The sequence below is a fragment of the Oncorhynchus clarkii genome, chromosome 31 (genome assembly GCF_045791955.1).
Source record: "Oncorhynchus clarkii lewisi isolate Uvic-CL-2024 chromosome 31, UVic_Ocla_1.0, whole genome shotgun sequence".
NCBI lineage: Eukaryota > Metazoa > Chordata > Actinopteri > Salmoniformes > Salmonidae > Oncorhynchus > Oncorhynchus clarkii.
In genome coordinates, this window is record NC_092177.1 from 1,172,983 (window position 1) to 1,317,161 (window position 144,179).

At 46.1% G+C, this 144,179-nt stretch overlaps 1 protein-coding gene across 1 annotated transcript; it reads left to right on the forward strand.

Moving 5' to 3' along the window:
• The first annotated feature begins 19,642 nt into the window (after positions 1–19,642).
• LOC139391069 (ATP-binding cassette, sub-family B (MDR/TAP), member 7) lies at positions 19,643–84,994 on the forward strand. The gene is made up of 16 exons (XM_071138564.1): positions 19,643–19,806; positions 27,769–27,843; positions 27,932–28,006; positions 38,224–38,343; positions 44,511–44,643; positions 46,783–47,051; positions 50,406–50,494; positions 51,154–51,241; positions 63,826–64,000; positions 66,227–66,384; positions 66,831–66,994; positions 73,340–73,469; positions 74,545–74,716; positions 76,265–76,368; positions 77,315–77,422; positions 83,814–84,994. The coding sequence occupies exons 1-16, from the start codon at positions 19,666–19,668 to the stop codon at positions 84,030–84,032; spliced, it is 2,220 nt and encodes a 739-aa protein (XP_070994665.1). The 5' UTR covers positions 19,643–19,665; the 3' UTR covers positions 84,033–84,994.
• The last annotated feature ends 59,185 nt before the right edge of the window (positions 84,995–144,179 follow it).

Consider the following 144,179-nt stretch of genomic DNA (forward strand, 5'->3'; position numbering starts at 1 on the left):
TCCAAGGGCCCTCACCTCCTCCCTGTAGGCCGTCTCGTCGTTGTTGGTAATCAAGCCTACCACTGTAGTGTCGTCTGCAAACTTGATGATTGAGTTAGAGGCGTGCATGGCCACGCAGTCGTGGGTGAACAGGGAGTACAGGAGAGGGCAGCCCGTCGGGAAGTCCAGGACCCAGTTGCACAGGGCGGGATCAAGACTCAGGGTCTCGAGCTTGATGATGACTTTGGAGGGACTATGGCGTTAAATGCTGAGCTGTAGTCGATGAATTAGCATTCTCACATAGGTCTTCCTCTTGTCCAGATGGGTTAGGGCAGTGTGCAGTGTGGTTGCGATTACGTCATCTGTGGACCTATTGGGTCTAGGGTGTCAGGTAGGCTGGAGGTGATATGGTCCTTGACTAGTCTCTCAAAGCACTTCATGATGACGGAAGTGAGTGCTACGGGGCGGTAGTCATTTAGCTTAGTTACCTTACCTTCCTTGGGAACAGGAACAATGGTCGCCCTCTTGACGCATGTGGGGACAGCAGACTGGGATAAGGATTGATTGAATATGTCCGTAAACACACCAGCCAGCTGGTCTGCGCATGCTCTGAGGATGCGGCTAGGGATGCCGTCTGGGCCTGCAGCCTTGCGAGGATTAACACGTTTAAATGTTTTTCTCACATCTGCTGCAGTGAAGGAGAGTCTTGGTTTTGGTAGCGGGCAGTGTCAGTGGCACTGTATTGTCCTCAAAGCGAGCAAAGAAGTTATTTAGTCTGTCTGGGAGAAAGACATCCTGGTCCGCGACGGGGCTGGTTTTCTTTTGTAATCCGTGATTGACTGCCACATACCTGACCACGACATACCCTGCCACATACCTCTTGTGTCTGAACCGTTGAATTGCGACTCTACTTTGTCTCTATACTGACACTTAGCTTGTTTGATTGCCTTGCGGAGGGAATAGCTACACTGTTTGTATTCGGTCATGTTTCCGGTCACCTTGCCCTGGTTAAAAGCAGTGGTTCGCGCTTTCAGTTTCGTGTGAATGCTGCCATCAATCCATGGTTTCTTGTTTGGGAATGTTTTAATAGTTACTGTGGGTACGACATCGCCAATGCACTTGCTAATGAACTCGCCCACCGAATCAGCGTATTCGTCAATGTTGTTGTTGGACGCAATGCGGAACATATCCCAATCCACGTGATCGAAGCAGTCTTGAAGCGTGGAATCATATTGGTCGGACCAGCATTGAACAGACCTTAGCAAGGGAGCTTCCTGTTTTAGTCTCTGTCTATAGGCTGGGAGCTACAAATGGAGTCGTGGTCAGCTTTTCCGAATGGAGGGTGGGGGAGGGCCTTATATGCGGAAGTTAGAATAACAATTATCCAGGTTTTAACCAGCCCTGGTAGCAGAATCGATATGCTGATAGAATTTCGGGAGTCTTGTTTTCAAATTAGCCTTGTTAAAATCCCCAGCTTCAATGAATGCAGCCTCAAGATATGTGGTTTCCAGTTTATATAGAGTCAAATCAAGTTCGTTCAGAGCCATCGATGTGTCTGCTTGGGGGGGAATATATGCGGCTGTGATTATAATCAAAGAGAATTCTCTTGGTAGATAATGTGGTCGACATTTGATTGTGAGGAATTCAGTCAGGTCAGGTGAACAAAAGGACTGGAGTTCCTGTATGTTGTTATGATTACACCACTTCTCGTTAATCATAAGGCATACCCCCCGCCCCTCTTCTTACCAGAAAGATGGTTGTTTCTGTCGGCACGATGGTTGAAGAAACCAGCTGGCTGTATCGATTCCGATAGCGTGTCTCGAGTGAGCCATGTTTCCGTGAAGCAAAGAACGTTAGTCTCTGATGTCCCTCTGGAATGCTACCCTTGCTCGGATTTCATCAACCTTGTTGTCAAGAGACTGGACATTGGCGTGTAGTATGCTAGGGAGTGGTGCGCGATGTGCCCGTCACCGGAGCCTGACCAGAAGACCGCTTCGTTTGCCCCTTTTACGGCGACGTTGTTTTGGTTCGCCGGCTGGGATCCGATCCATTGTCCTGGGTGGTGGGCAAAACACAGTTTCCGCTTCGGGAAAGTCGTATTCCTGGTCGTAATGATGGTGAGTGGACGTTACTCTTATATTCAGTAGTTCCTCCCGACTGTATGTAATGAAACCTAAGATGACCTGGGGTACCAATGTAAGAAATAACACGTACAAAAAAAAACTGCATAGTTTCCTAGGAACGCGAAGCGAGACGGCCATCTCTGTCGGCGCCGGAAGTTACAAACCACTCATATCTAGAGCAGCTTCTGAAGGTGAACCACTCAAATCAAAATCAAATCAAATGTATTTATATAGTCCTTCGTACATCAGCTGATATCTCAATGTGCTGTACAGAAACCCAGCCTAAAACCCCAAACTGCAAGCAATGCAGGTGTAGAAGCACGGTGGCTAGGAAAAACTCCCTAGAAAGGCCAAAACCTAGGAAGAAACCTAGAGAGGAACCAGGCTATGTGGGGTGGCCAGTCCTCTTCTGGCTGTGCTGGGTGGAGATTATAACAGAACATGGCCAAGATGTTCAAATGTTCATAAATGACCAGCATGGTCCAATAATAATAAGGCAGAACATTTGAAACTGGAGCAGCAGCACGGCCAGGTGGACTGGGGACAGCAAGGAGTCATCATGTCAGGTAGTCCTGAGGCGTGATCCTAGGGCTCAGGTCCTCCGAGAGAGAGAAAGAAAGAGAGAATTAGAGAGAGCACACTTAAATTCACACAAGACACCGAATAGGACAGGAGAAGTACTCCAGATATAACAAACTGACCCTAGCCCCCCGACACAAACTACTGCAGCATAAATACTGGAGGCTCGAGGACACCCCCGGACAGGGCCAAACAGGAAAGATATAACCTCACCCACTTTGCCAAAGCACAGCCCCCACACCACTAGAGGGATATCTTCAACCACCAACTTACCATCCTGAGACAAGGCTGAGTATAGCCCACAAAGATCTCCGCCACGGCACAACCCAAGGGGGGCGCCAACCCAACCCAGACAGGATGATCACTTCAGTGACTCAACCCACTGAGGTGACGCACTCCTCCCAGGGACGGTATGAGAGAGCCCCAGTAAGCCAGTGACTCAGCCCCTGTAATAGGGTTAGAGGCAGAGAATCCCAGTGGAACGAGGGGAACCGGCCAGGCAGAGACAGCAAGGGCGGTTCGTTGCTCCAGAGCCTTTCCGTTCACCTTCCCATTCCTGGGCCAGACTACACTCAATCATATGACCCACTGAAGAGATGAGTCTTCAGTAAAGACTTAAAGGTTTTAGACCGAGTTTGCGTCTCTGACATGGGTAGGCAGACCGTTCCATAAAAATTGAGCTCTATAGGAGAAAGCCCTGCATCCAGCTGTTTGCTTAGAAATTCTAGGGACAATTAGGAGGCCTGCGTCTTGTGACCGTAGCGTACGTGTAGGTATGTACGGCAGACCAAATCAGAGAGATAGGTAGGAGCAAGCCCATGTAATGCTTTGTAGGTTAGCAGTAAAACCTTGAAATCAGCCCTTGCTTTGACAGGAAGCCAGTGTAGGGAGGCTAGCACTGGAGTAATATGTTTTTTTTTTTGTTCTAGTCAGGATTCTAGCAGCCGTATTTAGCACTAACTGAAGTTTATTTAGTGCTTTATCCGGGTAGCTGGAAAGTAGAGCATTGCAGTAGTCTAACCTAGAAGTGACAAAAGCATGGATTGATTTTTCTGCATCATTTTTGGACAGAAAGTTTGATTTTTGCAATGTTACGTATATGAAAAAAGCACTCATCTAGAGCAGCATCTGGAGGTGAACCACTCACCTAGAGCAGCGTCTGGAGGTGAACCACTCACCTAGAGCAGCGTCTGGAGGTGAACCACTCATATCTAGAGCAGCGTCTGGAGGTGAACCACTCATATCTAGAGCAGCGTCTAGAGGTGAACCACTCATATCTAGAGCAGCGTCTAGAGGTGAACAACTCATCTAGAGCAGCATCTGGAGGTGAACCACTCATCTAGAGCAGCGTCTGGAGGTGAACCACTCACCTAGAGCAGCGTCTGGAGGTGAACCACTCATCTAGAGCAGCATCTGGAGGTGAACCACTCACCTAGAGCAGCGTCTGGAGGTGAACCACTCATATCTAGAGCAGCGTCTGGAGGTGAACCACTCATATCTAGAGCAGCGTCTGGAGGTGAACCACTCATATCTAGAGCAGCGTCTGGGGGTGAACCACTCATCTAGAGCAGCGTCTGGAGGTGAACCACTCATATCTAGAGCAGCGTCTAGAGGTGAACCACTCATATCTAGAGCAGCATCTAGAGGTGAACAACTCATCTAGAGCAGCATCTGGAGGTGAACCACTCATCTAGAGCAGCGTCTGGAGGTGAACCACTCACCTAGAGCAGCGTCTGGAGGTGAACCACTCATCTAGAGCAGCGTCTGGAGGTGAACCACTCATCTAGAGCAGCGTCTGGAGGTGAACCACTCACCTAGAGCAGCGTCTGGACGTGGACCACTCATATCTAGAGCAGCGTCTGGAGGTGAACCACTCATATCTAGAGCAGCGTCTGGAGGTGAACCACTCATATCTAGAGCAGCGTCTGGAGGTGAACCACTCATCTAGAGCAGCGTCTGGAGGTGAACCACTCATATCTAGAGCAGCGTCTAGAGGTGAACCACTCATATCTAGAGCAGCGTCTAGAGGTGAACAACTCATCTAGAGCAGCATCTGGAGGTGAACCACTCATCTAGAGCAGCGTCTGGAGGTGAACCACTCACCTAGAGCAGCGTCTGGAGGTGAACCACTCATCTAGAGCAGCGTCTGGAGGTGAACCACTCATCTAGAGCAGCGTCTGGAGGTGAACCACTCACCTAGAGCAGCGTCTGGACGTGGACCACTCATATCTAGAGCAGCGTCTGGAGGTGAACCACTCATATCTAGAGCAGCGTCTGGAGGTGAACCACTCAGATCTAGAGCAGCGTCTGGGGGTGAACCACTCATCTAGAGCAGCGTCTGGAGGTGAACCACTCATATCTAGAGCAGCGTCTAGAGGTGAACCACTCATATCTAGAGCAGCGTCTAGAGGTGAACAACTCATCTAGAGCAGCATCTGGAGGTGAACCACTCATCTAGAGCAGCGTCTGGAGGTGAACCACTCACCTAGAGCAGCGTCTGGAGGTGAACCACTCATCTAGAGCAGCGTCTGGAGGTGAACCACTCATCTAGAGCAGCGTCTGGAGGTGAACCACTCACCTAGAGCAGCGTCTGGAGGTGAACCACTCACCTAGAGCAGCGTCTGGAGGTGAACCACTCATATCTAGAGCAGCGTCTGGAGGTGAACCACTCATATCTAGAGCAGCGTCTGGGGGTGAACCACTCATCTAGAGCAGCGTCTGGAGGTGAACCACTCATCTAGAGCAGCGTCTGGAGGTGAACCACTCATCTAGAGCAGCGTCTGGAGGTGAACCACTCACCTAGAGCAGCGTCTGGACGTGGACCACTCATATCTAGAGCAGCGTCTGGAGGTGAACCACTCATATCTAGAGCAGCGTCTGGAGGTGAACCACTCATATCTAGAGCAGCGTCTGGGGGTGAACCACTCATCTAGAGCAGCGTCTGGAGGTGAACCACTCATATCTAGAGCAGCGTCTAGAGGTGAACCACTCATATCTAGAGCAGCGTCTAGAGGTGAACAACTCATCTAGAGCAGCATCTGGAGGTGAACCACTCATCTAGAGCAGCGTCTGGAGGTGAACCACTCACCTAGAGCAGCGTCTGGAGGTGAACCACTCACCTAGAGCAGCGTCTGGAGGTGAACCACTCATATCTAGAGCAGCGTCTGGAGGTGAACCACTCATATCTAGAGCAGCGTCTGGAGGTGAACCACTCATATCTAGAGCAGCGTCTGGGGGTGAACCACTCATCTAGAGCAGCGTCTGGAGGTGAACCACTCATATCTAGAGCAGCGTCTAGAGGTGAACCACTCATATCTAGAGCAGCGTCTAGAGGTGAACAACTCATCTAGAGCAGCATCTGGAGGTGAACCACTCATCTAGAGCAGCGTCTGGAGGTGAACCACTCACCTAGAGCAGCGTCTGGAGATGAACCACTCATCTAGAGCAGCGTCTGGACGGGAACCACTCACCTAGAGCAGCGTCTGGAGGTGAACCACTCATATCTAGAGCAGCGTCTGGAGGTGAACCACTCATATCTAGAGCAGCGTCTAGAGGTGAACAACTCATCTAGAGCAGCATCTGGAGGTGAACCACTCATCTAGAGCAGCGTCTGGAGGTGAACCACTCACCTAGAGCAGCGTCTGGAGGTGAACCACTCACCTAGAGCAGCGTCTGGAGGTGAACCACTCATATCTAGAGCAGCGTCTGGAGGTGAACCACTCATATCTAGAGCAGCGTCTGGAGGTGAACCACTCATATCTAGAGCAGCGTCTGGGGGTGAACCACTCATCTAGAGCAGCGTCTGGAGGTGAACCACTCATATCTAGAGCAGCGTCTAGAGGTGAACCACTCATATCTAGAGCAGCGTCTAGAGGTGAACAACTCATCTAGAGCAGCATCTGGAGGTGAACCACTCATCTAGAGCAGCGTCTGCAGGTGAACCACTCACCTAGAGCAGCGTCTGGAGATTAACCACTCATCTAGAGCAGCGTCTGGAGGTGAACCACTCATCTAGAGCAGCATCTGGACGGGAACCACTCACCTAGAGCAGCGTCTGGAGGTGAACCACTCACCTAGAGCAGCGTCTGGAGGTGAACCACTCATATCTAGAGCAGCGTCTGGAGGTGAACCACTCATATCTAGAGCAGCGTCTGGAGGTGAACCACTCATATCTAGAGCAGCGTCTGGGGGTGAACCACTCATATCTAGAGCAGCGTCTGGGGGTGAACCACTCATCTAGAGCAGCGTCTGGAGGTGAACCACTCACCTAGAGCAGCGTCTGGAGGTGAACCACTCACCTAGAGCAGCGTCTGGAGGTGGACCACTCATTTAGAGCAGCGTCTGGAGGTGGACCACTCATCTAGAGCAGCGTCTGGATGTGGACCACTCATCTAGAGCAGCGTCTGGAGGTGAACCACTCATCTAGAGCAGCGTCTGGACGTGGACCACTCATCTAGAGCAGCGTCTGGAGGTGGACCACTCATCTAGAGCAGCGTCTGGAGGTGAACCACTCATCTAGAGCAGCGTCTGGACGTGGACCACTCATCTAGAGCAGCGTCTGGAGGTGAACCACTCATCTAGAGCAGCGTCTGGACGTGGACCACTCATCTAGAGCAGCGTCTGGAGGTGGACCACTCATCTAGAGCAGCGGCCCAAATGGCTCCCTTTTAGTGCACTATATAATGAATATAGTGCCATTCGGGACACAGCCAATCTTTTCCAGTCCTGTTAGCAAACCTATCAAACATTTAACAAAATACCAGCAATGTACTGTACCCACCAGTTCGTCATCTAGAACCTAATATCCTCCAGCCTCTAAGTGTCTGGTAGATAAGATAAGGGAAGTGGACGATCTTATGGCTTCTCATCGTGTGTGTGTGTGACACCAGTCCACCTCTGATTGGACAGCATTATAAAGGTGACACCAGTCCACCTCTGATTGGACAGCATTATAAAGGTGACACCAGTCCACCTCTGATTGGACAGCATTATAAAGGTGACACCAGTCCACCTCTGATTGGACAGCATTATAAAGGTGACACCAGTCCACCTCTGATTGGACAGCATTATAAAGGTGGCACCAGTCCACCTCTGATTGGACAGCATTATAAAGGTGACACCAGTCCACCTCTGATTGGACAGCATTATAAAGGTGGCACCAGTCCACCTCTGATTGGACAGCATTATAAAGGTGACACCAGTCCACCTCTGATTGGACAGCATTATAAAGTTGACACCAGTCCACCTCTGATTGGACAGCATTAGAAGGTGACACCAGTCCACCTCTGATTGGACAGCATTAGAAGGTGACACCAGTTCACCTATATAGATCTGTGTATATATCTGTTCATTGTGTATAAGATGGATCATTAGGGTATGTATATTTATATATCAGTCAAAAGTTTGGACACACCTACTCATTCAATGTGTTTTTCTTTATTTTGACTATTTTCTACAGAATAATAGTGAAGACATCAAAACTATGAAATTACACATATGGAATCATGTAGTAACCCAAAAAGTGTTAAACAAATCAAAATATAAATTTGACATTTGAGATTCTTCAAAGTAGCCACCCTTTGCCTTGATGACAGCTTTGTACACTCTTGGCATTCTCTCAACCAGCTTCATGAGGTAGTCACCTGGAATGCATTTCAATTAACAGGTGTGTCGGGGTGCTCTCCTTGTCCTTTTTGGTTTCCTCCATCTATCCCGGGGGGGGGGGGGGGGGGGGGGGGGGGGGTGGAGTCTAGCCCCACGCCCCCGGACCATGACTGTCCTTCTGATACATGTTTACCGTCAGAAACCTGTTTTCCTGGTCCTTATCGCTGTCCTCAAACATGTGGATTTGCCTTCCCTTGTAGAGAACTTTCTTTGTGGTATAGCTGAAATGCCTGTCTACAGCTGTACGCCAGGCAGTAGTGGGTCTGTGTAAAATAACAGGTTTGTAACAGTCCTGTTTTGTGACCAGTTGGCAAACAACGTTTATGAGTTCTCCCTCAGAATTCTGTGATTAAAGTTGTATCTCTCTCGCCGTCTCTATCTCCAGGGTGAATAGCTTTATTGGCATGGGAAAGGGCTTTATTGGCATGGGAAAGGGCTTTATTGGCATGGGAAACATATGTTAACATTGCCAAAGCAAGTGAAATAGATAATAAACAAAAGTGAAATAAACAATAAAAATGAGCAGTAAACATTACACTCACAGAAGTTCAAAAGAACAGAGACATTTCAAATGTCATATTATGTCTATATACAGTGTTGTAATGAAGTGCAAATAGTTAAAATAAAGGGAAAATAGAAATAAATAAATATGGGTTGTATTTACAATGGTGTTTGTTCTTCACTGGTTGCCCTTTTCTTGTGGCAACAGGTCACAAATCTTGCTGCTGTGATGTAACACTGGTATTTCACCCAGTAGCTATGGGAGTTTATCAAAATTGGGTTTATTTTCATATTCTCTCTCTCTCTCCAGGGTGAATAACTGTCTGTCTCTCTCTCTCTCCAGGGTGAATAACTGTCTGTCTCTCTCTCTCTCCAGGGTGAATAACTGTCTGTCTCTCTCTAGGGTGAATAACTGTCTGTCTCTCTCTCTCTCCAGGGTGAATAACTGTCTCTCTCTCTCTCCAGGGTGAATAACTGTCTCTCTCTCTCTCCAGGGTGAATAACTGTCTCTCTCTCTCTCTCTCCAGGGTGAATAACTGTCTGTCTCTCTCTAGGGTGAATAACTGTCTGCCTCTCTCTCTCTCCAGGGTGAATAACTGTCTCTCTCTCTCTCCAGGGTGAATAACTCTCTCTCTCTCTCTCTCTCTCTCTCTCTCTCCAGGGTGAATAACTGTCTGTCTCTCTCCACGGTGAATAACTCTGTCTCTCTCTCTCCAGGGTGAATAACTGTCTCTCTCTCTCTCCAGGGTGAATAACTGTCTGTCTCTCTCTCTCCAGGGTTAATAACTGTCTCTCTCTCTCCAGGGTCAAGAATACAGGAGACATGTTCTAGAGCCTACTCAGGGTCAGGAATACAGGAGGAATGTTCTAGAGCCGTCTCGGGGTCAGGAATACAGGAGGATTGTTCTAGAGACGTCTCGGGGTCAGGAATACAGGAGGAATGTTCTAGAACCTCCTCAGGGGTCAGGAATACAGGAGATGGTGTCTAAATCAGAGTAGAACATGACATGTAAAAACCCTTGAGGAGAAAACGTATCTTAAATGAGGATTAGTATTTTGCTGATTCGTATCTCTAATACATACTATGTGACAATGTTCACTGAGATCATATGCAAATACTCCACTAGATATTTATGGGGGTTATTAGTAAGAATTAAATCAATCAGTGAGGAGTTAACAGTCTTTTTCACATTTAGCCTTGTGGGTTTTGAGATCAATTGAGTCAGACTTAAAATCAATGCATACAGTATCCCCTTAAATGATGGCGCTGGAGGAGATGGCTGCCGTTTTAAGGTCCCCTAACCAATTGTGTTATTGTGTGTGTTTTTCTCGCTATTTGTAACTTATTTTGTCCATAATGTTTCTGCCGCCGTCTTTTATGACCGAAAAGAGCTTCTAGATATCAGGACAGCGATTCCTCACCTCGTACTGGAAGAAGATTTTTTCTTTAACGAGTCGGATGCAAAGGATTTACTTCAGACACCTGACTAGGCCCTTTTCCCCGTCATTCGCAGGAGAAAGAGAAGGAGATATTGGAGATGTAGGTCTGGGTGAGGGTCTGACGGCGAGTGGATAAACTGCCTTTACCATCGGTCCTATTAACCAACGTACAGTCATTGGATAATAGAATAGATGAACTACGACTATCCTACCAACGGACATTAAAAACATAGATAGATAGACTCTGGGGCCTTTCAGAACAGGTGTTTATATATACTGAGATCATGTGACAGATCATGTGACACTCAGACTGACGGCACACAGGTGGACTTTATGTAACTAATTAAGTGACTTCGTAACCTGATCTTATTTAGGGGCTTCAAAGCGAATACATATGCACTCACCACTTTTCCTTAATTCTTTATAATTTTTCAAAATGTTTTTTCATTTTTATTTCACTTAACCAATTTGAGCTATTTTGTGTATGTCCATTTCTATGAAATCCAAAAAAAAATCTATTTAAATTACAGGTTGTAATGCAACAAATAGGAAAAACGCCAAGGGGTGAATACTTTTCCAAGGCACTGTACATCTGTACAACAGCTGGTGCACGAAATCTAAGGAAGTAGGAAGGTTTTGCTCACCTGAGGTAGAGTATCTCATGATAAGCTGTAGACCACACTATTTGCCAAGAGAGTTTTCATCTAAATTCTTTGTAGCTGTCTATTTACCACCACAAAACGATGCTGGCACTAAGACCTCTCAATGAGCTGTATAAGGCCATAAGCAAACAGGAAAATGCTCATCCAGAAGTGGCGCTCATAGTGGCCGCGGACTTTAATGATAATAATGCAGGGAAATTTAAATCTGTTTTACCTCATTTCTACCAGCATATTAAATGAGCAACCAGAGGGAAAAAAACTCTAAACCACCTTTACTCCACACACACAGACACATACAAAGCTCTCTCTCACCCTCCATTTGTCAAATCTGACCATAATTCTATCCTCCTGATTCCTAACTAAAGCAGGAAGTACCAGTGACTCGGTCAATAAAAAAGTGGTTAGATAAAGCAGATATTAGGGTTAGGGTTGTTAAGCAACAGGGCTGTTTTGCTAGCACAGACTGGAATATGTTAGGGCTTGTGGCAGGGCTTGCAAACTATTACAGACTACAAAGGGAAGCACAGTCGCGAGCTGCCCAGTAACACGAGCGTACCAGACGAGATAAATTACTTCTATGCTCGCTTTGAGGCAAGTAACATTGAAACATGCATGAGAGCATCAGCTGTTCCGGAACAGCATCACGCTCTCTGTGTCCGGTGTGAGTAAAACCTTTAAACAGGTCAACATCCACAAGGCCACAGGGCCAGTCGGATTACCAGGACGTGTACTCCGAGGATGCGCTGACCAACTGCCATGTGTCTTCACTGACATTTTCAACCTCTCCCTGTCTGAGTCTGTAATACCAACATGTTTCAAGCAAACCACCATAGTCCCTGTGCCCAAGAACACTAAGGTAACTTGCCTAAATGACTACCGACCCATAGCTCTCACGTCTGTATCCATGAAGTGCTTTGAACGGCTGGTCATGGCTCACATCAACACGATTATCCCAGAAACCCTAGTCCCACTCCAATTTGCATACCGCCCCAACAGATCAACAGATGATGCAATCTCTATTGCACTCCACACTGCCCTTTCCCACCTGGACAAAAGGAACACCCATGTGAGAATGCTATACAGCTCAGTGTTCAACACCATAGTGCTCTCAAAGCTCATCATTAAGCTTAGGACCCTGGGACTAAACACCTCCCTCTGCAACTGGATCCTGGAATTACTGACGGGCCGCCCCCAGGTGGTAAGGATAGGTAACAACACATCCGCCCCGCTGATCCTCAACACGGGGGCCCCTCAGGGGTGTGTGCTTAGTCTCCTCCTGTGCTCCCTGTTCACTCATGACTGCATGGCCAGGCCAACACCATCATTAAGTTTGCTGACGACAGTGGTAGGCCTGATCACTGACAACGATGAGACATCCTATAGGGAGGAGGTCAGAGGCCTGGCAGTGTGGTGCCAGGACAACAACCTCTCCCTCAACATGATTAAGACAAAGGAAATTATTGTGGACTACAGGAAAAGGAGGACCTAGCATGCCCCCATTCTCATCGACGGGGCTGTAGTGGAACATGTTGAGAGCTTCAAGTTCCTTGGTGTCCACATCACCAACAAACTAATATAGTCCAAGCACACCAAGACAGTCGTGAAGAGGGCACGACAAACCTATTCCCCCTCAGGAAACTGAATAGATTTGGCATGGGTCCTAAGATCCTCAAATGGTTCTACAGCTGCACTATCGAGAGCATCCTGACTGGTTGCATCACTGTCTGGTACGGCAACTGCTCGAGCTCCGACCGCAAGGCACTACCGAGGGTAGTGCGTACGGCCCAGTACATCACTGGGGCCAAGCTTCCTGACATCCAGGACCTCTATACCAGGCAGTGTCAGTGGAACGCCCTAACGATTGTCAAAGAATCCAGCCACCCTAGTCATAGACTGTTCTCTCTGCTACCACACGGCAAGCCGTACCGGAGCGCCAAGTCTAGGTCCAAGAGGCTTCTAAACAGTTTCTACCCCAAGCCATAAGATTCCTGAACAGCTGATCAAATGGCTAGCCAGACTATTTGCATTGCCCTTTACACTTCTGCTACTCTCTGTTAGTATCTATGCATAGTCACTTCAATAACTCTACCTGCATGCTGTAACGTTCGTCGTTGGGATAAAGAGGAGAGGAGGACCAAGGTGCAGTGTGGTAAGTTATGCCTTTTAATGAAAACGAATACTCAAACAAACAACAAAAATGACAACCGAAACAGTTCTGTATGGTGAACATACACTACAGAAAATAATCACCCACAACTCAAAGGGGAAACCAGGCTACCTAAGTATGGTTCTCAATCAGGGACAACGATTGACAGCTGCCTCTAATTGAGAATCATACCAGGCCAAAAAAGGAACATAGACTGCCCACCCCACCCCAACCCACACCCTGACCATACTAAAACAAAGACAAAACAAAGGAACTAAGGTCAGAGCGTGACACATGCACATATTACCACAATTACCTCGACTAACCGGTGCCCCCCACATTGACTTTTTTAAACTGCATTGTTGGTTAGGTAAGTAAGCATTTTACTGTTGTATTTGGCGCATGTGACAAATAACATTTGATCTGATTTATCAAGCTTGTTAATTTGTTAGCTATCCAGCTGAGTGATCTAGCTTGTTAATTTGTTAGCTATCCAGCTGAGTGATCTAGCTTGTTAATTTGTTAGCTATCCAGCTGAGTGATCTAGCTTGTTAATTTGTTAGCTATCCAGCTGAGTGATCTAGCTTGTTAATTTGTTAGCTATCCAGCTGAGTGATCTAGCTTGTTAATTTGTTAGCTATCCAGCTGAGTGATCTAGCTTGTTAGCTATTGTCACACCCTGATCTGTTTAACCTGTGCTTGTCTCCAACCCCTCAAGGTATCCCCCATCTTCCCCTTTATCCCATGGGTACTTATACCTGTGTTCTCTGTTTGTCTGCTGCCAGTTCGTCTTGTTTGTCAAGTCAACCAGCGTTTTCTCAGCTCCTGTTTTCTCCCAGTCTCTCTTTTTCTGGCCCTCCTAGTTTTGACCCTTGCCTGTCCTGACTCTGAGCCCACCTGCCTGTCCTGACTCTGAGCCTGCCTGCCTGTCCTGACTCTGAGCCTGCCTGCCTGTCCTGACTCTGAGCCCACCTGCCTGCACCTGACCCTGAGCCCACCTGCCTGTCCTGACTCTGAGCCCACCTGCCTGCCCTTGACTCTGAGCCCACCTGCCTGCCCCTGACCCTGAGCCCACCTGCCTGCCCCTGACTCTGAGCCCACCTGCCTGCCCCTGACCCTGAGCCCACCTGCGTGCCCCTGACCCTGAGCCCACCTGCCTGCCCCTGACCCTGAGCCCACCTGCCTGCCCCTGACAATGAGCCCACCTGCCTGCCCCTGACTCTGAGCCCACCTGCCTGCCCCTGAGTCCACCTGCATGTCCTGACTCTGAGCCCACCTGCCTGTCCTGACTCTGAGCCCACCTACCTGCCCCTGACTCTGAGCCCACCTGCCTGCCCTGACTCTGAGCCCACCTGCCTGCCCTGACTCTGAGCCCACCTGCCTGCCCCTGACCCTGAGCCCACCTGCCTGCCCCTGACCCTGAGCCCACCTGCCTGCCCCTGACCCTGAGCCCACCTGCCTGCCCCTGACAATGAGCCCACCTGCCTGCCCCTGACTCTGAGCCCACCTGCCTGCCCCTGAGCCCACCTGCATGTCCTGACTCTGAGCCCACCTGCCTGTCCTGACTCTGAGCCCACCTACCTGCCCCTGACTCTGAGCCCACCTGCCTGCCCTGACTCTGAGCCCACCTGCCTGCCCTGACTCTGAGCCCACCTGCCTGCCCCTGACTCTGAGCCCACCTGCCTGCCCCTGACTCTGAGCCCACCTGCCTGCCCCTGACTCTGAGCCCACCTGCCTGCCCCTGACTCTGAGCCCACCTGCCTGACCCTGAGCCTGCCTGCCCCTGAGCCCACCTGCCTGCCCTGACTCTGAGCCCACCTGCCTGTCCTGACTCTGAGCCCACCTGCCTGCCCCTGCCCCTGAGCCCACCTGCCTGCCCTGACTCTGAGCCCACCTGCCTGCCCTGACTCTGAGCCCACCTGCCTGCCCTGACTCTGAGCCCACCTGCCTGCCCCTGACTCTGAGCCCACCTGCCTGCCCCTGACTCTGAGCCCACCTGCCTGCCCCTGACTCTGAGCCCACCTGCCTGCCCCTGACTCTGAGCCCACCTGCCTGACCCTGAGCCTGCCTGCCCCTGAGCCCACCTGCCTGCCCTGACTCTGAGCCCACCTGCCTGTCCTGACTCTGAGCCCACCTGCCTGCCCCTGCCCCTGAGCCCACCTGCCTGCCCTGACTCTGAGCCCACCTGCCTGTCCTGACTCTGAGCCCACCTGCATGTCCTGACTCTGAGCCCACCTGCCTGTCCTGACTCTGAGCCCACCTGCCTGTCCTGACTCTGAGCCCTCCTGCATGTCCTGACTCTGAGCCCACCTGCCTGTCCTGACTCTGAGCCCACCTGCCTGCCCCTGACTCTGAGCCCACCTGCCTGCCCTGACTCTGAGCCCACCTGCCTGCCCTGACTCTGAGCCCACCTGCCTGCCCCTGACTCTGAGCCCACCTGCCTGCCCCTGACTCTGAGCCCACCTGCCTGCCCCTGACTCTGAGCCCACCTGCCTGCCCCTGACTCTGAGCCCACCTGCCTGACCCTGAGCCTGCCTGCCCCTGAGCCCACCTGCCTGCCCTGACTCTGAGCCCACCTGCCTGTCCTGACTCTGAGCCCACCTGCCTGCCCCTGACTCTGAGCCCACCTGCCTGACTCTGACTCTGAGCCCACCTGCCTGCCCCTGACTCTGAGCCCACCTGCCTGCCCCTGAGCCCACCTGCCTGCCCCTGACTCTGAGCCCACCTGCCTGCCCCTGACTCTGAGCCCACCTGCCTGACCCTGAGCCTGCCTGCCCCTGAGCCCACCTGCCTGCCCTGACTCTGAGCCCACCTGCCTGTCCTGACTCTGACCCCACCTGCCTGCCCCTGCCCCTGAGCCCACCTGCCTGCCCTGACTCTGAGCCCACCTGCCTGTCCTGACTCTGAGCCCACCTGCATGTCCTGACTCTGAGCCCACCTGCCTGTCCTGACTCTGAGCCCACCTGCCTGTCCTGACTCTGAGCCCTCCTGCATGTCCTGACTCTGAGCCCACCTGCCTGTCCTGACTCTGAGCCCACCTGCCTGTCCTGACTCTGAGCCCACCTGCCTGCCCCTGACTCTGAGCCCACCTGCCTGCCCTGACTCTGAGCCCACCGGCCTGCCCCTGACTCTGAGCCCACCTGCCTGCCCCTGACTCTGAGCCCACCTGCCTGCCCCTGACTCTGAGCCCACCTGCCTGCCCCTGACTCTGAGCCCACCTGCCTGACCCTGAGCCTGCCTGCCCCTGAGCCCACCTGCCTGCCCTGACTCTGAGCCCACCTGCCTGTCCTGACTCTGAGCCCACCTGCCTGCCCCTGACTCTGAGCCCACCTGCCTGACTCTGACTCTGAGCCCACCTGCCTGCCCCTGACTCTGAGCCCACCTGCCTGCCCCTGAGCCCACCTGCCTGCCCCTGACTCTGAGCCCACCTGCCTGACTCTGACTCTGAGCCCACCTGCCTGCCCCTGACTCTGAGCCCACCTGCCTGCCCCTGAGCCCACCTGCCTGCCCCTGACCCTGAGCCCACCTGCCTGACCCTGAGCCAGCCTGCCCCTGACCCTGAGCCCACCTGCATGACCCTGAGCCCATCTGCCTGACCTGACCCTGAGCCCACCTGCCTGTCCTGACTCTGAGCCCACCTGCCTGTCCTGACTCTGAGCCCACCTGCCTGCCCCTGACTCTGAGCCCACCTGCCTGCCCCTGACTCTGAGCCCACCTGCCTGCCCCTGACTCTGAGCCCACCTGCCTGCCCCTGACTCTGAGCCCACCTGCCTGCCCCTGACCCTGAGCCCGCTTGCCGTCCTGTACCTTTGCCTCTATGCTGGATTATCGACCCCTGCCTGCCTTGAACTCTCGTTTGCCTGCCCCTGTTGCCGTAATAAACATTGTTACTTCAACAGTCTGCATTTGGGTCTTACCTGACACCTAATAGCTATCCAATTGAGTTATCAAGCTTGTTAACTTGTTAGTTTGTTAGCTATCAAGCCTTTTAGCTATCCAGTTGGGCTATCAAAGCTTGTTAGTGTAACAGGGTTATATTGGTGATTCCCCTTGCCACTTTCTTGTTAAGCCAATGGGTTTTTGGTTTTAGTTTTGTCTTGCCTTCACCTACTCAACATGGCATCTTATTGGCTGGTTTGCGTAGCTCCCTTACGAGGGAGGATGTTTCAGTTAGAATCGTCCCAGTGAACAAGCACCAAACCAGCGGTAAGTTGTTGGTTGCAAAGCACTGTACGTCAAAAGTGATTTTTATACTCCCAAGTGATTTAAATTTATATCAATTTGTTTGTAAATGTTATTCGAACATCACACATAAGATGCAGCGTTTTTTTGAGAATATTTGTTGTGCATTTTGTTCTAGAGAATTCCAGCTAATCCTAGCTAGCAACTTAGTGTGTCTGGTGGGGGGGTTCGTATAGTTTGTACAGTGCGTGAGTGCAGAGTTGGATGGTGAGCCGTGCATTGCATGACGTGCAATTTTGTGCTGTTCCTATCAGAATAAATCTCCATGACTGGTGCTACAAGTTGGAGTTTGTGTCGATGATTGATTGTACACAACGCAAGCAGAGTACTGTTACAATAGCTATCCAGTTGAGTTATCAAGCTTGTTAGCTATCCAGTTATCTTCTTGGGGTGGAATGAGACAGGAGGAGAGTAGGGGTCAGGGGGTAGGGGTCAGGGAGTAGGATGTAGGGGTCAGTACCTGTAGGACAAGGTTTCCATTTTAATTGACAGGATATTTGATAAATGTACAGGACCTATATGGAATGGGTGCTTAACCTGATTAGGGAATCCACCGTCAGTGCACAGAATGAAATCACATTTGCATTATGGTTATTCATATTAACAGAACATGCAAGTCGAGGATGCAACGATGTGGGGTCCTTCTTACTGAATTCTGATCTGCACTTTGAAGATGTTAGAATACCTGTCCACATTTACTTTCCCTCAACCAACAAGATAACTAACGAACAGCAAAATCACTAGCCTGTCAATCCACTACAGTTAAAAAGTTTAGGCTACCTTTTCTATATGACAGCTTGTTGAGAAAGAAACAGCCTAAACAGACTCTGGGACAGTTGTGGGCCGATAGATCCCAAATTCATCCAACCAGTAGGAGGATAGAAGGAATAGAAGGATAACCATGACCAGTCAAACATGTATTTCCATCAACTGATATTTCCATCAGTGTAGAGGCTATAAGGCATTATGTCCATCAGTCTAGAGGCTATAAGGCATTATGTCCATCAGTGTAGAGGCTATAAGGCATTATGTCCATCAGTCTAGAGGCTATAAAGCATTATGTCCATCAGTCTAGAGGCTATAAAGCATTATGTCAGTGTTGGAGTGTTCCCCTGGCTATCTGTACATTTTAAAAACAAGAAAATGGTGCCATCTGCTTTGCTTAATAAAATACATTTTTAATGATTTATACTTTTACTTTTGATACATAAATATATTTTACATACTACATTTACGTTTGATACTTAAGTATATTTAGAACCAAATACTTTTAGACTTTTACCCAAGTATTATTTTACTGGGTGACTTTCACTTTTACTTTAGTAACTTTCCATCAATACTTTTACTGAAGAATGTTTAGAAATCTTATCAATCACAAGAGTAAAACCTATATTCCAAGCTGAACAACGAAATAAACGTTGTGTTATTTAATTAGGTATATAATGACCAAATGTTGCGAAATAGCCACATAGATGGCTATTATGATTTTATTCCTTTAAAAAAGGAATGAATGGCGAACGGGGCAAACGTTCGCTCTAATCGGAAATAATGTCACCAAAGATTTTAATAACGAAGAGACCCCAGCCCCTCGTTTCAAATGGGAACAAATGAGTCACAGTGGGCAGAACAGGCAAGATCCTATTGGCGCGTTCTGGCACGCATGCGCATATTTCCGTTAGGGAACGCCTACTCTGTGAAGTGCTTGTGTCCAATAACAACATTTCTCTTTGCACTCCTTCGAAACAACGCCATTTTGTATTTCATTTTTAATGCAAAGAGTAAAGTCTACAAAACCTAGTCCACTCTGTTCGTAATAAATTATAGTTTTGGGAACAGAACATTTTATTAACATCAAATATATAATCGATGAGAAATTTTGCAGAAATTTCAACCAAGTCCATCTCGGTCCAGCGTCTCCCAATGCCTGCATCTGGGCTTCCTTTTTAAATGTATTTATATTTTTATTACCAATGTAGAAATGTCTGTATACTTAGTCTCCTCCTGTACAATAAGTACATAAATAGACAATGATATCATATGCTAGGGGGTACAACAAATTATAGATTATACAAATACCTTAAAAGAAACACACATATTGATTGTTTTAACAGCTTATTAGAAGAATGTATAATGGTCTTAATGTACTGCTAGAATTCCTTCACGGAAGAGTGTTTTTATTTTATTTGTGAATTTACCATTTATGAAAACAACTGGGCTTCCTCCGCGGTAACGCCAAGCGGATGCTTCACATTTATACATCCGGTGAAATATTGATCTCATTGCTGTGACGTAACGTCGTTGACTATGGAACCCGCCTTCCTCTGGCAAGATGGCGCCGCTGGTGGTACAGCTGAAATGTGGACTCCACTTGCAAAGACAAACATTTACTACTTTACTCCAACATACAAGTTCGTATCATATTTGGAGAGGAGGTAACACACCGAATGGGAAGCAACAGACGACTTATTTGGTGAGTATTAACCTGGAGAGGGGAGGAAGGATACTGCTCTTAGACAAGTGTCCATCATAATGTTATAAAGTTAGCTAGTTTGGGGTGACTGGGTGTTAAGTTGTATTAGTCAGAAAGTTAACCAAGTTTGTGGTGCGTTGTTTCACAAGATTGCCATGGCTGTCGATGTTTGGCTTCAAGTTGAGATTAAAGTGAAAGTGATTTCGACATTAACTAGTTTAAGTTACTTGGATAACATCCCATAAGTAGCTATGGTTAGCTGGCTGGGTTGTGGTCACCTAGGTATGTCAATTGTGGGGCAGAAACTCTAATCCAGAGCGATTTACTTGCTGTAGGGCACATCGGTTGTTTTCCTTACCCAGTCGGCTCGGGGATTCGAACCAGAAACCTTTCGCTTACTTGCTCGTAGCCGCTACCCTACCTGCCTACTTCAGAACTGACAAAGTACAGCGTGTCAGTGCACAGTCTGTCTGATATGACTGCGCATCCCACCCGTGGACTAACTGATAATAGCTGCACGTGACAGACACCATGGGCTTATTAATTAGACCGGTTTTTGTTGCCAAACGTTTCTTAAACGGAAGCGAACGAAATGGACAGGGACCTACCGGGAATTTGTCCAATAAACTGTTTGGACTAATGATTACACCCCAGGTTGTAAGCCAGCTAGTACTACTGGTACGATGACATGCTTTACTCACTGTTGTTGAGCAACACTGTCACTGTGGTGAAATAACGGTTCAATTGCATTGATCCTGGATATTCTGGCACATAGCTAGCTCTTGATGCCTACAATCTTCTCTTAAAGGCTGTACAAATGTTTTCCACCATGAACACTGTCTCAATGTGTTCCTGACACCTGGAATGGGTTGGTTTAGCCCATGATCATGGACTCTCAGGCCCATAAATCATTGGATGAAGGCGTCTTCTGAATGGGGAGTTTTGTTAAGATGCCTGACGCTCGGTCTGAACATGAACGTGTCTCGGTTTTGGACGCATTAGGGTCCTTATCTTTCAGCCAGAAATCATAAAGGTTAAATGAATACACTCCATGTTAGGGTTCCCACACGGCCATATCTCCATGTTAGCGTGCTGATTTACGGAGACGAGGCGACCGACCACCTGTGCCAATTAGCTATCTAGCTCAACACCTGTGTGTAAACGTAATTTGGGAAGCGTAGCGGAAGTGTAGTTTCAGCGGATGGAGTCACCCATAGCTGTATGTATCTGTGCAAAACTGCTACAGTAACTTTCTCAGTCATTATTCACAATTCATTCATGATTATCCGTATTTAGAAAGTCTATTCGTATACTACGTTATTTACCATTCCTATTGGGCACAAAATATCCTGAAACTCAATCCAAACAAATAGCAAATACATCCAACAAATTTGTCACGAGCTTGATGTAGTCATTGCATGCTATGAATATGGAATGCAATACTTCTTACTACTTTAATACACAAGTGAATTTGTCCCAATACTTTTGGTTCTCTAAAATGGACTATGTACATGTACTACTATTGTACTGTACAGAAATGCTGTAATTTGCAAACCGTTCACCCGATATGGATGAAAATACTCACAAATTAAAGCTGACAGTCTTGACTTGAATCTCATTGTCATTGTATCATTTCAAATCCGAAGTGCTGGAATACAGAGCCAAAACAACAAAATGTGTCACTGTACCAATACTGTTGGCGCTCACTGTATAGGACCAAACATCCTATTTGGACTAAACTTTTTTTTCTAACAATGAGTAAGAAATGATGAATACAAAGAAAGTGTCAAAATACACCTGCAAAATGTCACCCATCTCTTTGCATAGCCCACCACATGGCCAGTTTCCTCAACCCCAACTGGATGGATCCATAAAGAATTACTTTGGGAATAAATAAAACTGAATTAAAAAAAATAATAATACTTGAATAGAGGCTAATTGAAGGCATACAATTGTTGCTTCCTGAAACACCCAAATAATACATTAGAGGCAGTAGCCTTCCAGCGTGGAGCAAACTATTCAGCACCGTTTCACACTGCTTTGAGACAAGCCTCTTGATAAATCAATGTCAGAGATTTATTTTCACCGAATCTCCATTTGGATTCTGGTTGTAGAAATGTTAGCTATGCTGAGGTGAGTGCTGCTCATGACCATCTTGTCTAGTAGGCTTGTTTATTATCACCGATCTGAACATTTAGACAGCGTGTTATGTAGTTTAACGAGTCCATTAGTTTGATCTTCACTCGCTGTTGCTTAGTAACCTACTCTTTACCAGAAGCCTGTGTCTGAATCCATGTGATTTTAGTTTTTTATTGAATCTCCGTTTGTATATTTGGATAATTCTCTGGCAGAGAAAATAGGGTAAGAGGAGGTGGTATATCTCTTCATTTGCCCATCTGTCACTGATCAGAAATATTTAGCGTGCTATAATGTAGCCTAAATCAAGTGGTCACCTGTCACTGATTTAAAAATATATATATGTTTTTTATGACAGCGGTTCCACACATTGCCGCAATGAAAGTTGTGTGGGAAAAAAAAAATGAAAAGCTGAAATGTTTTGAGTCAATCAGTATCAACCCCTTATGGCAAGCCTAATAAGTTCAGGAGTAAACGTTTGCTTAACTACTCACATAAGTTGCATGGACTCACTCCGTGTGCAATAATAGTGTTTAACATAATGTTTGAATGACTGACTCATTGCAAAGAAGGGCATCGATGGGTATAAATAAAGAGTAGACATTGAATATCCCTTTGAGCCTGAAGTTAATTATGCTTTGGATGGTGTGTCAATGCGCCCAGTCACTACAAAGATACAGGTGTCCGTCCTTAGCTAGTTCCCGGAGAGGAAGGAAATCGCTCAGGAACTTCACCATGAGACCCATGGTCACTTTAAAACAGTTAGAGTTTGTTGTGACAGGAGACAAATATGGATAGATCAGTTACTCCACAATACTAGCCAAATTGACAATGAAAAGAAGGAAGTCTGTACAGAATAAAAATATTCCAAAACATGCCTCCTGTTTGCAAACGAGGCACTAAAATTATACTGCAAAATATGTGGCAAAGCGATTCACTTTTTGCCCTGAATACAAAGTATTATGTTTGAGGTAAATCCAATACAACATGTTACTGAGTACCACTCTCCATATTGTCAAGCATAGCTGAATGGCGCACAAAATCCTACAGGAAATCCTGGTTCAGTCTGCTTTCCACCAGACACTGGGAGACGAATTCACCTTTCAGCAGGACAAGAACACAAGGCCAAATCTACACTGTAGTGTTAACCAAGAAGACTGTTACTGAATTTATAGTTTTGACTTAAATGTAAATGGTTGCCTAGCAATGATCAACAACTAGTTTAATAGATAAAATATAAAATGTTAATTAATTAATGAATATTAATGTTCAAGCAACGTCAGCACAAGAACTGTTCGTCGGGAGCTTCATGAAAGGGGTTTCCATGGCCGAGAACAAGCCTGAGACCAATGCCAAGCGTCAGCTGGTGTAAATCTCACCGGACTCTGGAGCAGTGGAAACGGGTTCTCTGGAGTGATGAATCACGCTTCACCATCTGGCAGTCCGACAGACTAATCTAGGTTTGGTGAAGGGAAATCTCAAAGCTACAGCATACAATGACATCGTAGACGATTCTGTGCTTCCAACTTTGTGGCAACAGTTTGGGGAATGACAATACCCCTGTGCACAAAGTGAAGGCCAAATGACAAACCATTGCTGTATGGTGTGGGAGAATTTGACTGGACTGCACAGAGCCCTGACCTCAACCCTATCGAACACCTTTGGGATGAGTTGGAATGCTTACTGTGAGCCAGACCTAATCGCCCAACCTCACTAATGCTTTTGTACAGTTACCCCCTATATATGGCCTCCACATTGACTCTGTACCGACCCCCTGTATATAGCCTCCACATTGACTCTGTACTGGTACCCTCTGTATATAGCCTCCACATTGACTCTGTACTGGTACCCTCTGTATATAGCCTCCACATTGACTCTGTACCGGTACCCCCTGTATATAGCCTCCACATTGACTCTGTACCGACCCCCTGTATATAGCCTCCACATTGACTCTGTACTGGTACCCTCTGTATATAGCCTCCACATTGACTCTGTACCGGTACCCCCTGTATATAGCCTCCACATTGACTCTGTACTGGTACCCTCTGTATATAGCCTCCACATTGACTCTGTACCAGTACCCCCTGTATATAGCCTCCACATTGACCCTGTACCGGTACCCCCTGTATATAGCCTCCACATTGACCCTGTACTGGTACCCCCTGTATATAGCCTCCACATTGACCCTGTACTGGTACCCCCTGTATATAGCCTCCACATTGACCCTGTACTGGTACCCCCTGTATATAGCCTCCACATTGACTCTGTACCGTAATACCCTGTATATAGCCTCCACATTGACCCTGTACCGGTACCCCCTGTATATAGCCTCCACATTGACCCTGTACTGGTACCCCCTGTATATAGCCTCCACATTGACTCTGTACCGTAATACCCTGTATATAGCCTCCACATTGACCCTGTACCGGTACCCCCTGTATATAGCCTCCACATTGACTCTGTACTGGTACCCCCTGTATATAGCTTCCACATTGACCCTGTACCGGTACCCCCTGTATATAGCCTCCACATTGACCCTGTACCGGTACCCCCTGTATATAGCCTCCACATTGACCCTGTACCGGTACCCCCTGTATATAGCCTCCACATTGACCCTGTACCGGTATCAAATCATCAAATCAAATTTATTTATATAGCCCTTCGCACATCAGCTGATATCTCAAAGTGCTGTACAGAAACCCAGCCTAAAACCCCAAACAGCAAGCAATGCAGGTGTAGAAGCACGCCCTGGTACCCCCTGTATATAGCCTCCACATTGACTCTGTACCGTAATACCCTGTATATAGCCTCCTCATTGACCCTGTACCGGTACCCCCTGTATATAGCCTCCACATTGACCCTGTACCGGTACCCCCTGTATATAGCCTCCACATTGACCCTGTACCGGTACCCCATATATATAGCCTCCACATTGTCTCTGTACCGTAATACCCTGTATACAGCCTCCACCTTGACCCTGTACCGTTCGTTACCCCCTGTATATCGTCTCCACATTGACTCCGTACCGTAATACCCTGTATATAGCCTCCACATTGACTCTGTACCGTAATACCCTGTATATAGTCTCCACATTGACTCTGTACCGTAATACCCTGTATATAGCCTCCACATTGACTCTGTACCATAATACCCTGTATATAGCCTCCACATTGACTCTGTACCGGTACCCCCTGTATATAGCCTCCACATTGACTCTGTACCATAATACCCTGTATATAGCCTCCACATTGACTCTGTACCATAATACCCTGTATATAGCCTCCACATTGACTCTGTACCGGTACCCCCTGTATATAGCCTCCACATTGACTCTGTACCATAATACCCTGTATATAGCCTCCACATTGACTCTGTACCGGTACCCCCTGTATATAGCCTCCACATTGACTCTGTACCATAATACCCTGTATATAGCCTCCACATTGACTCTGTACCGTAATACCCTGTATATAGTCTCCACATTGACTCTGTACCGTAATACCCTGTATATAGCCTCCACATTGACTCTGTACCGTAATACCCTGTATATAGCCTCCACATTGACTCTGTACCGGTACCCCCTGTATATAGCCTCCACATTGACTCTGTACCATAATACCCTGTATATAGCCTCCACATTGACTCTGTACCATAATACCCTGTATATAGCCTCCACATTGACTCTGTACCGGTACCCCCTGTATATAGCCTCCACATTGACTCTGTACCATAATACCCTGTATATAGCCTCCACATTGACTCTGTACCGGTACCCCCTGTATATAGCCTCCACATTGACTCTGTACCATAATACCCTGTATATAGCCTCCACATTGACTCTGTACCGTAATACCCTGTATATAGTCTCCACCTTGTTATTTTACTGCTGTTCTCAATTACTTGTCAATTTAATTTTTTATAATCTGTATTTTTTGAAGCTGCATTGGTGGTTAGCTGCCCATAAGTAAGCATTTACCTGTAAGGGAAAGAGCCTGTTTGCAACGCATGTGCCTAATACAATTTGATTTGAACAATGGGCCTTCTACGCCTTCAGAGGATTTATAAAATAATGATTTAAAATAATAATAATAATGATCTCATTTAACCTCTGTCAATTTATGTTGGAAAGAAAAGGTTTAACACTGAAGAGAAAAAAAAGATCCAATCAAGATTTTTCTTTGCTGGTCTCTGGGGAGATAAATCTAGCTAGCTAAGTCAGCCATTGGCTAGGCCATCAGAAGTTAGATAAAGGCATCTGTCATTCATCTGTATATGGGGCAACATTTGGTTGCCTGATACACCTGATACCGATAACTGGGGTTGCGCATTTTGGGGAATATTCAGAGTTGGGAATTAATGGAGATATATGCAAATTAATATTAATTCCATTTAAATGTAGATGTTTTTTGCATTGGATATATTTACCATATCATATGGAGACAAACATTTTACCTTAATTTGCAATTATGTCTACTTATGTTAAGTCCTTCCAATAGAAATAAAACTATTTAGTTACGAATTGAACATTCGTTGACTTCACATGAGATGATTTCAATGAACAACAGAAGGGAATATTGAATGATCCCCAATGATCAATCGCCTCTTCCAAAAACATATTCAACATCTGTAAAATGATAGTCCAGAAACCAAAGCTTTAGTTGTCTTCCTCTCAGGCTTCCATGTCTTCTCCCTGGACCTCCTCAATGTCCACCTCTTGAACATCAGACTCTGAGGCCTCATCTTCACTGTCACTTTGCAACCTTGTTGAGGTTGGCTCATTGTCAGGCTCAAAAAGCCTCAAATTTGCCCGGATGGCCACCAATTTTTCAACCCTGGTATTGGTCAGCCTGTTGCATGCTTTGGTGTGTGTGTGTGTGTGTGTGTGTTCCCAAACAACGACCAGTTGCGCTTTGAGGCGGCTGATGTTGGTGGGGTTTGGAGGATGATGGAGGCAACAGGGGAAACAGCCTCCGATCCACAAAGTCCCTTCAACCAGGTGGCTGATGAGATATGTTGGCATGTCTGCCATATTGCATCCCAAAGCCCTTGCTTGGAAGTGTACTTCGCCAGACTGCCAAGAACCTTGCCCTCATCCAGGCCAAGGTGGCAAGACACAGTAGTGATGACATCATAGGCCTTGTTGATCTCTGCACCAGACAGGATGCTCTTGCCATGATTCTTGGGGTCCAACATGTCTGCTGCGGTGTGTATGGGCTTCAGGCAGTGGTCTTCACACCTTTTGATGTATTTCAGAACTGCAGTTTCCTCTGATTGGAGCAACAGTGACGTGGGCAGGGCAGTATGGATTTATTATCTTACATCTGCAAGCAGGGTCTGAACATCAGACAGGATGGCATTGTCTCCCTCAATCTGTGCAATGGCTACTGCTATAGGTTTAAGGTTAAGTAAAAAAAAAACTTCTGATTCCAGGGGGACCATGAGCTGTTGCTGTCGATAAGGTGCCTGATTCATCATTTTCACCTCGAATAGAAGTAGAGGGACTTTTGTCAGAGGTTGCTTGTTGTGAACGCTGAGGGAACTTTATGCACTTGGCCAGATGATTCTGCATCTTTGTTGCATTCTTCACATATGATTTGGCACAGTATTTGCAAATGTACACAGCGTTTCCTTCTATATTATCTGCAGTGAAATGTCTCCACACATCAGATCGTGCCCGTGCCTTTTCTGAAGAAAAATGAGTAAAAAAACAACAAATACAATTCCATGTATCATGACCTGTAAATGTTTATGGAAACAAGCTCCTCCCCTCTGTTCTCCTCCCCTCTCCTCTGTTCTCCTCTTCTCCTCTGTTCTCCTGTTCTTTAGCTGAGCCCCAACCTGAGGACAGCCTCATGGACAGTCAACAGAAGTGACAACAGACGTATACTGGAGGCTGCAAAGGTACGTTCGATTTGTTATTGGAGCCTATGCCATTTATGATATCAGAAATGATTACGTTTGAATGTGAACTGTGTGTGCTTGCTCACAGCATTTGCAGGTGACCGAGAGGACATGTTGGCACGGAAATGCAGGTGGAAGGCTAAACGCAGACCCCAAAAATGTGGTAAGAAAACAAATAGTACTTCCAACTGTTCTATAACAGAAGCATGTTATGTTTTATTAGCGCCATGATCAGCATGTAAACAGAGAGAGAAGGGGATCACTCATTTGTTCCTAACTCCGTTCTGTACGGAAAGACTCACCTTTACTCTCATAGGCAACTGACTGTTAATTCATACCACTACTAGACCAGCAACAACTGACTGTTAATTCATACCACTACTAGACCAGCAACAACTGACTGTTAATTCATACCACCACTACTAGACCGGCAACAACTGACTGTTAATTCATACCACTACTAGACCAGCAACAACTGACTGTTAATTCATACCACTACTAGACCAGCAACAACTGACTGTTAATTCATACCACTACTAGACCAGCAACAACTGACTGTTAATTCATACCACTACTAGACCAGCAACAACTGACTGTTAATTCATACCACTACTAGACCAGCAACAACTGACTGTTAATTCATACCACCACTAGACCAGCAACAACTGACTGTTAATTCATACCACCACTACTAGACCAGCAACAACTGACTGTTAATTCATACCACCACCACTAGACCAGCAACAACTGACTGTGTTAATTCATACCACTACTAGACCAGCAACAACTGACTGTGTTAATTCATACCTCCACTACTAGACCAGCAACAACTGACTGTGTTCATTCATACCTCCACTACTAGACCAGCAACAACTGACTGTGTTAATTCATACCTCCACTACTAGACCAGCAACAACTGACTGTGTTAATTCATACCTCCACTACTAGACCAGCAACAACTGACTGTGTTAATTCATATCACCACTACTAGACCAGCAACAACTGACTGTGTTAATTCATACCACCACCACTAGACCAGCAACAACTGACTGTGTTAATTCATACCACCACTACTAGACCGGCAACAACTGACTGTGTTGAAAGTGCAGTATACAGCAATCACTCCACCATTTCCTGTTTGCTAAAATTCTAATAGACCACCTAAGTTATAGTTTGTGCCAAAACAAGCAGTTGTTGTGTAGAGAATCATCGAAGCCGCTGTGAAATGTATTTTCCATATATAAATAATGTATTTTCAGTTTGAAGCTGATGTACAAAACTGAAAGTGAAAGCTACATAAACTTGAACGGGAAGCATAGAAAGAGCTCACGTAGAACAGATCTACCACTTCTTAGACTGGCTTTCAATGAGTGATAGATCTATAACACATAGAACAGATCTACCACTTCTTAGACTGGCTTTCAATGAGTGATAGATCTATAACACATTTCTATGTGAAGTTGGTCAGCAATCTACACACAATACCCCAGATTGACAAAGCAAAATCAGGGTTTTAGAAATGTTTGCGAATTTATTAAAAATAAAAATAAAATACCGTATTTACATAAGTTTTCGCACCCTTTTCTACCAGACTCAAAATTGATCTCAGGTGCAACCTGTTTCCATTGATCATCCGTGAGATGTTTCTAGAATTTGATTGGAGTCCACCTGTGGTAAATTCAATTGATTGGACATGATTTGGAAAGGCCTGTCTATATAAGGTCCCACAGTTGTCAGTGCATGTTAGAGAAAAACCAAGCCACGACGTCAAAATCAAAATGTATTTGTCCGTTGAGTTCCGAAACAGGATTGTGTCGAGGATGGAAGAAGTTTGCAACCACTAAGACCCTTCCTAGAGCTGTTCGCCCGGCCAAACTGAGCAATCAGGGGAGAAGGACCTGATGGTCATTCTGACTGAGCTCCAGAGGTCTTCTGTGGAGATGGGAGAACCTTCCAGAAGGACAACCATCTTTGCAGAACTCCACCAATCAGGCCTTTATGTTAGAGTGGCCAGACGGAAGCCATTTGGAAAAGGAAAATCCAAGAAATATTTACTGAGCTGCGCTTTCAAAAGGTTGGTCGTAGATGGAAGGCAGTGTTGCTCAACAGAGATCTTCCTGTCCTCTGAAGAAGGTAGAACGGATGTGTTGTAGTAACGTCGTGTGTTTGGTTGAAGAGATACTTTTCTGTCCTTCCCTAGCCCACGTTTACAGCCGCTGCTGCTAACTCAACGACTAGGAGGTATCACTTCTTTAGTGAATAAGAGTTCAAAGTTCATACCAAGTTGCCGTACTTTAAGCTCACACTGAAGTTGGCTTAGTTCTGTTTGATATTAGCCCTTTTAACGTATGGACCGTCGTCCTCGTGTCCTCGGGAACACAAATGTAACATTTTCTTAAAGGGCTTATATAGTGGTGGAGAAAAGGGCGTGTTTCATAGTTCACAACCAATATCTGTTCACCTGGGCCGGGCCACTGAATTGATCCTAGTTCACTTATGAAAACCAATTCTCTCATTTAGAAGCTAAAATTACATTTCATCTTCACAAATAGTTTCATATTTAAACATTTAAATTGCACAACAATTCCATGTGAATCTGATAACTAGAATGTGTAGACTTTCCAAGATAGTTTGTCATCCTATCATCAGTAATAATGTCTCAGGACATCTGATTTCATATTCTTTAAGTAACAATGCATATTTTCAACTGGTTGGATTACCGAAATATTGTTCCGTTCCCCAACCTTTTGATGAGAGTCACTCATAAACCTCACCAACAGGGCATCGTCATGACCGCTGTAACGTAACAAAACGTGGAATAAGTCAAGGAACTGTAAATTGTACTTTCAAGAATTTTTACTTCAGTACTTTAGACCAGATTTAGGCTTTAACACAAACACACTAGTGTTGTCACGATACCAGATTTAGGCTTTAACACAAACACACTAGTGTTGTCACGATACCAGATTTAGGCTTTAACACAGCAACTTAAAAGCGTATTAGCCAAAGTCCCAGAATGACACCTGATCCAGACAAACTCAGCTTTGTTCAATCATTGGACATCTTTTCACTTCAATATCATTACATTTTAATGTTTTTTTTTAGAAAGCCATGTATGCATTTAAGTAATCAATTATAAAAATATATTTGACTTGTTTTACCAATTTAACTACAAAACACCTTAATGGTAATCATTTTTTGAATGGTCAATCTCTATTTATAAACTGGGTAAATCAAGATGTCACCTAGGTCTTTCCACAATACAGGTGACTACGTATTCAATAGGAGCGTCAGGCATTGACCTTATTCAGCTTGTTTTAGTTGCTTTCACGGGGCTACAGATGAATAACAATCCCTTCCATTTGGAACTTTTTTTTAGGGGAAAATTTGATTGTACTGATCAACAACATTTGCATAAAAGCAATCCCTTTTTAAAAAAGTGTGCGCTGTCTCTTTTTAAGAAATTAATTATATAATTTCAAGGCAGAATGTGGAATCTGACTTTGTTGCTATGCAATCTAGCAGAAGCCTGACAGGAGGCGAGGGAGGAAAGGTAGGCAACAATTAAAGCTGGAAGCTACCGGTATCGTCTTGCATTGTAAAAGTGTTATAGCCTGTAGGACATTGTTTTGCGAACAGTTTGGAACAGGTTCAACATTCCGACATGTTGCATTATTCAAGTGTGTTAACTTCAGTTTATCATGAGGGAAGCTAACAACACAGCCAGACCGTTCTAGTAATGAATCAGGAAGTGGACAGACGGCTCTAGTAATGAATCACGAAGTGGACAGACAGCTCTAGTAATGAATCAGGAAGTTCAGCAGACTCTTTGTTCTTGGCGCTACAAAGTGGCTGTGCTGGTAGGCTGACTTGATCCTCTCAGTCACGTGAGACACATTTGACAGAGGTACCAAACTTAACAAAAATTCTACTATGAACAGTTAATTTTTTTTGTATTGGAAAAGTACCATCGTTTCTGTATACCGTGCAACACACACACACACACACACACACACACACTCTCGTTCCTATAATCACTTTGGTGTTGCTGCAGCTGTGTAGCAGCCTCTAGTCCAGGCCACTGTGGCAGCTGGCTGACAGAGCAGGTAAACAACCATCTTGGCACCTCAGATGTGATGACAACCCCACGGCCTCCGGGGAGATGTAGAGTCAGACAGGATCTCCGGGTCTACCTGGAGACAGGTCTGTAGCATAGAGATTGATAGAGGACTCATCTTTGTATCGGTGCCATTATGGCGTCTGTGGCAGCATGAGCAGCACTATCGAGGCTGTCTTCATTTTAAAGTAGGTATTTTATGTTTAAAATAAGTGTAAAGGTGATATTGATTTACTGCCACCTGCAGTGCTAGAGTCCTGAACCTAATGGTGGCATTAATTTGTGGCCACTAGATGGCAGAGATATTCCTTAAATCCATTTACAAACCGTAGGCAACCTTACTTGAAGACAATGCTCTGATCACTGGCTGCTCGCTCCCAGTTCACTTTAAAATGGTGGGAGCCCTTGATGTCCATGCTAGAACGGGTTTTATCCATCTACAGCAGTTTTCATATCCCCACGGCCCACTAAGAGATGTCAGGCAGGCTCTCCGGGTCCACCTGGAGGCAGACGGCCAGTCTGCTCTCCATCCCTTGGGCGTACACACCCCCGCCCCAAGTGTCAGTGTCCCCTGGGGGCTGGACAGCAACTACAGGCCAGGGGGCTCTAGTTTCCCTGTCTGTCAAAGCAATTGGGAAAGAGAGCTAATATGTCTTGTCATATTGCTGTAAAAGCAGACCCGGCCATCAGCCCCGGCCGTGCTACTGCTTCAGAAACATTTGGACTATTACTGTTACTCTGACTATTACTGTTACTCTGACTATTACTGACTATTACTGTTACTCTGACTATTACTGACTGTTACTGACTTACTGTTACTCTGACTATTACTGACTATTACTGACTATTACTGACTATTACTGACTATTACTGACTATTACTGACTATTACTGACTATTACTGTTACTCTGACTATTACTGACTATTACTGACTATTACTGTTACTCTGACTATTACTGACTATTACTGTTACTCTGACTATTACTGACTTACTGTTACTCTGACTTACTGACTATTACTGTTACTCTGACTATTACTGACTATTACTGTTACTCTGACTATTACTGTTACTCTGACTATTACTGTTACTCTGACTATTACTGACTATTACTGACTGTTACTCTGACTATTACTGTTACTCTGACTATTACTGACTATTACTGACTGTTACTCTGACTATTACTGTTACTCTGACTATTACTGACTATTACTGACTATTACTGTTACTCTGACTATTACTGACTATTACTGACTATTACTGTTACTCTGACTTACTGACTATTACTGTTACTCTGACTATTACTGACTATTACTGTTACTCTGACTATTACTGTTACTCTGACTATTACTGTTACTCTGACTATTACTGACTATTACTGACTTACTGTTACTCTGACTATTACTGTTACTCTGACTATTACTGACTATTACTGACTATTACTGTTACTCTGACTATTACTGACTATTACTGACTATTACTGTTACTCTGACTATTACTGACTATTACTGTTACACTGACTATTACTGACTATTACTGTTACTCTGACTATTACTGACTTACTGTTACTCTGACTATTACTGACTATTACTGTTACTCTGATTATTACTGACTATTACTGTTACTCTGACTATTACTGTAACTCTGACTATTACTGACTATTACTGTTACTCTGACTTACTGTTACTCTGACTATTACTGTTACTCTGCCTATTACTGACTATTACTGTTACTCTGACTATTACTGTTACTCTGACTATTACTGACTATTACTGTTACTCTGACTATTACTGTTACTCTGACTATTACTGACTATTACTGTTACTCTGACTATTACTGACTATTACTGTTACTCTGCCTATTACTGACTATTACTGTTACTCTGACTATTACTGACTATTACTGTTACTCTGACTATTACTGTTACTCTGACTATTACTGTTACTCTGACTATTACTGTTACTCTGACTATTACTGTTACTCTGACTTACTGACTTACTGTTACTCTGACTATTACTGTTACTCTGACTATTACTGTTACTCTGCCTATTACTGACTATTACTGTTACTCTGACTATTACTGACTTACTGTTACTCTGACTATTACTGTTACTCTGACTATTACTGACTATTACTCTGACTTACTGACTATTACTGACTATTACTGTTACTCTGACTATTACTGACTATTACTGACTATTACTGACTATTACTGACTATTACTGTTACTCTGACTATTACTGACTATTACTGACGATTACTGTTACTCTGACTATTACTGACTATTACTGACTATTACTGTTACTCTGACTATTACTGACTATTACTGTTACTCTGACTATTACTGACTATTACTGTTACTCTGACTATTACTGACTATTACTGTTACTCTGACTATTACTGTTACTCTGCCTATTACTGACTATTACTGTTACTCTGACTATTACTGACTATTACTGTTACTCTGCCTATTACTGACTATTACTGTTACTCTGACTATTACTGTTACTCTGCCTATTACTGACTATTACTGTTACTCTGACTATTACTGTTACTCTGACTATTACTGTTATTCTGACTATTACTGTTACTCTGACTATTACTGACTATTACTGTTACTCTGACTATTACTGACTATTACTGTTACTCTGACTATTACTGACTATTACTGTTACTCTGACTATTACTGTTACTCTGACTATTACTGACTATTACTGTTACTCTGACTACTCACTATTACTGACTATTACTGTTACTCTGACTATTACTGACTATTACTGTTACTCTGACTATTACTGTTACTCTGCCTATTACTGACTATTACTGTTACTCTGACTATTACTGTTACTCTGACTATTACTGTTATTCTGACTATTACTGTTACTCTGACTATTACTGACTATTACTGTTACTCTGACTATTACTGACTATTACTGTTACTCTGACTATTACTGACTATTACTGTTACTCTGACTATTACTGTTACTCTGACTATTACTGACTATTACTGTTACTCTGACTACTCACTATTACTGACTATTACTGTTACTCTGACTATTACTGACTATTACTGTTACTCTGACTATTACTGACTATTACTGTTACTCTGACTATTACTGACTATTACTGACTATTACTGTTACTCTGCCTATTACTGACTATTACTGTTACACTCACTATTACTGTTACTCTGCCTATTACTGACTATTCCTGTTACTCTGACTATTACTGACTTACTGTTACTCTGACTATTACTGTTACTCTGACTATTACTGACTTACTGTTACTCTGACTATTACTGTTACTCTGACTATTACTCACTATTACTGACTATTACTGTTACTCGGACTATTACTCTGACTATTACTGACTATTACTGTTACTCTGACTATTACTGTTACTCTGACTATTACTGACTATTACTGACTATTACTGTTACTCTGCCTATTACTGACTATTACTGTTACTCTGACTATTACTGTTACTCTGCCTATTACTGACTATTACTGTTACTCTGACTATTACTGTTACTCTGCCTATTACTGACTATTACTGTTACTCTGACTATTACTGTTACTCTGACTATTACTGTTATTCTGACTATTACTGTTACTCTGACTATTACTGACTATTACTGTTACTCTGACTATTACTGACTATTACTGTTACTCTGACTATTACTGTTACTCTGACTATTACTGACTATTACTGTTACTCTGACTATTACTCACTATTACTGACTATTACTGTTACTCTGACTATTACTGTTACTCTGACTATTACTGACTATTACTGTTACTCTGCCTATTACTGACTATTACTGTTACTCTCACTATTACTGTTACTCTGCCTATTACTGACTATTCCTGTTACTCTGACTATTACTGTTACTCTGACTATTACTCACTATTACTGACTATTACTGTTACTCTGACTATTACTCTGACTATTACTGACTATTACCGACTATTACTGTTACTCTGACTATTACTGACTATTACTGACTATTACTGTTACTCTGACCATTACTCACTATTACTGACTATTACTGTTACTCTGACTATTACTGACTATTACTCTGACTATTACTGACTACTGTTACTCTGACTATTACTGTTACTCTGACTATTACTGACTATTACTGACTATTACTGTTTCTCTGCCTATTACTGGCTATTCCTGTTACTCTGACTATTACTGTTACTCTGACTATTACTGACTATTACTGACTATTACTCTGACTTACTGACTATTACTGACTATTACTGACTATTACTGTTACTCTGACTATTACTGACTATTACTGACTATTACTGTTACTCTGACTATTACTGACTATTACTGACTATTACTGTTACTGACTATTACTGTTACTCTGACTATTACTGACTATTACTGACTATTACTGTTTCTCTGCCTATTACTGGCTATTACTGACTATTACTGTTTCTCTGCCTATTACTGGCTATTCCTGTTACTCTGACTATTACTGACTTACTGTTACTCTGACTATTACTGTTACTCTGACTATTACTCACTATTACTGACTATTACTGTTACTCTGACTATTACTGACTATTACTGACTATTACTGTTACTCTGACTATTACTGACTATTACTGTTACTCTGACTATTAATGTTACTCTGACTATTACTGCCTATTACTGACTATTACTGTTACTCTGACTATTACTGACTATTACTGTTACTCTGACTATTACTGTTACTCTGACTATTACTGACTATTACTATTACTGACTATTACTGACTATTACTGTTACTCTGACTATTACTGACTATTACTGACTATTACTGTTACTCTGACTATTACTGACTATTACTATTACTCTGACTATTACTGACTATTACTGACTATTACTGCCTATTACTGACTAGTACTGTTCCTCTGACTATTACTGACTATTACTGTTACTCTGACTATTACTGACTATTTATTGTTACTCTGACTATTACTGACTATTACTGTTACTCGGACTATTACTGACTATTACTGTTACTCTGACTATTACTGACTATTACTGTTACTCTGACTATTACTGACTATTACTGTTACTCTGACTACTACTGACTATTACTGACTATTACTGACTGTTACTCTGACTATTACTGACTTACTGTTACTCTGACTATTACTGACTATTACTGTTACTCGGACTATTACTGACTATTACTGTTACTCTGACTATTACTGACTATTACTGTTACTCTGACTATTACTGACTATTACTGACTAGTACTGTTCCTCTGACTATTACTGACTATTACTGTTACTCTGACTATTACTGACTATTTATTGTTACTCTGACTATTACTGACTATTACTGTTACTCGGACTATTACTGACTATTACTGTTACTCGGACTATTACTGACTATTACTGTTACTCGGACTATTACTGACTATTACTGTTACTCTGACTATTACTGACTATTACTGTTACTCTGACTATTACTGACTATTACTGTTACTCTGACTACTACTGACTATTACTGACTGTTACTCTGACTATTACTGACTTACTGTTACTCTGACTATTACTGACTATTACTGTTACTCGGACTATTACTGACTATTACTGTTACTCTGACTATTACTGACTATTACTGTTACTCTGACTATTACTGACTATTACTGTTACTCTGACTACTACTGACTATTACTGACTATTACTGACTGTTACTCTGACTATTACTGACTTACTGTTACTCTGACTATTACTGACTATTACTGTTACTCTGACTATTACTGTTACTCTGACTATTACTGACTATTACTGTTACTCTGACTATTACTGTTACTCTGACTATTACTGACTATTTTTATTATTACTCTATTATTATGACTTACTACTCTGTCTGTCGTTACTCTGTCTGTCGTTACTCTGTCTGTCGTTACTCTGTCTGTCGTTACTCTGTCTGTCGTTACTCTGTCTGTCGTTACTCTGTCTGTCGTTACTCTGTCTATGTTTTGGACGAGTGCAGCTTTTTCCAAAGCCTTGTGACGTTTGGTCCGTTTACCTTCCTGTTCTGTGGTCAGTGAGGAGGAACAAATACATAAATAATAGTGGATGCCATTCAGAAGACGCTTTTATCCGAAGCAACTTAGTCATGTGTGTGTATAGGAGGCCCCAGCGGGAATCAAACCCAAATTCCTTGTCTTTGCAACCGCCATGCTCTACCAATTGACCCATGTGAATAAACAATTATATCATCTAACAGTGTTTTTCTTGTGTCCCGGTGGCAGTTGAAGGAGGTGAATTCCCGGACCATCTTGTCTAACATGTTGTCCTACGTGTGGCCCAAGGACCGGCCTGATCTTCGGGCTAGAGTAGCAATCGCCCTGGGGCTGCTGGCTGGAGCTAAGGTAGGCTGCTGGAAGACAGACAGCTGCTGGCTGGGAGGTACAGTGCTTCTAGAAAGTCTACGCATCAAACTTTTTTCACATTTTGTTGAGTTACGATGTGGGATTGAAATATATATCTACACAATACTCAGTGTCAAAGTGAAAATAGAATTCTACACATTTTTACAAATTAATAATTAAATAACTAAAATATAGTTCAGGAGTATAATGTGTCTTAATAAATCACATAAGTTACATGGATTCACTCTGGATGAAATAAGTTACATGGATTCACTCTGGATGAAATAAGTTACATGGATTCACTCTGGATGAAATAAGTTACATGGATTCACTCTGGATGAAATAAGTTACATGGATTCACTCTGGATGAAATAAGTTACATGGATTCACTCTGGATGAAATAAGTTACATGGATTCACTCTGGATGAAATAAGTTACATGGATTCACTCTGGATGAAATAAGTTACATGGATTCACTCTGGATGAAATAAGTTACATGGATTCACTCTGGATGAAATAAGTTACATGGATTCACTCTGGATGAAATAAGTTACATGGATTCACTCTGGATGAAATAAGTTACATGGATTCACTCTGGATGAAATAAGTTACATGGATTCACTCTGGATGAAATAAGTTACATGGATTCACTCTGGATGAAATAAGTTACATGGATTCACTCTGGATGAAATAAGTTACATGGATTCACTCTGGATGAAATAAGTTACATGGACTCACTCTGGATGAAATAAGTTACATGGACTCACTCTGGGTAAAATAATAGGAGTTGACATGATTTTTGAAGGACTAACCCTTCCTCTGTCCCCCATATATGGGGCAGCAGGGAGCCTCGTGGTTAGAGCATTGGGCCCGTAACCGAAAGGTTGCAAGATCGAATCCCCGTGCTGACAAGGTAAATATCTGTTCGGCCCCTGATCAAGACCGTTAACCCACTAGGTCATCAACTCCTGGACTGCTCTGGCGTGTTGTGTGATGGCATCAACTCCTGGACTGCTCGAGAAGTTGTGACTCGTGGGAGCTCTGGATGATACTTGAATGAATGGCCAATCGTATTGCTCCAAATACAAAGAGCGTATGACATTTAGGTCTTCAATGGTTTTCAGTAGTAGGCAGAGCAGGTAAATGTTGGAAATGGAATGCAAAAAGCTCTGAAAAGTTACTGGCCTGACGATCTCCACTGGCCTGACGAGCTCCACTGGTCTGACGAGCTCCACTGGCCTGACGAGCTCCACTGGCCTGACGAGCTCCACTGGCCCCACGTGTTTCTACTGGTCTGACGAGCTCCACTGACCTGACGAGCTCCACTGGCCTGACGAGCTCCACTGACCCCACGTGTTTCTACTGGTCTGACGAGCTCCACTGACCTGACGAGCTCCACTGGCCCCACGTGTTTCTACTGGTCTGACGAGCTCCACTGGCCTGATGAGCTCCACTGGCCCCACGTGTTTCTACTGGTCTGACGAGCTCCACTGACCTGACGAGCTCCACTGGCCTGACGAGCTCCACTGGCCCCACGTGTTGCTACTGGTCTGACGAGCTCCACTGGCCTGACGAGCTCCACTGGCCCCACGTGTTTCTACTGGTCTGACGAGCTCCACTGACCTGACGAGCTCCACTGGCCTGACGAGCTCCACTGACCCCACGTGTTTCTACTGGTCTGACGAGCTCCACTGGCCTGACGAGCTCCACTGGCCTGACGAGCTCCACTGGCCCCACGTGTTTCTACTGGTCTGACGAGCTCCACTGGCCTGACGAGCTCCACTGACCCCACGTGTTTCTACTGGTCTGACGAGCTCCACTGGCCTGACGAGCTCCACTGGCCTGACGAGCTCCACTGGCCTGACGAGCTCCACTGACCTGACGTGTTTCTACTGGTCCCGGGCAGTAATGTCGGACCGAGAAGGAAAATAAATGAAAGTGCCAGAAAACAATAGGCTAAGTGGATTTTGACTCTTCATTATAGATACATTATACATACATTATATATGTAATATATATATTATATTCACTCTGTTTATATATGGGGCGTGTATATTATTCACTCACATTATATGGGACGTGTAAATTGATGCTTTCTCCCTCCGTGTAGAAATTCAACCCCAACCACAGCGCACACAACACACCCAGGTACCGAGAGGCGGGACAGACAGCAGACTGTCAAACGAGCAGTGTTTCTCTGTCACCTTTGTGACTGACAGGCTCCTGTCCTGTAGAAGATGCATATTGTTAATTCTAGTGCACCCTTATCGGAGTTGCCAACAACCGGATGCTTCTGGTTCTCAGGGATACAGCCATCTTCAACCGGGTGCTTCTGGTTCTCAGGGATACAGCCATCTTCAACCGGGTGCTTCTGGTTCTCAGGGATACAGCCATCTTCAACCGGGTGCTTCTGGTTCTCAGGGATACAGCCATCTTCAACCGGGTGCTTCTGGTTCTCAGGGATACAGCCATCTTCAACCGGGTGCTTCTGGTTCTCAGGGATACAGCCAACTTCAACCGGATGCTTCTGGTTCTCAGGGATACAGCCATCTTCAACCGGGTGCTTCTGGTTCTCAGGGATACAGCCAACTTCAACCGGATGCTTCTGGTTCTCAGGGATACAGCCAACTTCAACCGGATGCTTCTGGTTCTCAGGGATACAGCCATCTTCAACCGGGTGCTTCTGGTTCTCAGGGATACAGCCATCTTCAACCGGGTGCTTCTGGTTCTCAGGGATACAGCCAACTTCAACCGGATGCTTCTGGTTCTCAGGGATACAGCCAACTTCAACCGGATGCTTCTGGTTCTCAGGGATACAGCCATCTTCAACCGGGTGCTTCTGGTTCTCAGGGATACAGCCATCTTCAACCGGGTGCTTCTGGTTCTCAGGGATACAGCCAACTTCAACCGGGTGCTTCTGGTTCTCAGGGATACAGCCAACTTCAACCGGATGCTTCTGGTTCTCAGGGATACAGCCAACTTCGCTCAGGTGTTTTCTTTTATGCCTGCTACATTAGGTTAATTCTAGTGGGTCAGCAGACTTTTTTTCCTTCTGACTAGCGGCTCTAGTAACCGGCTGAAAGTTAGCCTACAATCAGCTGTATAGCCAACCTGAAAACACTGTAAACCACACGCTCTTCTGGACTGAGCTGCAGGAGAGGAAGGAAACTGCTTAGGGGTGTCACCATGAGGCCATTGGCCATTTTAAAATGGCTACAGAGGTCGATGGCTGTAATGGGTGAACTGAGGATGGATCAACAACATTGTAGTGATTCCATAATAATGACCTAAACGACAGAGTGATAAGATGACAAATATTTTCCGAAACATGCACTGAGGCACTAAAGTAATACTGTACAAAACAAAATGTTGGGCCTAAATGCAAAGCCTTAACATTTGTGGAAAATCAAACGCATCATTGAGTAACTGCCTCCTTATTTTCAAGCATGGTTATGGCTGCATGGTTATGGGTATTCTTGACATCGACAAAAGACTGGGGAGTTTTTCAGGATGAAAAGAAAGGGATGGAATTCAGCACAGGAAAAATCCTAGAGGGAAAACCTGGTTCAGTCTGCTTTCCTGGGAGACACTGGGAGATGAATTCATCTTTCAGCAGGACAATAACCTAAAACACAAGGCCATATCTACATTGGAGTTGCTTACCAAGAAGACGGTGAATGTTCGAGTGGCCAAGTGTTTTTATTTTTACTTAAATCTGCTTGAAAATCTACGTCAATACTTGACTTGAATGGTTGTCTTGCCATAATCCCCAACACCTTGAAAGAGCTTTTAAGAATTTATTTTGAATAGAATAATGGGAAAATATTGTAGAATCCAGGTGTGCAAGTCTCTTATGAGAGTTAACCAAGGGGACTCCCAGCTGTAGTCGCTACCAAAGGTGTTTCCAACATGTATTTACCCAGGGAGCTGAACACTTATGACAATGAAGATGTATATTACTGTTTTCATTTCTTTTTTTACTTTGACAGTGTTTTGTGTAGATCGTTGAAGGCACAGTGATGATGAAACACAGTTTTTTCACCCATTTAAATGACTGGGAGGTTATATGTATGGAGACTCTCTTTGTTTTTCTAGCTTCCTGTTTATTCTGCGTTAGGCAGCACCTCTACACTAAACCATTTTCTCTGGGTTGGCGCCAGCTCATGCAGATCGTTGACCAAATTTAAAAATTCAGTTCCATTTGAATCCGATTTGTAATAAAATACTGCGTTGGGCGGTACCGGGGCGTTGGGCGGTACCGTACCGGGGCGTTGGGCGGTACCGGGGCGTTGGGCGGCACCGTACCGGGGAGTTGGGCGGCACCGTATCCTCATCTGTCCTGCCATGGCCTGAGGGCACAGAGTATCCTCATCTGTCCTGCCATGGCCTGAGGGCACAGAGTATCCTCATCTGTCCTGCCATGGCCTGAGGGCACAGAGTATCCTCATCTGTCCTGCCATGGCCTGAGGGCACAGAGTATCCTCATCTCTCTGTCTAGACCAGATGTCTTTATCTCTACCTCAGTCTATTTCACCTGATGTCGAGATTGGCACGGTGTGTTAAACGAGGATTATCTTCAGCTTTATAATTGGAAAAGACCCCGTCCATCGTATCAGTAATCTTGTTACCAGACACTTCCTCCCAAATGCGCAAAGAGTCTGGTGGACCAACTCGTCAAACTTGTCCTTCATTAGCCAATAGAACGACAAGGAGAAGCTCCCAGTGCATCGGCTTAATCTACTAACCAATCATCTCACACAGCTCTTTCCCCTAACCCTCCCCTATATGTGTTTTATTTCCATTTGGAGCCATGCCTCGCAGACATGTGATTTGCTTTAATTACCTAAACTTTACTCAGTAAGGTCACTCCCATATAAATTCAATGATCACTCCTACTAAGGCCAACTTTAAATTGTTATCGCAGGCTTAAATACTGCAATAGCCTGGGGTGAGGTTATTTCAGCAGTAGTCATGTTTTGGCTGTTCTGTAAGGCATTTCAGTTGTCTCGGCAGCAGTGGTTAGTTCCAGGAGACCAGAGGGACAGTATTGTAAACACTCAGCCCCTATTGTCATCAGGGTTAAAGCTGGGAAATGTCACCTGTATCGTTCATTCATTGACTCCTGGGCTTTTATTGCCCGATTTTTAGAATGAGACGAGCCATCAAACAGGCAAAGACAGCATACCAGGACATGTACCCAGAATGCAAGTGTCTTCAGACATTTTCAACCTCTCCATGACCCAGTCTGTAATACCAACATGTTTCAAGCAGACCACCATAGTCCCCGTGCCCAAGAATGCCAAGGTAACATGTGCTACGGACTATCGCCCATTTACGTCCTATAGCCATGAAAGGCTGGTCATGTCTCACATCAACACCATCATCCCAGACACCCTGGACCCAGTGGTCCAATTCACATACTGCCCCTACAGATCCATAGATGACGGAATTACACTCCACACTGCCCTTTCCCACCCGGACATAAGGAACACCTATGTGAGAATGCTGTTCATTGACTACAGCTCAGCCTCAGCTTCAACACCATAGTGCCCTCCAAACTCTTCAATGTGTAGGCAGGTAGCTTAAGATTCAAACCTTCTCAAACAGCCTAATTCATACTCTCGAAGGTGCTCCCATAATAATGTGATTTGTACCGCATACAAGGTAAGGTAATGCATTCTTCCCACACTAAGACATTACCTCGTTCCACTTCCTTTAAAAGTGTGTTTCCATATTTAGAATAAAACATCTTTCCTACGAACCATCAGGCTTGATGGAGCTGTTTTGTCCTGTAGTAATGTGGTGTCTGTGTTTCCTTTAACAATTCTCATTGAATATTTGTTTTTAAATGTATCAATATCATCATCAATCAATATTAAAATGTTTAGGTTAGTAGTAACCACCACCACCTGTTATATTGGGTATGTTGGACAAGTCATTCATGTAGATATAGAGGTCTATAGAGTCTGTCTGCATTCCTGATTTCTGGAACCGATAGCTTACCTGTGGAACATTGACTTTTCCTTGTTTTACTATCCTGACTTCTCCGGTCCCCACCAGGATAGTAATACAAGCCCACACACAGCCAGCCGTATTGCACCTAGCTTCTATCATCAGAGTGGAAATTAATGATTTCACATCTCTCTCCCCCCCCCCTCGCTCTCTAGATGACCAACGTGATGGTACCCTTCATGTTTAAGTATGCTGTGGACGAGCTGAATGGACTTTCAGGTCATATGTTGAACTTGAGCGACGCCCCCAGCACCGTGGCTACCGTGGCAACTGCTGTTCTGATTGGCTGTAAGTCCCACAAAAAATGTATGTATTTGAATATCTTGGAACCGAATATTGTCACAGTCCAGGAGTTATTATAGAATCAATCTGGGAACCATTAAACAATAAGTATATCAAACCTAGTCTCTGTGTCCCGACCTCTCTGCTGTCACTCTGTGAATAGACTAGAGGTCAGAGGTCAGGGTGTTGGTGACCAGTCCTTCCTATGAGTCCAGACTGCCTCCCTAACCCTGGCTCTGACTGCTGATGAAAACAACTAATGACCAACGGTAGCTAGCTAGACACCAGGATTGGCTTGAGGTGCTCTTAACGTATTTGAATTTGGCATACTGATATTCAGGTACTGGGATACCTTGAAAATCTGACGCTTTCTCAAGTTGGTACTTGAAAAGTACTTGAATTAAAAGGAGAGGAGGATATATATATATATATGCCTTGTGAATTCCTAGGCATACTACAGAATTGTATTTCCTCATGTGTTTGGCGCTCTGGTTGCCAGGCGATACATAACTGACTGATTAGGCAAGGCGAGATCGCTCATTCCACCCACACTGCCTCCCAGCAAGGCAGATTCAACCCTGCCTGCAGGATATTGATGTTTATGAATGGTTCTGCCAGACCCATCCGGGGCTGTAGCAGAGGGTTCTGCCAGACCCATCCGGGGCTGTAGCAGAGGGTTCTGCCAGACCCATCCGGGGCTGTAGCAGAGGGTTCTGCCAGACCCATCCGGGGATGTAGCAGAGGGTTCTGCCAGACCCATTCAGGGCCTATAGGGAGGTGGTCAGAGACGACAACAACCTCTCCCTTAATGTGAGCAAGACAAAGATTATCGTGGACTACAGGAAAAGGCAAGTTGAACAGTCCCCCATTAACATCGACGGGGCTGTAGTGGAGCAGGTCGAGAGTTTCAAGTTCCTTGGTGTCCACATCACCAACAAACTAACATGGTCCAAACATACCAAGACAGTCGTGAAGAGGGCATCTCAAAACCTTTTCCCCCTCAGAAGACTGAAAAGATTTGGCATGGGTCCCCAGATCCTCAAAGTTCTACAGCTGCACCATCAAGAGCATCCTGACCGGTTGCATCACCGCCTGGTATGGCAACTGCTAGGCATCTGACCGAAAGTCTCTACAGAGGGTAGTGCGAACGGACCAGTACATCACTGGGGCCAAGCTTCCTGCCATCCAGGACCTATATAATAGGCGGGGAAAGCCCACATTTTTCTGCTACCGCTCGGCAAGCCGTACCGGAGTGCTAAGTCTTTGACCAAAAGGCTCCTCGAGCTGAACAATTAATAAAATCTCCACCGGACAATTTACATTGACCCCCCCCCCCCCCTTTGTACATTGCTGCTACCCACTGTTTATCATCTATGCATAGTCACGTCACCCCTACCTACATGTACAAATAACCTCAACTAACCTGTACCCCCGCACACTGACTCAGTACCGGTGCCCCCTGTATATAGCCTCGTTATTCTTATTGTGTTACTTTTTACTTTAGTGTACTTGGTAAATATTTTCTTAACCAACAGTGGACATCAAGAAGAGTTAAGAGCTTGAAAGTAAGAATTTCACGGTAAAGTCTAAACTTGTTGTATTTGGCGCATGTGACAAAGTTTGTTTTGAGAAACGACAGTCCATTACTTTAAGACATGAAGGTCAGTCAATACGGAACATTTTAAAGAACTTTGAAAGTTTCTTCAAGTCCAGTTGCGAAAACCATCAAGCGCTATGATGAAACTGGCTCTCATGAAGACAGCGACAGGAATGGAAGACCCAGAGTTACCTCTGCTGCTGAGGATACATTTATTAGTTACCAGTCTGGCCTGGGTTGGAACAGTCTCTATTATTACATGGGCTGGCCTGGCCGGAACAGTCTCCTCTCTCATAAATTCAGGCTAGATTTGCCAGCCATGTCCATTTTGAGCCAGACCTGGGTCCTAATAGTATTTAACCCTAATAGTATGTATTTTTTCAAGTACCTGAGATTAACCTCATTTGACTTGCCTAGTTTAATCAAATCAATGGATCTCAATTTTTGTCTTTACCTGATAACTACAAAGGTTGTCTTGCCCCTCTCTCCGCTGAGCTCCGCCCCTATGTAGGCAAAGCCGTGACGAAATCCTCTTTCTCTTCTCCCAGATGGTGTGTCCCGTGCCGGTTCGGCCCTCTTCAACGAGCTGCGTAACGCCGTGTTTGGGAAGGTGGCCCAGAGTTCCATCCGGCGTATTGCCAAGAACGTGTTCCTGCACCTCCACAGCCTGGACCTGGGCTTCCACCTGTCCCGCCAGACGGGGGCGATGTCAAAGGCCATTGATAGGGGCACCAGGGGCATCTCCTTCGTCCTCTCTGCCATTGTCTTCAACCTGGGACCCACTGTTTTTGAGATGGGGCTGGTCTCTGCTATCCTGGTGGGTAAAGTCCCCCTGCCTCCATATATCAATACTATCATGAACATTAGTGTGTTAGTTTGACAGGAGAGTAGGAGCATATATCACTGTACCGACACTGCCCCCGAGTACCAACACTGTACCAACACTGCCCCTGAGTACCGACACTGCCCCTGAGTACCGACACTGCCCCTGAGTACCGACACTGCCCCTGAGTACCGACACTGCCCCTGAGTACCGACACTGCCCCTGAGTACCGACACTGCCCCTGAGTACCGACACTGTACCGACACTGGCCCTGAGTACCGACACTGTACCGACACTGGCCCTGAGTACCGACACTGTACCGACACTGGCCCTGAGTACCGACACTGTACCAACACTGGCCCTGAGTACCAACACTGCCCCTGAGTACCGACACTGTACCGACACTGCCCCTGTGTACCAACACTGCCCCTGAGTACCGACACTGTACCGACACTGCACCTGACTACCGACACTGTACCGACACTGCCCCTGAGTGAGTACGACACTGTACCGACACTGCCCCTGAGTGAGTACCGTCACTGTACCGACACTGCCCCTGAGTGAGTACCGTCACTGTACCGACACTGCCCCTGAGTGAGTACCGTCACTGTACCGACACTGCCCCTGAGTGAGTACCGTCACTGTACCGACACTGCCCCTGAGTGAGTACCGTCACTGTACCGTCACTGCCCCTGAGTGAGTACCGTCACTGTACCGACACTGCCCCTGAGTGAGTACCGTCACTGTACCGACACTGCCCCTGAGTGAGTACCGTCACTGTACCGACACTGCCCCTGAGTGAGTACCGTCACTGTACCGACACTGCCCCTGAGTGAGTACCGTCACTGTACCGACACTGCCCCTGAGTGAGTACCGTCACTGTACCGACACTGTACCGACACTGCCCCTGAGTGAGTACCGACACTGCCCCTGAGTGAGTACCGTCACTGTACCGACACTGCCCCTGAGTGAGTACCGTCACTGTACCGACACTGCCCCTGAGTGAGTACCGACACTGCCCCTGAGTGAGTACCGACACTGTACCGACACTGCCCCTGAGTGAGTACCGACACTGTACCGACACTGCCCCTGAGTGAGTACCGACACTGTACCGACACTGCCCCTGAGTGAGTACCGACACTGTACCTGTACCGACACTGTACCAGCCCTAACCCTGTACTGTAGTCTTATACGGGGTATAATCTTAACTTGGACGTGCTCAAATGTAACAATGTCCTTTACCCACATCTTTAATTCCGTCCATCCTCGACCCCAAGACTTGGGGGTCGAGGGTTGCCTAGTGGTTAGAGCATTGGACTAGTAACCGAAAGCTTGCAAGTTGAAATCCCCGAGCTGACAAGGTACAAATCTGTCGTTCTGCCCCTGAACAGGCAGTTAACCCACTGTTCCCAGTCCGTCATTGAAAATAAGAATTTGTTCAAAACTGATTTGCCTAGTTAAATAAAGGTGAAATAAACACTATGATTCCCTAGTTGATCCTGCGTTTTGACTCCCTAGTTGATCCTGCGTTTTGACTCCCTAGTTGATCCTGCGTTTTGACTCCCTAGTTGATCCTGCCCTGCGTTTTGACTCTCTAGTTGATCCTGCCAGAGGTATCTGTTATTTTTTGCATTGGATGCGTCTCAATATACCACATCGACTTGTCGACTTCTGCATCTGGTGTAAGGTGTCCGGGCTAGAGCAGGGTTTGTCAGATTATCCCCAATTTGGTCTTCTCACGTCTCTGGAGTGGTTTGGGTGACTCTCAGGAACACGATGGTGTTCTCCGTTTTGTTCTACAACCCACCACAAGCGTCTTGGGTCTCGTCTGAAGTCGGTCTCGTCTGAAGTCGGTACAGCTGATCTGCCAACTTCTGTCTGAACAGTTTGGGCTACACTGACGTGGTTTTGATCTAGGATGCCCACAGGCCTCACAAGACTCATCTGAAGGTCCCCAGGTACCAGGTAAACATTTCTATGGAAGTCCACCACATGACCAAAAGTATGTGGACACCTGCTTGTCCAACATCTTATTCCAAAATCATGGGCATTAATATGGAGTTGGTCCCCCTTTGCAGCTGTAACAGCCTCCACTCTTCTGGGAAGACTTTTTACTAGATGTTGGAACATTGATGCAGAGACTTGCTTCCATTCAGCCACGAGACCATTAGTGAGGTCAGGGCACTGATGTTGGGGGTGATTAGGCCTGGCTCGCATTCGGCGTTCCAATTCATCCCGAAGGTGTTCATTGGGGTTGAGGTCAGGGTTCTGTGCAGCCAAGTCAAGTTCTTCCACACCAATCTAGACAAACTATTTCTGTATGGACCTCTTTGTGCACGGTGGCATTGTCATGCTGAAACATGAAAAGGCCCCCAACTGTTGCCGCAAAGTTGGAAGCACAGAATTGTCTAGAATGTTATTGTATGCTGTTGTGTTAAGATGTTCCTTCACTGGAACTAATGGGCCTAGTCCCATCCATGAAAAACATCCCCAGACCATTATTCCTCATCCACCAAACTTTACAGTTGGCACGATGCATTGCGGCAGGTAGTGTTCTTCTGGCATCCGCCAAACCGAGATTTGTCCGTCAGAATGCCAGATGGTGAAGCATGATTCTTCACTCCAGAGTTTAATGGCGGCGAGCTTCACACACCGCCATTTTATCCATGACAGTTTGAATGCACAGAGACACCGTGACAAGATCCTTAGGCCCATTGTCGTATGACATCTCCTTCGTGTTGAGTTGATCAGGCTGTGGATTGTGGCCTGTGGAATGTTGTCCCATTCCTCTTCGATGGCTGTGTTGTTGGATATTGCCGGGAACTGGAACGTACTCGAGGACAGTTTTATCTTCCAGGAATTGTGTACAGATCTTTGCTACATCGGGCCTCCTCAGGATCTCGTCTGTTCAAAGTTGATATCAGCAAACCGCTCGCCCACACTACACCAGACAAGTGGTCTGCCATCTGCCCGGTACAGTCGGTTAGGAAGTCAGTCACGACGCCGAACTGCAGTCGGGTCAAGATCCTGGTGAGGACGACGAGCACGCAGATGAGCTTAACTGACACTGTTTCTGACAGTTTGTGCAAATCCACAGTTTAGGGAGCAGAGTGAACAGTCTATGGGTTAGGTGGCTGGAGTCTTTATATTATATTAGTGTTATCTACCTGGTGAGACTAATGGCTCGTCTTGTTTTTCTCCTGATGTTCTGCTCTGTTCTAGCTATAGTCATACGTTGTAATGATAGCTTGGTAATGTCTTTATCCAGCTCCAGTTTTGTCTTTCCCTCTTTACTCAGCATTATGCATTCTTCTTTTCTACAATATTAACATGTCTCTCTCTCCTCAGTATTATAAATGCGGGGTGGAATTTGCTGCGGTGACTCTGGGTACTCTGGGAGCGTATACAGCCTTCACCATTGCTGTCACACAGTGGAGGTACAGTCCACTAGGTTGTTGTTGTTGTTGACAGATGGCCTTCACCGTAGCTAACCGTTTGGTGTTCATTGTACTAGGTAAATACAGTGCCTTCAGAAAGTATTCAGAACCATTTACATTTTCCACATTTTGATATGTTGCAGCCTTATTCCAAATTAGATGAGGATTTCAAGACTGTTGGAAAAGCCTTCCAGGTGAAGCTGGTTGAGAGAATGCTACTTCGAAAAATCTGAAATTATATTTTAATTTGTTTAACAACTTTTTTGGTTACTACATGATTCCATATGTGTTATTTCATAGTTTTGATGTCTTCACTATTATTCTGTAGAAAATAGTCAAAATAAAGAAAAACCCCTTGAATGAGTAGGTGTGTCCAGACTGTTGACTGGTGCTGTAAATGTAATATTTCAGTTTATTTTTATACATTTGTAAAAAAATTATAAACTTTTGCTTTGACAGCATGGGGTGTTGTGTTATGGGGCGTTCAACATTGATGAAGAAAAAAGGCTGTAACTAAATGGAAAAGTGGTCTGAATACTGACCGAATGCTCTGAATGTGGTTGGCCTAGCTATAGCTAGCAGTTTAGAAAAGCTGAAGCTACCTTTTCCTGTGAAATCTTCCCAGCTGTGTAACCCTTGTCGTCCATCTTGTTCTCTAGGACTCGGTTCAGGATAGAGATGAACAAGGCAGACAACGAGGCAGGAAATGCTGCTATTGACTCTTTACTCAACTATGAGACCGTAAAGGTGAGACCGTTTCTCTCTCCACCTCTCTGCTCTCTCCTTCTCCACCTTTCTTCTCCACCTTAATCGTCTGCTGCTCAGTGACATGGATAGATATTCATGTTATTTGGAGGAATTAATCCAGCCCCCCACCCCCCCGCCCAGAAATCCGCAATACCCCCCCCCCCCCGCCCAGACATCTGCAATCCCCCCCCCCCCCCGCCCAGATATCTGCAATACCCCCCCTCCCCCTGCCCGGACATCCACAATATCCCCCCCGCCCGGACATCCACAATATCCCCCCCGCCCACCCACAATATCCCCCCGCCCATCCACTATCTCCCCCCGGACATCCACAATATCTCCCCCGCCCCCCTGCCCGGACATCCACAATATCCCCCCCCGCCCATCCACAATATCCCCCCCCGCCCATCCACAATATCCCCCCCCCGCCCATCCCATCCACAATATCTCCCCCCCGGACATCCACAATATCTCCCCCACTCCCCCCGCCCGGACATCCACAATATCTCCCCCCCTAACATCCACAATATCTCCCCCCCTAACATCCACAATATCTCCCCCCCTAACATCCACAATATCTCCCCCCCTAACATCCACAATATCTCCCCCCCTAACATCCACAATATCTCCCCCGCACGGACATCCACAATATCTCCCCCGCACGGACATCCACAATATCTCCCCCCCTAACATCCACAATATCTCCCCCCCTAACATCCACAATATCTCCCCCCCCCCCTAACATCCACAATATCTCCCCCCCCCTAACATCCACAATATCTCCCCCCCCCTAACATCCACAATATCTCCCCCCCCTAACATCCACAATATCTCCCCCCCCCTAACATCCACAATATCTCCCCCCCCCCTAACATCCACAATATCTCCCCCGCCCGGACATCCACAATATCCCCCCGCCCGGACATCCACAATATCTCCCCCCCTAACATCCACAATATCTCCCCCCCCCTAACATCCACAATAACCCCCCCCCCCGCCCGGACATCCACAATAACCCCCCCTCCCCCCGCCCGGACATCCACACGGGCGGGGAGATGTCCAGACAATCCACAATATCTCCCCCCCCCCCCCTAACATCCACAATATCTCCCCCCCCCTAACATCCACAATATCTCCCCCCCTAACATCCACAATATCCCCCCCCCCCTAACATCCACAATATCTCCCCCCCCTAACATCCACAATATCTCCCCCCCCCTAACATCCACAATATCTCCCCCCCCCTAACATCCACAATATCTCCCCCCCCCTAACATCCACAATATCTCCCCCCCCCCTAACATCCACAATATCTCCCCCCCCCCTAACATCCACAATATCTCCCCCCCCTACCATCCACAATATCTCCCCCCCCTAACATCCACAATATCTCCCCCCCTAACATCCACAATATCCTCCCCCCCCTAACATCCACAATATCCTCCCCCCCCTAACATCCACAATATCTCCCCCCCCCTAACATCCACAATATCTCCCCCCCCCTAACATCCACAATATCTCCCCCCCCCTAACATCCACAATATCTCCCCCCCCCTAACATCCACAATATCCCCCCCCCCTAACATCCACAATATCCCCCCCCCCCCCCTAACATCCACAATATCTCCCCCCCCCCCCCCTAACATCCACAATATCCCCCCCCCCCCCCCCCGCCCGGACATCCACAATATCTCCCCCCCGCCCGGACATCCACAATATCTCCCCCCCGGACATCCACAATATCTCCCCCACTCCCCCCGCCCGGACATCCACAATATCTCCCCCCCTAACATCCACAATATCTCCCCCCCTAACATCCACAATATCTCCCCCCCTAACATCCACAATATCTCCCCCCCTAACATCCACAATATCTCCCCCCCTAACATCCACAATATCTCCCCCGCACGGACATCCACAATATCTCCCCCCCTAACATCCACAATATCTCCCCCCCTAACATCCACAATATCTCCCCCCCCCCCTAACATCCACAATATCTCCCCCCCCCTAACATCCACAATATCTCCCCCCCCCTAACATCCACAATATCTCCCCCCCCCCTAACATCCACAATATCTCCCCCCCCCTAACATCCACAATATCTCCCCCCCCCCTAACATCCACAATATCTCCCCCCCCTAACATCCACAATATCTCCCCCGCCCGGACATCCACAATATCCCCCCGCCCGGACATCCACAATATCTCCCCCCCTAACATCCACAATAACCCCCCCCCCCCCCCTAACATCCACAATAACCCCCCCCCCCGCCCGGACATCCACAATAACCCCCCCTCCCCCCGCCCGGACATCCACACGGGCGGGGAGATGTCCAGACAATCCACAATATCTCCCCCCCCCCCCCCCTAACATCCACAATATCTCCCCCCCCCTAACATCCACAATATCTCCCCCCCCTAACATCCACAATATCCCCCCCCCCTAACATCCACAATATCTCCCCCCCCTAACATCCACAATATCTCCCCCCCCCTAACATCCACAATATCTCCCCCCCCTAACATCCACAATATCTCCCCCCCCCTAACATCCACAATATCTCCCCCCCCCTAACATCCACAATATCTCCCCCCCCCTAACATCCACAATATCTCCCCCCCTAACATCCACAATATCCCCCCCCCCTAACATCCACAATATCTCCCCCCCCCTAACATCCACAATATCTCCCCCCCCTAACATCCACAATATCTCCCCCCCCCTAACATCCACAATCTCCCCCCCCTAACATCCACAATATCTCCCCCCCCCTAACATCCACAATATCTCCCCCCCCTAACATCCACAATATCTCCCCCCCCTAACATCCACAATATCTCCCCCCCCTAACATCCACAATATCTCCCCCCCTAACATCCACAATATCTCCCCCCCTAACATCCACAATATCTCCCCCCCCTAACATCCACAATATCTCCCCCCCCTAACATCCACAATATCTCCCCCCCTAACATCCACAATATCTCCCCCCCTAACATCCACAATATCCTCCCCCCCCTAACATCCACAATATCCTCCCCCCCCTAACATCCACAATATCCTCCCCCCCCTAACATCCACAATATCTCCCCCCCCCCTAACATCCACAATATCTCTCCCCCCTAACATCCACAATATCTCCCCCCCCCTAACATCCACAATATCTCCCCCCCCCTAACATCCACAATATCTCCCCCCCCCCCCTAACATCCACAATATCCCCCCCCCCTAACATCCACAATATCCCCCCCCCCTAACATCCACAATATCCCCCCCCCCCCTAACATCCACAATATCCCCCCCCCCCCTAACATCCACAATATCCCCCCCCCCCCCTAACATCCACAATATCTCCCCCCCCCTGACATCCACAATATCTCCCCCCCCCTAACATCCACAATATCCCCCCCCCCCCCCCCCCCCGCCCGGACATCCACAACATCTCCCCCCCGCCCGGACATCCACAACATCTCCCCCCCGCCCGGACATCCACAACATCTCCCCCCCGCCCGGACATCCACAACATCTCCCCCCCGCCCGGACATCCACAACATCTCCCCCCCGCCCGGACATCCACAACATCTCCCCCCCGCCCGGACATCCACAACATCTCCCCCCCGCCCGGACATCCACAACATCTCCCCCCCGCCCGGACATCCACAATATCCCCCCCCCCCCCTAACATCCACAATATCCCCCCCCCCCCTAACATCCACAATATCTCCCCCCCCCTGACATCCACAATATCTCCCCCCCCCTAACATCCACAATATCCCCCCCCCCCCCCCCCCCGCCCGGACATCCACAATATCTCCCCCCCGCCCGGACATCCACAACATCTCCCCCCCGCCCGGACATCCACAACATCTCCCCCCCGCCCGGACATCCACAATATCTCCCCCCCCGGACATCCACAATGTCTCCCTCCCCGGACATCCACAATATCTTCCCCCCCCCCCCGGACATCCACAATATCCCCCCCCCCCCCCCCGGACATCCACAATATCTCCCCCCCCCCCCCGGACATCCACAATATCTCCCCCCCTCCCCCCGCCCGGACATCCACAATATCTCCCCCCTCCCCCCGCCCGGACATCCACAATATCTCCCCCCCCTAACATCCACAATATCTCCCCCCCCTAACATCCACAATATCTACCCCCCCTAACATCCACAATATCTCCCCCCCTAACATCCACAATATCTCCCCCCCTAACATCCACAATAACCCCCCCCCCCCGCCCGGACATCCACAATAACCCCCCCTCCCCCCGCCCGGACATCCACACGGGCGGGGAGATGTCCAGACAATCCACAATATCTCCCCGCCCGAACATCCACAATATCTCCCCGCCCGAACATCCACAATATCTCCACGCCCGAACATCCACAATATCTCCCCCCCGAACATCCACAATATCTCCCCCCCCGAACATCCACTATATCTCCCCCTCGAACATCCACAATATCTCCCCCTCGAACATCCACAATATCTCCCCCTCGAACATCCACAATATCTCCCCGCCCGAACATCCACAATATCTCCCCCCGCCCGGACATCCACAATAAACCCCCTCGCCCGGACATCCACAATAAACCCCCCCTCCCCCCGACCGGACATCCACAATAAACCCCCCCCTCCCCCCGACCGGACATCCACAATATCTCCCTCCCATCCATCAACATCCACAATATCTCCCTCCCGAACATCCACAATATCTCCCTCCCAATCATCCACAATATCTCCCCCCCGAACATCCACAATATCTCCCCTCCCGAACATCCACAATATCTCCCTCCCGAACATCCACAATATCTCCCCCTCGAACATCCACAATATCTCCCCCTCGAACATCCACAATATCTCCCCCTCGAACATCCACAATATCTCCCCCTCGAACATCCACAATATCTCCCCCTCGAACATCCACAATATCTCCCCCTCGAACATCCACAATATCTCCCGCCCGAACATCCACAATATCTCCCCCCCTCCCCCCGCCCGGACATCCACAATAAACCTCCCCCTCCCCCCGCCCGGACATCCACAATAAACCCCCCCTCCCCCCGCCCGGACATCCACAATAAACCCCCCCTCCCCCCGCCCGGACATCCACAATAAACCCCCCCTCCCCCCGACCGGACATCCACAATATAACCCCCCCTCCCCCCGCCCGGACATCCACAATATCTCCCCCCCGGACATCCACAATATCTCCCCCCCGAACATCCACAATATCTCCCCCCCGAACATCCACAATATCTCCCCCCCGAACATCCACAATATCTCCCCTCCTCCCCCCGCCAGGACATCCACAATATCTCCCTCCCGAACATCCACAATATCTCCCTCCCGAACATCCACAATATCTCCCTCCCGAACATCCACAATATCTCCCTCCCGAACATCCACAATATCTCCCCCCCGAACATCCACAATATCTCCACCTCCTCCCCCCGCCAGGACATCCACAATATCTCCCCCCGAACATCCACAATATCTCCCTCCCGAACATCCACAATATCTCCCCCCCCGAACAGCCACAATATCTCCCCCCCCGAACAGCCACAATATCTCCCTCCCGAACAGCCACAATATCTCCCTCCCGAACATCCACAATATCTCCCCCCCGAACATCCACAATATCTCCCCTCCTCCCCCCGCCAGGACATCCACAATATCTCCCCCCGAACATCCACAATATCTCCCCCCGAACATCCACAATATCTCCCCCCCGAACATCCACAATATCTCCCTCCCGAACATCCACAATATCTCCCGCCCGAACATCCACAATATCTCCCCCCCTCCCCCCGCCCGGACATCCACAATAAACCCCCTCTCCCCTCGCCCGAAAATCCACAATAAACCCCCCCTCCCCCCGCCCGGACATCCACAATAAACCTCCCCCTCCCCCCGCCCGGACATCCACAATAAACCCCCCCTCCCCCCGCCCGGACATCCACAATAAACCCCCCCTCCCCCCGACCGGACATCCACAATATAACCCCCCCTCCCCCCGCCCGGACATCCACAATATCTCCCCCCCGAACATCCACAATATCTCCCCCCCGAACATCCACAATATCTCCCCCCCGAACATCCACAATATCTCCCCCCCGAACATCCACAATATCTCCTCCCCCCCCCCCCCCCCGGACATCCACAATATCTTCCCCCCCCCCCCCACCCAGACTTCCACAATATCTCCCCCCCCCCCCCCCCCGGACATCCACTATCTTCTCTTCCTCCCCCCCCCCCCCCCGGACATCCAAAATATCTCCACCCCCCCGGACATCCTCAATATCCCCACCCCCCCCGGACATCCACAATATCTCCACCCCCCCCCCCCCCCCCCCCCCCCGGACATCCACAATATCTCCTTCCCCCCCCGGACATCCACAATATCTCCCCCCCCCCCCCCCCCCCCCCCGGACATCCACAATATCACCCCCCCCCCCAGACATCCACAATATCTCCCCCCCGAACATCCACAATATCCCCCCCTCTCCAGCACATGTACAGGTGTTATCACTGTGTTTAATAGTCACAACCTAATGGTGTCCTGGTGGGCACGCAGTGGGCACCTAATGGTGTCCTGGTGGGCAGGCAGTGGGCACCTAATGGTGTCCTGGTGGGCAGGCAGTGGGCACCTAATGGTCCTCCTGGAGTACAGGAGGGGACTGAGGACGCACCCTGGTGTCGAGGAGGTAATGTTGCCTACCTTCACCACCTGGAGGCGGCCTGTCAGGAACTACAGGACCCAGTTTCATAGGGAGGAGTTCAGACCCAGGGCTGTGAGCTTTGTAATTAACTTAAAGGACATTATGGTGTTGAAGGCCGAGCTGATGAACATCATTCTCACACATGCATTTATTTAGTCCAGGTGGGTAAGGGCAGTGCATCGTGAAAAGACTCTGGGGATGAGCATGCACCTCTTATGTACCCATTGTGCATTCCCCTCTTTAGTGCAAATAAAAGCCTTGAGTGGCGAGTTGATGCAATTCCAAGTCAGGAAGATTAAACTCTCAGACTGAGGAAGACCTCAAACAGACTAAAAAGAAAGGTTTTATTTGCCCATATAAAGTCTGTTATTAGCGTATTAGCGAGTATATTTTAAACGTATTTCTTTGGTGGGCTAGGCTTTGTTATTTATTTGTCTCGATTGATTCAACTTATAGGTCTATAATCGGCAGGGGACTCTCCAGATCTTCCTGGTTTTAATAGAAGTGAAATAACTGTTTGATACATGGATCTAGGAAGCTCTGAATTGCGTGACGTGTTGTCATTTGTGTAAATAGGGGGGGGCTAATTTGTCCTTAAAATAAATATATATATATATATATATATATATATATATACAGTGCCTTGCGAAAGTATTTGGCCCCCTTGAACTGTGCGACCTTTTGCCACATTTCAGGCTTCAAACATAAAGATATAAAACTGTATTTTTTTGTGAAGAATCAACAACAAGTGGGACACAATCATGAAGTGGAACGACATTTATTGGATATTTATTTCAAACCTTTTTAACAAATCAAAAACTGAAAAATTGGGCGTGCAAAATTATTCAGCCCCCTTAAGTTAATACTTTGTAGCCCCACCTTTTGCTGCGATTACAGCTGTAAGTCGCTTGGGGTATGTCTCTATCAGTTTTGCACATCGAGAGACTGACATTTTTTCCCATTCCTCCTTGCAAAACAGCTCGAGCTCAGTGAGGTTGGATGGAGAGCATTTGTGAACAGCAGTTTTCAGTTCTTTCCACAGATTCTCGATTGGATTCAGGTCTGGACTTTGACTTGGCCATTCTAACACCTGGATATGTTTATTTTTGAACCATTCCATTGTAGATTTTGCTTTATGTTTTGGATCATTGTCTTGTTGGAAGACAAATCTCCGTCCCAGTCTCAGGTCTTTTGCAGACTCCATCAGGTTTTCTTCCAGAATGGTCCTGTATTTGGCTCCATCCATCTTCCCATCAATTTTAACCATCTTCCCTGTCCCTGCTGAAGAAAAGAAGGCCCAAACCATGATGCTGCCACCACCATGTTTGACAGTGGGGATGGTGTGTTCAGTGTGATGAGCTGTGTTGCTTTTACGCCAAACATAACGTTTTGCATTGTTGCCAAAAAGTTCAATTTTGGTTTCATCTGACCAGAGCACCTTCTTCCACATGTTTGGTGTGTCTCCCAGGTGGCTTGTGGCAAACTTTAAACTACACTTTTTATGGATATCTTTAAGAAATGGCTTTCTTGCCACTCTTCCATAAAGGCCATATTTGTGCAATATACGACTGATTGTTGTCCTATGGACAGAGTCTCCCACCTCAGCTGTAGATCTCTGCAGTTCATCCAGAGTGATCATGGGCCTCTTGGCTGCATCTCTGATCAGTCTTCTCCTTGTATGAGCTGAAAGTTTAGAGGGACGGCCAGGTCTTGGTAGATTTGCAGTGGTCTGATACTCCTTCCATTTCAATATTATCGCTTGCACAGTGCTCCTTGGGATGTTTAAAGCTTGGGAAATCTTTTTGTATCCAAATCCGGCTTTAAACTTCTTCACAACAGTATCTCGGACCTGCCTGGTGTGTTCCTTGTTCTTCATGATGCTCTCTGCGCTTTTAACGGACCTCTGAGACTATCACAGTGCAGGTGCATTTATACGGAGACTTGATTACACACAGGTGGATTGTATTTATCATCATTAGTCATTTAGGTCAACATTGGATCATTCAGAGATCCTCACTGAACTTCTGGAGAGAGTTTGCTGCACTGAAAGTAAAGGGGCTGAGTAATTTTGCACGCCAAATTTTTCAGTTTTTGATTTGTTAAAAAAGTTTGAAATATCCAATAAATATCGTTCCACTTCATGATTGTGTCCCACTTGTTGTTGATTCTTCACAAAAAAATATAGTTTTATATCTTTATGTTTGAAACCTGAAATGTGGCAAAAGGTCGCAAAGTTCAAGGGGGCCGAATACTTTCGCAAGGCACTGTATATAGTCAATGGGAAAGCCGTCCAATCCTGGTGTTTAATAAAAAAAATAATAAGAAACTCCACAATTTCGTGGTATCCAATTGGTAGTTACAACCTTGTCTTGTCGCTGCAACTCCCGTACGGACTTGGGAGAGGCGAAGGTCAAGAGCCGTGCGTCCTGAAGTTGTTGGCCCTTTTCAAAAGTAAAAGATCGTATTTATTTTCTTTCTTGTAAATATGTTTTATGGGCTTTTTCTAAAATAGTTTATATTTTTTTATTTTATTTTTTTAAATTTCAAACTCAGATTTAACTTTTGCGGAGTATCAGATGTGCGCCATTAAGGCATCCCAGATTACATTGGGGGTGGGCTTTTCTATGTCCTCTGTCTACATTTGTAATATTAAACGTTCAAAAAAAAATCATTAATGTATTTAACACATTTTGAGTCTTGAAGATGTGCTCTGCTCATTTTCCATATTCTGTCATGTGTATTTTCTGTCACATAATCTGAAAACACCAGATTTGCCCCTGACATACAATGAAATCGTTATGTATTTTTCACCAGGTATAATTCAACATTAGAAAATGTCCTCTTTCGTCCATTTGCTGAGATATAAGGGACAATTGTGTATTCTTATTTATCAGGATGCCTATCACTTCTGCTATTACAACAGTTGTGAAGAGGGCACGACAACACCTTTTCTCCCTCAGGAGACTAGCATGGGTCCCCAGATCCTCAGTTTTTTTCTACAGCTGCACCCTCAAGAGCATCCTGACCGGTTGCATCACGGCCTGGTATGGCAACTGCTCGACATCTGACCGTAAGGCGCTACAGAGGGTAGTGCGTACGGCCCAGTTCATCCCTGGGGCCAAGCTTCCTGACATCCAGGACTTATATACTACGTGTGTCAGAGGAAAGCCCGAAAAATTGTCAGACTCCAGTCTCACCCAAGTCATAGACTGTTTGTTATCTCTACCGCACAGCAACCGGTACTGGAGCGCCAAGTCTAGGTCCAGAAGGCTCCTTAAACAGCTTCTAACCCCAAGCCATAAGATGCTGAACAATTAATCAAATAGACCCCCCTTTTGCTTTTACACTGCTGCTATTTGATGTTTATTTATGCGTAGTCACTTTACAAGTTACATTGACTCAGTACCGGTACCCCCTGTATATATCCTTTTTACCACAACAAGGCGACTGGGAATATGGTTGAATACAAACAGTGTAATTATTCCCTCCGTAAGGCAATCATACAGGCAAAATGTCAGTACAGAGACATAGTGGAGTCGCAATTCAACGGCTCAGACACGAGACGTATGTGGCAGACTGAAACTGTCATCTGTAACTGAACTAAATGACTATTGCCCAGTAGCACTCACTTCTGTCATCATGAAGTGGTTTGAGAGACTATTTAAGGACCATATCACCTCCACCTTACCTGCCATCCTAGACCCACTTCAATTTGCACATCTCCCCAATAGGTCAACAGACGATGCAATCGCCATCACACTGCACACTGCCCTATCCCATCTGGACAAGAAGAATACCTATGTAAGAATGCTGTTCATTGACTTCAGCTCAGCATTCAACACCATAGTACCCTCCAAACTCATCAAGCTGGAGGCCCTGGGTCTCGACCCCGCCCTGTGCTGGACTTCCTGACGGGCCACGTCCAGGTGGCGAAGGTAGGAAACAACACCTCCACTTTGCTGATCCTGCGTGCTCAGCCCCCTCCTGTACTCCCTGTTCACCAATGACTGCGTGTCCATGCACACCTCCAACTCAATCATCAAGTTTACAGACGACACGGCAGTAGTAGGACTGATTACCAACAATGATGAGACGGCCTACAGGGAGGAGGTGAGGGCACTGTTGGAGTGATGACAGGACAATAACCTCTCCCTCAACGTCAACAAAATGAAGAAGCTGATCGTGGACTCCACCGAGAGCATCCTGTCTGGTTGCATCACTGCCTTGTTTGGCAACTGCTTGGCCTCCGACCGCAAGGCTCTACAGAGGGTAGTGTGTACGGCCCAGTACATCACTGGGGCCAAGCGTCCTGCCTTCCGGGACCTCTCAACCAGGCGGTGTCAGAGGAAGGCCCTAACAATTGTCAAAGACTCCAGCCACCCTAGTCATAGTGTTCTCTCTGCTACTTCACGGAAAACGGTACTGGAGCGCCAAGTCTAGGTCCAAAAGGCTTCTTAACAGCTTCTACCTCCAAGCCATAAGACTCCTACAGCTAATCAAATGGCTACCCAGACCCCTGTTTTACTCTGCTGCTACTCTCTGTTTATTATCTATGCATAGCCACTTTAACTCTACCTACGTACATATTACCTCAATTACCTCGACTAACCGGTGCCCCCGCACATTGACTCTGTAACAGTACCCCCCTGTATATAGTCTCGCTATTGTTATTTTACTGCTGCTCTTTAATTACTTGTTACTTTTATTTTTTTATTTTTAGTTTTACTTAACACTTTATTTTTTCTTCACTTATTAAAGCTGTTAAGGGCTTGTAAGTCAGCATTTCACTGTAAGGTTGTATTTGGCACATGTAACAAATTAAATGTGATTTGTAAAGTCAAGTCCATCCTATTCAACAATTGTTGTTTGTGTGTATACTATTCTATCCATGTATTATACAGATATACTACGTATTATATATTACAATACATATTCTATATACTACATATTACAATACATATTCTATATACTACATATTACAATACATATTCTATATACTACATATTACAATACATATTCTATATACTACATATTACAATACATATTCTATATACGGTCCATAGTGTCTATACTACACATTCTATATACTGTCCATAATGTCTATACATCCCATCATATATACATACATACTCAGACACTGCTCGTCCTAATATGCATTTCTTAATTCCATTCTTTACTTTTAGATGTGTGAGAATTGTTAGATATTGCTGCACTGTTGGAGCTAGGAACACCAGCATTACACTGTTGGAGCTAGGAACACCAGCATTACACTGTTGGAGCTAGGAACACCAGCATTACACTGTTGGAGCTAGGAACACCAGCATTACACTGTTGGAGCTAGGAACACCAGCATTACACTGTTGGAGCTAGGAACACCAGCATTACACTGTTGGAGCTAGGAACACCAGCATTACACTGTTGGAGCTAGGAACACCAGCATTACACTGTTGGAGCTAGGAACACCAGCATTACACTGTTGGAGCTAGGAACACCAGCATTACACTGTTGGAGCTAGGAACACCAGCATTACACTGTTGGAGCTAGGAACACCAGCATTACACTGTTGGAGCTAGGAACACCAGCATTACACTGTTGGAGCTAGGAACACCAGCATTACACTGTTGGAGCTAGGAACACCAGCATTTCACTGTTGGAGCTAGGAACACCAGCATTTCACTGTTGGAGCTAGGAACACCAGCATGTCACTGTTGGAGCTAGGAACACCAGCATTACACTGTTGGAGCTAGGAACACCAGCATTTCACTGTTGGAGCTAGGAACACCTAGCGCTGTTCCAGTATTCTACTACACGATACTGTCTGACCTCACCTTACCTCCCTCTCTCTCTGTTCCAGTATTTCAACAATGAGAAGTATGAAGCAGAGAAGTATGATGGTTATCTGAAGAGCTACGAGTCCTCCTCCCTGAAGACCACCTATACCCTGGCCATGCTCAACTTTGGACAGAGTGTCATCTTTAGTGTGGGCCTAACTGGTATCATGGTACTAGCTAGCAAGGGGATCATGGCAGGTCAGTCTACCCCTACACCCTAACTAACCCGAATCCCTACACCCTAACTAACCCGAACCCCTACACCCTAACTAACCCGAACCCCTACACCCTAACTAACCTTAACCCCTACACCCTAACCCCTACACCCTAACCCCTACACCCTAACCCCTACACCCGAACCCTTACACCCTAACTAACCCCTACACCCTAACTAACCCTAACCCCTACACCCTAACTAATCCTAACCCCTACACCCTAACTAACCTTAACCCCTACACCCTAACACCTACACCCTAACTAACCCCTATACCGTAACTAACCCTAACTCCTACACCCTAACCCCTACACCCTATCTAACCCCTACACCGTAACTAACCCTAACTAATCCCTACACCCTAACTAACCCGAACCCCTACACCCTAACTAACCCTAACCCCTACACCCTAACTAACCTTAACCCCTACACCCTAACACCTACACCCTAACTAACCCCTATACCGTAACTAACCCTAACTAACCCCTACACCCTAACCCCTTCATCCTAACTAACCCTAACCCCTACACCCTAACTAACCTTAAATCCTACACCCTATCTAACCCCTACACCCTAACTAACCTTAACTACTACACCCTAACCCCTACACCCTAACTAACCCTAACCCTTACACCCCTAACTCCTACACCCTAACCCCTACACCCTAACTAACTGCTAAACCCTATCCCCTACACACTAACCCCTACACCCTAACTAACCCCTAAACCCTAACCCCTTCACCCTAACTAACCCCTACACCCTAACTACCCCTAACCCCTACACCCTAACTAACCCTAACCCCTACACCCTAACTAACCCTAACCCCTACACCCTAACTAACCCCTACACCCTAACTAACCCTAACCCCTATACCCTAACTAACCCTAACCCATACACCCTAACTAACCCCTACACCTTAACTAACCCCTACACCTTAACTAACCCCTACACCCTAACTAACCCCTACACCCTAACTAACCCTAACCCCTACACCCTAACTAACCCTAACCCCTACACCCTAACTAACCCTAACCCCTACACCCTAACTAACCCCTACACCGTAACTAACCCTAACCCCTACACCGTAACTAGCCCTAACCCCTACACCCTAACTAACCCTAACCCCTACACCCTAACTAACCCTACACCGTAACTAACCCTAACCCCTACACCCTAACTAACCCCTACACCCTAACTAAACCTAACCCATACACCCTAACTATCCCCTACACCCTAAATAACCCTAACCCATACACCCTAACTAACCCTAACCCCTACACCCTAACTAAACCTAACCCCTACACCCTAACTATCCCCTACACCCTAAATAACCCTAACCCCTACACCCTAACTAACCCTAACCCCTACACCCTAACTAACCCTAGTCCTACCAAGGGCATCATGACAGGTGAGGAGAGGGTCTTCCAAATCAATTGACATTACAAAATCAACATTCCATTCCTGCAGATTCCTCTTTTAATCAGTTGTGGATGTTTGACAGTGTGTTGTTGAAGGCTCTATGACAGTAGGAGACCTGGTGATGGTGAATGGTCTGCTGTTCCAGCTCTCTCTGCCTCTTAACTTCCTGTTGTTGTTGACAGGCTCTATGACAGTAGGAGACCTGGTGATGGTGAATGGTCTGCTGTTCCAGCTCTCTCTGTCTCTTAACTTCCTGTTGTTGTTGACAGGCTCTATGACAGTAGGAGACCTGGTGATGGTGAATGGTCTGCTGTTCCAGCTCTCTCTGTCTCTTAACTTCCTGTTGTTGTTGACAGGCTCTATGACAGTAGGAGACCTGGTGATGGTGAATGGTCTGCTGTTCCAGCTCTCTCTGTCTCTTAACTTCCTGTTGTTGTTGACAGGCTCTATGACAGTAGGAGACCTGGTGATGGTGAATGGTCTGCTGTTCCAGCTCTCTCTGTCTCTTAACTTCCTGTTGTTGTTGACAGGCTCTATGACAGTAGGAGACCTGGTGATGGTGAATGGTCTGCTGTTCCAGCTCTCTCTGTCTCTTAACTTCCTGTTGTTGTTGACAGGCTCTATGACAGTAGGAGACCTGGTGATGGTGAATGGTCTGCTGTTCCAGCTCTCTCTGTCTCTTAACTTCCTGTTGTTGTTGACAGGCTCTATGACAGTAGGAGACCTGGTGATGGTGAATGGTCTGCTGTTCCAGCTCTCTCTGTCTCTTAACTTCCTGTTGTTGTTGACAGGCTCTATGACAGTAGGAGACCTGGTGATGGTGAATGGTCTGCTGTTCCAGCTCTCTCTGCCTCTTAACTTCCTGGGCACCGTGTACAGAGAGACACGCCAGGCCCTCATCGACATGAATACACTCTTCACACTGCTCAGTGTTGACACCAAGATTAAGGTAACACAAGGTTTCCTAAGGGTTAGGTTCTCCAGTTCTAGAACACTGTAATTACTGACTAGCTGTACACAGCATTCCTAAAGGTTCTATACTTATAGTCCAGTTCTAGAACGCTGTAATTACTGACTAGCTGTACACATTTTTATTAAAGGTTAGTTACTTATAGTCCAGTTCTAGAACACTAATTACTGACTAGCTGTACACAGTATTCCTAAAGTTTCTATACTTATAGTCCAGTTCTAGAACACTCTAATTACTGACTAGCTGCACACAGTATTCCTAAAGGTTCTATACTTATAGTCCAGGTCCTCTCCTCTGTCTATAGGAGAAGGAGCTGGCCTCTGCCCACCTTGTGACCCCCTCCACCTCCCCGGGAGGGTTAGAGGTCAGGGGCTAGGGGTAAGTCTGTAGTAGGTAGTCCTAACTCTCCTGTCTCTCTACTCTAGGAAAGAGAGCTGGCCCCTCCTCTCTCCGTCACCCCTCAAGAAGCCACCATCAGGTTTGAGGATGTCTACTTTGAGTACCTGGAAGGACAGAAGGTTCTAGAGGGCGTCTCCTTCCAGGTGCCGGCTGGGAAGAAGGTGGCCATCGTAGGAGGGAGCGGATCAGGGTAAGCTCTCATTTAGAAAGGCATTGACCTGTCTGAAATGGTCATATGAAGTGCACTGGTCAACAGTAGGGTTGCACATTTCTGGTAGTTTTCTCAAAGTCCCTGGAATTGTGAGGGAATAACCAGGAAATCCAGAATCGTTCAAGCGGGATTTCAGGAGCAGGACATTTTGGGAATGTTTCCAGGATTTTGCAACGTTAGTCAACAGTGTTCATCTGTAACATCCTGGTTTGGCCGTGTCTGATTGTCCATGTTTACATGCTCACAGTATTCCACAATGTAGCTCATATCCCGCTTAAGGTCTTATTCAGGATGAGCTGTTTGCATGCACCTTTGATATCCTGTTCACAAGTATCCCTATAACCCTGAGTAAACAGAATATTCCTCATTGAAGTTCATATGGGTTAAATGGAATAGTAACTGAAGTCTGGACACTGACTGTCAGCCTATGACCTCACCTGTAGGCCTATGACCACCTGTAGGCCTATGACCTCACCTGTAGGCCTATGACCTCACCTGTAGGCCTATGACCTCACCTGTAGGCCTATGACCTCACCTGTAGGCCTATGACCTCACCTGTAGGCCTATGACCTCACACATTTAGAGTAATATGTTATTAATTCCTGTAGAATGATGCATTTCTTGCAGTAAAAGGATACAACAAATATGCATTTTGTCTCAGGAACAGTAGTGGAGAAATATGAAAATAGACAATGCAAAAGCACGGTTAATGTGTTATCTTTGACTCTGTTAAGCAAGCACACCGTATTTCACCACATCAAATATGTCTTATCAGAAACATGTTCAATCGTTTTCTCAGCTTTTGATTTCCTTAAAATCGGTCAAACTGATGACATTTGACATGTTGCACAGGACCAATCTTTCCACTGTTCTTGATGCTGTTGAGTTTTCTCCCGGTTCCTAATGGAAACAGACAACTTTACCGGTGTTAACTACATTACTAATAAATTCATTCTCGGTGTTAACTACATTACTAATTAATTAATTATCGGTGTTAACTACATTACTAATAAATTCATTCTCGGTGTTCACTACATTACTAATAAATTCATTCTCGGTGTTAACTACATTACCAATGAATTCATTCTGTCGCTGTAAGACGTTGTTCTGCTGAGCACTACTTTATTTAGTCTTCTGGGGCAACAAGTTATGACAGAAGAGAAGCTGTATCTAACTATAGTTGACAAACAAATGGCCTACGAGATGTCATTAATTATGATATAGCCTACCAAATGTCATTAATTATAATATGGCCTACGAGATGTCATTAATTATAATATGGCCTACCAAATGTCATTAATTATAATATGGCCTACGAGATGTCATTAATTATAATATGGACTACGAGATGTTATTAATTATAATATGGCCTACGAGATGTTATTAATTATAATATGGCCTACGAGATGTCATTAATTATAATATGGCCTACCAAATGTCATTAATTATAATATGGCCTACCAAATGTCATTAATTATAATATGGCCTACGAGATGTCATTAATTATAATATGGCCTACGAGATGTCATTAATTATAATATGGCCTACGAGATGTCATTAATTATAATATGGCCTACGAGATGTCATTAATTATAATATGGCCTACCAGATGTCAGTAATTATAAGCAGAAAGTTGTCTAAAATAGACTGCCACCCCTGATATGCCCTTCGCTGACTGTGAAAAACAACCGTCAACCGCATAAGATGTTGACCTGCCACAGTATCCCGTCTCAGATCAGATAAGATGTTGACATGCCACAGTATCCCGTCTCAGATAAGATGTTGACATGCCACAGTATCCCGTCTCAGATCAGATAAGATGTTGACATGCCACAGTATCCCGTCTCAGATCAGATAAGATGTTGACATGCCACAGTATCCCGTCTCAGATCAGATAAGATGTTGACATGCCACAGTATCCCGTCTCAGATCAGATAAGATGTTGACATGCCACAGTATCCCGTCTCAGATTAGATAAGATGTTGACATGCCACAGTATCCCGTCTCAGATCAGATAAGATGTTGACATGCCACAGTATCCCGTCTCAGATCAGATAAGATGTTGACATGCCACAGTATCCCGTCTCAGATCAGATAAGATGTTGACATGCCACAGTATCCCGTCTCAGATCAGCATATCCCAGGCATCTTATTCTGGTTTCACGTAACTGGGATACAAGCTTTTCGGGGTTTATTGTAAACGGGATATGATGTTTATATGCGTCAACTCAAAAACAGAATACTTGAGTCTCCCGAATAATAACAGGATATAGGTAGCATGTAAACATGGTCACTGGGTCTGGGATCTGTCTCTGTGTAGAAACCCTTATTCACCAGCTCTACTTGGTACATAATTGGCCGGCTGCTTCACTAATCTGTTCTAGTGTTGAAGTGGAAATGTGCCTCTTACGGTCCTAACCTGTATTTAACGTTATCCTCTCCAATTATATCTGCAGATTCTGGGTTAAAACCTTTAGGTGCTTATTCAGCGTCGCTCTGCAAGCTTAGTCTTTCTACTATAGTTACAATGTCAGTCCTATTTCCCAAAAGTCATAGAAAAATATATTGGCCACATACACATATTTAGCAGATGTTATTGTGGGTGTTGCGAAATGCTGGTGTTCCTAGCTCCAACAGTGTAATGCTGGTGTTCCTAGCTCCAACAGTGTAATGCTGGTGTTCCTAGCTCCAACAGTGTAATGCTGGTGTTCCTAGCTCCAACAGTGTAATGCTGGTGTTCCTAGCTCCAACAGTGTAATGCTGGTGTTCCTAGCTCCAACAGTGAAATGCTGGTGTTCCTAGCTCCAACAGTGAAATGCTGGTGTTCCTAGCTCCAACAGTGAAATGCTGGTGTTCCTAGCTCCAACAGTGAAATGCTGGTGTTCCTAGCTCCAACAGTGTAATGCTGGTGTTCCTAGCTCCAACAGTGTAATGCTGGTGTTCCTAGCTCCAACAGTGTAATGCTGGTGTTCCTAGCTCCAACAGTGAAATGCTGGTGTTCCTAGCTCCAACAGTGAAATGCTGGTGTTCCTAGCTCCAACAGTGTAATGCTGGTGTTCCTAGCTCCAACAGTGTAATGCTGGTGTTCCTAGCTCCCACAGTGTAATGCTGGTGTTCCTCGCTCCAACAGTGTAATGCTGGTGTTCATAGCTCCAACAGTGTAATGCTGGTGTTCATAGCTCCAACAGTGTAATTAATGCTGATGTTCCTAGCTCTAACAGTGTAATGCTAGTGTTCCTAGCTCCAACAGTGTAATTAATGCTGATGTTCTAGCTCCAACAGTGTAATGCTGGTGTTCCTAGCTCCAACAGTGTAATTAATGCTGTTGTTCCTAGCTCCAACAGTGAAATGCTGGTGTTCCTAGCACCAACAGTGAAATGCTGGTGTTCCTAGCACCAACAGTGTAATGCTGGTGTTCCTAGCTCCAACAGTGTAATGCTGGTGTTCCTAGCTCCAACAGTGTAATGCTGGTGTTCCTAGCTCCAACAGTGTAATGCTGGTGTTCCTAGCTCCAACAGTGTAATGCTGGTGTTCCTAGCTCCAACAGTGTAATGCTGGTGTTCCTAGCGCCAACAGTGTAATGCTGGTGTTCCTAGCTCCAACAGTGTAATGCTGGTGTTCCTAGCTCCAACAGTGTAATGCTGGTGTTCCTAGCACCAACAGTGTAATGCTGGTGTTCCTAGCACCAACAGTGAAATGCTGGTGTTCCTAGCTCCAACAGTGTAATGCTGGTGTTCCTAGCTCCAACAGTGACATGCTGGTGTTCCTAGCTCCAACAGTGTAATGCTGGTGTTCCTAGCTCCAACAGTGTAATTAATGCTGATGTTCCTAGCTCCAACAGTGTAATGCTGGTGTTCCTAGCTCCAACAGTGTAATTAATGCTGATGTTCCTAGCTCCAACAGTGTAATGCTGGTGTTCCTAGCTCCAACAGTGTAATTAATGCTGATGTTCCTAGCACCAACAGTGCAGTAAAATCGAACAATTCACAACAATACACACCCCTAAAACTAAAATAATGGAATTAAGAAACATATAAATATTAGGACGAGCAATGTCGGAGTGGCATTGACTAAAATACAGTAGAATAGAATACAGTATATATACATATGAGATGAGTAGAGCAGTATGTAAACATTATTAAAGTGACCAGTGATTCCATGTCTATGTACATAGGGCAGCAGCCTCTAAGGTGCAGGGTTGAGTGGTAGCCAGCTAGTGACAATGACTCAATTCAGAGCAGGGTACTGGGTGGAGGCTGTCTAGTGGTGGCTATTTAACAGTGATGGCCTTGAAATAGAAGCTGTTTTTCAGTCTCTCGGTCCCAGCTTTGATGCACCTGTACTGACCTCGCCTTCTGGATGGTAGCTGGGTGAACAGGCCGTGACTCGGGTGGTTGTTGTCCTTGATGATCTTTATGGCCTTCCTGTGACATCGGGTGGTGTAGGTGTCCTGGAGGGCAGGTAATTTGCATTGTGCAGACCTCACAAGTCCACAATCAGCTCCTTCATTTTGTTGACATTGAGGGAAGGTTATTCCCTGGCACCACTCCCAGGGCCCTCAGCTCCTCCCTGTAGGCTGTCACGTCATTGTTGGTAATCAGGCCTACTTATATGACGTCTGCAAACTTGATGATTGAGTTGGAGGTGTTCATGGCCACGCAGTCATTGGTGAACAGGGAGTACAGGAGGGGGCTGAGCACGCACACTTGTGGGGCCCCTGTGTTTGGGATCAGCATAGTGAAGGTGTTGTTACCTATCTTCAGGTAAGGTGGATGTGATATGGTCCTTAACTAGCCTCTCAAAGCACTTTATGATGACAGAAGTGAGTGCCTCGGGGTGATAGTCATTTAGTTCAGATAGCTTTGCTTTCTTGGGTACAGAAACAATGGTGGACATCTTGAAGCATGTGGGGACAGCAGACTGGGATAAGGAGAGACTGAATATGTCCGTAAACACTCCATCCAGCTGGTGTGCGCATGCTCTGAGGACGAGGTTAGCGATGCTGTCTGGGCCGTCAGCCTTTCGAGGGTTAACACTCTTAAATGTCTCACTCATTTCGGCCACGGAGAAGGAGAGCCCACAGTTCTCGGGAGCAGGCCGCGTCGGTGGCACTGTGTAATCCTCAAAGCTTGTCTGCAACGTGGCTGGTTTTCCCTTTGTAATCCGTGGTTTCCTGTAGACTTTGCCACATACGTCTCGTGTCTGAGTCGTTGAATTGCGACTCCACTTAAGACAGAATTTTTACTAGGATTAAATGTCAGGAACTGTGAAAAACTCAGTTTAAATGTATTTGGTTAAGGTGTACGTAAACTTCCAACTTCAACTGTATACGTCAATGTTATTCTCAGAGCCTACCCGGAACACAAACCAGTCTGCGTGATCTTGAAGCATGGATTCTGAATGGTCAGACCAACGTTAAATAGACCTTAGCACGGGTCCTTCCTTGAGTTTCTGCCTATAGGAAGGGAGAAGGAGGATGGAGGGCGAGGGAGTAACAATGGTCTAGAGTTTTTGAAGCGCGAGTATGACAAGCAATGTGTTGATCTTCGGTAGCTTTTTCCTCATATTTGCTTTGTTAAAGTCCCCAGCTACAATAAATGCAGCCTCAGGATGTGTGGTTTCCAGTTTGCATAAAGTCCAGTGTAGTTCCTTGAGGGACGTTGTGGTATTGGCTTGACTACAACTGAAGAGAATTCTCTCTGGAGGTAGTACGGTCGGCATTTAATTGTGAGGTATTCTAGGTCAGGTGAACAAAAGGACTTGAGTTCCTGTACGTTATCACGCCCTTCTTCCAGGAGAGTTCTTTCTTCCTCTCTGTGTGATGTACTGAGAACCCAGCTGGCTGCATGGACGGGGACAGTATACCCGGAGAGAGCCATGATTCCATGAGTATGTTACAGTCCCTGATGTCTCTCTAGAAGGAGATCCTTGCCTTGAACTCACCATAGTAATCATGGTTCTGTGTTGTTTCAGGAAGAGCACCATAGTAACCATGGTTCTGTGTTGTTTCAGGAAGAGCACCATAGTAATCATGGTTCTGTGTTGTTTCAGGAAGAGCACCATAGTAACCATGGTTCTGTGTTGTTTCAGGAAGAGCACCATAGTAATCATGGTTCTGTGTTGTTTCAGGAAGAGCACCATAGTAACCATGGTTCTGTGTTGTTTCAGGAAGAGCACCATAGTAATCATGGTTCTGTGTTGTTTCAGGAAGAGCACCATAGTAATCATGGTTCTGTGTTGTTTCAGGAAGAGCACCATAGTAATCATGGTTCTGTGTTGTTTCAGGAAGAGCACCATAGGAATCATGGTTCTGTGTTGTTTCAGGAAGAGCACCATAATGCGTATGTTGTTCCGGTTTTACGAGCCCCAGAAGGGAAACATCTACATCGCTGGACAGAACATCAGAGACGTTGGACTGGACAGCCTGCGACGGGCCGTAGGGGTGGTACCACAGGTAAAACTAACTTGATTAGATTAAATTTATTGATTGTTTATTAAGTTGACTTGGACAACAATCAACTCCCACAACAAGGGGGCAGATGTGGAAGCGAATAAAAACTACAGGTTCTTTCCTTCACATGTGTATTTGTTCAGTGTGTTGTAGTGGAAATTTCCTGTATTTACCAAATCATGAGAGCAAATCACCATACAAGTCAGAGTTATCATAAAGTCCATCTTTAATTATATGAGCTCCATCACAACCCTGTGACTCTCAGATCAATTCAGTGTCTATAAATGAATTCTCTGAGAGTCCCTTACACATTGCAACTGAGATCCTTTATAGCAAAGACACACATAGCCAGACAGCATTGGCTATAAATTATCATTCAGCTTTGGTCTCCTAAACTATGTTCTTATCTCGCTCTTGGTACCACTCAGGACCAACACCATTACCTCACCCAATGGTATACATCAAATACACCCCCTCCTGGACAAGATCACAGAGACACAGTGACTGGCACACAGACATTGTGGAGCCAAGAGATAATTGGTTCCCCCTCAATCATCCCTTCACATGGTTTAAAAGATATGTTTACATATGAAGACAAGCTTGACCCCTCCCCGCTCTGCGGCCCAAGTAACTGAACCCTGACAGAGAACAGATAACTGCAACCGGCCACCACTATAGTACAACAAGATACATTCTAAATGAGAAGTAACTCACAAGCATATAATGAAAATAAAACATCTTATCTATGTTACCCAACTAATTCTGATTCTGCCACGACAGTGTTTCCTCTCCTGATGTGTCCTCTCCTGATGTGTCCTCTCCCGATGTGTCCTCTCCCGATGTGTCCTCTCCCGATGTGTCCTCTCCCGATGTGTCCTCTCCCGATGTGTCCTCTCCCGATGTGTCCTCTCCCGATGTGTCCTCTCCCGATGTGTCCTCTCCCGATGTGTCCTCTCCCGATGTGTCCTCTCCCGATGTGTCCTCTCTGATGTGTCCTCTCCTCAAGTTGAGCTGACGGTATTGATTGACTGTACTGTTTCCTCCCTCACTCTGTCTCTCTACCCTCCTCCCTACCCAGGATGCAGTGCTCTTCCACAACACCATCTTCTACAACCTTCAGTACGGGAACATCAACGCCACGCCAGAGGAGGTGTACCAGGTGGCGAGGCTGGCAGGGATCCACGACGCCATCCTTAGGATGCCCCACGGATACGACACTCAGGTCGGCGAGAGGGGACTCAAACTGTCAGGTAGGTCAGACACACCCTGGTCGGGAGAGTGGACTCAAACTGTCAGTTAGGTCAGACACAACCTGGTCGGGAGAGGGGACTCAAACTGTCAGGTAGGTCAGACACACCCTGGTCGGGAGAGTGGACTCAAACTGTCAGTTAGGTCAGACACAACCTGGTCGGGAGAGGGGACTCAAACTGTCAGGTAGGTCAGACACACCCTGGTTGGGAGAGGGGACTCAAACTACCAGTAGGTCAGACACACCCTGGTCGGGTGAGGGGACTCAAACTACCAGTAGGTCAGACACACCCTGGTCGGGAGAGGGGACTCAAACTACCAGTAGGTCAGACACACCCTGGTCGGGAGAGGGGACTCAAACTACCAGTAGGTCAGACACACCCTGGTCGGGAGAGGGGACTCAAACTACCAGTAGGTCAGACACACCCTGGTCGGGAAAGTGGACTCAAACTGTCAGGTAGGTCAGGCACACCCTGGTCGGGTGAGGGGACTCAAACTACCAGTAGGTCAGACACAACCTGGTCGGGAGAGGGGACTCAAACTGTCAGGTAGGTCAGACACACCCTGGTCGGGAGAGGGGACTCAAACTACCAGGTAGGTAAGACACAACCTGGTCGGGAGAGGGGACTCAAACTGTCAGGTAGGTCAGGCACAACCTGGTCGGGAGAGGGGACTCAAACTACCAGGTAGGTCAGACACAACCTGGTCGGGAGAGGGGACTCAAACTGTCAGGTAGGTCAGACACACCCTGGTCAGGAGAGGGGACTCAAACTACCAGTAGGTCAGACACAACCTGGTCGGGAGAGGGCACTCAAACTACCAGTAGGTCAGACACACCCTGGTCGGGAGAGGGGACTCAAACTGTCAGGTAGGTCAGGCACAACCTGGTCGGGAGAGGGGACTCAAACTGTCAGGTAGGTCAGACACACCCTGGTCAGGAGAGGGGACTCAAACTACCAGTAGGTCAGACACAACCTGGTCGGGAGAGGGCACTCAAACTACCAGTAGGTCAGACACACCCTGGTCGGGAGAGGGGACTCAAACTGTCAGGTAGGTCAGGCACAACCTGGTCGGGAGAGGGGACTCAAACTGTCAGGTAGGTCAGACACACCCTGGTCAGGAGAGGGGACTCAAACTACCAGTAGGTCAGACACAACCTGGTCGGGAGAGGGCACTCAAACTACCAGTAGGTCAGACACACCCTGGTCGGGAGAGGGGACTCAAACTACCAGTAGGTCAGACACACCCTGGTCGGGAGAGGGGACTCAAACTGTCAGGTAGGTCAGGCACAACCTGGTCGGGAGAAGGGACTCAAACTGTCAGGTAGGTCAGACACACCCTGGTCGGGAGATGGGACTCATACTGTCAGGTAGGTCAGGCACAACCTGGTCGGGAGAGGGGACTCAAACTGTCAGGTAGGTCAGACACACCCTGGTCGGGGGAGGGGACTCAAATATCTACCTCAAATAGACTGCATTATTGACTTGCTGTTATGTCTCTGTTGCCGTGTGTTTCAAGACTGTATTATTGACTTGCTGTGTGTGTTTCAGGTGGGGAGAAGCAACGTGTGGCCATAGCCAGGGCCATACTGAAGAACCCTCCTATCCTGCTGTATGATGAAGCTACCTCCTCACTGGACTCTATCACTGAGGAGGTAACTGACACACACACACACCCACCCACCCACCCACCCACCCACACAGAATCAGCTGTTGTCTCTTCTGCAGCTCAGTTTACCAACCAACCAATCAGCTGCGTAGATGTTAGGGGATAGATAGAGTACACTGTGCCCTGAAGTTGGAGAGAACAGGCCACATGTCCTGTTATAGTTTCATACTGAATTACATGTAGATGTGTACTGCTTTCTTATTGTGAAGCTTTTTATATGGGCATATGTAAATAGCATCAGGAGCACACAGGGGTGGGCAGGAGGGGGGATGATGACAGGAGATATTGCTGGCTGCTGCTGTGTTGACTTAGTGGTTTTAATGACATTTTCTCAGAGAAACCGGCTTCATATATATCCTGCCTGTCATATTGGCATCGGTGTACTCCTAGAACATTCTAGAACTATTTCTAACACTTGATGTTCCTGTGTTGTTTCTCTACAGTGTTCTAGAACTATTTCTAACACTTGATGTTCCTGTGTTGTTTCTCTACAGTGTTCTAGAACTATTTCTAACACTTGATGTTCCTGTGTTCCATAATAATGGCGCCGTAGGGGATGGCTGCCATTTTACGGGCTCCTAACTAATGATGCACCGATATGACGTTTTTGGCCGATATCGATATTTTCCTTGCCAAAAGAAACAATACTTTCTGGAAACATTCTGGAAATCATTTTGAATTCTTCATGTTCCTGTGTTGTTCTAGACCCTTCTAGAACTATTTGTAACATTCAATGTTTCTGTGTTGTAGAAAGTTCTAGAACTATTTCTAATACTTGGTGTTTCTGTGTTGTTCTGGAACATTCTAGAACTGTTTCTAATACTTTATGTTCCTCTGTTTCTCTACAAAATTCTAGTACAATTTCGAATAATTCATTCTAGAGCATTCTAGAACTATTTCTAATACTTCATGTTGATTCTGTGTACTTCTAGAACATTCTTAGTTCCATGAAGGGTCTGGTCCAGGACCGGACGTCCGTATTCATTGCTCACAGACTGTCTACCATCGTAGACGCAGATGAGATCATCGTACTCAACAAGGTAAGAAGACCTTCTCATAGTGATTATTCCAAGGAGGGAGCTTTTTTTTTTTTAAATTCAACTTTTCCTGTTGAAAAGCGTTATCCCAAGTATAAATACAGAAAATTACACACACTGAAAGGGTAAAAAACAACATTTGGGAACAAAACAATTTTATACAACTGCAAACTTCAAGGAGTAGTTATATACTTGGGATATATTATTATTTTTAGTTTTTTTAACCTTAACTAGGCAAGTCAGTTAAGAACAAATTCTTATTTTCAATGACGGCCTAAGAACAGTGGGTTAACTGCCTGTTCAGGGACAGAACAGGCAGGAACAACATATTTTTACCATGTCAGCTCGGGGATTCGATCCAGCAACCTTTTGATTGCTGGCCCAACGCTCTAACCACTAGGTTACCTGCCGCCCCACACTGTCACTACATTAAGTAGGTTACTGGCCCAACGCTCTAACCACTAGGCTACCTGCCGCCCCACACTGTCACTACATTAAGTAGGTTACTGGCCCAACGCTCTAACCACTAGGCTACCTGCCGCCCCACACTGTCACTACATTAAGTAGGTTACTGGCCCAACGCTCTAACCACTAGGCTACCTGCCGCCCCACACTGTCACTACATTAAGTAGGTTACTGGCCCAACGCTCTAACCACTAGGCTACCTGCCGCCCCACACTGTCACTACATTAAGTAGGTTACTGGCCCAACGCTCTAACCACTAGGCTACCTGCCGCCCCACACTGTCACTACATTAAGTAGGTTACTGGCCCAACGCTCTAACCACTAGGCTACCTGCCGCCCCACACTGTCACTACATTAAGTAGGTTACTGGCCCAACGCTCTAACCACTAGGCTACCTGCCGCCCCACACTGTCACTACATTAAGTAGGTTACTGGCCCAACGCTCTAACCACTAGGCTACCTGCCGCCCCACACTGTCACTACATTAAGTAGGTTACTGGCCCAACGCTCTAACCACTAGGCTACCTGCCGCCCCACACTGTCACTACATTAAGTAGGTTACTGGCCCAACGCTCTAAACACTAGGCTACCTGCCGCCCCACACTGTCACTACATTAAGTAGGTTACTGGCCCAACGCTCTAACCACTAGGCTACCTGCCGCCCCACACTGTCACTACATTAAGTAGGTTACTGGCCCAACGCTCTAACCACTAGGCTACCTGCCGCCCCACACTGTCACTACATTAAGTAGGTTACTGGCCCAACGCTCTAACCACTAGGCTACCTGCCGCCCCACACTGTCACTACATTAAGTAGGTTACTGGCCCAACGCTCTAACCACTAGGCTACCTGCCGCCCCACACTGTCACTACATTAAGTAGGTTACTGGCCCAACGCTCTAACCACTAGGCTACCTGCCGCCCCTAACCACTTTTCAACAACAACAAAAATCACTGGACGTGTTTTAGGATTTGGGATATTAGACAACGATTTCTTCTACCTTGAATAACATTCAGGTCCCAAATCTTTTCCAAAATGTCCCTGGCCTGGCGCATTTGGTTGATCTTAATTTCCATTCACCAGGACAACCTGCACCACACATCAGAACAGGCCCTTGAGACCGCATCATAAAAACCATCGTTAGTAAAGTTGAAAACACTCATTATTTACCAACTACCTCAGACCACTAGAACAGTAAAGTTGAAAACACTTGTTATTTAGATATTGTTATTAAGATAATGATAATTGTATGTAAGCTTATTTGTGGTCACCTTTGTTCTGAAGATATCAGCGGTCACTTTCTAATAAAAAAACTCCACTAAACACATAATCAACATTATTATGTGTCAATTTGACTGCAAAATAGTATAGTCTGAAAACCGAGATGACCGCAAGATAAATAGAGTATAGACTGAAAACCGAGATGACTGCAAGATAAATAGAGTATAGACTGAAAACCGAGATGACTGCAAATTAAATAGAGTATAGACTGAAAACCGAGATGACTGCAAGATAAATATTGTAGGCTGAAAACCGAGATGGCTGCACGATAAATATTGTAGGCTGAAAACCAAGATGGCTGCACGATAAATATTGTAGGCTGAAAACCGAGATGGCTGCACGATAAATATTGTAGGCTGAAAACCAAGATGACTGCAAGATAAATATTGTACAGAGATCTTCCTGTCCTCGGAAGAATGTCTCTTGTGGTAAACTGGATACGTTGTAGTATCGTCGTTGTGTGTTAGACTGGATCCGTCGTCCGTCCTTTCCTAGCCCATGTTTACAGTGGCCGCTGCTAACTCAGCGGCTAGGAGGTATCACTTCTGTAGTGAATAAGAGTTCAAAGTTCATACCATTCGCAACCAAAGCTCACGCTGAGGTTGGCTTCGTTCTGTAGTCATTATCTGAATCCCTCTGACATCGGATCGTCGTCCTAATGTACCCGGAATAGAAAGTTATTTGCCCTTTTAACGCAGAGGCTGCAGGCCTCGCGTACTCGGAACAGAAAGTTTTATATTTTCGTAAAGGGTTTATATAGTGGAGGGAGAGAAGGGTGTGTTCCATAGTTTATAACCTTTATAACCTTTCCAAGATACAGTTTATGCCATACTATCATGAATAAGAATTTCTCAGATGACAACCGAACTGACATCATATTCATTAAATACCAACGCATTTTTTCAACTGGTTGGATTACAGAAATATGCTTCCTTTCCCCCAAACTTTTGATGTTCCCTGACTCTATGTTTAACAAAGGGATTTTCAATAGTCATATCGGTAGAGTTGAGAGAGAGTTGAGAGAGAGTTGAGAGAGAGTTGAGAGAGAGTTGAGAGAGAGTTGAGAGAGAGTTGAGAGAGAGTTGAGAGAGAGTTGAGAGAGAGTTGAGAGAGAGTTGAGAGAGAGAGAGTTGAGAGAGAGAGAGTTGAGAGAGAGAGAGTTGAGAGAGAGAGAGTTGAGAGAGAGAGAGTTGAGAGAGAGAGAGTTGAGAGAGAGAGAGTTGAGAGAGAGAGAGTTGAGAGAGAGAGAGTTGAGAGAGAGAGAGTTGAGAGAGAGAGAGTTGAGAGAGAGAGAGTTGAGAGAGAGAGAGTTGAGAGAGAGAGAGAGTTGAGAGAGAGAGAGTTGAGAGAGAGAGTTGAGAGATGAGAGAGAGAGGAAAAAGGGAAAAGGTATTTATGGGGGTCATAAACCTCTCCCTCAGGTCAACGTCATGACAGATCATACATGTAACTTTGGCTAGCAAGACAGCCAGCCAACTAACGTTAGCTAGCTAGCTAACTGTACGCTTTAACTTGCAATGAAAACGACTTTCTGACAAAATTACAAACATATAATATCTGGGAATGTATACTGAACAAAAATATAAATGGAACATGCAACTATTTAAACGTTTTTACTGAGTTACAGTTCATATAAGGAAATAAGTTAATTTAAATTAATTAATTTGGTCGTGTACTATGGATTTCAAATGACTGGGTAACAGCATAGCCATAGTTGGGCCTTGGAGGGCATAGGCCCACCCACTGGGATACCAGGCCCACCCACTGGGATACCAGGCCCACCCACTGGGATACCAGGCCCACCCACTGGGGTGCCAGGCCCAGCCACTGGGGTAGCAGGTAGCCTAGTGGTTAGAGCATTGGACTATTAACATACATACTGTAGTTGATCAGACAGTCACATACTGTAGGTGTATGTAGATCGGCAGGTAGCCTAGTGGTTAGAGCGTTGGGCCAGTAACCGAAAGGTTGCAAGATCGAATCCCTGAGCTGACAAGCTGAACAAGTCTCTGTTCCTAAACCGTCATTAAAAATAAGAATGTGTTTATTAATCTCCTTGCCCAGTTAAATAAAGGTAAAATAACATTTATTAAAAACATACTGAGCAGCTCATTATAGACAGTCCTTCGTGACAGACCAATCCAAACTCATCTCTCGGCATGTTCAGCCCATCCATTTTCTCAGCCAATCATGGCTAGCGGGAAGGTTTCTGACTTTTTCAGAGGCAAAACCAACTATGCTCGTAATTTAACAATTGTATTTATATTTACAGATGGCATATAAGTTTGTTATTAAGGCACATGAAAGTTAAAATGTTCCAGAAGGCATTTCTGACCAGAATGCATGTTCTCCTGTGAAGTAGTGACACGCGCGACATACTCTTAGTTTCCTGAAACGAGTCACAATTATAGGATAGGCATTAGAATGAGATGCCTCAATAATAGCTACTATCGGTGGTAGGCCTAATGTCTCTCCAGGAGCTGATCTGTCGTCAGTATTGTGGAATAATTCTAGTGTTAAGGAAAGATTTGAATAGCGAAATCTGATCTGAGAGCAGCACTCCCTTTCTTTCGATCCTATCATTATCGTCAAATGCCTCAACAACACACTTAGCGAAGGTTCTCAACAACACACTTAGCGAAGGTTCTCAACAACACACTTAGCGAAGATTCTCATCAACACACTTAGCGAAGATTCTCATCAACACACTTAGCGAAGGTACTCAACAACACACTTAGCGAAGGTTCTCAACAACACACTTAGCGAAGGTTCTCAACAACCTTCGCTAAGTTTAGTTAGTTATGTACCTCTTTTGGCTACTATATCTATTGAGGTAGTGTTCTCACTTACAACATTAATCTAGTGAGGTAGGAGGAGAGAGGAATGAGGAATAGAAAGGGGAGAGGAGAGGGGGTTGAAGTTTGGTTTGTCTTGTGGTGTGTCTTAGCTCTTTGAAAGCTGTTGGTGATGTTTTCCATGTTCCCCCGTGAGCAGAGGCAGAGCGTCAGATGGAGAGATCAGAAGGTCGTCGTGGCGAGGAGGCATGTTATTCCGTGTCGCCATGGTGTTGGCTCGTTAAGTCACAGAGTTAGAAACAGTCAGTTACGTGCATGCCCACCGTGCCAACACTTCTGCCTCGCTCCCTGGGGGGTGGGATACTTTTATTACTGAGTGGGTGGGTGGGTGAGAGAGGGAGGGGGGTGTGCTGCTGTCGTGTGCCAGTAGGGAAGAGTCAGGTAGAGAGGGAGGGTTTCAGAGAGACGGAGAGTAGGGAAGAGTCAGGTAGAGAGGGAGGGTTTCAGAGAGACGGAGAGTAGCAAGAGTCAGGTAGAGGGAGGGTTTCAGAGAGACGGAGAGTAGCAAGAGTCAGGTAGAGAGGGAGGGTTTCAGAGAGACGGAGAGTAGGGAAGAGTCAGGTAGAGAGGGAGGGTTTCAGAGAGACAGAGAGTAGGGAAGAGTCAGGTAGAGAGGGAGGGTTTCAGAGAGACGGAGAGTAGGGAAGAGTCAGGTAGAGAGGGAGGGTTTCAGAGAGACAGAGAGTAGGGAAGAGAGGGAGGGTTTCAGAGAGACTGAGAGTAGGGAAGAGTCAGGTAGAGAGGGAGGGTTTCAGAGAGACGGAGAGTAGCAAGAGTCAGGTAGAGAGGGAGGGTTTCAGAGAGACGGAGAGTAGCAAGAGTCAGGTAGAGAGGGAGGGTTTCAGAGAGACGGAGAGTAGGGAAGAGTCAGGTAGAGAGGGAGGGTTTCAGAGAGACAGAGAGTAGGGAAGAGTCAGGTAGAGAGGGAAGAGAGGGAGGGTTTCAGAGAGACTGAGTAGCGAGAGTCAGGTAGAGAGGGAGGGTTTCAGAGAGACGGAGAGTAGGGAAGAGTCAGGTAGAGAGGGAGGGTTTCAGAGAGACGGAGAGTAGCGAGAGTCAGGTAGAGGGGGAGGGTTTCAGAGAGACGGAGAGTAGGGAAGAGTCAGGTAGAGAGGGAGGGTTTCAGAGAGACGGAGAGTAGGGAAGAGTCAGGTAGAGAGGGAGGGTTTCAGAGAGACGGAGAGTAGCGAGAGTCCGGTAGAGGGGGAGGGTTTCAGAGAGACGGAGAGTAGGGAAGAGTCAGGTAGAGAGGGAGGGTTTCAGAGAGACAGAGAGTAGGGAAGAGAGGGAGGGTTTCAGAGAGAAGGAGAGTAGCGAGAGTCAGGTAGAGAGGGAGGGTTTCAGAGAGACGGAGAGTAGGGAAGAGTCAGGTAGAGAGGGAGGGTTTCAGAGAGAGAGAGTAGGGAAGAGAGGGAGGGTTTCAGAGAGACAGAGAGTAGGGAAGAGAGGGAGGGTTTCAGAGAGACGGAGAGTAGCGAGAGTCAGGTAGAGAGGGAGGGTTTCAGAGAGACTGAGAGTAGCGAGAGTCAGGTAGAGGGGGAGGGTTTCAGAGAGACGGAGAGTAGGGAAGAGTCAGGTAGAGAGGGAGGGTTTCAGAGAGACAGAGAGTTGACTATTCATCACTGTAGAGTTGATATTCTAATTAATTCTCGATGTCTCCCATTCAATACTGCATTCTGTGTCAGTCTTTTTTACATGGACTTTAGTCGGACTCAGCTAGACTTTATAGTAGAATAATCCTCTGTCTCTCCCTCTCTCTGTCCTTCTCCCTCTGTCTCCCCTCCTCCTCCAGGGTAAGATAGCAGAGCGAGGGGACCACCACTCTCTCCTGGATACTCCAGGCTCTCTGTATGCTGACCTGTGGAACACTCAGAACAGTAAGATACTGAACATTAAGAACAGCCCGGTGGAACTGCAGCCAGAGAGACTCAGCCAGAAGGAGGAGGAGAGGAAGAAACTACAGGAGGAGATCATGAACAGTGTCAAGGGCTGTGGAAACTGCTCCTGTTGAGGAGAGGAGAGACAAGGACATCCCTCAATACCTGTCCTCCCTTCCTCCTTCCTTCACTCACTGACAGCCTGCCCTCAGTACTTTAGTCTCTCTCAGGGGAGGGGCCATATACACATCTCCATCTCACTCCTGCCACAACAAACCCTGGGCTGACTGCCCCTCCCCTTGCTTCTCTTGAGAAGGCGATTGGTGGCCGAAGAGGAGACTGAGAAGGAAGCCTATCTGCCATTGGCTGATGTCTACAGAGAGGCAGTGTTCATCTACCAATCATCTCAGGACAAACCACGCATAAGAGATATTGTATATGATGACATCATGGTGTATAGGGTTGAGTAAGAACAGGACTGAGTAAGAACAGGACTGAGTAAGAACAGGACTGAGTAAGAACAGGACTGAGTAAGAACAGGACTGAGTAAGAACAGGACTGAGTAAGAACAGGACTGAGTAAGAACAGGACTGAGTAAGAACAGGACTGAGTAAGAACAGGACTGAGTAAGAACAGGACTGATGGACTGAGAAAGAACAGGACTGAGTAAGAACAGGACTGAGTGAGAACCGGACTGAGTGAGAACCGGACTGAGTGAGAACCGGACTGAGTGAGAACCGGACTGAGTGAGAACCGGGACTGAGTGAGAACCGGGACTGAGTGAGAACCGGGACTGAGTAAGAACCGGGACTGAGTAAGAACCGGGACTGAGTAAGAACCGGGACTGAGTAAGAACCGGGACTGAGTAAGAACCGGGACTGAGTAAGAACATTAAATTGTATTTGTCAGATCGGTGCCCATGTTGCATGATGTCATCGCGTTTGTTAGAACGGAACACTGGTTGGACTTGTTGTACAAATTCACCTTCATGTCCAACAGAAATAAAGACATTACAATGTGTATAATTATGTAAAGGCATTGGAGAAAGAACATGGTGTTTTTGTGTGATAACCTGAATAAAGAGCAGTGAGACTCAGATTGTTCCTATTATCTGTCAGTCTGATGTCTTTCATAATGTCCGGAGCCCGCTGCCTTTCTGTTCTACCTGATAATTAATTGCACCCACCTGGTGTCACAGGTCTAAACCAGTCCCTGATTAAAGGGGAATCACCCATCTGGTGTCACAGGTCTAAACCAGTCCCCGATTAAAGGGGAATCACCCACCTGTTGTCACAGGTCTAAACCAGTCCCAGATTAAAGGGGAATCACCCACCTGGTGTCACAGGTCTAAACCAGTCCCCGATTAAAGGGGAATCCCCCACCTGGTGTCACAGGTCTAAACCAGTCCCTGATTAATGGGGAATCGCCCACCTGGTGTCACAGGTCTAAACCAGTCCCCGATTAAAGGGGAATCACCCACCTGGTGTCACAGGTCTAAACCAGTCCCTGATTAAAAAGGAATCACCCAACTGGTGTCACAGGTCTAAACCAGCCCCCGATTAAAGGGGAATCACCCACCTGGTGTCACAGGTCTAAACCAGTCCCCGATTAAAGGGGAATCACCCACCTGGTGTCACAGGTCTAAACCAGTCCCCGATTAAAGGGGAATCACCCACCTGGTGTCACAGGTCTAAACCAGTCCCCGATTAAAAAGGAATCACCCAACTGGTGTCACAGGTCTAAACCAGCCCCCGATTAAAGGGGAATCACCCACCTGGTGTCACAGGTCTAAACCAGTCCCCGATTTAAAGGGGAACAATGAAAACACGAAGTGGTACTGGCTTGGCGGTCCGGAGTTGAGTTTGAAGGATCCAGATTATTATTCATTGCGTTTTCTATGGATAACACACCAGCCGTTCTGTATGGTTCCTCCTCCCTGATGCCACGGCCCGGTACTTCCTCCCTACCAGTCTAGTTTGCTTGGTGATGCCACAGCACGGTACTTCCTCCCTACCAGTCTAGTTTGCTTGGTGATGCCACGGCCCGGTACTTCCTCCCTACCAGTCTAGTTTGCTTGGGGATGCCACGGGGTGGCCCGGTACTTCCTCCCTGCCAGTCTAGTTTGCTTGGTGATGTCACGGGGTGGCCCGGGTACTTCCTCCCTACCAGTCTAGTTTGCTTGGTGATGCCACGGCCCGGTACTTCCTCCCTACCAGTCTAGTTTGCTTGGTGATGTCACGGGGTGGCCCGGTACTTCCTCCCTACCAGTCTAGTTTGCTTGGTGATGTCACGGCCCGGTACTTCCTCCCTACCAGTCTAGTTTGCTTGGTGATGCCACGGGGTGGCCCGGTACTTCCTCCCTACCAGTCTAGTTTGCTTGGTGATGCCACGGGGTGGCCCGGTACTTCCTCCCTACCAGTCTAGTTTGCTTGGTGATGTCACGGGTGGCCCGGTACTTCCTCCCTACCAGTCTAGTTTGCTTGGTGATGCCACGGGGTGGCCCGGTACTTCCTCCCTACCAGTCTAGTTTGCTTGTTGATGTCACGGGGTGGCCCGGTACTTCCTCCCTACCAGTCTAGTTTGCTTGGTGATGTCACAGCCCGGTACTTCCTCCCTACCAGTCTAGTTTGCTTGGTGATGTCATGGGGTGGCCCGGTACTTCCTCCCTACCAGTCTAGTTTGCTTGGTGATGTCACGGGGTGGCCCGGTACTTCCTCCCTACCAGTCTAGTTTGCTTGGTGATGTCACGGCCCGGTACTTTCTCCCTACCAGTCTAGTTTGCTTGGTGATGTCACGGGGTGGCCCGGGTACTTCCTCCCTACCAGTCTAGTTTGCTTGGTGATGCCACGGCCCGGTACTTCCTCCCTACCAGTCTAGTTTGCTTGGTGATGTCACGGGGTGGCCCGGTACTTCCTCCCTACCAGTCTAGTTTGCTTGGTGATGTCACGGCCCGGTACTTCCTCCCTACCAGTCTAGTTTGCTTGGTGATGCCACGGGGTGGCCCGGTACTTCCTCCCTACCAGTCTAGTTTGCTTGGTGATGCCACGGGGTGGCCCGGTACTTCCTCCCTACCAGTCTAGTTTGCTTGGTGATGTCACGGGTGGCCCGGTACTTCCTCCCTACCAGTCTAGTTTGCTTGGTGATGCCACGGGGTGGCCCGGTACTTCCTCCCTACCAGTCTAGTTTGCTTGGTGATGCCACGGCCCGGTACTTCCTCCCTACCAGTCTAGTTTGCTTGGTGATGCCACGGGGTGGCCCGGTACTTCCTCCCTACCAGTCTAGTTTGCTTGTTGATGTCACGGGGTGGCCCGGTACTTCCTCCCTACCAGTCTAGTTTGCTTGGTGATGTCACGGCCCGGTACTTCCTCCCTACCAGTCTAGTTTGCTTGGTGATGCCACGGGGTGGCCCGGTACTTCCTCCCTACCAGTCTAGTTTGCTTGGTGATGTCACGGGGTGGCCCGGTACTTCCTCCCTACCAGTCTAGTTTGCTTGGTGATGTCATGGGGTGGCCCGGTACTTCCTCCCTACCAGTCTAGTTTGCTTGGTGATGTCACGAGGTGGCCCGGTACTTCCTCCCTACCAGTCTAGTTTGCTTGGTGATGCCACGGCCGGTACTTCCTCCCTACCAGTCTAGTTTGCTTGGTGATGCCACGGGGTGGCCCGGTACTTCCTCCCTACCAGTCTAGTTTGCTTGGTGATGCCACGGGGTGGCCCGGTACTTCCTCCCTACCAGTCTACTTTACTAACTGTCCTAACTACTCCCCATAGTCTCCTCAGTTCACAGTTCATTTTCTCCCCAGTGAGGTGACCCCCCCATGTTGTTGCCATGCCCTTTAGATTCATTCACCAGCCCAGTGAGATGACCCCCCCCATGTTGCTGCCATTTCCTTTAGATTCATTCACCAGCCCAGTGAGATGACCCCCCCCCATGTTGCTGCCATTTCCTTTAGATTCATTCACCAGCCCAGTGAGGTGACCCCCCCCATGTTGCTGCCATGTCCTTTAGATTCATTCACCAGCCCAGTGAGGTGACCCTCCCATATTGCTGCCATGTCCTTTAGATTCATTCACCAGCCCAATTGGTCCCTCTACCTTGTTGCCAGCCTTAGAATATTTTCCTTGAGCTGGGAAGGTATTTTAAAACAATCATTGTCGTCATAATTTGTTACTATGGCGATCATCAGGTCTTGGTACTTCCAACCAGCTTGTGTGTTATTTGAAGACACAATTCAAACACAACTTATCTATTGCAACAACCAACCACAGGAGAGAACAATATCCTATGAAGGTGTGTTGTGTGGTGTGTTGTGCACACCACCTCTGATATGAGTTAACGTGAACCCACACCTGCCATGAGAATGCACAGTGTCTCATCTTGTTCAGGTTATTACTGGAAAAGAGAATGTTGTCAATGATTTACCTGGTTCAAGGCTAAACATAGTTTCAACTTAACATTCAGTGTGATTTCCCTTTATCTTCTGTTGGCTATATTCAGCCCTCTACCTCTGATTAATTATGAGGACACTAGAGATGTACAGGAATACCCTCACCTTACAATAGAAAAAGTGGTCAGATGACACAGATGCTAAACTAAACTAAAACTAAAGTTTTGCTAGCACCGACTGGAATATGTTACAGGATTCTTCCGATGGCATTGAGGAGTACACCACATCAGTCATTGGCTTCATCAATAAGTGCATCAATGACGTCGTCCCCACAGTGACTGTACATACATACCCCAACCAGAAGCCATGGATTACAGGCAGCATTCGCACTGAGCTAAAGGCTAGAGCTACCACTTTCAAGGTGCGAGACTCAACCCGGAAGTTTATAAGAAATCCCCCTGTGCCCTCCAATGAACAATCAAACAGGCAAAGCGTCAATACAAGTGTAAAGACATCCTGTGTGTAGCTGGTGTAGAGAGTCAGGCGCAGGACAATGTATATTTACTCAAATACAAATGCAAAATATGCGAGCCCACAAATACGAACCGCCTTACAATAAAAAATTACTCACAAACAAACATGGGGGAACAGAGGGTTAAATAATGAACAAGTAATTGGGGAATTGAAACCAGGTGTGTAAGACAAAACAAATGGAAAATGAAAAGTGGATTGGCGATGGCTAGAAAGTCGGTGACTTCGACTGCCGAACGCCATCCGAACAAGGAGAGGGACCTACTTCGGCGGAAGTTGTGACAGTACCCCCCTCCCATGACGGGGCGACCCGGATGGAGAAGGTGGAAATCCCGCAGCAACGAAGGGTCCAAGACGTCCTCCACCGGCACCCAGCACCTCTCCTCCGGACCATACCCCTCCCACTCCACGAGGTACTGAAGGCCCCTTGCCCAACGCCTCGAGTCCAGGATGGCTCGAACAGCATACACCGGGGCCCCCCCGATGTCCAGAGGGGGCGGAGGAACCTACCGCACCTCAGACTCCTGGAGTGGACCAGCAACTACCGGCCTGAGGAGAGACACATGGAACGAGGGGTTAATACGGTAATCGGGGGGAAGCTGTAACCTGTAGCATACCTTATTCAGTCTCCTCATGACTTTGAATGGCCCCACAAACCGCGGATCCAGCTTCCAAAGGAGCAGGTTTCGGGTCGAGAACCAGACCCGGTCCCCCGGTGTTTGCCTCACTGCGGTGGTGGTCGGCGCTCGCCTTCTGCCGCCTCACGGCCCGTTGCAGGTGCACATGGGCGGCGTTCCAGGTCTCCTCCGAGCGCTTAAACCATTCGTCCACTGCAGGAGCTTCGATCTGGCTCTGATGCCAAGGTGCCAGAACCGGCTGATACCCCAGGACGCACTGGAAGGGAGAGAGGTTAGTGGAGGAGTGGCGGAGAGAGTTTTGGACCATCTCTGCCCAGGGGATGAATGCCGCCCACTCCCTCGGTCGGTCCTGGCAATATGACCGCAGAAACCTACCCACATCCTGGTTCACTCTCTCCACCTGCCCATTAGTCTCAGGGTGAAAACCTGAGCTGAAGCTGACCGAGACCCCCAGACGTTCCGTGAATGCTCTCCAGACCCTGGACATAAACTGGGGACCCAGATCAGAGTCTATGTCCTCAGGCACCCTGTAGTGACAGAAGACGTGAGTCTGTAGGGCCGTAGGGAGACCGGGAAAAGGGAGGAGACGGCAGGACTTAGAAAACTGATCCACAACGACCAGAATCGTGGTGTTGCCCTGTGAGGGAGGAAGATTCGTCAGGAAGTCCACCGACAGGTGCAACCACGGCCGTTGTGGAACGGGTTAGGGTTGTAACTTCCCTCTGGGCAGGTGCCTGGGAGCCTTGCACTGGGCGCACACCGAGCGGGAGGAAACATAAACCCTTACGTCCTTGGCCAAGGTGGACCACCAGTACTTCCCACTAAGACAGCGCACTGTCCGACCGATGTCAGGGTGACCAGAGGAAGGTTACGTGTGGGCCCAATAGATCAAACGGTCACGGACAGCAGACGGAACGTACAGGCGCCCAGCTGTACACTGGGAGGGAGTGGGCTCTGTGCGTATCGCCCGGTCGATGTCCACGTTCAGCTCCCACACCATCGGTGCCACCAGGCAAGAGGCCGGAAGTATGGGAGTGTGATCCATGGACCGCTCCTCTGTGTCATACATCCGGGACAGTGCATCTGCCTTAGCGTTCTGGGAACCTGGTCTGTAGGACAGAGTGAAAACAAAACGTGTAAAGTACACGGCCCACCTTGCCTGGCTAGGGTTCAGTCTCCTCGCCGCCGGGATGTACTCCAGATTGCGGTGGTCAGTCCAGATGAGAAAAGAGTGTTTAGCCGCCTCAAGCCAATGTCTCCACGCCTTCAGAGCCTTGACAACAGCCAACAGCTCCCGATCCCCAACATCATAGTTTCGCTCCGCCGAGCTGAGTTTCTTTGAAAAGAAAGCACAGGGGCGGAGCTTTGGTGGTGTGCCCGAGCGCTGAGAGAGCACGGCTCCTATCCCAGCCTCGGACGCGTCCACCTCCACTATGAATGCCAAAGAGGGATCCGGATGAGCCAGCACGGGAGCCGAGGTAAACAGAGCCATCAGGTGACCAAAAGCCCTGTCTGCTTCAGCCGACCACTGCAAACGTACTGGTCCCCCCTTCATCAGTGAGGTAATGGGAGCCGCAACCTGACAAAAACCCCGGATTAACCTCCGGTAGTAGTTGGCAAACCCTAGAAACCGCTGCACTTCCTTTACCGTGGTGGGAGTCGGCCAATTACGCACGGCTGAAATGCGGTCACTCTCCATCTTTATCACTGAAGTGGAAATGCGGTACCCTAGGAAGGAGACAGACTGTTGGAAGAACAGACATTTCTCAGCCTTGACGTACAGGTCATGCTCCAACAGTCGACCAAGCACCCTGCAAACCAGGGACACGTGCTCGGTGCGTGTAGCGGAGTATATCAGAATGTCATCGATATACACCACTACACCCTGCTCGTGCAGATCCTGGAAAATCTTGTCAACAAAGGCCTGGAAGACTGATGGAGCATTTATCAACCCGTACGGCATGACGAGGTACTCATAGTGCCCTGAGGTGGTACTAAATGCCGTCTTCCACTCATCCCCCTCCCGGATACGCACCAGGTTGTAAGCGCTCCTGAGATCCAATTTTCCAACCGTGTATTGACTCGATTGCACTGGCAATGAGAGGCAGCGGGTAGCTGTACCTCACTGTGATCTGATTGATACCCCGATAGTCAATACACGGGCGCAGACCTCCATCCTTCTTCACAAAAAAGAAACTTGAGGAGGCAGGTGAAGTGGAGGGCCGAATATATCCCTGCCCCCAGGGATTCGGAGACATATGTTTCCATAGCTGCCGTCTCCTCCTGTGACAGAGAATACACGTGACTCCTGGGAAGTGCTGCATCTAACAGGAGATTCATCACACAATCCTCCCGTCGATGGTAATTGAGTCGCCTTCTTCTTACAGAAGGCGAGAGCCAAATCTGCATATTCAGAGGGAATGCACACGGTGGAGACCTGGTCTTGACGTTCCACCGTAGTCGCACCTATGGAAACTCCCACACACCTCCCTGAGCACTCTTGTGACCACCCCTTGAGAGCCCTCTGTTGCCACGAAATAGTGGGGTCATGACAGGCCAACCAGGGTAGGCCCAGCACCACGGGAAATGCAGGAGAATCAATAAGGAAGAGACTGATTCTCCCCTTGTGACCCTCCTGCATAACCATGCCCAGTGGAGCGGTGGCCTCCCTAATCAGCCCTGACCCTAATGGTCGACTATCTAGGTCGCGCACAGGGAAGGGCATATCCACAGGAACAAGGGGGATACCTAAACTATGAGCAAATGAACGGTCAATAAAATTCCCTGAATCTACGAGCGCCTTCTGCTGGGAATGCGGGGAAATGAAATAAACGCATACATGTGAGCAACAGGGGGCTCTGGATGAGCCTGATGCCTGAGCCTGTCATGCCTGCTGCCTCGACTCCCTGAGGAACCCCCCAGCACCGACCAGCAGTGTGCCCTCTGCGGCCACAGATGGTGCAGGGAATGACCCTCCGGTCGCCCTAAGTGCAGCACCTCCCAGCTCCATGGGTGTCGGAGCGGAGGTGCTCGGGGATGGAACTGACAGGCCCCGATCCGGTCGTCCATGGGTAGTCAGCAGGTTGTCCAGCCGGATGGACAGGTCCACCAGCTGGTCCAATGTGAGGGTGGTGTCTCGGCAAGCCAACTTCCGACGGACGTCCATGCGCAGACTGCACCGGTAGTGATCGATCAGGGCCCTGTAGTTCCATCCTGTGCTGGCGGCCAGGGTCCGGAAGTCCTATGCATAATCATGTGCGCTCCTCGTTCCCTGCCTCAGGCGGAACAGTCGTTCACCTGCCGCTCGACCCTCGGGCGAGTGCTCGAACACCCGCTTTTGGGCAGTTAACTCTGCGTAATGGTCCAACGCCGCGTCTCCCTCACTCCATACGGCGTTGGCCCACTCCAGGGCTTTGCCTGAGAGGCAGGAGAGGAGGGCGGACACGCTCTCACGTCCCGAAGGAGCCGGGTGGACGGTCACGAAGTAGAGCTCCAGCTGTAGTAGGAACCCCTGGCATCCGGCAGCCGTCCCATCATGCTCCCTCGGTAGCACAAGCCGAATCCCGCTGGAACCGGGTGAAGGAGGGGTGGACAGTGGGGTTGGCGGTAGTGGCATTGGTGGAGGCGTTGGAGGACCTCCTCTCTCCTTTCTATCCATTGTCTGCAGCACGCGATCCATGGCGGTGCCCAGACGTTGTAACATGGTCTCGTGACGCACTCTTCGACCGCAAAAGGGGGGTCGTCTGCTCCTGCTGACTCCATCTCAGGTGAGTAATTCTGTAAAGACATCCTGTGTGTAGCTGGTATAGAGAGTCAGGCGCAGGACAGCAGATATGAGTAATCAATGTATACAGTGCCTTGCGAAAGTATTCGGCCCCCTTGAACTTTGCGACCTTTTGCCACATTTCAGGCTTCAAACATAAAGATATAAAACTGTATTTTTTGTGAAGAATCAACAACATGTGGGACACAATCATGAAGTGGAACGACATTTATTGGATTTTTCAAACTTTTTTAACAAATCAAAAACTGAAAAATTGGGCGTGCAAAATTATTCAGCCCCTTTACTTTCAGTGCAGCAAACTCTCTCCAGAAGTTCAGTGAGGATCTCTGAATGATCCAATGTTGACCTAAATGACTAATGATGATAAATACAATCCACCTGTGTGTAATCAAGTCTCTGTATAAATGCACCTGCACTGTGATAGTCTCAGAGGTCCGTTAAAAGCGCAGAGAGCATCATGAAGAACAAGGAACACACCAGGCAGGTACGAGATACTGTTGTGAAGAAGTTTAAAGCCGGATTTGGATACAAAAATATTTCCCAAGCTTTAAACATCCCAAGGAGCACTGTGCAAGCGATAATATTTAAATGGAAGGAGTATCAGACCACTGCAAATCTACCAAGACCTGGCCGTCCCTCTAAACGTTCAGCTCATACAAGGAGAAGACTGATCAGAGATGCAGCCAAGAGGCCCATGATCACTCTGGATGAACTGCAGAGATCTACAGCTGAGGTGGGAGACTGTCCATAGGACAACAATCAGTATATTGCACAAATCTGGCCTTTATGGAAGAGTGGCAAGAAGAAAGCCATTTCTTAAAGATATCCATAAAAGGTGTCGTTTAAAGTTTGCCACAAGCCACCTGGGAGACACACCAAACATGTGGAAGAAGGTGCTCTGGTCAGATGAAACCAAAATTGAACTTTTTGGCAACAATGCAAAACGTTATGTTTGGCGTAAAAGCAACACAGCTGAACACACCATCCCCACTGTCAAACATGGTGGTGGCAGCATCATGGTTTGGGCCTGCTTTTCTTCAGCAGGGACAGGGAAGATGGTTAAAATTGATGGGAAGATGGATGGAGCCAAATACAGGACCATTCTGGAAGAAAACCTGATGGAGTCTGCAAAAGACCTGAGACTGGGACGGAGATTTGTCTTCCAACAAGACAATGATCCAAAACATAAAGCAAAATCTACAATGGAATGGTTCAAAAATAAACATATCCAGGTGTTAGAATGGCCAAGTCAAAGTCCAGACCTGAATCCAATCGAGAATCTGTGGAAAGAACTGAAAACTGCTGTTCACAAATGCTCTCCATCCAACCTCACTGAGCTCGAGCTGTTTTACAAGGAGGAATGGGAAAAAATTTCAGTCTCTCTATGTGCAAAACTGATAGAGACATACCCCAAGCGACTTACAGCTGTAATCGCAGCAAAAGGTGGCGCTACAAAGTATTAACTTAAGGGGGCTGAATAATTTTGCACGCCCAATTTTTCAGTTTTGGATTTGTTAAAAAAGTTTGAAATATCCAATAAATGTCGTTCCACTTCATGATTGTGTCCCACTTGTTGTTGATTCTTCACAAAAAAATACAGTTTTATATCTTTATGTTTGCAGCCTGAAATTTGGCAAAAGGTCGCAAAGTTCAAGGGGGCCGAATACTTTCGCAAGGCACTGTATTTACTCAAAAACACAAATGCAAAATACGGACCGTCTTACAATAAACAATTACTCACAAACAAACATGGGGGAACAGAGGGTTAAATAATGAACAAGTAATTGGGGAATTGAAATCAGGTGTATAAGACAAAACAAATGAAAAGTGGACCGGCGATGGCTAGAAAGCCGGTGACGTCGACCGCAGAACACCTCCCGAACAAGGAGAGGGACCGATTTCGGCTGAAGTCGTGACAACAAGACTAAGATCGAATCATACCACACCGGCTCTGATGCTCATCGGATGTGGCAGGGCTTGCAAACTATTACAGACTACAAAGGGAAACCCAGCCGAGAACTGCCCAGTGACGCAAGCCAACCAGACGAGCTAAATAACTTCTATAATCGCTTCGAGGCAAGTAACACTGAAACATGCATGAGCGCATCAGCTGTTCCGGATGACTGTGTGATCACGTTCTCCTTAGCCGATGTGAGTAAGACCTTTAAACAGGTCAACATTCAGAAGGTCGGATTACCAGGACGTGTACTCCGAGCATGCGCTGACCAACTGGCAAGTGTCTTCAGGGATAGGGTCAGGCTAGCTGTCAGATGACTGGTTTAAGTCATGGTTAAAGGATTAGGGTCAGGCTAGCTGTCAGATGACTGGTTTAAGTCATATTTAAAGGGTTAGGGTCAGGCTAGCTGTCAGATGACCGGTTTAAGTCATGGTTAAAGGGTTAGGGTCAGGCTAGCTGTCAGATGACTGGTTTAAGTCATGGTTAAAGGGATAGGGTCAGGCTAGCTGTCAGATGACTGGTTTAAGTCATGGTTAAAGGGTTAGGGTCAGGCTAGCTGTCAGATGACTGGTTTAAGTCATGGTTAAAGGGATAGGGTCAGGCTAGCTGTCAGATGACTGGTTTAAGTCATGGTTAAAGGGATAGGGTCAGGCTAGCTGTCAGATGACTGGTTTAAGTCATGGTTAAAGGGATAGGGTCAGGCTAGCTGTCAGATGACTGGTTTAAGTCATATTTAAAGGGTTAGGGTCAGGCTAGCTGTCAGATGACTGGTTTAAGTCATGGTTAAAGGGATAGGGTCAGGCTAGCTGTCAGATGACTGGTTTAAGTCATGGTTAAAGGGTTAGGGTCAGGCTAGCTGTCAGATGACTGGTTTAAGTCATGGTTAAAGGGATAGGGTCAGGCTAGCTGTCAGATGACTGGTTTAAGTCATGGTTAAAGGGATAGGGTCAGGCTAGCTGTCAGATGACTGGTTTAAGTCATGGTTAAAGGGTTAGGGTCAGGCTAGCTGTCAGATGACTGGTTTAAGTCATATTTAAAGGGTTAGGGTCAGGCTAGCTGTCAGATGACTGGTTTAAGTCATGGTTAAAGGGATAGGGTCAGGCTAGCTGTCAGATGACTGGTTTAAGTCATGGTTAAAGGGTTAGGGTCAGGCTAGCTGTCAGATGACTGGTTTAAGTCATGGTTAAAGGGATAGGGTCAGGCTAGCTGTCAGATGACTGGTTTAAGTCATGGTTAAAGGGTTAGGGTCAGGCTAGCTGTACCTCTAGGGACTGGGTGAGGTCATACAGCTTCAGGGGTCAGCCTCTGACAAAACAAGGGCCAACATCCCAAATGGCATCCTATTCACTATACAGTGGGGCAAAAAAGTATTTAGTCAGCCACCAATTGTGCAAGTTCTCCCACTTAAAAAGATGAGAGAGGCCTGTCATTTTCATCATAGGTAAACTTCAACTATGACAGACAAAATTAGAAAAAAAATCCTGAAAATCACATTTTTAATGAATTTATTAGCAAATTATGGTGGAAAATAAGTATTTGGTCACCTACAAACAAGCAAGATTTCTTGCTCTCACAGACCTGTAACTTCTTCTTTAAGAGTCTCTTCTGTCCTCCACTCGTTACCTGTATTAATGGCACCTGTTTGAACTTGTTATCAGTATAAAAGACACCTGTCCACAACCTCAAACAGTCACACTCCAAACTCCACTATGGCCAAGACCAAAGAGCTGTCAAAGGACACCAGAAACAAAATTGTAGACCTGCACCAGGCTGGGAAGACTGAATCTGCAATAGGTAAGCAGCCTGGTTTGAAGAAATCAACTGTGGGAGCAATTATTAGGAAATGGAAGACATACAAGACCACTGATAATCTCCCTCGATCTGGGGCTCCATGCAAGATCTCACCCGTGGGGTCAAAATGATCACAAGAACGGTGAGCAAAAATCCCAGAACTACACGGGGGGACCTAGTGAATGACCTGCAGAGAGCTGGGACCAAAGTAACAAAGCCTACCATCAGTAACACACTACGCCGCCAGGGACTCAAATCCTGCAGTGCCAGACGTGTCCCCCTGCTTAAGCCAGTACATGTCCATGCTCGTCTGAAGTTTGCTAGAGAGCATTTGGATGATCCAGAAGAAGATTGGGAGAATGTCATATGGTCAGATGAAACCAAAATATAACTTTTAGTAAAAACTCAACTTGTCGTGTTTGGAGGACAAAGAATGCTGAGTTGCATCCAAAGAACACCATACCTACTGTGAAGCATGGGAGTGGAAACATCATGCTTTGGGGCTGTTTTTCTGCAAAGGGACCAGGATGACTGATCCATGTAAAGGAAAGAATGAATGGGGCCATGTATCGTAAGATTTTGAGTGAAAACCTCCTTCCATCAGCAAGGGCATTGAAGATGAAACGTGGCTGGGTCTTTCAGCATGACACACCGCCCGGGCAACGAAGGAGTGGCTTTGTAAGAAGCATTTCAAGGCCCTGGAGTGTCCTAGCCAGTCTCCAGATCTCAACCCCATAGAAAATCTTTAAAGGGAGTTGAAAGTCTGTGTTGCCCAGCAACATCCCCAAAACATCACTCCTCTAGAGGAGATCTGCATGGAGGAATGGGCCAAAATACCAGCAACAGTGTGTGAAAACCTTGTGAAGACTTACAGAAAACGTTTGACCTCTGTCATTGCCAACAAAGGTTATATAACAAAGTATTGAGAAACTTTTGTTATTGACCAAATACTTATTTTCCACCATTATTTGCAAATAAATTCATTACAAATCCTACAATGTGATTTTGGACATCCCCAAGGACTCTCCTTATGGGCCCACTGTCCATACACTAGGTGCTTGGTACCAGTTAATATGTATCGTGTATGCTTTACTGTTCATGTATGTGAATGTCAGGCTACATTAGTGTATGGTTACATCCCATTGGCAGTGACTATGATATATATGAATGTCACTAGGTAATAATATATGATTTTGTATTATGCAGTGTCCCAGTGTAATTATCACACAGTATTTAGACCCGCCAGTCGCCCTTCTCTGGACTGGTACCTCATGTACTGCATGCTCGCAGCGCGTCCAGTGTGCAATGCCTGCGTGTGTGGCCTTGCTTGCGTCGATTCAATTGGTTCGCGTGTCACGCTCTCATCATAGGTCGGGGGAGTGGAAGAGAAAAGACAGAGAGAGAGAGAGCAGAGCAGAGCAGGAGCGCGCTTATCTATGACACTGTGCCCGGCAAGGAGGGGGAGAGGTCCAGCTGAAGGAAAAAAGGAAGACAAAACCTCCATCGCAGCGGTGACAATGGCAGCATCAAACTCCTCATAGAGGTACAGACCCGCTGGAGTTACAGCCCGCCTGACTTGACGGCCTTTACATTTTCCATGGCACACTGCTGACTGACATCCCTAGTTTTCCCTAGCTCCGTTCCTGGAATACCAATCATTGTGTAGGCTAATTGAAAATGGAGCGGCAGGGGAGAGGATGATCTCTCTGTCTTCTCCTCCATCACTGAGAGAGAGGCGCGTCCACCTGCCTCTACCCGAGGCCCGGTGTACTGGTGGCGGCTGTAGAACACGGGATCATGCCGCAGACCTGTCCGTGTTTCCGGGGAAAGACATCGCTGATATCGGTCTAAAAGGCGAAAGAGAGATTCCTTCACGACAGGGAAAAAAACGCAGTTTGGTTGCAACCAGGAGCTGAGGTAGGAAGCGCGTTCAATTATGTCGTTATTCACAGGCACACAGCACCTTATTATTCTATTTGCCTTACTATGGAGGGCTGTATTTGTGCAAATAGGCTACACATAACAGCTCTGTGTATGCGTAAATAAACAACATATACACGTTATATTTGTTATACAACAGCATTATTGGAAGACTGCATGGGCTTCTCCAAGCATGCGCTGTTCCTCCTTGGCTCGGGACATCTGTCAGAGGTATTATCCATCAGTTAGTCGTCACTGCTACATAGATTACCATATTATCTCTCTGCGAAAAAAAACACATCACATTCACAGCAGAGAGGAACCGTCATAGCATACAGTCATAGCCTACACACACTAGTAGACTACACAGCAAGTTAAGAGATGCCACGTGTAACTAAACTCAATAGGATTTAAACCCATCGGGACGTCACATAGACGCTCCACGCCTGCACTGATAGGTTCCCAGCTCCACAACCAGATACATCCTTTATAAATTATTGATAGATTATTTATGTAAACAAATATTCCCTATGGAATAAACATGGGCCGGTCTTAAAAACATGCTGCTCTCCACATCCGCATGATGAGGTAGGTTCCTATATCAGTGAAAACACATCAGACTGATCAGAGTGGAGCTGCTGAGCGACATTCCTGAAGGCTGGAGCGTCAGCCTTCTCTCGCTCACTTCACGGAGCTCCGGGCATGCCCGGCTCAGCATGCATTTGTAGTCTACTTGTGTGCTGCTAATAGCCCCTTGCTTTAGTTACTATCATGGAGCACACTACATATTTTCATAAAGAAACTGCTAAAACACACAGGTTCAAAATGAAGGTGACTTAGAAAGATGAGGACCAAGAGAGGGGGTGCGGTGATGTAGTGTCCACAACTAAACAATCATTGTGGAAACTGAAAAGACACGTGTCCCGGAGCATTATTACGTGCACATGCCTTCACATGCTAAAATATAGGAATGAGGTGGGTAGATAACTAAGTGTGTCATTGTAGCAAAGTATTTATAAACCAAAATCTGATATCTTTAAAGTTTCGTTCATTTTTGTTGTATTATCTATACAATAGGCTGTAATTCATTTTGGCCCAATAGGCCTTGCATATTCCCACTTTCAAGGAGCTTTCCGTTTTGATTGGGTTGTTTGACAAAAAAAAAAAAAAAAAAGGCCAACTCATAGACGAATTGAAAAAGAACAACTGCATCTCTGCAGTGGCCAAAGGGTGTTCATCATCCCCAGTGGCTCTGTAAGTGTGGAGAGGATGTTCTCCACTGCCGGCCGGCTCTCCAGAAACCATCACATGAGCCCGAAGCCCCAGACTGGCCAGACTCACGTTTCTAAAAGTGAATTCAAAGACACTGTAGACTGAGACTAATAAGGGATTTTTCATTTATTTGTATTTAATTCTAAGTGAGTCACAGCCTTTATGCGCAATTTATAGACTTGAATAATTTAATACAACTAAATGTTGTTTAAATGCTGAGCGTTTTATGTCCCTACATATTGTGTCACACTCCCAAATGCTTCAAGTTGTATTTCTTTGTAGGCTGAAGCCTTAAAATAATCCAGCCTGAATAATTCATTTTCATTCCTTCTCAGGCTCCCTGTCTGGTTCCTGACCTATTTACAGTGTTTATATGCTGTTTAATATGACATGTAGCCTATTTACAGTGTTTATATGCTGTTTAATATGACATGTAGCCTATTTACAGTGTTATATGCTGTTTAATATGACATGTAGCCTATTTACAGTGTTTATATGCTGTTTAATATGACATGTAGCCTATTTACAGTGTTTACATGCTGTTTAATATGACATGTAGCCTATTTACAGTGTTTATATGCTGTTTAATATGACATGTAGCCTATTTACAGTGTTTAAATGCTGTTTAATATGACATGTAGCCTATTTACAGTGTTTACATGCTGTTTAATATGACATGTATCCTATTTACAGTGTTTATATGCTGTTTAATATGACATGTAGCCTATTTACAGTGTTTACATGCTGTTTAATATGACATGTAGCCTATTTACAGTGTTTATATGCTGTTTAATATGACATGTAGCCTATTTACAGTGTTTATATGCTGTTTAATATGACATGTAGCCTATTTACAGTGTTTATATGCTGTTTAATATGACAGGTAGCCTATTTAAAGTGTTTATATGCTGTTTAATATGACATGTAGCCTATTTACAGTGTTTATATGCTGTTTAATATGACAGGTAGCCTATTTACAGTGTTTATATGCTGTTTAATATGACATGTAGCCTATTTACAGTGTTTACATGCTGTTTAATATGACATGTAGCCTATTTACAGTGTTTATATGCTGTTTAATATGACATGTAGCCTATTTACAGTGTTTATATGCTGTTTAATATGACACGTAGCCTATTTACAGTGTTTATATGCTGTTTAATATGACATGTAGCCTATTTACAGTGTTATATGCTGTTTAATATGACATGTAGCCTATTTACAGTGTTTATATGCTGTTTAATATGACATGTAGCCTATTTACAGTGTTATATGCTGTTTAATATGACATGTAGCCTATTTACAGTGTTTATATGCTGTTTAATATGACATGTAGCCTATTTACAGTGTTTATATGCTGTTTAATATGACATGTAGCCTATTTACAGTGTTTATATGCTGTTTAATATGACATGTAGCCTTTTTAAAGTGTTTATATGCTGTTTAATATGACATGTAGCCTGTTTACAGTGTTTACATGCTGTTTAATATGACATGTAGCCTATTTACAGTGTTTATATGCTGTTTAATATGACATGTAGCCTATTTACATTGTTTATATGCTGTTTAATATGACATGTAGCCTATTTACAGTGTTTATATGCTGTTTAATATGACATGTAGCCTATTTACAGTGTTTATATGCTGTTTAATATGACATGTAGCCTATTTACAGTGTTTACATGCTGTTTAATATGACATGTAGCCTATTTACAGTGTTTATATGCTGTTTAATATGACATGTAGCCTATTTACAGTGTTTATATGCTGTTTAATATGACATGTAGCCTATTTAAAGTGTTTATATGCTGTTTAATATGACATGTAGCCTATTTACAGTGTTTACATGCTGTTTAATATGACATGTAGCCTATTTACAGTGTTTATATGCTGTTTAATATGACATGTAGCCTATTTACATTGTTTATATGCTGTTTAATATGACATGTAGCCTATTTACAGTGTTTATATGCTGTTTAATATGACATGTAGCCTATTTACAGTGTTTATATGCTGTTTAATATGACATGTAGCCTATTTACAGTGTTTACATGCTGTTTAATATGACATGTAGCCTATTTATAGTGTTTATATGCTGTTTAATATGACATGTAGCCTATTTACAGTGTTTATATGCTGTTTAATATGACATGTAGCCTATTTACAGTGTTTAAATGCTGTTTAATATGACATGTAGCCTATTTACAGTGTTTACATGCTGTTTAATATGACATGTATCCTATTTACAGTGTTTATATGCTGTTTAATATGACATGTAGCCTATTTACAGTGTTTACATGCTGTTTAATATGACATGTAGCCTATTTACAGTGTTTATATGCTGTTTAATATGACATGTAGCCTATTTACAGTGTTTATATGCTGTTTAATATGACATGTAGCCTATTTACAGTGTTTATATGCTGTTTAATATGACAGGTAGCCTATTTAAAGTGTTTATATGCTGTTTAATATGACATGTAGCCTATTTACAGTGTTTATATGCTGTTTAATATGACAGGTAGCCTATTTACAGTGTTTATATGCTGTTTAATATGACATGTAGCCTATTTACAGTGTTTATATGCTGTTTAATATGACATGTAGCCTATTTACAGTGTTTACATGCTGTTTAATATGACATGTAGCCTATTTACAGTGTTTATATGCTGTTTAATATGACATGTAGCCTATTTACAGTGTTTATATGCTGTTTAATATGACATGTAGCCTATTTACAGTGTTTACATGCTGTTTAATATGACATGTAGCCTATTTACAGTGTTTATATGCTGTTTAATATGACATGTAGCCTATTTACAGTGTTTATATGCTGTTTAATATGACATGTAGCCTATTTACAGTGTTTATATGCTGTTTAATATGACATGTAGCCTATTTACAGTGTTATATGCTGTTTAATATGACATGTAGCCTATTTACAGTGTTTATATGCTGTTTAATATGACATGTAGCCTATTTACAGTGTTATATGCTGTTTAATATGACATGTAGCCTATTTACAGTGTTTATATGCTGTTTAATATGACATGTAGCCTATTTACAGTGTTTATATGCTGTTTAATATGACATGTAGCCTATTTACAGTGTTTATATGCTGTTTAATATGACATGTAGCCTTTTTAAAGTGTTTATATGCTGTTTAATATGACATGTAGCCTGTTTACAGTGTTTACATGCTGTTTAATATGACATGTAGCCTATTTACAGTGTTTATATGCTGTTTAATATGACATGTAGCCTATTTACATTGTTTATATGCTGTTTAATATGACATGTAGCCTATTTACAGTGTTTATATGCTGTTTAATATGACATGTAGCCTATTTACAGTGTTTATATGCTGTTTAATATGACATGTAGCCTATTTACAGTGTTTACATGCTGTTTAATATGACATGTAGCCTATTTACAGTGTTTATATGCTGTTTAATATGACATGTAGCCTATTTACAGTGTTTATATGCTGTTTAATATGACATGTAGCCTATTTAAAGTGTTTATATGCTGTTTAATATGACATGTAGCCTATTTACAGTGTTTACATGCTGTTTAATATGACATGTAGCCTATTTACAGTGTTTATATGCTGTTTAATATGACATGTAGCCTATTTACATTGTTTATATGCTGTTTAATATGACATGTAGCCTATTTACAGTGTTTATATGCTGTTTAATATGACATGTAGCCTATTTACAGTGTTTATATGCTGTTTAATATGACATGTAGCCTATTTACAGTGTTTACATGCTGTTTAATATGACATGTAGCCTATTTATAGTGTTTATATGCTGTTTAATATGACATGTAGCCTATTTACAGTGTTTACATGCTGTTTAATATGACATGTAGCCTATTTACAGTGTTATATGCTGTTTAATATGACATGTAGCCTATTTACAGTGTTTATATGCTGTTTAATATGACATGTAGCCTATTTACAGTGTTTATATGCTGTTTAATATGACAGGTAGCCTATTTACAGTGTTTATATGCTGTTTAATATGACATGTAGCCTATTTACAGTGTTATATGCTGTTTAATATGACATGTAGCCAGCCTATTTACAGTGTTATATGCTGTTTAATATGACATGTAGCCTATTTACAGTGTTATATGCTGTTTAATATGACATGTAGCCTATTTACAGTGTTTATATGCTGTTTAATATGACAGGTAGCCTATTTACAGTGTTTATATGCTGTTTAATATGACAGGTAGCCTATTTACAGTGTTTATATGCTGTTTAATATGACATGTAGCCTATTTACAGTGTTTATATGCTGTTTAATATGACATGTAGCCTATTTACAGTGTTTATATGCTGTTTAATATGACAGGTAGCCTATTTACAGTGTTTATATGCTGTTTAATATGACATGTAGCCTATTTACAGTGTTTATATGCTGTTTAATATGACATGTAGCCTATTTACAGTGTTTATATGCTGTTTAATATGACATGTAGCCTATTTACAGTGTTTATATGCTGTTTAATATGACATGTAGCCTATTTACAGTGTTTATATGCTGTTTAATATAGCATGTAGCCTATTTACAGTGTTTATATGCTGTTTAATATAGCATGTAGCCTATTTGAAATGATGAGCGCCTCTTACATTCACCTTTTCATGTTTATAAAAAATACTTTTTATTTAAATCATGTGGTTTGGTTTCAGTACTTCAAATCCAAATGCTATGTCCAGGTGGTCACAACAATAGGTTGGTTACATTGTGATTTTAATTTGGCGCTGCAGCTTTCTGTCCTATGGTTTTTAGAGGAGCGGTTGGAAAGGACGTGGTTTTTAGAGGAGCGGTTGGAAAGGACGTGGTTTTTAGAGGAGCGGTTGGAAAGGAGGTGGTTTTTAGAGGAGCGGTTGGAAAGGAAGTGGTTTTTAGAGGAGCGGTTGGAAAGGAAGTGGTTTTTAGAGGAGCGGTTGGAAAGGACGTGGTTTTTAGAGGAGCGGTTGGAAAGGAAGTGGTTTTTGGAGGAGCGGTTGGAAAGGACGTGGTTTTTAGAGGAGCGGTTGGAAAGGACGTGGTTTTTAGAGGAGCGGTTGGAAAGGAGGTGGTTTTTAGAGGAGCGGTTGGAAAGGAAGTGGTTTTTAGAGGAGCGGTTGGAAAGGAAGTGGTTTTTGGAGGAGCGGTTGGAAAGGAAGTGGTTTTTAGAGGAGCGGTTGGAAAGGAAGTGGTTTTTAGAGGAGCGGTTGGAAAGGAAGTGGTCTTTAGAGGAGCGGTTGGAAAGGAAGTGGTTTTTAGACTGACACACACACACTACCTAACCGCTCCTACTACCTACTACCTAACCCTTCCTGTTACCTACTACCGAACCGCTCCTACTACCTACTACCTAACCCTTCCTGTTACCTACTACCTAACCCCTCCTACTACCTACTACCTAACCCCTCCTGCTACCTACTACCTAACCCTTCCTGTTACCTACTACCTAACCCCTCCTGCTACCTACTACCTAACCCCTCCTACTACCTAACCCTTCCTGTTACCTAATACCTAACCCTTCCTGTTACCTACTACCTAACCCCTCCTACCTACTACCTAACCCTTCCTACTACCTAACCCTTCCTACTACCTACTACCTAACCCCCCCTGCTACCTACTACCTAACCCCTCCTGCTACCTACTACCTAACCCTTCCTACTACCTACTACCTAACCCCTCCTGCTACCTACTACCTAACCCTTCCTGTTACCTACTACCTAACCCCTCCTGCTACCTACTACCTAACCCCTCCTACTACCTAACCCTTCCTGTTACCTAATACCTAACCCTTCCTGTTACCTACTACCTAACCCTTCCTACTACCTACTACCTAACGCTTCCTACTACCTAACCCTTTCTACTACCTACTACCTAACCCTTCCTACTACCTAACCCTTCCTACTACCTACTACCTAACCCCCCCTGCTACCTACTACCTAACCCCTCCTGCTACCTACTACCTAACCCTTCCTACTACCTACTACCTAACCTCTCCTGCTACCTGCTACCTAACCCTTCCTGTTACCTACTACCTAACCCCTCCTGCTACCTACTACCTAACCCTTCCTGCTACCTACTACCTAACCCTTCCTGTTACCTACTACCTAACCCTTCCTGCTCCCTACAACCTAGCTCTTCCTGTTACCTACTACCTAACCCCTCCTACCTACTAACCCTTCCTGCTCCCTACTACCTAACCCTCCCTGCTACCTACTACCTAACCCCTCCTACGTACTACCGAACCCTCCCTGCTACCTACTACCTAACCCTCCCTGCTACCTACTACCTAACCCTCCCTGCTACCTACTACCTAACCCTTCCTGCTCCCTACTACCTAACCCTCCCTACTACCTACTACCTAACCCTTCCTGCTTCCTACTACCTAACCCTCCCTGCTACCTACTACCTAACCCTCCCTGTTACCTACTACCTAACCCTTCCTGCTCCCTACTACCTAACCCTCCCTGCTACCTACTACCTAACCCTTCCTGCTTCCTACTACCTAACCCTCCCTGCTACCTACTACCTAACCATTCCTGCTACGTACTACCTAACCCTTCCTGTTACCTACTACCTAACCCTTCCAGCTACCTACTACCTAACCCCTCCTACCTACTACCTAACCCTTCCTGCTCCCTACTACCTAACCCTCCCTGCTACCTACTACCTAACCCCTGCTACCTACTACCTAACCCTTCCTGCTACCTACTACCTAACCCTTCCTGCTCCCTACTACCTAACCCTTCCTGTTACCTACTACCTAACCCCTCCTACCTACTAACCCTTCCTGCTCCCTACTACCTAACCCTCCCTGCTACCTACTACCTAACCCCTCCTACGTACTACCGAACCCTCCCTGCTACCTACTACCTAACCCCTCCTACCTACTACCTAACACTTCTTGCTACCTACTACCTAACCCCTCCTACCTACTACCTAACCCTTCCTGCTACCTACTACCTAACCCTTCCTGCTCCCTACTACCTAACCCTCCCCGCTACCTACTACCTAACCCCTCCTACCTACTACCTAACCCTTCCTGCTACCTACTACCTAACCCTTCCTGCTCCCTACTACCTAACCCTTCCTGCTACCTACTACCTAACCCCTCCTGCTACCTACGTCCTAGCCCTTCCTGCTACCTAACCCCTCCTACCTACTACCTAACCCCTCCTGCTACCTACTACCTAACCCTTCCTGCTCCCTACTACCTAACCCTCCCTACTACCTACTACCTAACCCCTCCTACCTACTACCTAACCCTTCCTGCTACCTACTACCTAACCCTTCCTGCTCCCTACTACCTAACCCTTCCTGCTACCTACTACCTAACCCCTCCTGCTACCTACGTCCTAGCCCTTCCTGCTACCTAACCCTTCCAGCAACCTACTACCTAACCCTTCCTGCTACCTACTACCTAACCCCTCCTGCTACCTACTACCTAACCCTTCCTACTACCTAACCCTCCCTGCTACCTACTACCTAACCCTCCCTGCTACCTACTACCTAACCCTCCCTGCTACCTACTACCTAACCCTTCCTGCTCCCTACTACCTAACCCTCCCTGCTACCTACTACCTAACCCTTCCTGCTCCCTACTACCTAACCCTCCCTGCTACCTACTACCTAACCCTCCCTGCTACCTACTACCTAACCCTTCCTGCTCCCTACTACCTAACCCTCCCTGCTACCTACTACCTAACCCTTCCTGCTCCCTACTACCTAACCCTCCCTGCTACCTACTACCTAACCCTTCCTGCTCCCTACCAGCTAACCCTCCCCGCTACCTACTACCTAACCCCTGCTACCTACTACCTAACCCTTCCTGCTACCTACTACCTAACCCTTCCTGCTCCCTACAACCTAGCTCTTCCTGTTACCTACTACCTAACCCCTCCTACCTACTAACCCTTCCTGCTCCCTACTACCTAACCCTCCCTGCTACCTACTACCTAACCCCTCCTACGTACTACCGAACCCTCCCTGCTACCTACTACCTAACCCCTGCTACCTACTACCTAACCCTCCCTGCTACCTACTACCTAACCCTTCCTGCTCCCTACTACCTAACCCTCCCTACTACCTACTACCTAACCCTTCCTGCTTCCTACTACCTAACCCTCCCTGCTACCTACTACCTAACCCTCCCTGTTACCTACTACCTAACCCTTCCTGCTCCCTACTACCTAACCCTCCCTGCTACCTACTACCTAACCCTTCCTGCTTCCTACTACCTAACCCTCCCTGCTACCTACTACCTAACCATTCCTGCTACGTACTACCTAACCCTTCCTGTTACCTACTACCTAACCCTTCCAGCTACCTACTACCTAACCCCTCCTACCTACTACCTAACCATTCCTGCTCCCTACTACCTAACCCTCCCTGCTACCTACTACCTAACCCCTGCTACCTACTACCTAAACCCTCCTGCTACCTAACCCTTCCTGCTACCTACTACCTAACCCTTCCTGCTCCCTACTACCTAACCCTCCCTGCTACCTACTACCTAACCCTCCCTGCTACCTACTACCTAACCCTCCCTGCTACCTACTACCTAACCCTTCCTGCTCCCTACTACCTAACCCTCCCTGCTACCTACTACCTAACCCTTCCTGCTCCCTACTACCTAACCCTCCCTGCTACCTACTACCTAACCCTCCCTGCTACCTACTACCTAACCCTTCCTGCTCCCTACTACCTAACCCTCCCTGCTACCTACTACCTAACCCTTCCTGCTCCCTACTACCTAACCCTCCCTGCTACCTACTACCTAACCCTTCCTGCTCCCTACCAGCTAACCCTCCCCGCTACCTACTACCTAACCCCTGCTACCTACTACCTAACCCTTCCTGCTACCTACTACCTAACCCTTCCTGCTCCCTACAACCTAGCTCTTCCTGTTACCTACTACCTAACCCCTCCTACCTACTAACCCTTCCTGCTCCCTACTACCTAACCCTCCCTGCTACCTACTACCTAACCCCTCCTACGTACTACCGAACCCTCCCTGCTACCTACTACCTAACCCCTCCTACCTACTACCTAACACTTCTTGCTACCTACTACCTAACCCTTCCTGCTCCCTACTACCTAACCCTCCCTACTACCTACTACCTAACCCTTCCTGCTTCCTACTACCTAACCCTCCCTGCTACCTACTACCTAACCCTCCCTGTTACCTACTACCTAACCCTTCCTGCTCCCTACTACCTAACCCTTCCTACTACCTAACCCTCCCTGCTCCCTACTACCTAACCCTCCCTGCTACCTACTACCTAACCCTTCCTGCTTCCTACTACCTAACCCTCCCTGCTACCTACTACCTAACCATTCCTGCTACGTACTACCTAACCCTTCCTGTTACCTACTACCTAACCCTTCCAGCTACCTACTACCTAACCCCTCCTACCTACTACCTAACCATTCCTGCTCCCTACTACCTAACCCTCCCTGCTACCTACTACCTAACCCCTGCTACCTACTACCTAAACCCTCCTGCTACCTAACCCTTCCTGCTACCTACTACCTAACCCTTCCTGCTCCCTACTACCTAACCCTCCCTGCTACCTACTACCTAACCCTCCCTGCTACCTACTACCTAACCCTCCCTGCTACCTACTACCTAACCCTTCCTGCTCCCTACTACCTAACCCTCCCTGCTACCTACTACCTAACCCTTCCTGCTCCCTACTACCTAACCCTCCCTGCTACCTACTACCTAACCCTCCCTGCTACCTACTACCTAACCCTTCCTGCTCCCTACTACCTAACCCTCCCTGCTACCTACTACCTAACCCTTCCTGCTCCCTACTACCTAACCCTCCCTGCTACCTACTACCTAACCCTTCCTGCTCCCTACCAGCTAACCCTCCCCGCTACCTACTACCTAACCCCTGCTACCTACTACCTAACCCTTCCTGCTACCTACTACCTAACCCTTCCTGCTCCCTACAACCTAGCTCTTCCTGTTACCTACTACCTAACCCCTCCTACCTACTAACCCTTCCTGCTCCCTACTACCTAACCCTCCCTGCTACCTACTACCTAACCCCTCCTACGTACTACCGAACCCTCCCTGCTACCTACTACCTAACCCCTCCTACCTACTACCTAACACTTCTTGCTACCTACTACCTAACCCTTCCTGTTACCTACTACCTAACCCTCCCTGCTACCTACTACCTAACCCTCCCTGCTACCTACTACCTAACCCTTCCTGCTCCCTACTACCTAACCCTCCCTACTACCTACTACCTAACCCTTCCTGCTTCCTACTACCTAACCCTCCCTGCTACCTACTACCTAACCCTCCCTGTTACCTACTACCTAACCCTTCCTGCTCCCTACTACCTAACCCTCCCTGCTACCTACTACCTAACCCTTCCTGCTTCCTACTACCTAACCCTCCCTGCTACCTACTACCTAACCATTCCTGCTACGTACTACCTAACCCTTCCTGTTACCTACTACCTAACCCTTCCAGCTACCTACTACCTAACCCCTCCTACCTACTACCTAACCCTTCCTGCTCCCTACTACCTAACCCTCCCTGCTACCTACTACCTAACCCCTGCTACCTACTACCTAACCCTTCCTGCTACCTACTACCTAACCCTTCCTGCTCCCTACTACCTAACCCTTCCTGTTACCTACTACCTAACCCCTCCTACCTACTAACCCTTCCTGCTCCCTACTACCTAACCCTCCCTGCTACCTACTACCTAACCCCTCCTACGTACTACCGAACCCTCCCTGCTACCTACTACCTAACCCCTCCTACCTACTACCTAACACTTCTTGCTACCTACTACCTAACCCCTCCTACCTACTACCTAACCCTTCCTGCTACCTACTACCTAACCCTTCCTGCTCCCTACTACCTAACCCTCCCCGCTACCTACTACCTAACCCCTCCTACCTACTACCTAACCCTTCCTGCTACCTACTACCTAACCCTTCCTGCTCCCTACTACCTAACCCTTCCTGCTACCTACTACCTAACCCCTCCTGCTACCTACGTCCTAGCCCTTCCTGCTACCTAACCCCTCCTACCTACTACCTAACCCCTCCTGCTACCTACTACCTAACCCTTCCTGCTCCCTACTACCTAACCCTCCCTACTACCTACTACCTAACCCCTCCTACCTACTACCTAACCCTTCCTGCTACCTACTACCTAACCCTTCCTGCTCCCTACTACCTAACCCTTCCTGCTACCTACTACCTAACCCCTCCTGCTACCTACGTCCTAGCCCTTCCTGCTACCTAACCCTTCCAGCAACCTACTACCTAACCCTTCCTGCTACCTACTACCTAACCCCTCCTGCTACCTACTACCTAACCCTTCCTACTACCTAACCCTTCCTGTTACCTACTACCTAACCCTTCCTACTACCTACTACCTAACCCTTCCTGTTATCTACTACCTAATCCCCCCCTGCTACCTGCTACCTAACCCTTCCTGTTACCTACTACCTAACCCCTCCTGCTTCCTACTACCTAACCCTTCCTGCTACCTACTACCTAACCCTTCCGTCTACCTACCACCTAACCCTTCCTGCTACCTACTACCTAACCCCTCCTACTACCTACTACCTAACCCCTCCTGCTACCTACTACCTAACCCTTCCTGCTACCTACTACCTAACCCTTCCTGCTACCTACCACCTAACCCTTCCTGCTCCCTGCTACCTACTACCTAACCCCTCCTGCTACCTACTACCTAACCCCTCCTACTACCTAACCCTTCCTGCTTCCTACTACCTAACTCTTCCTGCTACCTACTACCTAACCCTTCCTGCTACCTACTACCTAACCCTTCCTGCTCCCTACTACCTGACCCCTCCTACCTACTACCTAACCCTTCCTGCTACCTACTACCTAACCCTTCCTGCTCCCTACTACCTAACCCTCCCTGCTACCTACTACCTAACCCCTCCTACCTACTACCTAACCCTTCCTGCTACCTACTACCTAACCCTTCCTTCTACCTACTACCTAACCCTTCCTGCTACCTACTACCTAACCCCTCCTGCTACCTACTACCTAACCCTTCCTGCTACCTAACCCCTCCTACCTACTACCTAACCCTTCCTGCTACCTACTACCTAACCCTTCCTGCTACCTACTACCTAACCCTTCCTGCTCCCTACTACCTAACCCTTCCTTCTCTCTACTACCTAACCCTTCCTTCTACCTAACCCCTCCTACCTACTACCTAACCCTTCCTGCTACCTACTACCTAACCCTTCCTGTTACCTACTACCGAACCCTTCCTACTACCTACTACCTAACCCTTCCTACTACCTACTACCTAACCCTTCCTACTACCTAACCCTTTCTACTACCTACTACCTAACCATTCCTGTTACCTACTACCTAACCCCTCCTGTTATCTACTACCTAACCCCTCCTGTTATCTACTACCTAACCCCTCCTGTTATCTACTACCTAACCCTTCCTACTACCTACTACCTAACCCCTCCTGCTACCTGCTACCCAACCCTTCCTGTTACCTACTACCTAACCCTTCCTGTTACCTACTATCTAACCCTTCCTGTTACCTACTACCTAACCCTTACTACTACCTAACCCTTTCTACTACCTACTACCTAACCCTTCCTGTTACCTACTACCTAACCTCTCCTGCTACCTGCTACCTAACCCTTCCTGTTACCTACTACCTAACCCCTCCTGCTACCTACTACCTAACCCTTCCTGCTACCTACTACCTAACCCTTCCTGTTACCTACTACCTAACCCCTCCTGCTACCTAACCCTTCCTGTTACCTACTACCGAACCGCTCCTACTACCTACTACCTAACCCTTCCTGTTACCTACTACCTAAACCCTCCTGCTACCTAACCCTTCCTGCTCCCTACTACCTAACCCTCCCTGCTACCTACTACCTAACCCTCCCTGCTACCTACTACCTAACCCTTCCTGCTCTCTACTACCTAACCCTCCCTGCTACCTACTACCTAACCCTTCCTGCTCCCTACTACCTAACCCTCCCTGCTACCTACTACCTAACCATCCCTGCTACCTACTACCTAACCCTTCCTGCTCCCTACTACCTAACCCTCCCTGCTACCTACTACCTAACCATTCCTGCTACGTACTACCTAACCCTTCCTGTTACCTACTACCTAACCCTTCCTGTTACATACTACCTAACCCCTCTTACCTACTACCTAACCCTTCCTGCTCCCTACTACCTAACCCTCCCTGCTACCTACTACCTAACCCCTGCTACCTACTACCTAACCCTTCCTGCTACCTACTACCTAACCCTTCCTGCTACCTACTACCTAACCCTTCCTGTTACCTACTACCTAACCCCTCCTGCTTCCTACTACCTAACCCTTCCTGCTACCTACTACCTAACCCTTCCATCTACCTACCACCTAACCCTTCCTGCTACCTACTACCTAACCCCTCCTACTACCTACTACCTAACCCCTCCTGCTACCTACTACCTAACCCTTCCTGCTACCTACTACCTAACCTTTCCTGCTACCTACCACCTAACCCTTCCTGCTACCTACCACCTAACCCTTCCTGCTCCCTGCTCCCTACTACCTAACCCTCCCTGCTACCTACTACCTAACCCCTCCTGCTACCTACTACCTAACCCCTCCTACTACCTAACCCTTCCTGTTACCTACTACCTAACCCTCCCTGCTACCTACTACCTAACCCCTCCTGCTACCTACTACCTAACCCCTCCTACTACCTAACCCTTCCTGCTTCCTACTACCTAACCCTTCCTGCTACCTACTACCTAACCCTTCCTGCTACCTACTACCTAACCCTTCCTGCTCCCTACTACCTAACCCTTCCTACTACCTACTACCTAACCCTTCCTACTACCTAACCCTTTCTACTACCTACTACCTAACCATTCCTGTTACCTACTACCTAACCCCTCCTGTTATCTACTACCTAACCCCTCCTGTTATCTACTACCTAACCCCTCCTGTTATCTACTACCTAACCCTTCCTACTACCTACTACCTAACCCCTCCTGCTACCTGCTACCCAACCCTTCCTGTTACCTACTACCTAACCCTTCCTGTTACCTACTATCTAACCCTTCCTGTTACCTACTACCTAACCCTTACTACTACCTAACCCTTTCTACTACCTACTACCTAACCCTTCCTGTTACCTACTACCTAACCTCTCCTGCTACCTGCTACCTAACCCTTCCTGTTACCTACTACCTAACCCCTCCTGCTACCTACTACCTAACCCTTCCTGCTACCTACTACCTAACCCTTCCTGTTACCTACTACCTAACCCCTCCTGCTACCTAACCCTTCCTGTTACCTACTACCGAACCGCTCCTACTACCTACTACCTAACCCTTCCTGTTACCTACTACCTAAACCCTCCTGCTACCTAACCCTTCCTGCTCCCTACTACCTAACCCTCCCTGCTACCTACTACCTAACCCTCCCTGCTACCTACTACCTAACCCTTCCTGCTCTCTACTACCTAACCCTCCCTGCTACCTACTACCTAACCCTTCCTGCTCCCTACTACCTAACCCTCCCTGCTACCTACTACCTAACCATCCCTGCTACCTACTACCTAACCCTTCCTGCTCCCTACTACCTAACCCTCCCTGCTACCTACTACCTAACCATTCCTGCTACGTACTACCTAACCCTTCCTGTTACCTACTACCTAACCCTTCCTGTTACATACTACCTAACCCCTCTTACCTACTACCTAACCCTTCCTGCTCCCTACTACCTAACCCTCCCTGCTACCTACTACCTAACCCCTGCTACCTACTACCTAACCCTTCCTGCTACCTACTACCTAACCCTTCCTGCTACCTACTACCTAACCCTTCCTGTTACCTACTACCTAACCCCTCCTGCTTCCTACTACCTAACCCTTCCTGCTACCTACTACCTAACCCTTCCATCTACCTACCACCTAACCCTTCCTGCTACCTACTACCTAACCCCTCCTACTACCTACTACCTAACCCCTCCTGCTACCTACTACCTAACCCTTCCTGCTACCTACTACCTAACCTTTCCTGCTACCTACCACATAACCCTTCCTGCTCCCTGCTCCCTACTACCTAACCCTCCCTGCTACCTACTACCTAACCCCTCCTGCTACCTACTACCTAACCCCTCCTACTACCTAACCCTTCCTGTTACCTACTACCTAACCCTCCCTGCTACCTACTACCTAACCCCTCCTGCTACCTACTACCTAACCCCTCCTACTACCTAACCCTTCCTGCTTCCTACTACCTAACTCTTCCTGCTACCTACTACCTAACCCTTCCTGCTACCTACTACCTAACCCTTCCTACTACCTACTACCTAACCCTTCCTACTACCTACTACCTAACCCTTCCTACTACCTAACCCTTTCTACTACCTACTACCTAACCATTCCTGTTACCTACTACCTAACCCCTCCTGTTATCTACTACCTAACCCCTCCTGTTATCTACTACCTAACCCCTCCTGTTATCTACTACCTAACCCTTCCTACTACCTACTACCTAACCCCTCCTGCTACCTGCTACCTAACCCTTCCTGTTACCTACTACCTAACCCTTCCTGTTACCTATTATCTAACCCTTCCTGTTACCTACTACCTAACCCTTACTACTACCTAACCCTTTCTACTACCTACTACCTAACCCTTCCTGTTACCTACTACCTAACCTCTCCTGCTACCTGCTACCTAACCCTTCCTGTTACCTACTACCTAACCCTTCCTGCTACCTACTACCTAACCCTTCCTGCTCCCTACTACCTAACCCTTCCTTCTCTACTACCTAACCCTTCCTTCTACCTAACCCCTCCTACCTACTACCTAACCCTTCCTGCTACCTACTACCTAACCCTTCCTGTTACCTACTACCGAACCCTTCCTACTACCTACTACCTAACCCTTCCTACTACCTACTACCTAACCCTTCCTACTACCTAACCCTTTCTACTACCTACTACCTAACCATTCCTGTTACCTACTACCTAACCCCTCCTGTTATCTACTACCTAACCCCTCCTGTTATCTACTACCTAACCCCTCCTGTTATCTACTACCTAACCCTTCCTACTACCTACTACCTAACCCCTCCTGCTACCTGCTACCCAACCCTTCCTGTTACCTACTACCTAACCCTTCCTGTTACCTACTATCTAACCCTTCCTGTTACCTACTACCTAACCCTTACTACTACCTAACCCTTTCTACTACCTACTACCTAACCCTTCCTGTTACCTACTACCTAACCTCTCCTGCTACCTGCTACCTAACCCTTCCTGTTACCTACTACCTAACCCCTCCTGCTACCTACTACCTAACCCTTCCTGCTACCTACTACCTAACCCTTCCTGTTACCTACTACCTAACCCCTCCTGCTACCTAACCCTTCCTGTTACCTACTACCGAACCGCTCCTACTACCTACTACCTAACCCTTCCTGTTACCTACTACCTAAACCCTCCTGCTACCTAACCCTTCCTGCTCCCTACTACCTAACCCTCCCTGCTACCTACTACCTAACCCTCCCTGCTACCTACTACCTAACCCTTCCTGCTCTCTACTACCTAACCCTCCCTGCTACCTACTACCTAACCCTTCCTGCTCCCTACTACCTAACCCTCCCTGCTACCTACTACCTAACCATCCCTGCTACCTACTACCTAACCCTTCCTGCTCCCTACTACCTAACCCTCCCTGCTACCTACTACCTAACCATTCCTGCTACGTACTACCTAACCCTTCCTGTTACCTACTACCTAACCCTTCCTGTTACATACTACCTAACCCCTCTTACCTACTACCTAACCCTTCCTGCTCCCTACTACCTAACCCTTCCTGCTACCTACTACCTAACCCCTGCTACCTACTACCTAACCCTTCCTGCTACCTACTACCTAACCCTTCCTGCTACCTACTACCTAACCCTTCCTGTTACCTACTACCTAACCCCTCCTGCTTCCTACTACCTAACCCTTCCTGCTACCTACTACCTAACCCTTCCATCTACCTACCACCTAACCCTTCCTGCTACCTACTACCTAACCCCTCCTACTACCTACTACCTAACCCCTCCTGCTACCTACTACCTAACCCTTCCTGCTACCTACTACCTAACCTTTCCTGCTACCTACCACCTAACCCTTCCTGCTCCCTGCTCCCTACTACCTAACCCTCCCTGCTACCTACTACCTAACCCCTCCTGCTACCTACTACCTAACCCCTCCTACTACCTAACCCTTCCTGTTACCTACTACCTAACCCTCCCTGCTACCTACTACCTAACCCCTCCTGCTACCTACTACCTAACCCCTCCTACTACCTAACCCTTCCTGCTTCCTACTACCTAACTCTTCCTGCTACCTACTACCTAACCCTTCCTGCTACCTACTACCTAACCCTTCCTGCTCCCTACTACCTAACCCTTCCTTCTCTCTACTACCTAATCCTTCCTGCTACCTAACCCCTCCTACCTACTACCTAACCCTTCCTGCTACCTACTACCTAACCCTTCCTGTTACCTACTACCGAACCCTTCCTACTACCTACTACCTAACCCTTCCTACTACCTACTACCTAACCCTTCCTACTACCTAACCCTTTCTACTACCTACTACCTAACCATTCCCGTTACCTACTACCTAACCCCTCCTGTTATCTACTACCTAACCCCTCCTGTTATCTACTACCTAACCCCTCCTGTTATCTACTACCTAACCCTTCCTACTACCTACTACCTAACCCCTCCTGCTACCTGCTACCTAACCCTTCCTGTTACCTACTACCTAACCCTTCCTGTTACCTACTATCTAACCCTTCCTGTTACCTACTACCTAACCCTTACTACTACCTAACCCTTTCTACTACCTACTACCTAACCCTTCCTGTTACCTACTACCTAACCTCTCCTGCTACCTGCTACCTAACCCTTCCTGTTACCTACTACCTAACCCCTCCTGCTACCTACTACCTAACCCTTCCTGCTACCTACTACCTAACCCTTCCTGTTACCTACTACCTAACCCCTCCTGCTACCTAACCCTTCCTGTTACCTACTGCCGAACCGCTCCTACTACCTACTACCTAACCCTTCCTGTTACCTACTACCTAAACCCTCCTGCTACCTAACCCTTCCTGCTCCCTACTACCTAACCCTCCCTGCTACCTACTACCTAACCCTCCCTGCTACCTACTACCTAACCCTTCCTGCTCCCTACTACCTAACCCTCCCTGCTACCTACTACCTAACCCTTCCTGCTCCCTACTACCTAACCCTCCCTGCTACCTACTACCTAACCCTCCCTGCTACCTACTACCTAACCCTCCCTGCTACCTACTACCTAACCCTCCCTGCTACCTACTACCTAACCATTCCTGCTACGTACTACCTAACCCTTCCTGTTACCTACTACCTAACCCTTCCTGTTACATACTACCTAACCCCTCTTACCTACTACCTAACCCTTCCTGCTCCCTACTACCTAACCCTCCCTGCTACCTACTACCTAACCCTTCCTGCTACCTACTACCTAACCCTTCCTGCTACCTACTACCTAACCCTTCCTGCTACCTACTACCTAACCCTTCCTGTTACCTACTACCTAACCCCTCCTGCTACCTAACCCTTCCTGTTACCTACTACCGAACCGCTCCTACTACCTACTACCTAACCCTTCCTGTTACCTACTACCTAAACCCTCCTGCTACCTAACCCTCCCTGCTACCTACTACCTAACCCTCCCTGCTACCTACTACCTAACCCTTCCTGCTCCCTACTACCTAACCCTCCCTGCTACCTACTACCTAACCCTTCCTGCTCCCTACTACCTAACCCTCCCTGCTACCTACTACCTAACCCTCCCTGCTACCTACTACCTAACCCTTCCTGCTCCCTACTACCTAACCCTCCCTGCTACCTACTACCTAACCATTCCTGCTACGTACTACCTAACCCTTCCTGTTACCTACTACCTAACCCTTCCTGTTACATACTACCTAACCCCTCTTACCTACTACCTAACCCTTCCTGCTCCCTACTACCTAACCCTCCCTGCTACCTACTACCTAACCCCTGCTACCTACTACCTAACCCTTCCTGCTACCTACTACCTAACCCTTCCTGCTCCCTACTACCTAACTCTTCCTGTTACCTACTACCTAACCCCTCCTACCTACTAACCCTTCCTGCTCCCTACTACCTAACCCTCCCTGCTACCTACTACCTAACCCCTCCTGCGTACTACCGAACCCTCCCTGCTACCTACTACCTAATCCCTCCTACCTACTACCTAACACTTCTTGCTACCTACTACCTAAACCTTCCTGTTACCTACTACCTAACCCCTCCTGCTACCTACTACCTAACCCTTCCTGTTACCTACTACCTAAACCCTCCTGCTACCTAACCCTTCCTGCTCCCTACTACCTAACCCTCCCTGCTACCTACTACCTAACCCTCCCTGCTACCTACTACCTAACCCCTCCTACTACCTAACCCTTCCTGTTACCTACTACCTAACCATTCCTGTTACCTACTACCTAACCCTCCCTGCTACCTACTACCTAACCCCTCCTACGTACTACCTAACCCTCCCTGCTACCTACTACCTAACCCCTCCTACCTACTACCTAACACTTCTTGCTACCTACTACCTAACCCTTCCTGTTACCTACTACCTAACCCCTCCTGCTACCTACTACCTAACCCTTCCTGCTACCTACTACCTAACCCTTCCTGTTACCTACTACCTAACCCCTCCTGCTACCTACTACCTAACCCTTCCTGTTACCTACTACCTAACCCCTCCTGCTACCTACTACCCAACCCCCCCTACTACCTAACCCTTCCTGTTACCTACTACCTATACCCTCCTGCTACCTAACCCTTCCTGCTACCTACTACCTAACCCTTCCTGCTCCCTACTACCTAACCCTCCCTGCTACCTACTACCTAACCCTCCCTGCTACCTACTACCTAACCCTCCCTGCTACCTACTACCTAACCCTCCCTGCTACCTACTACCTAACCCTTCCTGCTCCCTACTACCTAACCCTCCCTACTACCTAACCCTTCCTGCTCCCTACTACCTAACCCTCCCTGCTACCTACTACCTAACCCTCCCTGCTACCTACTACCTAACCCTTCCTACTACCTAACCCTCCCTGCTACCTACTACCTAACCATTCCTGCTACGTACTACCTAACCCTTCCTGTTACCTACTACCTAACCCTTCCTGTTACATACTACCTAATAACCCCTCCTACCTACTACCTAACCCTTCCTGCTCCCTCCTACCTAACCCTCCCTGCTACCGACTACCTAACCCCTGCTACCTACTACCTAACCCTTCCTGCTACCTACTACCTAACCCTTCCTGCTCCCTACTACCTAACCCTTCCTGTTACCTACTACCTAACCCCTCCTACCTACTAACCCTTCCTGCTCCCTACTACCTAACCCTCCCTGCTACCTACTACCTAACCCCTCCTACGTACTACCGAACCCTCCCTGCTACCTACTACCTAACCCCTCCTACCTACTACCTAACACTTCTTGCTACCTACTACCTAACCCTCCCTGCTACCTACTACCTAACCCCTCCTACCTACTACCTAACCCTTCCTGCTACCTACTACCTAACCCTTCCTGCTCCCTACTACCTAACCCTCCCCGCTACCTACTACCTAACCCCTCCTACCTACTACCTAACCCTTCCTGCTACCTACTACCTAACCCTTCCTGCTCCCTACTACCTAACCCTTCCTGCTACCTACTACCTAACCCCTCCTGCTACCTACGTCCTAGCCCTTCCTGCTACCTAACCCCTCCTACCTACTACCTAACCCTTCCTGCTACCTACTACCTAACCCTTCCTGCTACCTACTACCTAACCCTTCCTGCTACCTACTACCTAAACCCTCCTACCTACTACCTAACCCTTACTGCTCCCTACTACCTAACCCTTCCTTCTCTCTACTACCTAACCCTCCCTGCTACCTAACCCTTCCAGCTACCTACTACCTAACCCTTCCTGCTACCTACTACCTAACCCCTCCTGCTACCTACTACCTAACCCTTCCTACTACCTAACCCTTCCTGTTACCTACTACCTAACCCTTCCTGTTACCTACTACCTAACCCTTCCTACTACCTACTACCTAACCCTTCCTACTACCTAACCCTTTCTACTACCTACTACCTAACCCTTCCTGTTATCTACTACCTAATCCCCCCCTGCTACCTGCTACCTAACCCTTCCTGTTACCTACTACCTAACCCCCCCTGCTTCCTACTACCTAACCCTTCCTGCTACCTACTACCTAACCCTTCCTTCTACCTACCACCTAACCCTTCCTGCTACCTACTACCTAACCCCTCCTACCTCTACCTAACCCTTCCTGCTCCCTGCTCCCTACTACCTAACCCTCCCTGCTACCTACTACCTAACCCCTCCTGCTACCTACTACCTAACCCCTCCTACTACCTACTACCTAACCCCTCCTACTACCTAACCCTTCCTACTACCTACTACCTAACTCTTCCTGCTACCTACTACCTAACCCTTCCTGCTACCTACTACCTAACCCTTCCTGCTCCCTACTACCTGACCCCTCCTACCTACTACCTAACCCTTCCTGCTACCTACTACCTAACCCTTCCTGCTCCCTACTACCTAACCCCTCCTACCTACTACCTAACCCTTCCTGCTACCTACTACCTAACCCTTCCTTCTACCTACTACCTAACCCTTCCTGCTACCTACTACCTAACCCCTCCTGCTACCTACTACCTAACCCCTCCTGCTACCTACTACCTAACCCTTCCTGCTACCTAACCCCTCCTACCTACTACCTAACCCTTCCTGCTACCTACTACCTAACCCTTCCTGCTCCCTGCTACCTAACCCTTCCTGCTACCTACTACCTAACCCTTCCTGCTACCTACTACCTAACCCTTCCTACTACCTAACCCTTCCTGTTACCTACTACCTAACCCTTCCTACTACCTAACCCTTCCTACTACCTAACCCTTTCTACTACCTACTACCTAACACTACCTAACCCTTCCTGTTACCTACTACCTAACCCCTCCTGCTACCTGCTACCTAACCCTTCCTGTTACCTACTACCTAACCCCTCCTGCTTCCTACTACCTAACCCTTCCTGCTACCTACTACCTAACCCTCCCTGCTACCTACTACCTAACCCTTCCTGCTACCTACTACCTAACCCCTCCTACCTACTACCTAACCCTTCCTGCTCCCTGCTACCTACTACCTAACCCCTCCTGCTACCTACTACCTAACCCCTCCTACCTACTACCTAACCCTTCCTGCTCCCTGCTACCTACTACCTACTACCTAACCCCTCCTGCTAACCCTTCCTACTACCTAACCCTTCCTGTTACCTACTACCTAACCCTTCCTGTTAACTACTACCTAACCCCTCCTGCTTCCTACTACCTAACCCTTCCTGTTACCTACTACCTAACCCTTCCTGTTACCTACTACCTAACCCCTCCTGCTTCCTACTACCTAACCCTTCCTACTACCTACTACCTAACCCTTCCTACTACCTAACCCTTCCTACTACCTACTACCTAACCCCTCCTACTACCTACTACCTACTACCTAACCCTTCCTGCTCTATAGAGCAACATGACAGCTGTTGGCTGGATGCCTCATACTGCACAACCTTACAGATCGACAGGTAAAAATAGTAGTATAGCATCAATGACTAGGGAATAGGGAACGTAGCCAATGGAACATTATGCTGTAGCGTATTCTTGTGGTTGAATGCGTTGTAAATCATATTTGGGTTTAAATGATTTACAAAAGGAAGGTTATTTGAATGAGGCTTCTGTTTCATTGATGTAGTGTTAGTTTGGGTTAGGGTTAGGGTTAGCCACACTGTTGGGGTGGTCTTCAGGAGTAATTCTGTAGCCAGTACATCATCATGTCCTGTTGGGGTGGTCTTCAGGAGTAATTCTGTATAATAACCAGTACATCATCATGTCCTGTTGGGGTGGTCTTCAGGAGTAATTCTGTAGCCAGTTCATCATCATGCCCTGTTGGGGTGGTCTTCAGGAGTAATTCTGTAGCCAGTACATCATCATGTCCTGTTGGGGTGGTCTTCAGGAGTAATTCTGTAGCCAGTACATCATCATGTCCTGTTAGGGTGGTCTTCAGGAGTAATTCTGTAGCCAGTACATCATCATGTCCTGTTGGGGTGGTCTTCAGGAGTAGTTCTGTAGCCAGTACATCATCATGTCCTGTTGGGGTGGTCTTCAGGAATAATTCTGTAGCCAGTACATCATCATGTCCTGTTGGGGTGGTCTTCAGGAGTAATTCTGTAGCCAGTACATCATCATGTCCTGTTGGGGTGGTCTTCAGGAGTAATTCTGTATAATAACCAGTACATCATCATGTCCTGTTGGGGTGGTCTTCAGGAGTAATTCTGTAGCCTGTACATCATCATGTCCTGTTGGGGTGGTCTTCAGGAGTAATTCTGTAGCCAGTACATCATCATGTCCTGTTGGGGTGGTCTTCAGGAGTAATTCTGTAGCCAGTACATCATCATGTCCTGTTGGGTTGGTCTTCAGGAGTAATTCTGTAGCCAGTACATCATCATGTCCTGTTGGGGTGGTCTTCAGGAGTAATTCTGTAGCCAGTACATCATCATGTCCTGTTGGGGTGGTCTTCAGGATTAATTCTGTAGCCAGTACATCATCATGTCCTGTTGGGTTGGTCTTCAGGAGTAATTCTGTAGCCAGTACATCATCATGTCCTGTTGGGGTGGTCTTCAGGAGTAATTCTGTAGCCAGTACATCATCATGTCCTGTTGGGGTGGTCTTCAGGATTAATTCTGTAGCCAGTACATCATCATGTCCTGTTGGATTGGTCTTCAGGAGTAATTCTGTATAATAACCAGTACATCATCATGTCCTGTTGGGTTGGTCTTCAGGAGTAATTCTGTAGCCAGTACATCATCATGTCCTGTTGGGGTGGTCTTCAGGAGTAATTCTGTATAATAACCAGTACATCATCATGTCCTGTTGGGGTGGTCTTCAGGAGTAATTCTGTAGCCAGTACATCATCATGTCCTGTTGGGGTGGTCTTCAGGAGTAATTCTGTAGCCAGTACATCATCATGTCCTGTTGGGTTGGTCTTCAGGAGTAATTCTGTATAATAACCAGTACATCATCATGTCCTGTTGGGGTGGTCTTCAGGAGTAATTCTGTAGCCAGTACATCATCATGTCCTGTTGGGGTGGTCTTCAGGAGTAATTCTGTAGCCAGTACATCATCATGTCCTGTTGGGTTGGTCTTCAGGAGTAATTCTGTAGCCAGTACATCATCTTATCCTGTTGGGTTGGTCTTCAGGAGTAATTCTGTATAATAACCAGTACATCATCATGTCCTGTTGGGGTGGTCTTCAGGAGTAATTCTGTATAATAACCAGTACATCATCATGTCCTGTTAGGGTGGTCTTCAGGAGTAATTCTGTATAATAACCAGTACATCATCATGTCCTGTTGGGGTGGTCTTCAGGAGTAATTCTGTAGCCAGTACATCATCATGTCCTGTTGGATTGGTCTTCAGGAGTAATTCTGTATAATAACCAGTACATCATCATGTCCTGTTGGGTGGTCTTCAGGAGTAGTTCTGTAGCCAGTACATCATCATGTCCTGTTGGGGTGGTCTTCAGGAGTAATTCTGTAGCCAGTACATCATCATGTCCTGTTAGGGTGATCTTCAGGATTAATTCTGTATAATAACCAGTACATCATCATGTCCTGTTGGAGTGGTCTTCAGGAGTAATTCTGTAGCCAGTACATCATCATGTCCTGTTGGGTTGGTCTTCAGGAGTAATTCTGTAGCCAGTACATCATCATGTCCTGTTGGGTTGGTCTTCAGGAGTAATTCTGTAGCCAGTACATCATCATGTCCTGTTGGGGTGGTCTTCAGGAGTAATTCTGTATAATAACCAGTATCATCATGTCCTGTTGGGGTGGTCTTCAGGAGTAATTCTGTAGCCAGTACATCATCATGTCCTGTTGGGGTGGTCTTCAGGAGTAATTCTGTAGCCAGTACATCATCATGTCCTGTTGGGTTGGTCTTCAGGAGTAATTCTGTAGCCAGTACATCATCATGTCCTGTTGGGTTGGTCTTCAGGAGTAATTCTGTAGCCAGTACATCATCATGTCCTGTTGGTGTGGTCTTCAGGATTAATTCTGTAGACAGTACATCATCATGTCCTGTTGGGTTGGTCTTCAGGAGTAATTCTGTAGCCAGTACATCATCATATCCTGTTGGGTTGGTCTTCAGGAGTAATTCTGTATAATAACCAGTACATCATCATGTCCTTTTGGGGTGGTCTTCAGGAGTAATTCTGTATAATAACCAGTACATCATCATGTCCTGTTGGGGTGGTCTTCAGGAGTAATTCTGTAGCCAGTACATCATCATGTCCTGTTGGGGTGGTCTTCAGGAGTAATTCTGTAGCCAGTACATCATCATGTCCTGTTGGGGTGGTCTTCAGGAGTAATTATGTAGCCAGTACATCATCATGTCCTGTTGGGGTGGTCTTCAGGAGTAATTCTGTAAAATAACCAGTACATCATCATGTCCTGTTGGGTTGGTCTTCAGGAGTAATTATGTAGCCAGTACATCATCATGTCCTGTTTGGGTGGTCTTCAGGAGTAATTCTGTAAAATAACCAGTACATCATCATGTCCAGTTGGGGTGGTCTTCAGGAGTAATTCTGTAGCCAGTACATCATCATGTCCTGTTGGGGTGGTCTTCAGGAGTAATTCTGTAGCCAGTACATCATCATGTCCTGTTGGGGTGGTCTTCAGGAGTAATTCTGTAGCCAGTATATCATCATGTCCTGTTGGGGTGGTCTTCAGGAGTAGTTCTGTAGCCAGTACATCATCATGTCCTGTTGGGGTGGTCTTCAGGAATAATTCTGTAGCCAGTACATCATCATGTCCTGTTGGGGTGGTCTTCAGGAGTAATTCTGTAGCCAGTACATCATCATGTCCTGTTGGGGTGGTCTTCAGGAGTAATTCTGTATAATAACCAGTACATCATCATGTCCTGTTGGGGTGGTCTTCAGGAGTAATTCTGTAGCCAGTACATCATCATGTCCTGTTGGGGTGGTCTTCAGGAGTAATTCTGTAGCCAGTACATCATCATGTCCTGTTGGGGTGGTCTTCAGGAGTAATTCTGTAGCCAGTACATCATCATGTCCTGTTGGGTTGGTCTTCAGGAGTAATTCTGTAGCCAGTACATCATCATGTCCTGTTGGGGTGGTCTTCAGGAGTAATTCTGTATAATATCCAGTATCATCATGTCCTGTTGGGGTGGTCTTCAGGAGTAATTCTGTAGCCAGTACATCATCATGTCCTGTTGGGGTGGTCTTCAGGAGTAATTCTGTAGCCAGTACATCATCATGTCCTGTTGGGTTGGTCTTCAGGAGTAATTCTGTAGCCAGTACATCATCATGTCCTGTTGGGTTGGTTTTCAGGAGTAATTCTGTAGCCAGTACATCATCATGTCCTGTTGGTGTGGTCTTCAGGATTAATTCTGTAGACAGTACATCATCATGTCCTGTTGGGTTGGTCTTCAGGAGTAATTCTGTAGCCAGTACATCATCATATCCTGTTGGGTTGGTCTTCAGGAGTAATTCTGTATAATAACCAGTACATCATCATGTCCTTTTGGGGTGGTCTTCAGGAGTAATTCTGTATAATAACCAGTACATCATCATGTCCTGTTGGGGTGGTCTTCAGGAGTAATTCTGTAGCCAGTACATCATCATGTCCTGTTGGGGTGGTCTTCAGGAGTAATTCTGTAGCCAGTATATCATCATGTCCTGTTGGGGTGGTCTTCAGGAGTAGTTCTGTAGCCAGTACATCATCATGTCCTATTGGGGTGGTCTTCAGGAATAATTCTGTAGCCAGTACATCATCATGTCCTGTTGGGGTGGTCTTCAGGAGTAATTCTGTAGCCAGTACATCATCATGTCCTGTTGGGGTGGTCTTCAGGAGTAATTCTGTATAATAACCAGTACATCATCATGTCCTGTTGGGGTGGTCTTCAGGAGTAATTCTGTAGCCAGTACATCATCATGTCCTGTTGGGGTGGTCTTCAGGAGTAATTCTGTAGCCAGTACATCATCATGTCCTGTTGGGGTGGTCTTCAGGAGTAATTCTGTAGCCAGTACATCATCATGTCCTGTTGGGTTGGTCTTCAGGAGTAATTCTGTAGCCAGTACATCATCATGTCCTGTTGGGGTGGTCTTCAGGAGTAATTCTGTATAATATCCAGTATCATCATGTCCTGTTGGGGTGGTCTTCAGGAGTAATTCTGTAGCCAGTACATCATCATGTCCTGTTGGGGTGGTCTTCAGGAGTAATTCTGTAGCCAGTACATCATCATGTCCTGTTGGGTTGGTCTTCAGGAGTAATTCTGTAGCCAGTACATCATCATGTCCTGTTGGGTTGGTTTTCAGGAGTAATTCTGTAGCCAGTACATCATCATGTCCTGTTGGTGTGGTCTTCAGGATTAATTCTGTAGACAGTACATCATCATGTCCTGTTGGGTTGGTCTTCAGGAGTAATTCTGTAGCCAGTACATCATCATATCCTGTTGGGTTGGTCTTCAGGAGTAATTCTGTATAATAACCAGTACATCATCATGTCCTTTTGGGGTGGTCTTCAGGAGTAATTCTGTATAATAACCAGTACATCATCATGTCCTGTTGGGGTGGTCTTCAGGAGTAATTCTGTAGCCAGTACATCATCATGTCCTGTTGGGGTGGTCTTCAGGAGTAATTCTGTAGCCAGTACATCATCATGTCCTGTTGGGGTGGTCTTCAGGAGTAATTATGTAGCCAGTACATCATCATGTCCTGTTGGGGTGGTCTTCAGGAGTAATTCTGTAAAATAACCAGTACATCATCATGTCCTGTTGGGTTGGTCTTCAGGAGTAATTATGTAGCCAGTACATCATCATGTCCTGTTTGGGTGGTCTTCAGGAGTAATTCTGTAAAATAACCAGTACATCATCATGTCCAGTTGGGGTGGTCTTCAGGAGTAATTCTGTAGCCAGTACATCATCATGTCCTGTTGGGGTGGTCTTCAGGAGTAATTCTGTAGCCAGTACATCATCATGTCCTGTTGGGGTGGTCTTCAGGAGTAATTCTGTAGCCAGTATATCATCATGTCCTGTTGGGGTGGTCTTCAGGAGTAGTTCTGTAGCCAGTACATCATCATGTCCTGTTGGGGTGGTCTTCAGGAATAATTCTGTAGCCAGTACATCATCATGTCCTGTTGGGGTGGTCTTCAGGAGTAATTCTGTAGCCAGTACATCATCATGTCCTGTTGGGGTGGTCTTCAGGAGTAATTCTGTATAATAACCAGTACATCATCATGTCCTGTTGGGGTGGTCTTCAGGAGTAATTCTGTAGCCAGTACATCATCATGTCCTGTTGGGGTGGTCTTCAGGAGTAATTCTGTAGCCAGTACATCATCATGTCCTGTTGGGGTGGTCTTCAGGAGTAATTCTGTAGCCAGTACATCATCATGTCCTGTTGGGTTGGTCTTCAGGAGTAATTCTGTAGCCAGTACATCATCATGTCCTGTTGGGGTGGTCTTCAGGAGTAATTCTGTATAATATCCAGTATCATCATGTCCTGTTGGGGTGGTCTTCAGGAGTAATTCTGTAGCCAGTACATCATCATGTCCTGTTGGGGTGGTCTTCAGGAGTAATTCTGTAGCCAGTACATCATCATGTCCTGTTGGGTTGGTCTTCAGGAGTAATTCTGTAGCCAGTACATCATCATGTCCTGTTGGGTTGGTTTTCAGGAGTAATTCTGTAGCCAGTACATCATCATGTCCTGTTGGTGTGGTCTTCAGGATTAATTCTGTAGACAGTACATCATCATGTCCTGTTGGGTTGGTCTTCAGGAGTAATTCTGTAGCCAGTACATCATCATATCCTGTTGGGTTGGTCTTCAGGAGTAATTCTGTATAATAACCAGTACATCATCATGTCCTTTTGGGGTGGTCTTCAGGAGTAATTCTGTATAATAACCAGTACATCATCATGTCCTGTTGGGGTGGTCTTCAGGAGTAATTCTGTAGCCAGTACATCATCATGTCCTGTTGGGGTGGTCTTCAGGAGTAATTCTGTAGCCAGTATATCATCATGTCCTGTTGGGGTGGTCTTCAGGAGTAGTTCTGTAGCCAGTACATCATCATGTCCTGTTGGGGTGGTCTTCAGGAATAATTCTGTAGCCAGTACATCATCATGTCCTGTTGGGGTGGTCTTCAGGAGTAATTCTGTAGCCAGTACATCATCATGTCCTGTTGGGGTGGTCTTCAGGAGTAATTCTGTATAATAACCAGTACATCATCATGTCCTGTTGGGGTGGTCTTCAGGAGTAATTCTGTAGCCAGTACATCATCATGTCCTGTTGGGGTGGTCTTCAGGAGTAATTCTGTAGCCAGTACATCATCATGTCCTGTTGGGGTGGTCTTCAGGAGTAATTCTGTAGCCAGTACATCATCATGTCCTGTTGGGTTGGTCTTCAGGAGTAATTCTGTAGCCAGTACATCATCATGTCCTGTTGGGGTGGTCTTCAGGAGTAATTCTGTATAATATCCAGTATCATCATGTCCTGTTGGGGTGGTCTTCAGGAGTAATTCTGTAGCCAGTACATCATCATGTCCTGTTGGGGTGGTCTTCAGGAGTAATTCTGTAGCCAGTACATCATCATGTCCTGTTGGGTTGGTCTTCAGGAGTAATTCTGTAGCCAGTACATCATCATGTCCTGTTGGGTTGGTTTTCAGGAGTAATTCTGTAGCCAGTACATCATCATGTCCTGTTGGTGTGGTCTTCAGGATTAATTCTGTAGACAGTACATCATCATGTCCTGTTGGGTTGGTCTTCAGGAGTAATTCTGTAGCCAGTACATCATCATATCCTGTTGGGTTGGTCTTCAGGAGTAATTCTGTATAATAACCAGTACATCATCATGTCCTTTTGGGGTGGTCTTCAGGAGTAATTCTGTATAATAACCAGTACATCATCATGTCCTGTTGGGGTGGTCTTCAGGAGTAATTCTGTAGCCAGTACATCATCATGTCCTGTTGGGGTGGTCTTCAGGAGTAATTCTGTAGCCAGTACATCATCATGTCCTGTTGGGGTGGTCTTCAGGAGTAATTATGTAGCCAGTACATCATCATGTCCTGTTGGGGTGGTCTTCAGGAGTAATTCTGTAAAATAACCAGTACATCATCATGTCCTGTTGGGTTGGTCTTCAGGAGTAATTATGTAGCCAGTACATCATCATGTCCTGTTTGGGTGGTCTTCAGGAGTAATTCTGTAAAATAACCAGTACATCATCATGTCCAGTTGGGGTGGTCTTCAGGAGTAATTCTGTAGCCAGTACATCATCATGTCCTGTTGGGGTGGTCTTCAGGAGTAATTCTGTAGCCAGTACATCATCATGTCCTGTTGGGGTGGTCTTCAGGAGTAATTCTGTAGCCAGTATATCATCATGTCCTGTTGGGGTGGTCTTCAGGAGTAGTTCTGTAGCCAGTACATCATCATGTCCTGTTGGGGTGGTCTTCAGGAATAATTCTGTAGCCAGTACATCATCATGTCCTGTTGGGGTGGTCTTCAGGAGTAATTCTGTAGCCAGTACATCATCATGTCCTGTTGGGGTGGTCTTCAGGAGTAATTCTGTAGCCAGTACATCATCATGTCCTGTTGGGGTGTTCTTCAGGAGTAATTCTGTAGCCAGTACATCATCATGTCCTGTTGGGGTGGTCTTCAGGAGTAATTCTGTAAAATAACCAGTACATCATCATGTCCTGTTGGGTTGGTCTTCAGGAGTAATTATGTAGCCAGTACATCATCATGTCCTGTTTGGGTGGTCTTCAGGAGTAATTATGTAAAGTAACCAGTACATCATCATGTCCAGTTGGGGTGGTCTTCAGGAGTAATTCTGTAGCCAGTACATCATCATGTCCTGTTGGGGTGGTCTTCAGGAGTAATTCTGTAGCCAGTACATCATCATGTCCTGTTGGGGTGGTCTTCAGGAGTAATTCTGTAGCCAGTATATCATCATGTCCTGTTGGGGTGGTCTTCAGGAGTAGTTCTGTAGCCAGTACATCATCATGTCCTGTTGGGGTGGTCTTCAGGAATAATTCTGTAGCCAGTACATCATCATGTCCTGTTGGGGTGGTCTTCAGGAGTAATTCTGTAGCCAGTACATCATCATGTCCTGTTGGGGTGGTCTTCAGGAGTAATTCTGTAGCCAGTACATCATCATGTCCTGTTGGGGTGGTCTTCAGGAGTAATTCTGTAGCCAGTACATCATCATGTCCTGTTGGGGTGGTCTTCAGGAGTAATTCTGTAGCCAGTACATCATCATGTCCTGTTGGGTTGGTCTTCAGGAGTAATTCTGTAGCCAGTACATCATCATGTCCTGTTGGGGTGGTCTTCAGGAGTAATTCTGTATAATAACCAGTACATCATCATGTCCTGTTGGGGTGGTCTTCAGGAGTAATTCTGTAGCCAGTACATCATCATGTCCTGTTGGGGTGGTCTTCAGGAGTAATTCTGTATAATAACCAGTACATCATCATGTCCTGTTGGGGTGGTCTTCAGGAGTAATTCTGTAGCCAGTACATCATCATGTCCTGTTGGGGTGGTCTTCAGGAGTAATTCTGTAGCCAGTACATCATCATGTCCTGTTGGGTTGGTCTTCAGGAGTAATTCTGTAGCCAGTACATCATCATGTCCTGTTGGGGTGGTCTTCAGGAGTAATTCTGTATAATAACCAGTATCATCATGTCCTGTTGGGGTGGTCTTCAGGAGTAATGCTGTAGCCAGTACATCATCATGTCCTGTTGGGGTGGTCTTCAGGAGTAATTCTGTAGCCAGTACATCATCATGTCCTGTTGGGTTGGTCTTCAGGAGTAATTCTGTAGCCAGTACATCATCATGTCCTGTTGGGTTGGTCTTCAGGAGTAATTCTGTAGCCAGTACATCATCATGTCCTGTTGGTGTGGTCTTCAGGATTAATTCTGTAGCCAGTACATCATCATGTCCTGTTGGGTTGGTCTTCAGGAGTAATTCTGTAGCCAGTACATCATCATATCCTGTTGGGTTGGTCTTCAGGAGTAATTCTGTATAATAACCAGTACATCATCATGTCCTGTTGGGGTGGTCTTCAGGAGTAATTCTGTAGCCAGTACATCATCATGTCCTGTTGGGGTGGTCTTCAGGAGTAATTCTGTAGCCAGTACATCGTCATCATCCTTCTCAGACTCAGTTCATTCATGTAGTAGGTCTTGCTCTGATTCCTCTCAATGGAATAGAACCACAATACTTACACCCATTCTAAAAATGAGAGAGAGAGAGAGAGTGAGAGAGAGGGGGAGAGAGAGAGAGAGAGAGAGAGAGAGAGAGAGAGAGAGAGAGACATACAGAGAGTGAGTGAGTGAGAGACCGAGTGAGTGAGAGAGAGGGGGGGGGGGAGAGAGAGAGAGAGAGAGAGAGAGAGAGAGACATACAGAGAGTGAGTGAGTGAGAGACCGAGTGAGTGAGAGAGGGGGGGGGGGGGGGGAGAGAGAGAGAGAGAGAGAGAGAGAGAGAGAGAGAGAGAGAGAGAGAGAGAGAGAGAGAGAGAGAGAGATTATTTCACTTTTGTATATTATCTACCTCACTTGCTTTGGCAATGTTAACACGTTTCCCATGCCAATAAAGCCCCTTGAATTGAATTGAGAGAGAGAGACAGGGTGAGAGAGAGACAGGGTGAGAGAGAGACAGACAGAGAGAGAGAGAGATCGCATCAGAGGGGTAAATTGAGTTGACACGTTGACGAGGGTTTCATCATGATGTGTGACTGATGGCACAGTCTGCTGCATAGCTAGCTAGCTTCCCCAGGGCGGTGGAGGGGAGGTGGGACGCAGGGCGAGAGAGGGCTTCTTCCGTCCAGTCCTCCGACAGCCTTTCCAACCTTACAGGAACATGACGGATACCAAGGCTTAAATGACTGGAGCTATTATATCAAACTATATCTATCTCCACTCTGATGCTCTATGATAAAGAGGCTGTGTGTAGCTGTTGTATCAGTGTTCAGTCACATCTCTTCTCTATTTATTACTATCTTTGTTCTCTGTAACAAAGCTGTTTTCTGCTGATGGAAATGAAGTTAGAGACTGGGTCCGATGCAATGTTACACATTTCCCCCCTCATAGTTCACAGATCAGAACTCCGTCCGTCCGTCTGTCAGAGAGGTTTGTGTTCTGTCAGGGTTCTGTGATGGTAAGAAAGGCAGTAGAGGCGTTATGTTGTACTGGAGCAATAAAGACACAAGCTTCTAATTTACTCTCAGTCGACCTGCTCTGCAGCCTTCCACTGACTCTGCAGTCACTTTTCAATGCTGTTATTTACACTATTGAGACTGGGCTTTTCTATCCTTTTCAGTGACCTATATTGTCACTTCTTCTGCCATAGTCATAGGTTGCACCTCCATCACTCGGTCTCGTCCATGCCATTGTTATGGCCGTTCTCACGCAGCCCTGGCAGAGCCATAGTGGTGCCTTGAAGTGGTGATCAGCCCAGTCATTCTGGAATGGAGGTAACTACTGTTTAGTCTAAATTACACTATAGTTCCTGGAAATACATTGACGTTGGTAAAATAGTCAAATATTTAGGAGGAAACATTTTTTGCCAGCATTATCAAGTCACCAAATTTACTTCAAACACGTGGCAATGTTGTCATCAGCTAGCAAAGTTTGTCAAAAATAGCTAGCAATGCTAACGTTAGCTTGGTAAAATCTGGTGGCCTCCCCTGAATCTTAGCTAGCTAGTTAATGTTATACTTCATCTAAAGTCAATCTGGCAACATCAAAAGGGGCTCCTAATTATTATCCTCCTTTTGAATGTAAGCCAAGCCACTGTAATGCACTTTGATTAAATCTTCATCAGCACTCATTGACGATGCGTTTAGTAGAACGTTCAATATGGCATTAGTCCAAAACGAACGTTCAAAACAATATTGTGAGGAAACATGCAACCAATGAATAGCTGTATTGTAACCTCTACTACTATATCTCTGTATTGTAACCTCTACTACTATATCTCTGTATTGGGACCTCTACTACTATATCTCTGTATTGTCTCTGTATTGTAACCTCTACTACTATATCTCTGTATTGTCTCTGTATTGTAACCTCTACTACTATATCTCTGTATCGTAACCTCTACTACTATATCTCTGTATTGTAACCTCTACTACTATATCTCTGTATTGTAACCTCTACTACTATATCTCTGTATTGTCTCTGTATTGTAACCTCTACTACTATATCTCTGTATTGTAACCTCTACTACTATATCTCTGTATTGTAACCTCTACTACTATATCTCTGTATTGTAACCTCTACTACTATATCTCTGTATTGTAACCTCTACTACTATATCTCTGTATTGTAACCTCTACTACTATATCTCTGTATTGTAACCTCTACTACTATATCTCTGTATTGTAACCTCTACTACTATATCTCTGTATTGTAACCTCTACTACTATATCTCTGTATTGTAACCTCTACTACTATATCTCTGTATTGTAACCTCTACTACTATATCTCTGTATTGTAACCTCTACTACTATATCTCTGTATTGTAACCTCTACTACTATATCTCTGTATTGTAACCTCTACTACTATATCTCTGTATTGTAACCTCTACTACTATATCTCTGTATTGTAACCTCTACTACTATATCTCTGTATTGTAACCTCTACTACTATATCTCTGTATTGTAACCTCTACTACTATATCTCTGTATTGTAACCTCTACTACTATATCTCTGTATTGTAACCTCTACTACTATATCTCTGTATTGTAACCTCTACTACTATATCTCTGTATTGTAACCTCTACTACTATATCTCTGTATTGTAACCTCTACTACTATATCTCTGTATTGGGACCTCTACTACTATATCTCTGTATTGTAACCTCTACTACTATATCTCTGTATTGGGACCTCTACTACTATATCTCTGTATTGTAACCTCTACTACTATATCTCTGTATTGTAACCTCTACTACTATATCTCTGTATTGTAACCTCTACTACTATATCTCTGTATTGTAACCTCTACTACTATATCTCTGTATTGTAACCTCTACTACTATATCTCTGTATTGTCTCTGTATTGTAACCTCTACTACTATATCTCTGTATTGTAACCTCTACTACTATATCTCTGTATTGTCTCTGTATTGTAACCTCTACTACTATATCTCTGTATTGTAACCTCTACTACTATATCTCTGTATTGTAACCTCTACTACTATATCTCTGTATTGTAACCTCTACTACTATATCTCTGTATTGTAACCTCTACTACTATATCTCTGTATTGTAACCTCTACTACTATATCTCTGTATTGTAACCTCTACTACTATATCTCTGTATTGTAACCTCTACTACTATATCTCTGTATTGTAACCTCTACTACTATATCTCTGTATTGTAACCTCTACTACTATCTCTCTGTATTGTGACCTCTACTACTATATCTCTGTATTGTAACCTCTTCTCTATATCTCTGTATTGTCTCTGTATTGTAACCTCTTCTACTATATCTCTGTATTGTAACCTCTACTACTATATATCTGTATTGTCTCTGTATTGTAACCTCTTCTACTATATCTCTGTATTGTAACCTCTACTACTATATATCTGTATTGTCTCTGTATTGTAACCTCTTCTACTATATCTCTGTATTGTAACCTCTACTACTATATCTCTGTATTGTAACCTCTTCTCTATATCTCTGTATTGTCTCTGTATTGTAACCTCTACTACTATATCTCTGTATTGTAACCTCTTCTCTGTATTGTAACCTCTTCTCTATATATCTGTATTGTCTCTGTATTGTAACCTCGTCTACTATATCTCTGTATTGTAACCTATACTACTATATCTCTGTATTGTAACCTCTTCTACTATATCTCTGTATTGTAACCTCTACTACTATATCTCTGTATTGTAACCTCTACTACTATATCTCTGTATTGTAACCTCTACTACTATATCTCTGTATTGTAACCTCTACTACTATATCTCTGTATTGTAACCTCTACTACTATATCTCTGTATTGTAACCTCTACTACTATATCTCTGTATTGTGACCTCTACTACTATATCTCTGTATTGTAACCTCTTCTCTATATCTCTGTATTGTCTCTGTATTGTAACCTCTACTACTATATATCTGTATTGTAACCTCTTCTCTGTATTGTAACCTCTTCTCTATATATCTGTATTGTCTCTGTATTGTAACCTCTTCTACTATATCTCTGTATTGTAACCTATACTACTATATCTCTGTATTGTGACCTATACTACTATATCTCTGTATTGTCTCTGTATTGTAACCTCTTCTACTATATCTCTGTATTGTAACCTCTACTACTATATCTCTGTATTGTAACCTATACTACTATATCTCTGTATTGTCTCTGTATTGTAACCTCTTCTACTATATCTCTGTATTGTAACCTCTACTACTATATCTCTGTATTGTAACCTCTACTACTATATCTCTGTATTGTCTCTGTATTGTAACTTATTCTACTATATCTCTGTATTGTAACCTCTACTACTATATCTCTGTATTGTCTCTGTATTGTAACCTCTACTACTATATCTCTGTATTGTAACCTATACTACTATATCTCTGTATTGTCTCTGTATTGTAACCTATACTACTATATCTCTGTATTGTGACCTATACTACTATATCTCTGTATTGTCTCTGTATTGTAACCTCTTCTACTATATCTCTGTATTGTAACCTCTACTACTATATCTCTGTATTGTAACCTATACTACTATATCTCTGTATTGTCTCTGTATTGTAACCTCTTCTACTATATCTCTGTATTGTAACCTCTACTACTATATCTCTGTATTGTAACCTCTACTACTATATCTCTGTATTGTCTCTGTATTGTAACTTATTCTACTATATCTCTGTATTGTAACCTCTACTACTATATCTCTGTATTGTCTCTGTATTGTAACCTCTACTACTATATCTCTGTATTGTAACCTATACTACTATATCTCTGTATTGTCTCTGTATTGTAACCTCTTCTGCTATATCTCTGTATTGTAACCTCTACTACTATATCTCTGTATTGTAACCTCTACTACTATATCTCTGTATTGTAACCTCTACTACTATATCTCTGTATTGTAACCTCTACTACTATATCTCTGTATTGTAACCTCTACTACTATATCTCTGTATTGTAACCTCTACTACTATATCTCTGTATTGTAACCTCTACTACTATATCTCTGTATTGTAACCTCTACTACTATATCTCTGTATTGTGACCTCTACTACTATATCTCTGTATTGTAACCTCTTCTCTATATCTCTGTATTGTAACCTATACTACTATATCTCTGTATTGTCTCTGTATTGTAACCTCTTCTACTATATCTCTGTATTGTAACCTCTACTACTATATCTCTGTATTGTCTCTGTATTGTAACCTCTACTACTATATCTCTGTATTGTAACCTCTACTACTATATATCTGTATTGTAACCTATTCTATTTTATTTCTGTATTGGGACCTCTACTACTATATCTCTGTATTGTAACCTCTACTACTATACCCCTGTATTGTAACCTCTACTACTATATCTCTGTATTGTAACCTCTACTACTATATCTCTGTATTGTCTCTGTATTGTAACCTCTTCTACTATATCTCTGTATTGTAACCTCTACTACTATATCTCTGCCACTAGCTGCTCTACTGTATCCTACTAGATATATGCTGCCCCAGCCTGTACAGTGTTTCTCCTCTGTGCTGCTGAGTGCTGTAATTAAAGAGTGGTAGAGTCCAGGGAGATGAGAGGAGCGGAGGAGAGAGATGGGCACTCTGGGCTATAAGACTGATTGCTTTTCATGGCCACCGGGAGAGAGAGATAGGGGAGGGAGAGAGAGAGAGAACCACAGCATCCCTGAGGGTCTGAACCAGGCTGACTGCCCTGTAGAGAGAGAGAACCAGGCTGTCTGCCCTGTAAGAGAGAGAGAATCAGGCTGACTGCCCTGTAGAGAGAGAACCAGGCTGACTGCCCTGTAGAGAGAGAACCAGGCTGACTGCCCTGTAGAGAGAGAGAACCAGGCTGACTGACCTGTAGAGAGAGAGAACCAGGCTGACTGCCCTGTAGAGAGAGAACCAGGCTGACTGCCCTGTAGAGAGAGAGAACCAGGCTGACTCTGCCCTGTAGAGAGAGAACTAGGCTGACTGCCCTGTGTAGAGAAAGAACCAGGCTGACTATCCTGTAGAGAGAGAACCAGGCTGACTGCCCTGTGTAGAGAGAGAACCAGGCTGACTGCCCTGTGTAGAGAGAGAACCAGGCTGACTGCCCTGTGTAGAGAGAGAACCAGGCTGACTGCCCTGTGTAGAGAGAGAACCAGGATGACTGGGTGGTAGACTATTCTTGATACACACAGGAAACTAGTGAGCATGAACAACCCAGCAGCGTTGCAGTTCTTGACACAAACCGGTGCGCCTGGCAACTACTACCATACCCCGTTCAAAGGCACTTAAATCTTTTGTCTTGCCCTCTGAATAGCATACATACGCAATACATGTCTCAAGGCTTAAAGATCCTTCTTTAACCACCTGTCTCCTCCCCTTCATCTACACTGATTGAAGTGGATTTAACCAGTGACATCACTAAGGGATCATAGCTTTCACCTGGACTCACCTGGTCATGGAAAAATCAGGGGTTCCTAATGTTTTGTACACTCAGTGTATATACACAGACAGGGGAGTCTGAAGTTATTGACACCGTTGACAAAGATCAGCAGTAGTGACTGTATAAAACCACTGACCAATAACAGGGGAGGTTAGCATGTCTTGGGGATATGATCTTTGTTCCTCACCATTACCAATAACAGGGGAGGTTAGCATGTCTTGGGGATATCATCTTTGTTCCTCACCATTACCAATAACAGGGGAGGTTAGCATGTCTTGGGGATATGATCTTTGTTCCTCACCATTACCAATAACAGGGGAGGGTAGCATGTCTTGGGGATATCATCTTTGTTCCTCACCATTACCAATAACAGGGGAGGTTAGCATGTCTTGGGGATATCATCTTTGTTCCTCACCATTACCAATAACAGGGGAGGTTAGCATGTCTTGGGGATATGATCTTTGTTCCTCACCATTACCAATAACAGGGGAGGGTAGCATGTCTTGGGGATATGATCTTTGTTCCTCACCATTACCAATAACAGGGGAGGTTAGCATGTCTTGGGGATATGATCTTTGTTCCTCACCATTACCAATAACAGGGGAGGTTAGCATGTCTTGGGGATATGATCTTTGTTCCTCACCATTACCAATAACAGGGGAGGTTAGCATGTCGTGGGGATATGATCTTTGACCCTTTGTAACTTTCTCATTCATCATTCATCATTATTCACAGTTCATTCAGGATTATTCGTAATCATGGTAGCATCCACATTAATGTAGATTTGTTTAGAAACTATTCTTATTCTATTCTTATTTACAATAAAAGTGTTTACGAAAGAACACAATACATTATGTACCATTCAATTATATATATATATTATATTAGGCACAAAATAATCTGAAACGATCTGCAAATGCATCAAACAAGCCTGATGTATTTAATTGTTATTATTTTTTATTTATTTAAACTTTATTTAACGAGGCAAGTCAGTTAAGAACAATTTCTTATTTACAATGACGGCCTACCAAAAGGCAAAAGGCCTCCTGTGGGGACAGGGATTAAAAATTAAAACAATATATAAATATAGGACAAAACACACAACACGAAATAAGAGACAACGACAACACTACATAAAGAGAGACCTAAGACAACACTACATAAAGAGAGACCTGAGACAACAACACTACATAAAGAGAGACAACAACACTACATAAAGAGAGACCTGAGACAACAACACTACATAAAGAGAGACCTGAGACAACAACACTACATAAAGAGAGACCTGAGACAACAACACTACATAAAGAGAGACCTGAGACAACAACACTACATAAAGAGAGACCTGAGACAACAACACTACATAAAGAGAGACCTGAGACAACAACACTACATAAAGAGAGACCTGAGACAACAACACTACATAAAGAGAGACCTGAGACAACAACACTACATAAAGAGAGACCTGAGACAACAACACTACATAAAGAGAGACCTGAGACAACAACACTACATAAAGAGAGACCTGAGACAACAACACTACATAAAGAGAGACCTGAGACAACAACACTACATAAAGAGAGACCTGAGACAACAACACTACATAAAGAGAGACCTGAGACAACAACACTACATAAAGAGAGACCTGAGTAGTAGTCATTACTTGCTTGGAATTTGGGACCAAATACTTAACCCTTGACTACTTGATTTCTAATAATCTTTTGGGGGGGGGGTGTCAATATTATTGACCCATAACTTTTTGAGAAAAATAATATTACTTGTTTTAAAGAAAATCTCTTTCTTGTATTAGTATAACATTTAATTTACCTATTATTATTATTTAAATGTACACTACAGCTGAGTATTTGCATTATTTATTTATACAGTCATTATTTATTTATACAGTCATTATTTATTTATACAGTCATTATTGCTCGTCTTTATCAAGAGTGGATCCCACTGTACATGTCATTTAGCAGACGCCTTTCTCCAAAGACACAGTCATTCTGCGTACATTATGAGTGGGCCCTGGAATCAAACCCACAATCCTAGTGTTACACGCATATGCCATGCCAACTGAGTTACAGAGGACCACAATTAAATCTCTAGCCAAGAGGCAAAACAGAACAGTGTAAATCTATTAATCTAGGCTGTCAGTGTGAATAAGAATTTGTTCTTAACTGACTTGCCTAGTTAAATAAAGGTTATACATGTCTTTCTGAATAATTCCCCATTCTAGAAATTTGTGTCGGTAATAGAATCAGGCAGGGCGGTTATGAATCACAAACAGACCAATCAGAAATGCATTACTGTAAGAGCTATCCTCTGATTAGTCTAAACTCAGACATGGCTTTGTGATTGGACTGGAGCCAGACTGTGAATTCCCTTCACTGGAAGGTCTGGGCTCTGTCTCAACACTGACATGGCCTCTCGTTCTTCTCCTCTCTAGAAGGTCTGAGCTCTGTCTCAACACTCTGACATGGCCTCTCGTTCTTCTCTTCTCTAGAAGGTCTGAGCTCTGTGTCAACACTCTGACATGGCCTCTCGTTCTTCTCTCTGGAAGGTCTGAGCTCTGTCTCAACACTCTGACATGGCCTCTCGTTCTTCTCCTCTCTAGAAGGTCTGAGCTCTGTGTCAACACTCTGACATGGCCTCTCGTTCTTCTCTCTGGAAGGTCTGAGCTCTGTCTCAACACTCTGACATGGCCTCTCGTTCTTCTCTTCTCTAGAAGGTCTGAGCTCTGTGTCAACACTCTGACATGGCCTCTCGTTCTTCTCTCTGGAAGGTCTGAGCTCTGTCTCAACACTCTGACATGGCCTCTCGTTCTTCTCCTCTCTGGAAGGTCTGAGCTCTGTCTCAACACTCTGACATGGCCTCTCGTTCTTCTCCTCTCTGGAAGGTCTGAGCTCTGTCCCAACACTGACATGGCCTCTCGTTCTTCTCCTCTCTAGAAGGTCTGCGCTCTGTCTCAACACTCTGACATGGCCTCTCGTTCTTCTCTTCTCTAGAAGGTCTGAGCTCTGTGTCAACACTGACATGGCCTCTCGTTCTTCTCTCTGGAAGGTCTGAGCTCTGTCTCAACACTCTGACATGGCCTCTCGTTCTTCTCCTCTCTGGAAGGTCTGAGCTCTGTCTCAACACTCTGACATGGCCTCTCGTTCTTCTCCTCTCTGGAAGGTCTGGGCTCTGTCCCAACACTCTGACATGGCCTCTAGTTCCTGTCCTCTTCTCTGCTCACCATGTACATATTCACAACATGACTGCTAGGAGCAGAGAGGGAGCAGCTAGATGACAGGGCTGGAAGCTAATTGGTGTATCAGGATGTGAACTCTCCTGGTCTGTTCTGATCCTGTCCTGATCCTGTTCTGATCCTGTCTTGTTCTGATCCTGTCCTGATCCTGTTCTGATCCTGTCCTGATCCTGTCTTGATCCTGTCCTGATCCTGTTCTGATCCTGTCTTGTTCTGATCCTGTCTTGTTCTGATCTTGTTCTGATCCTGTCCTGATCCTGTTCTGATCCTGTTCTGATCCTGTCCTGATCTTGTTCTGTGTTTTTGTTACTGTCTACACAGACAGGCGGGGAACAACTCTGGATTCTAGTCTATGTACCAGTAGCAACTATGTAATGACTGACGTTAGACTGTACAACAACCTTGTAATAACAAACGTTGGACTGTATAACTATGTAATAACTAACGTTAATTAACATTAGGCTGTATAATGATGGAACAATGAGCCAGATAGTTCACCGGATGTATAAATGTGAAGCATCCGGTTGGCGTTTCCTCTCACTACCAAATATCAAATCAAATCAAATGTATTTAAATAGCCCTTCTTACATCAGCTGATATCTCAAAGTGCTGTACAGAAACCCAGCCTAAAACCCCAAACAGCAAGCAATGCAGGTGTAGAAGCACGGTGGCTAGGAAAAACTCCCTAGAAAGGCCAAAACCTAGGAAGAGACCTAGAGAGGAACCAGGCTATGTGGGGTGGCCAGTCCTCTTCTGGCTGTGCCGGGTGGAGATTATAACAGAACATGGCCAAGATGTTCAAATGTTCATAAATTACCAGCATGGTCGAATAATAATAAGGCAGAACAGTTGAAACTGGAGCAGCAGCACGGTCAGGTGGACTGGGGACAGCAAGGAGTCATCATGTCAGGTAGTCCTGGGGCATGGTCCTAGGGCTCACCATGATTTGATTTAGACCCTGATAGTCAATACACGGAAGCAGACCTCCCTCCTTCTTCACAAAAAGAAACTTGAGGAGGCGGGAGAAGTGGAGGACCGAATGTACCCTTGACGCAGGGATTCGGAGACATATGTTTCCATAGCCGCCGTCTCCGCTTGTGACAGGGGATACACGTAACTCCTGGGAAGTGCAGCGTCTACCAGGAGATTTATCCCCGTCGATGGGGTGGTAATTGAGTCGCCTTCTTTTTGGAGAAGGCAAAACCAAATCGGCATACTCGGGGGGGAATGCGCACGGTGGAGACCTGGTCTGGACTTTCTACCGTAGTAGCACTGGGAAAGTCCTAAGCACTGTAAGCGCCTGTCTCTAATAGAAGCCTGTCTTTAGTAAGCCTCTGTTTCTAATAGATGCCTGTCTCTAATAGAAGCCTGTCTTTAGTAAGCCCCTGTCTCTAATAGATGCCTGTCTCTAATAGACGCCTGTCTCTAATAGACACCTGTCTTTAGTAAGACCCTGTCTCTAATAGAAGCCTGTTTGTAGTAGAAGCCTGTCTCTACTAGACACCTGTCTCTAATAAAAGCATGTCTTTAGTAAATGCCTGTCTTTAGTAAGCGCCTGTCTCTAATAGATGCCTGTCTCTAATAGACGCCTGTCTCTAATAGAAGCCTGTCTCTAATAGGCGCCTGTCCCTAATAAGCTCCTGTCTCTAATAGAAGCCTGTCCCTAATAAGAGCCTGTCCCTAATAAGCGCTTGTCCCTAATAGACGCCTGTCCCTAATAGGCGCCTGTCCCTAATAGGCACCTTTTCAGTTATTTCAGCAAATAAAGGCCCAGGCTATTCATTTCAGTTTGACTGGGCTCTTGGAAGTATTCAAATACTAATGTCCATATGTGATCTTGTGTTTGTTCCTTCCTACCCAGTTGATTCGTG

Excerpts from the sequence above, each read along its gene's own strand:
- LOC139391069 (XM_071138564.1), top strand. The coding sequence starts at position 19,666 with ATGGCGCCGCTGGTGGTACAGCTGAAATGTGGACTCCACTTGCAAAGA. Across the intron at positions 47,052-50,405 it reads GGCTGGTCTCTGCTATCCTG|TATTATAAATGCGGGGTGGA; the intron begins GTGGGTAAAGTC and ends CTCTCTCCTCAG. Across the intron at positions 50,495-51,153 it reads ATTGCTGTCACACAGTGGAG|GACTCGGTTCAGGATAGAGA; the intron begins GTACAGTCCACT and ends CTTGTTCTCTAG.